The sequence below is a fragment of the Macaca mulatta genome, chromosome 13, assembly GCF_049350105.2.
Source record: "Macaca mulatta isolate MMU2019108-1 chromosome 13, T2T-MMU8v2.0, whole genome shotgun sequence".
Taxonomy (NCBI): domain Eukaryota; kingdom Metazoa; phylum Chordata; class Mammalia; order Primates; family Cercopithecidae; genus Macaca; species Macaca mulatta.
Genome location: NC_133418.1, coordinates 10,586,010 through 10,698,535, shown reverse-complemented (window position 1 = coordinate 10,698,535; position 112,526 = coordinate 10,586,010). Strand labels below are relative to the sequence as shown.

Genomic DNA, 112,526 nt, shown 5'->3' with positions numbered 1-112,526 from the left:
AAACTACAGCTCATTCTGTTGGCTGTGCCGTGTTGCGTTATTTTCTGTTCATGGATGTATTTTATCTCTCAACTGTACTGGAAATTCCCGGAGAGCCCCACACTGTGCTTCTTCTACCATGCACGCTGCTTTACAGATGTGCTGAGGCCTTCGTGTTGCCAGCCATTGCAAGAGGAAAAGCCTGGTTTTAGCAAACCAGCAACAACAAAAAAAAAACTTTGCAAGACATAATCCTGGTCTCTTTCAAATGTTAGAGATGAGTCTGAAAACACTTATTTTTTCTTAATGATTTCTTCATGTGTGCGACATACATAAAAGTCTCAAGAATGTTCTTAAAATCTTTTAGGTGATTTATTGCTAGTAATAAGTTGCCTATATTTAATCCATAATTTGTTGGGCCATATATTGCTTTTATCTTCCCAAAACTATCTCTTCCAATCTACGATAGGTCTTTCGAGTTTTTTAAGAAGACAAGGCCCAGCAGGTTTTGCTCTTACCCACGTGTTTGCAATGACTCTGGAGTGAGGCGCCAGCATGATCTCCACGGCACCACCTGGTTCTACCAGTCAGCCTCTATAGTCTTACCTCTAGGGAATTTTCAACTTTCCAGATACACAGATTCTAACCTATTTATTCTACCGCCTATGAAACCTTCTGTAACACTTTAATCATACTGTTGCTTTTTTAGATCTGCTTTGTTTTTTTGTGAAGTGTGATAATCAAATCCATATGACAGTTTCAGAGGGATCATTTTCTTAAGGGTATGAAGTTTATTCTGGGAGCATCGAAGCCTCAGCAAGTGAGAATTTGTTTCCTATGTGATTAGCACCTGCCCAAAGGACGTAAATCATAACCAGAGATTAAATTAGGCACCAAGGAAACACAGTACAACAGGGCTTAGCTCCTCGGTGGAGGAAGCAGGGCAGGCAAGGTGAGAAACAGGCTGGGTCACGCAGCGCAGGTCTGGCCCAGAAAAAGAGAGAGCCTTTACACCGGAAATGGTTACACAGTCCTGCAGTCGAAATGAAACACTCTGGTTTACCCGTGATCAGACACTTGATGTAGTTCTCAAAAATGTAGATTCCTGGGCTCCAGCACAGATCAACTAGGTCACTTGAAGGAGAAAGGCAGAAGGGTGTATAATAGACATCTGAGCTTTTAAATTCCCCAGGTGATCCTTTTAATTTTTTTTTAAATTTTTATTTTTTGTGGTTACATAGTAAGTGTATATATTTGTGGGTTACATGAGATATTTTGACACAAGTGTACAATGTGTCATAATCATATCAAGGTTAATGGAGTAGCTATCACCTCCAGCATTTATCCTTTGTGTTACAAACAATCCAGTTTTATTTATTTATTTATTTATTTAGAAACAGAATCTCATTCTGTCACCCAGGTTGGAGTGCAGCGGCATGATCTCGGCTCACTGCAGCCTCCGCCTCCCAGGTTCAAGTGATACTCCTGCCTCAGCCTCCTGCATAGCTAGGATTACAGGCATGTGCCACCACGCCTGGCTAATTTTTGAATGTTTAGTAGAGATGGGATTTCGCCATATTGGCCAGGCTGGTCTCGAACTCCTGTACTCAAGTGATCCACTTCCCTCAGCCTCCCAAAGTGTTGGGATTATAGGCGTGACCCACTGCGCCTGGCCCTTTTACGTTTTTTTAAATGTACAATTTAATTATTATTGATTAAAGTCACCCTGTTGTGCTATCAAATACTAAATCTTACTCATTCTTTCTATTGTTTTTGTATCCATTAACCAACCGTACGTCCCCCGCTCCCTCACTATCCTTCCCAGCCTCTGGTAACCATCATTCTACTGTCTCCCCAGGTGCGTGTGTTTCTCACCCACAATGAAGTTTGAGAATCATTAAGATAAAATGTTAGTGGAACAAGTATTATTTTAAGCGTGATTACCCTTAATCCTGAGAAAATAGTTCCTGTGTCCAAATGTCCAGAAAAATACTTTTTAAATCTTTCTACTTGTCCAATTGCTTCCATTGAAAGCCTCGAAAAGAACAGCAATTTAAAATCATGTGGCAAATCTAAGATGGCATAATCTCATATTTCTTTCAACTTTGGTTAAAGATACATTCTAGACTGTTGAGAGAATGCTTTCTAATGTTTAGTTTGGACTTAAAGTAACCACTTCGAGTTAGTTCAAGTTCAGCCAAAGTACTAGTTTAGACCAATTTTTGTTTTAGTTTGAATTTATACGCTAATCTGTGCAAACGCATTTCCTTTTAGGAAGGCTGTCCTTAGTATGAGAGGGAAGTCCCTCTTTCCCCAAAAAACCCTTTTAAGCCACTTTCCTGCCTGAAATTCATTTTTCTCAAACTTGGCTCAGATGCTGGTATTCTGAGAAATCTAACCCACCAAAATGGAAGGCATTTGTTCTGAATTTTCCTAAGAACATATTTTGATAAGCGGGGGTTGGCGTTGAGGCCTGGAGGCGGGTCAGGGCAAGCAGAGGAACAGCAGTCCAGATCCTTTCATGACCTTGGCCACTTCATTATTTCCCCAGGAGCAGCTCTGATGTTTTACCACTGCATTTCCCCAAAAGAAAGAGAATAGCCATTTGAAGATAATGGCTGGGCACTCCCAAAATCATAGCTACTGGAGCTAAAGAAATCACTCACTCAAAACCTAGCTGTTTGTCTAAAAGGAACAGAGGCAAAGTTGTTGCAATGTACCCAGATAATAGATCAAACCAGGGAAAAATGATTAGTCCATAAAAGGCTTTTGGCCCTGACTGTATTTGCTATAGAGAAAAGAAAGGAGTTCTATTTCAGCTACCCTGTACCTCCTCCCTGAGCTAATTAAGGGTCACTCCGGGATCTTCAGAGTTTTCTTTGGTGGCTTCAGAAGAGAAAGATAGGAGGTGGCTTTGAACAAACAGGAACCTCACCCAGAAAGTCAATCTCATATTTCAACCTCAGTTCTTTTGCCAGCTAAAGCACCCGCATAGATCTGGGAGTGGTCCATTGTGCCAGGGAATTCACCCTTAGGGAAAGACAAAACCTCAACAAGCAAAGACTAACAAAAGAATCTCAGAAACAAGGAGTCACACTGGCTTTCAGGGAGAAACACGCTCTGACTCCTCATTCCTTATCATTGAAGATAATAAGACCAAACATCAGGGGCTGGATCCAAAGGTGGACGGATACAGTGTGTACTTAGGGATAAAACTTGGCCTTCCCCAGTTGTAGCCAGGGGTCATCTGTAGTCGCTTGAAAAACTTCTGATGACTCCCAAAGCCTTCCCTGCCTCTCTCCAACCTCACAGAGCTCATCCTGCTGGTAACTCTTTTCATGGTCTTTGGGTGTCACCTAGTGATTCTGTCCTGCCACCACCAGGCCTGAAGGCATCTTCTAGGAGATTTGAAGAAAAGCCAAATGGAAAGTCAAACAGGCAGAAAGCTTAGCAAAGAGATTAGTTCGCATTAAATAATGTGTGTTTTGCAGGGCTGCCTTGTGCATGGAAAAGCACTATGGGGGTTTACTTTGGTTTTTAAAAGCTAATAATAAATGTTATTATTATTATCTAGCAAATTTTAACAATCACCTTTAAGAGGGCCTTTGGCTAACATTCTATCTACTTTACAAAAAGGAAAACTTCTCTTAACGCCCCAAACCGATATTTTAAGTTTAATATACATATGTTTAGGTTTAAGCCTCCATAATTTAAAAAAAAACTCTTAAAATTTTGATGAATCAAACTTAAATAATTATTGAGAAACTTGAATTATCTTAAGCTTTCCATTGATATTTTTAATTTTACTAAGATGTCTACTTAAAAATCATGAGGTTTTCAATTGCTTAAAAATATACTTCAAATTGGAATTATGAGGTCAATCTGTTGTTTCTATCAAGTTACAATTTTGAGTGATATATATACATGTAAAGTATCAATCATGCACAGATTTCTTATTTCAAGGATATTAATACCATATATTTGATTCTTTCAAATATTTTCTATATTTAGTTTTAAGTCTTTCTGCCTTTGAAAGATATTTGCCCATTAAGTAAACAATTATTGCATTCTACTCCATTTGATGACTATTGTCCTGTGCAGTTTTAGGGGACAGCTTCTCAATTTGGTAAGTATCTTAATGACCAGAGATTTCAGGCAGGACATGAGTGATGTTTGGTTTGAGTCAAATGGGCTATATCGTACCTATTTGTGTTGGCTAAGTCAATACTCCAATACTCACAGGAGGTCATCAGGTAGTCCTAATCTCAGAATTAATTATACAATGACTAATTACGTGGAAAAGATCTCCAGAAGTTATACAATGACCCAGAGGGTTAATTAGATTTTGCATTTCTTTGGCTCTTGAGATACATTTGTTTTTCCATTTCACTCTAAAGAACCGTGGATCTGATATAACCCTCTACTCTGTTTCAAATATGTCCTGTCTCTCACTGATATTAAATTATATCTGCTTATATGTTGACTCTCCTCTTATGACTTTATCTGGGTACTGGATCGCAGTTTTCACAGTCCTTCTACTAACATGAAGATTACATCGAGAACATGCTGTGAGGCCACCTACACAGCTATCTGGGCCTGATTCATCCGAACATATGTGGGCAATAAGCTAGAGAAGTCCGTTGCTATAAGCTGAGCAAGTTCTCCGTGCTACTTTAACTGGTCATTTCAACCCTCATTTTTTCCCTCATATCCTTGCCATTGTTATTTTCCACAAGGCTTGTTATTGCCAGAAATGAATGCAGGGGACCATGTTAATCTGAAGCTCAAGAAACAGAAGAGCCACTTGTGAGGCTTCCCAGGGAGGATTTGCCACATTCTGAAGGGTCTGGTATATAATGGCAAGGTTCTTTGGGAACAAGAATTTGCTGCCCATACAGCTCTACAGAGAAGTAGAGTTTGGAAGATGCCCAACAATAAGGCAGAATTGGAAGGTAACGTGAGTTCCAGGTACTGAAACGATAAAACGAAAGTGAATACTCTCAATCAACCAACCAACAAAAACCCTAGCAAAAAATAAATAAAAATAAAACACTGGACATAGTAGGAAGTGTCATATTAAAAACAACAACAACAACAACAACAAAATTCAACTGTTATGTACAGAAGGAAATGACCTATTTTGACTAGAAGAATTAGGGACCAGCTTCATGAAAGAGAGAGAAAAGTTCTAGTGAACTTTGAGGTATAGATTAAATTCAGGTTGCTATAGCTAAGGGAAAGGTCACAAGTTAAGTTGAGCTCTGTGATGACAAATATACCCCACTGTTATGCCTCCTTCTGTATAAAATGCATATATATACACATATATGAACCGCCCTTCAGTGATCTGTGGGACAGTATCGGGCAGTTTAACATTTATGTGATTGAAGTCACAGAAAAACAAGAAGAGAAAAAAAAAGGCAGAAGAATATTTGAAGGAATAGCTAAAATTTTCTTCAATTTGGGTAAAAACATCAAGATACAAATCCAAGAATCTCAGTGAAACTCAAGCAGGAAAAAACAACAAAGAGAAAGATATGTGAACACACCATAGTAAACTGCTGATAATTAATGGTAAAGATAAATTCTTAACAGGAGGCAGAGAAAAAGACATTAAGTAGAGAGGAACAACGTAAAATTATGGCTGAATTCTCATCAGAAACAATGGCGATCAGAAAACAGCTGAATTACGTTTTTAAAGAGCTGAAAGAAAAGATGGCCAACCAAAAATTCTATATCCAGTGAATGTACGAAATAATAGCACAAAAGATAAGAGAAGGGATAAAATGAATTATACTTTTAAAACATACTGGGGTGTGTGTGTGTGTGTGTGTGTGTTGTGTGTGTAATATTGTATCAAGTCAAATTCAGAATTAAGTTGGATTAACATTCAAGTAGAAGTGAAGTTAATTCAAGTAGAATAAGATAAGGATACATATCATGATCCTCAGTGTAATCCCTTAAAAATAGAGAAATTCAACAGAGGAGATAATATACAATGCTCAAACACATGCAGCCCTAAAGAAGGCAAAAAGGGAAAAACCAAAAACAACATATCCATGAGACCAATAAAACACACACTTAAACTCATCCATAATTACATTAACAGTATATCAGCTATACCCTTCAATTAAAAGTCAGAGATAATCACACAGGGAAAAAAGGAAAGAACCAACTATATGATATTCATGATTAATATAAATATAAAGACACAGAAAGTTTAAAAGTCCAAGGATAAGTAAAAAGATATATGATGCCATCAGTAAGTATAAGAAAGTTGCTTTAGCTATATTAATGTATAGCTATATTAATGTAGAGATAACAATGGATATTTTATAATGATAAAAGGGTCAATTCTTCAGGAAAACATAATAATCTGAAATGTGTATGTATTTAATAACAGACCTACAAAATAAATGAATAAAATTGGCAGAAATAAATAAATCTCTAATCATAATTTAAAATGTTAACATCCTTCCTTCAGTAATTGATAGAATGAGAAGACAAAAAGATATTAAAAATTTGAACAACAATATCCAACATGGCCTAATTGACATTTATCGAAGGAAACACCCAATAAATGCAAAATATACATTATTTTCAAGTGAACATGGATATCGCACCAAGATTGATCATCTGATAGACCATTAAAAGAACCTCAATACATTTTAAAATAGTGAAATAATTTACAGTATGTTCTATGAAGTTAACAAAATTAAATAGAAATTAATAAATTAAATTAAGAAATTAATAAATTAAATAGAAATTAATAATGAAATATCTAGAAAATCTCTAAATATTTCACAATAAGGCAACACATTCCTTAAAAGGATATGGTTCAAAGGTAAAATAACAAAGAAAACAGACAACATTTTGAACTGCATGATACTGGAAAATTTGTGGGATGCGGGTAAAACAGTCCTTAGAGGAAAATTAAGTGCTTGTATTAGAAAAGAAGACTAAATGGTCTAAGGTTTCATCTTAAGTTCTTAAATAGAAGCACAACTTAACCTTAAATTAAGGAAGGAAATAGTGGGAATAAAAAAAGAAATGAACTGAAAGAGAAAACATTTCAACAATAGGCAAAGTCAGCAAAGCAAAAATTGGTTTTTTGAAGACATTATTACAATTGAGAAACCCTTAGCAAGATTAATCAAGAAAAGATAACGAAAGTGGAAGTGACATCATCAATGTAGCAGAACAGGAAACTCCTAACTCTCCCTTCACCCACAGATGCACCAAATACAAATCTATTCATGAATCAGTTCTCTCCAAAAGAAAGTCAGAGACCAATTCAGAGACTCCTACCCACTGGGCAATTGAGAAAATATCCATATCAAATATGTAGGAAAAGCCAAGGAAAACTTGGGTATGGACCCCATCCAGGCACTGCAGCACACAATTGGAAAAGGAATCCCTGTGGGGAAGAGGGTCTAGACCTCACATGTAGGACCCTAACCCTAAGTTTCCCATGGGTTGACTCTTAATTCACTAATTAAATTACTGGAGCGTAGATTAGACAAAAGTGTTGTCTCTTTAAACCATAAGTAAAAGTAGTGGTTTTATACAGACGTACAAGCACTTCCAGTGAGTTTATCCCTCCAGGAGTATGCACAGAAGGTACTTAAACACAGCCCTCTGTTTCTTTCTCCAAGGGGCTTAGAGAACACTCATCCAGTGGTTTGTTTGTTTTGTTTTGTTTTGTTTGTTTTTTCTGGCATAACTCACTTTTATTTTTTTAAAATTATACTTTAAGTTCTAGGGTACATGGGCACAATGTGCAGGTTTGTTACATATGTATACATGTGCCATGTTGGTGTGCTGCACCCATTAACTCGTCATTTACATTAGGTCAGGACATAGGCATGGGCAAGGACTTCATGACTAAAATACCAAAAGCAGTGGCAACAAAAGCCAAAATTGACAAATGGGATCTAATTAAACTAAAGAGCTTCTGCACAGCAAAAGAAACTACCATCTGAGTGAACAGGCAACCTACAGAATGGGAGAAAATTTTTGCAATCTACCCATCTGACAAAGGGATAATATCCAGAATCTACAAAGAAACAAATTTACAAGAAAAAAACAAACAACCCCATCAAAAAGTGGGCAAAAGATATGAACAAACACTTCTCAAAAGAAGACATTTATGCAGACAGCAGACACATGAAAAAATGCTCATCATCACTGGCCATCGGAGAAATGCAAATCAAAACCACAATGAGATACCACCTCACACCAGTTAGAATGGCAATCATTAAAAAGTCAGGAAACAACAGGTGCTGGAGAGGATGTGGAGAAATAGGAACACTTTTACACTGTTAGTGGGACTGTAAACTAGTTCAACCATTGTGAAGGACAGTGTGGCGATTCCTCAAGGATCTAGAACTAGAAATACCATTTGACCCAGTGATTCCATTACTGGGTATATACCCAAAGGATTGTAAGTCATGCTGCTATAAAGACACATGCACACATATGTTTATTGCAGCACTATTCACAATAGCAAAGACGTGGAACCAACCCAAATGTCCATCAATGATAGACTGGATTAAGAAAATGTGGCGCATATATACCATGGAATACTATGCAGCCATAAAAAATTATGAGTTCATGTCCTCTGTAGGGACATGGATGAAGCTGGAAACCATTATTCTGAGAAAACTATCGCAAGGACAGAAAACCAAACACCGCATGTTCTCATTCATAGGTGGGAATTGAACAATGAGAACACTTGGACACAGGGTGGGGAATATCACACACTGGGGCCTGTCGTGGGGTGACTTGCACTGGAGGATTAAAGAGACAGTTAATTATTAACCCACTACCAGTCTGGGAGGAGTTTGCACTCACACCATATACCCTAACTCTTACAATGTCTACCCAAAGGACTGAATCCTAAGTCTCCTAGCTCTAGGAGGAAAAAGGAGTGACATATACACATCTCTGCACCTCCAAGAACTTCATTCCTCTGGAGCAGTGCAGAGAAAGGGCTTAAAAAATTCAACTACCTTTTAACAACAGAAATTTAGGACACATATTAAGAGCCCTACTATTTAAAGCTACCTCCCACATCCCAAAGGACTGCATTTTAAATATAGTAGCTTTGGGAACAAAAGGGACTAGGCATATGTGAGTCTCCCTTGATCACTGAGCAAAGAGGTGGCCTTAAACAGGTGTCCAAACACTTCCAGGAACTACATCCCCTTGGAAAGGTGCCAAAAAGGGATAAGAACATGCAGCTCTCACTTTCTCTCCAAAAGGGGCTTGAGACACACACACTCCCAGTGGCTATTTGATAGCCTGGTTTCTAATTAACTTGCATGAGGGAGCTAATGAGTCAAAAAACAATAGCCCTTCATTAGCCGGAGCCAGAGCTTGGCACTTCATTAGACCTACCCAAGTTTGTCCCAGAGACAAATCCAGGGCTATCCATTCTTTCTGGAAAGAACTGGGTCATGCACCAAGCACCACAACTTTCATAACTACCACCTAAGGGACTCTCTTCTTAACCTAGCTCTGAAAGTCAAAGGGCTTTTGCAATCCTGAGTGACCCATGGCCATAGAAAACAATCAGGCAGACACATAACAGGCTTGCAGCCAGCAGCTATTCCTCCAGAATCAGAAGGTGCAGCCTGAATATGAGTATAGGGATTTGCCACGGATCTTCTCTTCAGCTTAGTGCAGAGAGAGTGGAAGACAACACCTGGATGTAGCACTACAATGAAGATAGCAAGAACTAGGACATACCTCAAGCACCCCAAACTTTCTAGCTACATCTAAGGAGCCAGGCTCCCATCATACTAATATTGGTGTACTGCCAAGACATGGCACATTCTAAGTTCCAGGGGCACCTTAAAATCCTTGGTAAGACAAATTGGTGAAAACCTTCTCTCACACAAGGCCAGTGTGGGAGAGCTATAAAGTTGTCTTACCTAATGTGCAGAAATCAGCATAGAGGATAAAAGAAAATGAAGAAACAGGAAAATATATTCCAAATAAAGAACAAATACCCTGACTTGATCATTACACATTTTATGCATGTAAAAAAGTCACATGTGCCCTCATAAATATGTAAAATATTATATGTCAATTTAAAGGAAAGAACAAAATAAATCTGCAGGAAGCCAAACGAAGTGAAGTTTTGTGATTTACCTAAGAGTGAATTCAATATGATAGTCATAAATGTGCTCACAGAGGTCAAGACAGCAATACAAGAACCAGCTGAGAACTTCAACAAAGAGATGGAAAGTATTTTAAAAAGTGCCAAATGTAAATCATAGATCTGAAGAATGCTAGTACTGAATTGAAAAATCCACTAGAGTAATTGAACAAGAGAATAGATCAGGCAGAGAAAAGGATCAGTGGGCTTGAAGACAGATCACTAGAAAGCATTCAATCTGAGAAGCAAAAATAATTTTTAAAGTAAAGATAGCTTAAGAGACTTAAGGGACACTGTCAGCAGAACAACTTGCACATTGTTGGTATGCTGAAGGAGGAAAAAAGAAAGAAAGGAAAAAAAAAACACATTAAAAAAATGGCAGAAAACCTTCCAAGTTTGGGGAGGAAATTAGAAAGCCATATCCAGGAAGTACGGGAGATACCAAATAGAATAAATCCAAAGACACTTAGAACATGATGCATCATAGTCAAATTGTCAAAAGTTAGAGACAAAGAGTGTTGAAAGCAGCAAGAAAAAAGTGAATCATCCCAAATACAGGAACCCCCATAGGACTATCAATGGACTTCTCAGCAAAAACCTTGCAAGTCAGAAGGAAGTAAAATGATATATTAAAAACCCTGAGAAAATTGCCAACCCAGAATTTTAAACTCACCAATTCTGTCTTTCAAAAATGCAGGGTAATAAAGGCTTTCTCAGACAGAGAAAAGCTGAGATAATTTATCACCACTATACCTGCATTACAAAACATGCTAAAAGTTCTTTAAGCTGAAGGAAGAGGACACTAATTAGTATCATAAAACCATATGAAAGTATAAAACTCACTGGTAAAAGTAAGTACACTGTCAAATTAAAACAGTCTAATAGTGTAATGCCAGTGGATAAAACATGTATATTTATAGTATAAAGGTCAAAGACAAAACTATTAAAAACAATGAAAGCTACAATAATTTCCTAAGAGATCTTTATCATAAAAATTTTTAAAGTGTGACATCAAAAACAAAACATGGGAAGGGGAAGAGTAAAAGTGGGGAGTTTGTGTACATGATCAAATTAAGCTATTATCACCTTAAATTTACCTATTATAAATATAAGATTTTTTTAAGCCTAAGAGTAACCACAAAACAATAGCCTGTAACAGATACACAAAAGATGAAAAGAAAAAAATCATACCACTGTAGAAAGACATAAAACTGCAAGGAAAAAAGTAAGAAAGGAACAAAGAATCTACAAAACGACCAGAAAACAATTAACAAAATGGCAGCAGCAAGTTCATACTTACCAATAATCTTAATTCTAAATGAATTTAATTCTCCAGTTAAATGATATAGAGTGGCTGAATAGATTTAAACAACACCACCCAACTATATTCTGCCTACCAGAGACTCATCTTACCTATGAGGATACGCATAGACTGAAAATAAAGGGATGGAAAAAGAAATTGCATCCAAATGGAAACCAATAGAGAGCAAGAGTAACTATTTTTATATCAGATAAAATAGACTTTGAGTAAAAAAGAAAAACTGTAAAAAAGAGGCAAAGAAGGTCATTTTATAATGATGGAGTCAATTTAGCAGAGGGATATACCAATTGTAAATACATACGCACTCGATATGAGGGCAACTAAATAAATAAAACAAATATTAATATATCTAAAAAGAGAGAGAGAGATGACAATAATATAGTAGTAGAAGACTTCAACATCTTGTTTTCCTCAATGGACAGATATTCCAGACAGAAAAGCAACAAAGAAATGTTGAAGTTAAACTACACTCTAGACCAAATTGGCCTAACATTTGCTGAACTTTTCATCCAACAGCTGCAGAATACATATTCTTCCCAACAGCACACAGAACATTCTCCAGGATTGACCCATATTTTATGTCACAAAACAAATCTTGACAATTTTTTAAAACATCAAAATTCTGTTAAGTATTTTTTGTGATGACAATGGAATAAAACTAAAAATAAATAACAAGAGGAACTTTGAAAACTCTACAAATGTACAGAAATAAAATAGCATGCTCCTTAGTGGTCAATGGGCAAATGAAGAAATTAAGAAGCAAATTTTAAAATGTCTTGAAACAAATAAAAGTAAAAACACAACATATCCAAACCTATGAGATAAAGCAACAGCGGTACTAAGAAGGAATTTTATAGCAATAAATACTTACATCACAAAAGTAGAACAACTTCACGCCGGGCACGGTGGCTCACACCAGGAATCCCAACACTTTGGGAGGCCAAGACAAGCAGATCATTTGAGGTCAGGAGTTTGAGACCAGCCTGGCCAACATGGTGAAACCCCAAATCTACTAAAAATACAAAAATTAGCCTGGTGTGGTGGTGTGCACCTGTAATCCCAGCTACTTGGGAGGCTGAGGCAGGAGAATCTCTTGAACCTAGGAGACAGAGGTTGCAATGAGCTGAGATCATGCCACTGCACTCCAGCCTGGGCAATGCAGTGAGATGTCATCTCAAAAAAAAAAAGTAGGACAACTTCAAATAAACAGTATAAAAATGGAACTCAAGGCACTAGAAAAGCAGGAAAAAAACAGAATAAAAATTAATAGAAGGAAATAATAAAGATCAGAACAGAAATAAATGAAATTGAGACGAAAAAATAGAAAATATTAACAAAGGTTGGTTTTTACAAGATAGACAAAAATAAAAATACCATTAGCTAGATTAAGAAAAAGAGAAAATAAATAAGATAATAAAATCAGATTAAAATAAAATTAAATAATTAAAATAAAATTTAAATAATTAAAATAAAATAATTTTAATCAGATTAAAATAAACTAATTTATAGAAATAACAAAAACAAAGGTTGGTTTTTGACAAGATAAACAAAAATAAAAATACCATTAACTAGATTAAGAAAATAAAGGGAAATAAATAATAAAATCAGATTAAAATAAAATAATTTTAATCACATTAAAATAAAATAAATTTAAATAAAATAATTTTAATCAGATTAAAATAAAATAATATATAAAAATAAAATAATAAAATAAATAAAATCAGAGATAAAAAAGGAAACATTAAACTGATTCCACAAAAATACAAAGGATCATGAGGGTCTATTATGAACAACTATATGTCAACAAATCAGAAAACTTGGAAGAAATGGACAAGTTACTGAATGCATACAACCTACTAAGACTGAACCATGAAGAAATAGAAAATGTAAACAGATGAATAATGAGTAAGGTTATTGAATCAGTAATGAAATATTTCCCAACAAAGAAAAGTCCAAGACTGGATGGCTTTGCTGTTGAATTATACCAAACTTTTAAAGAAGAACTAATACTGATTCTTCTCAAATAATTTCAGAAAATTAAAGAGTAGAGAATTCTTTAAAACTCATTCTATGAGGCCAGTATTACCCTGATACTAAAAATAGATAAAAACACATTAAAAAGAGAAAACTACAGACCAATATCCCTAATAAACATACATGAAAAATCCTCAAAAAATACTAGGAAACCAAATTCAATGGAACATCAGAAAGATTATATACCATGATTAAGTGGGATTTATCCCAAAGATGTTAGGATGGTTCAATGAATACAATTCAATAAACATGATACATCATATCAACAGAATTAAAGACAAAACCATATAATCATCTTAATAAATGCAGAGAAAGCATTTGATAAAATTCAATATTCTTTCATGATAGAAGCTCTCAACAAATTAAGTATCAAAGCAATATATCTCAAAACAATAATGACAATATATGACAAACCTATAGCTAACATGAAAATATTTTCACACTAAATGGGAAAAAGTTGAAAAACTTTCCACTAACATCTAAAACAAGATAAGAATGCCCACTTTTACCACTTGTATTCAATGTCATCTTGGAAGTCTACTGCATTATCTTATATGTAGCAAAACCTAATGACTCCACTAAAAAAAACTGGAACTGATAAATGAATTCAGTAAAGACACAGGATATAAAATCAACATACAAAACCAATGGCACTTCTCTATGCCAATAGCTAACAATCTGAAAAAGAAATCCCATTTATGATAGCTAAAAAATAATAAAATCCTAGGAATAAATTTTTCCAAATAGGTCAAAGACTTCCACAATGAAAACTATAAAACACTTATAAAAATTATCAAAAAGAGCAAAAAATGCAAAGATATCCCATGTTCATGGATTGGAAGAATATTTTTATAATATACAGAGTGATCTACTGATTCAGTGCAATTATTATAAAAATTCCAATGACATTCTTCACAGAAACACAGAAGACAACCTTAAGATTTATATGGAACCACAAAATACTCCAAATGACCAAAACAATTTTGAGCAGAAAGAGCAAAGTTGGAAGTATTACTCTACCTGACTTCAAAATATACTACAAAGCTATAGTAACCAAAACAGCATAGTACTGGCATAAAAACAGACACACAGACCAATGGAACAGAATAGACAACACAGAAATAAATTCACGTATTTATAGCCAACTGATTTCAACAAAGGCATCAGGAGCATAAAATGGGAAAAGGCCAGTCTCTTCAATAAATGATGCTGGGAAAACTGGATAGACACATAAATAAGAATAAAACTAGACCCATATCTCTCACCATATAAAAAATTCAATTCAAAATGGATTTAAGACTTAAATATAAGACTGAAACCTATGAAACTTCTAGAAAAGAACATAGGAGAAATGCTTCAGAATATTGATTTAGGCAAATAATTTTTGGATAATACCTCAAAGGCATAGGAAATGAAAGCAAAAATAGGCAAACAGGATTATGTCAAACTAAAAATCTTCTGCACAGCAAAGGAAACAATCAACAGACTAAAGAGACAATCTAAATGGGAGAAAATATTTTCAAACTATCCACCTAAAAGTGATTAACATCCAGAATACATAAGAAACTCAACCCAACAACAAAAAAGCAAAAAATCTAATTAAAAATGGGCAAATAATCTGAATAGATACAAATGTCCAGTATGTATATGAAAAAATACTGAGTTTCACTAATCATCAGAGAAATGTGAATCAAAACCACAATGAGATATAAAAATAACAAATGCTGGCAATGATGTAGAGAAAAAGGAACTCATACACTATTGGTGGGAATGTAAATTAGTACTGCCATTATGAAAAGAAATGATAAATGTTTGAGATGATGGATTTGCTGCTGACCCTGACCTGATCCCTTTACACCACATGTATCAAAACATCCCTATATATCCCATGAATATGTACAATTATTATTTGTCAATTAAAAATAAAATTTAAAATACCTAAAAATAGCAATGCCATGTAATTTAGCAATCCACTACTTGGAATATATCCAAAGGAAAGGAAATCAGTATGTCAAAGCAATATCTGCATTTCCATGTTTATTGCAACACTATTCACAATAGTCAAGATACAGAATCAACTTAAGTGTTCATCAATGGATAAATAGATAAAGAAAATGTGGTATAGGTACATAATAGAATACTATTTAGCCATAAAAAGGAAATCCTATTATTTGAGGCAACATAAATGAGGCTGGAAGACATTGTGTTAAGTGAATATAGGCACAGAAAGACAAATACTACCTGTTTTCACTCATATGTGGGAGCTAAAAATGTAAATCACATAGAAGTAAAGAGTAAAATAACGGTTACCAGATACTGGAAAGTGTAGGGGGGAGGGGAAAATACGGAGAAGTTGGTTAATGGGTACAAGATTATAGTTAGATAGGAGAAACAAGTTCAGTTTTCTATAGCACAGCAAGGTGACTGTAGTTAACCGTAATTGTTGTATATTTGAAAATAGTGAAAAGAGGTTTTTGAATGTTCTCAACACAAAGAAATGCTAAATATTTGAGTTGATGGATATGCTAATTACCCTAATTTGATTATTACACATTGTATACATATATCCATAAATATGTACAATTATTACATCTCAATTAAAATTGAAACAAAAGAAGAAACACACAATTATTACATACTAGAGATTGTAAAGGACATAAAAGTATAATAAGATAGTATTATGAACAGCCTCATGCCAATAAATTTGCCAACTTAGACAAAACAGAAAAATGTTTTGAAATATGCAAGTCACTAAAAGTGATTTCAGAAGAAATAGTAAAATGGCTTAATATCTGTTAGAGAAATTTAGTTTATTGTTTTAAAACCTTACCACAAATAAACTATAGGTTTAGATGGTTTTGCACACAAGTCCTATAAAATATTTAACGAGGAGATAACACCAAACCTATATAAACTCTTTCAAAAGATACAGGAGAAAATACATCACATCTCATTTTATGAAGCCAGTATAAGCTTGACACCAAAACATGTTAAGGGCATTACCAAGCAAAGAAAATGATAGACCAGTATTATTCATGAACAAAGATACATTGATTTTCAACAAAAGTATTAGCAATAGGATCCATGAATATATTAAAAACTACTACATGATGATCAAGTTGGGTTTATCTCAGGAATTAAAGCACAGTTCAACATTTTAAAATTAATAAAAAAGTTAATTTGTTAAAAAATAAAGAAAAGTGATTTGATTACTTTATTAGATGCTGATAAAGCATTTGATGTAATATACAATCCATTAATGTAAAAATTCTTAAATTAGAAATAGAGAACTTACTCTGATAACAAGTTTCTGTTAATCCCCCTCCACAGCTAACTTAATGCTTACTGGTTAATTAATGATGAATTTTCCCCCTCTCTACATCTTTTTAACATTGTGTTAGAGATGCTAGTTAGTACAATAAAGCAGGAAAAACGAATACAAACTACCAATATTGGAAAGATACAAACTTATGTTTATTTGAAGATGATATGATTGTATACATAGAAAATGTTGATAGATCCACATAAAACATACCACATCTAATAAGTGAATTTAGCAAGACCATAGGATACAAGGTTAATTTGAAATTTAGTTGTATCTGCATATACTAGCAACAAATAATTGAAAAATAAAATCAAAATGTAGTAATTTAAAAGTACATAGCATAGCCTAAAAATATTAAAATGCTGAGTGACACAGTTAGTGAAAGATGTACAAAAAAATCTACATTAGAGAATATAAGACATTAATTACTAAGTGAAATTACATACCTCAATAATGGGGAAATATACCATGTTTATTAATTGGAAGACTCATTATTTATAAGATGCAATTTCCCCCCACCAAAATGGGATCCACCACGGATTCACCACAATACTAATCAAGATTCCAGTGGATATTTTTTATAGAAACTACATGTTTATTTTGAAATTCATATGGAAATGCAAAACACCAGAGACAGTCATAGTTATCTTAAAAAAAAAATAAACAAATTTGAGGACTTACATTTCTGGATTTAAAGATTTGCTATAAAGATACAGAAAGCAAGACCATGATATTGACAATAAGGATAGACCATAATTTAATGCAGCAGAAGAGAGGGTTTTGGTATAGACACATACATATATAGTTAGCGGTTTTTGACATAGTCACCGAGAACTACATATTCTATGTTGACTGGGTCAGTGTGGAATCTGTAAGGCTGGACTTAGAAATTCAAAGCTACAGAGCTGTGGCAGCCCTGGCCAGACTGAGGGTACTGGACAATTGGAGGTGTGAAAATATATGTTAGTGGCAGAGAATAATATCATTGCATGGTATGGTTAGGGGGTAAGGAGCCAAGAAAATCCTGGGTTTTTAGAGTTGTTGAACATAAGGCTCCTACCCACCTCCGTGGACCACATCTTTCATGGGAAGTGGTTCTATAATTCCCCTGGATACAAGAAATTACTTCCATTCCACTTTAGATTGGAGAACACTTTAAAAAAAAAAAATTGACAGTGTACCAATGATCAGCATTATCAAAGGCTAACGAAGTTTGAAAAATGGTCATATTTTGTTTGGAAATAATTATAGCAACTAACATTTGTTGAGCAATTGTTATAGACAAGCAGTGTCCTACATGCTTTTTAAGCACTATAAATTCCTCAGCAATGGTATGACCATCATTACCATTTTAGAGATGAGAAAACGAAGGCCATTTGCCCAATGTTGTAAAACTGATTAATGTAAGAAAGATTGGATATAAAAACCCAGGTAGAGGCCAGGTTCAGTGGCTCACACCTGTAATCCCAGGACTTTGGGAGGCCGAGGTGGGCGGATCACCTGAGGTCGGGAGTTTGACACCAGCCTGACCAACATAGAGAAATCCTGCCTCTACTAAAAATACAAAATTCGCCGGGTGTGGTGGCTCATGCCTGTAATCCCAGCTACTCAGGTGGCTGAGGCAGGAGAATACTTGAACCCGGGAGGTGGAGGTTGCGATGAGCAAGGATCATGCCATCGCACTGAAGCCTGGGCAACAAGAGCGAAACTCCATCTCAAACAAATAAAAATAAAAATTAAAAAACTCAGGTAGTCAGACTTCATAGCCCACACTCTAAAGACTAGTCTATATTTGCCTCTCCAAAAGCAAACACTTTTGCACCTCTTCTTGGCATTTATTTCTCCATGTTTGATCTTTGTGATTCTAGTTACATTTCCTTAAGATACGCTCATGCAGCCTGATGGTATACATGTACTTGAGGAAGAGCTCACAAAATTTTGTTCAAATCTGTTTTGTTAATTTATACTTTACAGGGGGTGTATGTAATTGGATTATGTGCGATATAATGGGTACAATCTCTCTAAACATCACATTAACATCATTAATATTAAACACCATTCTCGCTTTCTTTCCATCCTCCTTTAACAAACACTTTCCCAGCTTGTACTCAAACTTCATGCTTTCTTTGTTCACACAGTCTGTGCAGAGATGGATTGCTACATTTTCTAAGTGTAGTTTCTGAGTCATATTTATCTTTATCATTTCTCAGTTTCTTTGTCCTCTTTTGTATGATATATTGAAGTTTCAGAGAAACTCTTGCTCATGTCCTTATCTTACACCAAACCAGGCACTCTCTCAGAAAACATAAAAAAACTCTTATATTTAGCCAGCATTGATGGAGTGAGAACTTGAAATGTGTAACTCCTTTATCTAAGTATATTTAAGGTAAAATTGAAAATTATTTTGCTAAATACAACATAATACTAGTGTCTGCTATGTGTTATGTATAATACTAGCCTTTAAAGGAGCAAAGATGAGTAAGACTTGGTAATTACTCTCAAGCAGCTAATGATTTGGTGGCAGATTTGCTAATGGACCCTTGTATGTTCCATGGATTTAGAGAAATGCTAGAGAAGGAAACTAAGCCAGAGGAAAAAGGGCCCTGACTGAGGCCCTGGAAGTGCAGGAACCGTATCTCCATATATGATGGTTTAATGAATTGGCCATTCATAAAAGCAATAAATAGCAGTGCAATGTCTACCATGTGGCAGACATTGCTTTAGGGTCTCTAATTATAATTTTTAAAAATCAGGACAATTTATGAAGCAGATATAATTATTGTCCCCATTTTACAGATAAGGAGACTGAAGCACCGAGAAGCAGAGTAACTTGCTCAGCATCACCCGACTGGTAAAAGGTGAAACCATGCTTTAAATACAAACATTACAATGGCAGAATATGCATTTTTAACACCAAAATCACATGTCTCCACTAACTGGGTAGTCTCAGACAAGTTATCAAAAGTCATGCAACAGTACTTATTTTACTTCAAAATAATGGCTACTTTTGATTGAGTGCTGCCATACTTCAAGCACTTTTTTAGATCCTAGAGAAAGCAATAGTAAACATTGCAATTGTTGGTGTGCAAAATGGTAAGCCACATATCAAGAAAATAACTAGATGCTGCTTTTTAATTTTTAATCCATTCAATATATATCTACTAAATATTTTTTATGGTTTAGAAATGTCTAGGGTAGGGCAGGCAGAAATGGCTGTGAGCATGATACTCCTAGTTCTCCCGAAGCTTACTTGTTAACAGAAAAATTAACAAATTATACATAGATAAATAAACAAATAGACTAAGGTTACCTATCATGGTACATTCTGCTTTTTTACAACTATCATCATATTGTAATTTTTTTGATATTGCAAAGATGTTGTAGATCCCTTTTATAGATACAGACAGATAGATAGATAGATAGATAGATAGATAGATAGATAGATAGATAGATAGATAATAGATAGATAACATCTTTTGAAAAGCCTTTTGATATTGGAGCAAATTCCCATGTGATATGGTTTGGCTGTGTCCCCACCCAACTCTCATCTTGAATCCCCATGTGTCCTGGGAGGGACGCAGTGGGAGGTAATTGAATCATGAGGTAGTTGCCTTCATGCTGTTCCCATAATCCCCATGAGGTAGTTGCCTTCATGCTGTTCCCATAATCTCCATGTGTCCTGGGAGGGACGCAGTGGGAGGTAATTGAATCATGAGGTAGTTGCCTTCATGCTGTTCTCATGATAGTGAGTGAGTTCTCACAAGATCTGATGGTTTCATAAGGGGCTTCCCTACCCTTTGCTTATACTTCTCCTTGCTGCCACCATGTGAAGAGGGACATGTTTACTTCCCCTTCCACCATGAGTGTGAGTTTCCTGAGGCCTCCCCAGCCCTGTGGAACTGTGAGTCAAAAATTAAACCTCTTTTCTTTATAAATTATCCAGTCTCAGGTATGTCTCTATCAGCAGTGTGAGAATGGAGTAATACCCCATGCTGTTATGTATACCTTCCTACGTCATAGAGAGAACTCAATCTGTACCTCTTTCAGCAGTAATACAGGTGGACTTGGTCTCCCCCCATCAGCTATACTAGCATGGGATTTGAGTTCAGAGAGTGCAAGGGGAGGAAGTTGGTTCTGTAGAATTTCTATTTGCTGGCAAGAGTGGTGGTTAAGTGCCTGTGTTTTGGGTGTTCTAAAGTCAAGGCAGTGATATAACAGTGGAATCAATGCTGAGGGTAGTGAGACTGCAGTAGAGTTCCTGGCATCTAGGGCCTGCTGTCTGTGATGGCAGCAGAAAGAACAGCAGCTGTGGTTTCTTTAACAGGCCATCTCTGTGGCAATTGCAGGCATTTTTTCTGGACATTTAACCCCAAACCCGCATTTCTGCTTCTTTCCCAATGATACTGTGAGCTACTGAATATCAAATTATCAAATAATAACTTCCATATAAACTGGATAGTGAATTCTGTTGTTAGCACCTGAGATCCTTATGTTATTCAGTAATTTTTACCAGGGTAGGTGCAAGCAGCAGGTCCTCATTGAAATAAGAAGGTGATATTGCTTATCTGGCCTGGCTGAAAACAGAAAAAAGAAAAAAACAATTAGGATTAGAAGAGAGGATTCTGGTAGCCATTTCATGTAATGCTGAAATAATTTCTTAAATTATCATCAGTGCTCACCTTGAATTAAGTGTCATTAGAGATAAGGTTTTGAAGGCGATAGTGTATGCTGCCTTAGGACAGTGGGAAGGGCATGCAGAACATAACAGTATGGTGGCTGCTCCTAACTGTGCGGACAGTGTCAAGAAAGACAAGTGTCAATACTTCAAATTTTCCTCTGAATGCAATATAGCCACAGAATCAGAGATGTTTCTATGATTTTCCTAAGAGAATGTTTGGGAACTACAGACCTATAGAACTAATGTAGCTGAAAATCACACTCCTTGATCATATGAGTTGCTTAATTAAAATATAGGTTGAATTCCCAGCTCCCAGAATCTCTTATATGTGTCCATAGTCACTACCCAGGAAAGAATGAGATGCAGTGCATTTGAGTGGGTACATTAAGGAATATTTGAGTCACTCAAAATACCCCAAATTTTAAAACTCCACTGACCCTCCCAGACAGAAGAAGCATTCCTTCGACCCTATGTGATGAATGCCTGCCTTATTGAAGACCTTAAAATGACATCAGTAGGGAAGCTACTTTGCAATGTAAAGTCACCCCTATCACTGCAGGTCCTTATCACATCCCAGCATGCCCTGGGGCCAATTTCAGGAGGAAAAGATTTACTCTCTAAAATAACTGTAAAATATTCTCTAGTTTATATTGATCAAGCAAAGGAAGTATTTGTGGCAATGAATTAACAGGGCTCCAGACCAGAGAGAGATAAATACAATTTTAGATCAAGATGACTTTGATACCAATGCATTTACCGGACATTCCAGATTTAATGTACATTTTTGGGTGGTAGGAAACACTCTATTTGCTTATTTTGTTGGCTGAAACCTGAACTCAGTGGTAGTCTACACTAAATGAAGTACAGAGGCCAGAAACTCATTGGTAACATATAAAAGGATTCCAAAGACATGAAAAATGTAGTAAATGTATCTGCATTATTTTTTTCTCCATCATAGTTCTGTCCCTCAAAGAAGACTTTGGAGTTCCTCTTTTCACCATGATAAGGGGAACACTGGTATCTGTGAAAATACTGTAGTAGCTTTTTCCCCTACGTCATTGGATGCATTTGGGAGATACCCCTATTGAAATGGGCTCCCAAATTTCAGTGAATGATAGACTCTTGATATGGTAGAGACCAAGTAGCAGTATTCAGTAACCATAGACAAGGTAGTTGTTGCGACCGTGATCATTAGGTTGATTAATGTGATTATGGGAATGGTCTCATCTTCAGGGATCTTCAGCAGTCATTGATTGATCACCAGGTTTCCAGAACTGAAATGACTAGGAAACTTACTAATATCCTTCTCAGTCCCCTGAAACGCTGGGACTGTAGCCAGATGTCTGACTTAAACCACCACAGTAGATTCATGACCATTCACAATTTCTCAGATTTAAGTCAGTTCATAAACCCTGTGCCTCTTGAATAAAGGGGAGCCCAGGTCCTCTTGAGCATCTTATAATAACATTAAAATGCCATGCATGAAGCTTCCTACCCAATATTTCCCAGAGTTACTTGTAGATATTTTATATGTAATTGTGTCCAAGGAAAAGAAAAAAATCCTGGTGCTTGGGGAGTATTGGACACTGGTTCAAGGTAACTTCATTTCTACAAATCTAACATTCCACTACGGAGCGTGAGTCCAATTAGGGGCTTATAGATAAAGCAACACAGGGAATTTGTACCTACCTTTAACTATTGATGACTTACTGGATCTATGAATCCATTAGTGGTTAATATTTTAGATCTTGAATGTATAATAGAAACCTAGCAATTGGGTCCGTGACTCATCTAATGGGTGCCATTATTTCATAAAGACAAAGTAGAACTCTCTGGAGCTTGTCTTACTAAACAAAGTAGGAAGCCAAATGTATTACCACATTCCTAGGGGAATCACACAAATCAGTGCTGCTTTCAGAGATTTCAAAGATGCAAGAAGGGTGATTTCTACCACCTCCCCACTTGACTGTCTGATTGGGCTGTTTAGAAGACTTCTGGAGGTGGTGAGGGCTGCAGTCCCCCAGTAAGACCCCCTTAGGACTGAGACACAGCTATCAGGAATGCTGCCTGCTAAAGGTTTGAGGCCTATTCCCTCCTCAGAAATGCCCTTAGCTGAAGAGAGTGGCCTGGCCCAAAGTTAAGACCCTTCCCCAGGGCAGCCTACATCTAATGATGGGTCTCACTAAGAGTTAAAGGCCTGACTTTAACTTTGTCTGAGTTCAGGTCATCTCTGAAGGGTCCCCACACCATCAGAGCTCCCTGTGGGTTTGGCAATGACCTTTGTTGCCATTCTATCAAAGTTAACTCTCTCCCTCTGCTCAATCCCCATCACTCACAGGTATTCCTGGGCATGCTCCCTGTAAAAATCCCTGCAAACAATCTGCAGCTCAGAGTCTATTTCCCAAGGAACCAGACCCAAGTCAATTGGTGCCCAAATTGGCCACAGGAATCAAATTCAAAATGAGATTTTGCGGCTAGGTCACCTACAAATTGGCCATGAGGACCCCATATCTGATGGTAGATAGAATATATAGCCTGTGGGATGCTGTTATTGTGTAGCCATTAAATTTTCACTGGTCATATACTGGGATTGAATGCCAGCAAGAGGAGATACACAGGCAGGTGAAATAAGGAGTTTGAGGGGCTTGGGGAAGTACAAATTATACGGAAAACGGAATTGGATGACTGCTGCTGAATACCATGAATGCACTAGGGAAAGGTGGTGAAATGCTGATGGTGATTAATTGCCCGCCTCCTTGAAAGCACATAAAGAGACTCACATCGTGCAGCTGGAGAACAGAAAAAGTCAAAGACTGGTCCCAAAGACTGGCCCTTTGCAGACTCCGTAAAGTTAGTAGAACAAGCAAAGACAAATTAATTCTCTTACGGTTCTAGAAATCAAAAGTCTGAAATGGGTTTTACTGGGTCAAAATCAAGATGCCAACAGGGCTGCAGTCCCTCTGGAGGATCTAAGGGAGGGCATTCCTTGCCTTTTCCAGCTTCTAAAGGCTATTTGCATTCCTTGGCTCATGGCCCCTTCCTCCATCTTCAAACCCAGCAGAGTAGCATCTTTAAATCTCTCTCTGACTTTGACCCTCTGCGTCCATGTCTCATCTCTTTCTGACTCACCCTCTTGCCCTGCTCTATAAGAACCCTTGTGATTGCACTGGGCCTGCTTGGTTAATCCAGGATAATCTCCCTATGTTAAGATATTTTACTTGATTACATCTACATAGTTCTTTTTGCCTTGTAAAATAACATATTCACAGGTTTTGGAGATCAGAATGTGGATTTTTTGTTTTGTTTTGTTTTTGAGATGGAGTCTCACTCTGTCACCAGGCTGGAGTGCAATGGTGCGATCTCAGCTCACTGCAACCTCTGCCTCTTGGATTCAAGTGATTCTCCTGATTATCTAGGTGGCTTTTCTGGTGGGGTAGCTTAGACCCATATCCCCGAGGGCTTTGAGCCACTGCTCACTTTGCCCTTCAAAGGCTGTGGCTGCTGCATGTGTTCATTTACCACAAAATTGGCCAAGAAAGTATCAAGAGAAGTATCAAGAGAAGTCCCACTGGATCATCTGGGGGACAGCCATATTCTTCCCTGTCTCTATTGTGTAAGAACATCTTGACCATCAGTCAATTATCCCCACCCAGATGGTGAGTCCTTTTCTTATGTGCTGCTTTTCAGCTTAACATAGTCCCAACTTTTCTACCTTTCTCTTGACCCTGGATGGATGACCACTATGGACTGTATCAGTGAGGTCCTTGTCCTTTGGCTTCTGATTGTGTTCATCCTGTAGGAGGTAGACATGAACAAGAGGAAGATGTAATTTTGGTATTTATTACCCCAGCTACCTGACTACTGGGCTGGGTAGTACCATGGATAGAGATATGGAAGGTCACAGATCCCTTTGAACAGCCTTCTCCTGCAGCTTCTAGAGTCTCATACCCAGATTCATAATTTGGCTAGATCTAGTTATATTTTATCCTCCTTGATAGAATACCCTTAGAACCCATTCCGATACACAGTCTTCAGACTCCTCTCAATACACATTAGCAGTTCTGAAACTATTTTAGTATAGGTTATTTCCTATGGAAACATGCCTTGTACTACTCACTCTGGCATGTGATGGCCCTGACTCTAATTATGGTTCTAGAGGCACCCAGGGGAGATGAAGTAAGCCTGGCAGAGAATTATTTCCTTCTTGAGAAGCAGCTATCACAGTCAAGTTACTGAAATCTTTGTATACAAAGAAAAGCTTGTTTCTTCTAATGAGAAGAAAACAAGGACTACTTTTGGCAAGGAATGGCCAGAAGCTCTGCAATGTCAGAGTTTGCAGAATCATCTTTGTCCCCCTAGATATTGCCATCACAGGTCACAGGTTTTTACACTTGTCCTTTTCTGAGCATAAGTAATTTGGCAGGGTTGAGCGTCTAATTGGAGGTGCAACTCTACAACCATTATAATCAAGCCCAGGGCTTCATCATCATACTTGCCCTGGAGGTGGGAGTCATTATATGATGCATTTGGAGATGTTCTTCTGATATTTTTAACCTAACTTTCCACAAGATTGCCAAATCTGAGTGAGGTACAGAAAACTTCAAATAACTAAGACCATAAGACAAGTGGCTTCTCTTCTTGGCCCTTACGTTACCACAGATTCACTGATGCTTAAAATATTGTAAAAGACCTGAAGCCCTTTGAAGTCTGTGTCAAGTGCCAATAGAGAAGTCACAGTAGAAACCCCTAAGTGTTTGGCGTTAAGCTGTGCAAGTAATTTTTTCTTCTAAGTTTACTTTTGACAGGTAACTGTATTTCTTTTGAGACTGCCTGATTATGGAATACCAGGTGTCCCTGCTATCTGAGTTGCCCATTATAAACGGGATGTTATCTGAACCATCAAGCCAAATGACACCCAGTTGTCAAACTGAAGTGTCGTGTAGGCCAGACATGGTGGTTCACACCTGTAATCCCAGCACTTCCTGAGGCAGAGGCGGGTGAGTCACAAGGTCAGGAGTTCAAGATCAGCCTGGCCAAGATGGTGAAACCCTATCACTACTAAAAATTAGGCAGGAATGGTGGCAGGTCCCTGTAATCCCAGCTCTTTGGGAGGCTGAGGCAGAGAATTGCTTGGACCAGGGGGGCGGAGGTTGCAGTGAGCTGAGATTGCACCACTCCACTCCAGCCTGGGCGACAGAGCAATACTCCATCTCAAAAAAACAACGAAAAAAGAAGTGTCGTGTATAGTGTATAAGTTTCCAATTGCTGCTTACCAAATTACCACAAATATAGTGGCTTAGATCAACACTAATTTATTATCTCACATTTTCTGAAGTCAGAAGCCTGGCATGACGTGGCTGGGTTCTCAGAGTGTCACGGGGCTGATATCATGGCATTAGATGGGTTGGGTTCTTGTCTGGAGGCCTTGGGGGAAAAATTCCTTCCAAGCACATTCTTTTTGGCAAAGTTTACTACTTTGCATTGCAGAACGGGGGTTTATATTTGTTAGCTGTCAGCCAAGGGCCATGCTTAGCTTCTAGATGTCACCATATTTCTTGCAACATGACCTCTATCTTCAAGCCAGCAATGAAGAATTCCTCTGTAGTTGAAGGCCTCTAATGCTTTGTATCTCTCTTGCTTCCCTCTTGTGACCAGCCTGAGAAAACTTTCTACTTTGAAGGGATCATGCGATTAGATAAGCCCCACGCAGATAATCTTTCCTTCTTAAAGTCAACTGTGCCATAAAACATAACTTAGTCACAGAAGTAAAATCTGTCATACTCACAGCCCCAGGGGTTATGCAGGGTATGTATACCCACAGAACATCTTCGGGGCTGTATTACTTTCCATTTGCTGTGTAAAAAAACCACCACACCGTGGCTTGAAACAACACAAATTTATTCTGTTACGATTCTTGAGATGAAAGTCTGAAATAAATCTTATTAAGCTAAAATTAAGGCGTTATCAGGGCTGGTTTGTTCTAGAGGTTTCTAGGACTCCAGAGAAGTTTCATCATTTCCAGTTCCTACAGGTCTCTGGCATTCCATAGCTCATGGCCATATCACTCCAGACTCTTCCTTCATCTCACCACTTTCTCTGCCTCCTGACCCTGCTGCCTCCCTTATAAAGTCACCTGTGGTTACATTGGGCTGACCTGGGTAATGCAGAAGAATCTCCACATCCTTGGTCTTCAAGCTAATAATAACTGCACGGTCCCTTTTGCCAAATACATTCACAGGTTCCTAGGATTAGCATGTGGATGTATTTTGGGGGTCATAATTCCACCTACCTACCAAAGGAGCTATTTTAGAATTCTACTTACCACATATAGGATTGGGTTTGACGAAGTCCTTTATTTAAAAGGTGAAACTCATGAGCCTGTGACTCACACTCCCAATATCTATTTCTTGCTCATTCTATGGATTGGACCTCATGAAAAGTTCCCTATGGCCAGTTGAGCCCACCTTACAGGTAGCTCTGCGTGAGCTCTGGCATGTATGCTGGCATGACTGGGGAAAGGACTACTTCAACATAACAACCACAGATGGTGATGGCCCTGTATTGACAACAGAGGAAGGAAATTGTACCAATGGCTAGAACTGTGATTTACATATCTGTTCCCCTATGTGTAGAAAGAGAGATTACTCAATGAATTAAGCTGCAAACATGGTTAGCGACCCATTTGTTGTTGGTCAGATAGTTGAGGTCATGGAAGGAATAGGGGCATGGATGACTGAAGACTTGGAAGATTAGTGACAAGCAGGTATAGGAAAAAGGAATATAGGTGGACCTGGCCGGCTGGGAGAACATTTGAATCTCGTGTTAATACTCAGCGAAAGTCTACCTCTACAGAAGCTCTTAGTGATATGATGGAGAAGAATTCAGGATATTAGTCATCCCTCTTTTTTTGCCATTAGTTGATGATTTCATGAGAAAAATGTCATGAAAACAGGAACAGAAGCTATGTATAAGCTCATTATGATAGACTTTTTCTTCATCAAAACTGACTTTTCCCCAGTGCTGGTGTTTAACTCTTTCAGGATATGATGTAACCAACTGGAAGAACCCAACTCCAGACTATCAGCCAGTTTATTACATTGAATCTCTTTTGCTACAGAAGAAACAATGATTTTCTCTCACTAGAACAGGAACTTGCTCTGTATTTCTCCATGTGGATCTGAGTTATTGCCAAGCGTCCTTTCATTTCAGCCTGAGAGACTCCGTTAGCATTTCTTGTATGGCAGGTTTACTAATGATGAATTTTTCCAGTTGTGTTTATCTGAGAATGTCTTACTTTCTCCTTCATATCTCAAGGATAATTTTGATGGCTATAGAATTCTTGCTTGATAGTCTGTCTTTTGGCATTTTTTTTTTTTTAAGACGGAGTTTCACTCTTGTTGCCCAGGCTGGAGTGCAATGACACAATCTCGGCTCATTGCAACCTCTGCCTCCCGGGTTCAAGCGATTCTCTTGCCTTGGCCTCCTGAGTAGCTGGAATTACAGGCATATGCCACCACACCAAGCTGATTTCGTATTTTTAGTAGAGACGGGGTTTCTCCATGTTGGTCAGGCTGGTCTCAAACTCCTGACCTCAGGTGATCCTCCTGCCTCAGCCTCCCAAAATGCTGGGATTACAGGCGTGAGCCACCACGCCCAGCCTCTTTTGACACTTTTAATATGTCAGGTTACTGCCTTCTGGACTCTAGTTTCTGATGAGAAGTCAGCTGTTAATCTTACCAAGGCTCCCATGTCTACAACGGGTCATTTTTTCCCTGCTGTTTCTAAGATTCTCTGTCTTTGTTTTCAACAGTTTAACTATGATGTGTCTAGGTGTGGATCTTTTATAATTTGTCCAACTTTGAGTTATTTGAGCTTATTTAATATGTAGATTAATGTTTTCACCAGAATTTGGAAGTTCTCAGCCGTTATTTATTCAAAGTATTTTTCTCTCTCCTTTCCTTGGTTTCCCATTCATATATTGGTATGTGTCCCACAGGTGTCTGAGGGTTTATTCAGTTTTCTTCATTTTTTCTTTGTGTTAATGAGATTGGACAATCTCTGGTGATTTATCTGCATGTTTGTTGTTTCTTCTGAAAGCTCAAATCTGCTGCTCATCTTCTTTAGTGAATTTTTCACTTCAGTTATTATACTTTTCAGCTTCAGAATTTCTATTTTGTTCTTATTTTAAAATAACCTCTGTTGCTTTATTGACATTTTGTATTCAATGGGATGACATTACCATGCTTTATTTAATTCTTTAGGCTTGGTTTTCTTCACTTTTTGAGCATATTTCTAACACCTGATTTAAAGTCTTTGTCTAATAAGACTTTAGATTAAGTCTTAGTAAGCATTGCTGCTGACATGCTGCTGACAAAGCATTGCTGCTGACAAAGAAACATATTTTATAGCAAAAGAAGTTATGCGATACACTGAAACTGATAGAATTCGCTGATTTTACCATATACCCCACCACTCAGAAGTAAATAATGCAATAGTCAACTGAAGGCTCAGTTATGAATGAAGCCGGCTGAGAGGAACTGCCTTGTGAATTTGGATTACAGTCCTAACAGGATCTGATGTGTAGGCTGAACTAATCACTAATGTGTGATTCCATGTTTATTGTAACCCCAAATACATGGGTCCAGGAATCAAGGATAGAAGTGAGATTGGCTCTTGTCACTATTACACCCAATGAAAATATTTTGCACTTACTATTAATATACTTGAAAATATTTTTTTCTTTCTGATCTCATGGCTCTGGCTATTTTTGACTCGTTAATCTTTGTTCAAGTTCAATTTAAGAATGAAACTGGGTCACATGAGAACCAGTGACATTGTTTGATAGGAATGATTAGTTGTGGCTCCTTTGTGTTACGGAAGAAGGATTATACAGTATTGATGTTGAGTGGTTCGGAGAGGGAGGGTTGGCATAATTTTTCATTTTTATGGCAGCTCACTGTCCTTTCAATATTTCCATATTTGGGATATATGGTGATTATGGAGGTGTTGTGCTCAGATACCATTTTAAGAAAACTTGCTATGGGGAACATGGATAATTGACTGCCTCCAGCTGCTATATCTTGGGATCTAGCTTAGTGTTCATACCAGGCCATGCTTTCTCTGAGCTGCTCTCAGTCAATGAGTGAGCACAGAAAGGCTATTTTAAACAGTCACTCCTGTTCAATGGTGAATTTCTTTAAGGGGCATCTTAGGCTCAGGAGTTTCCCCAACACACACACACACACACACACACACACACAAACTGGCTTGGTTTAAACTTTCTCAGAACTGTTTTGCTATCTGAATTTATCCCAGCCCAAACCTTTCTTTCCTCTCTCCCTTCATAGGTGTGAATCCTGCACTGTGGTCTGAATTTTCTCCCTGTCTACATTCATTACCCGTCTATCCCTCAGAATGTTTCTCCCAGTAAATCTCATGCATGCCTAATTTAATCTGGGAATCTGCTCTTGGGGACCCTAGACTAGGATCTGAAAATTCTAGGAGAGCTGTTTCCCCAATAAAATAGTCAAAACACAATTTTGACTACTAGAATGTGGGCATATGACCCAAGTTCCAACCAGCAGACATAGCTGAGTAAGACTGTTTCAGACGGGAGCAGTTTGGGCAAGAGACTCGTCAGGGTGATAATAGTAGCAGACTGTCTGGCTTTTTGAGTTTGCAAAATCAACTGTCTGAGTCAGAAGTGGCATGGTAAGTGGAATGGCAAGGAAGAGTAGTAATTGCAGTAAGGTCAATTTTCTTCCATTTTATGCTTGGTGACATCAGTAGTGGTAGCAGCAACGGCAATTTCTTCATCAAGGGTTAGTTCATTGCCTGGTTTTATACATTTTTCCTGAAAACTTAATTTCCAGTATAATTTGACAGTTCTCTCAAAATCCTCCATAAACTCTTTAACAGCTATTAGTAAATTCCTTTTTCTGATTAAACTAGAAAAATTGTATTTGTTATTTGCAATTAAGAACCTTGGCTACTAAGACAGTCTTCGTAATTTTGTCAACAAATGAGTTTAATGGTAAGAAGTTCCTTTCCTGGTGATAATTTTTACTAACATATTTTCCATTCCAATAGGGATCGCAAGTCAACAATTTCTGACATATACCCTGGCTTCGAGGATAGATCTTCAACTGTTTGACTACTGGTTATGATTCCACTTACATATTAAAATATTATACTATTGAAAATATTTTTACTTGATAACCTTGATGAATTTACCATGAACTAATGTTAGTCAGTTTGTAGCCATGTAGCCTCAGAAACCAGAGTTAGCATATTGAGAATGAACCAGTATCTTAGAAGCAGATGACACATGAATTGATGACTTAAAACAAGCTGTTAGTTTAAAATGAGAACTGTCATGGGCATCCAAATATGCAACGTCTCCATGATAGCGGCTCATCTCCCTGTGATAAGGTCCAATATGTAGGCTATTGGTCAGTCCATTTCATTTTTTATTCATCCTTATACTAAGGATAATTTATGGAGTCCCAGTTTTACGGGGGGAAAGATCTGGTAACTCATGATGAATTAAGACTATAAGGCCATTAAAAATAAGTTAGATTCACCTGATTTGTCAAATATCTTTCAGATGACAGCTGTTTTCATTGCTCTTCTTACGTGTCTGGATGGACACTTTTATGTACGTTGTGGCCCAAGTATTTTGCATTTTTTTGATCAACGATGCTTTTTAGAAGCTTACAAAATGTGTAATTTCATAGTTTAAGTAATTTTCAATGGGAAAATACCTCAAATATCATATTTTCATAGTTAAGTATTAAATGCACCATGAATTGATTTTTATGTATAATGAAAGGTGGCAATCCAATTTTTTTCCCAATGGATAACCAGTTGTCTCATCATTTCTTAATTAATCCCCAGAGATATGCAGTCCATTCAATTATCAAAAAGTATGTTTCCATATATGTGTGAGTCTATTTATGGAGTCTTTTCTCTATGGTCTTTGTATCTATCCTTTTCCAATACTATATTGTCTTAATTACTGTAGATTTACAAAAAGACTTGAGATTTGATTTAATTAGTCTCCCAAATGTTCTTCTTCTGAAGTGCCTTGTCTATTTTTGAGACTTTGCGCTTTTACATAAATTTAAAAATTACCTTCACAAGTGTCATATTAAACCCGTGGATATTTCTATTGAAATTTCATTAAATGTGTAATCCCATGTAGGGAAACTAATATGTTATTTATATTAATTAGATATATTCATTAATATATTTATTATATTGAGTCTTCTTATCCATATTCTGTCTTCAATTGGGTCTTCATTAATATTTTCCAAAAAAGTTGTATAATTTTCTCCAAAATAACTGGTATACCATTTCTTAGTGAAAAAATGTTCAATAATACCAAGAAATGGTATAAATGTAAAAGAAGGACACTAACACCCTTTTCCCATATTACTTGGCATTATCTTCTGAATTTTACTATTCAGATACTCTATGATGCAGCAATTGTATTTTTAGGAACTTTTCTTAGAGAACATTGGATTTTTAAAATATAGAATAGAGAAACTCTAGTATATTCTCACAGTGAAATTTTATGCAACAGTAAAATATGAAGGAACTCTATAGCTAAATGCAACAATATAGATGAATCTTAGAAACAATAAATACTGAACAAATGTCAGTTTCAAAATATTACATGTGGCATAAAGCCATTTTTCTAAAGTCTGAAAATGAACAAAATGGAACAGTATGTCCTATAGGAAGGAACACATCTAGTATAAAACGATAAACATAGAATAATAAATGTGAGATTCAGAATATTGGTGACCTATGAAAATGTGGTATCTGAAGTATTTTCCCATTGAAAATTACTTAAACTATGAAATTACACATTTTGTTAGCTTCTAAAAGAAAGAAAAATAGGATAGAGAAAGAACATACTCATTAACATAGGAATTGCGTAGTCCTTCAACTAGGTTGTAGGCTCATGTGTGTTTATTTTACTGTCTTGCTCAGTAATATACACATGATTCCATATATTATTCTTATGTATCAAATGTTATATACTACAAAAAGAGCAATTTTTTATTACTTCAACCTTGAAAATTTTGTTAATTCTCTGGCCAACCTTAGTTAATCTTTATGAAATGTGCTAACAGATTTTTGTTTTAACTTGATCTTCAAAATATTATTATTTTTAGTGACAAATATTAAAATATTTACATATAAATTTATGTATTGCCTGAAAATTCACATCAAAATAATTTGGTGAATGTGATAGCAAGTGTGAGTATAGCTGAAATTAAGATGGGCCATGAGTTAATATTTATTGAAGCTAGGGATGGATATAGAGGTACTAATTATCATCATCTTGTTACTTTTATATATGTGAAAATTTCTCATACTAGAAAGTGTTTCTTTTAATCCCAACAACCACAAAAGAAATAATAACTATAGAGAACACATAGATCAATTGAAGCTAAGTAATGCAGATGGGAGCTTTTGTGACCATGAGAGGACAACTATACACAGGAAGGCAGATCACCAGCTCCATGTGCATTGACAGATCACCAGCCCCACATCCTCTTAGATCAGCAATTCCATGTATACTCATGCAGATAGCTGGATCCATGAGCACTCAGATAGGTCACCAACCTACGTGCTTTTGTTGAAACTTATAGAAGTACCACCACCCCAGAAAATTCCACTTCTTCTGGCGAAGGGGATAAACTTCATCCAGATTATTGCCTGCTGTTGAATTTTGCATCTCATTCAAATGTTTTCCCCTGTGCATTCAGGCAGAACACCAAGCCAGTGGCATTGATTCCATTTAAGTGTTTATTATGGGTTGCCTTATGCCAAAGAACTTAATTATGTTATTTGTGTTTTGTCTTGAAAGATATAAAAGACAATCAGGACAATATTGATTCAGTTTTGTCAATGCTGTCAACAATAGCCCCCACTCACTAGGAGCTGTGGGGGAAATTGTCCATGTCTATCTTCCTTTCCTGTTCCACACCTAATCCCAACAGGGCCATGAGGTACACACAGAACTCTCATTCAAGGAAGATCTCAGAGTTCTGTGAACAAGTTACACAAAGAAAATATTGTTAGTGCCTTCATTTCTCTCTCTCTCTCTCTCTCTTTCTCTCTTATAAACACACACACAGTCACACACACAGACTTCCTAGAGACATAGAGGGAAGGGTAACAATTTTTAAAAAATTAGTGCTCAGTAGATTCTTTGCCTGGGGTTTTACATAAATTTTATTTTTTAACATCAGAGGTAATATTATTATCACCACTTTATAAATCAATAAAATAAATAAACGTTCAAAGAGCTATGGTAACTTGTCTAAGGTCCCATAGTCTAATGAGTTCTATTATCAATACATCAAAACAAACAATCTGAACAACAGAAAGGAAAAACTTTTCACTGACTTTAGACAGCTTTGCAAAAGTTGGGCATATCTTAGAAGCAAACATAAATCCATAATGACAATTCATGGGGTAAAAATGGTGTTTAAATAGACAAACGAACTGAATCCCATGGTATTTGTTGATACAGTTAGTAATAATTGTATGAAGGGTGCTGATTATCTTATTCTTAAGAAATAGTTGGATCAATATATTAAGTGAATTCTTTAAGGGTTGAATCTATTGAAAGCACAAAGGAGTCAAATTTGAATGAGATGCAAAATTGAGCCGTAGGCAATAATCCAGATGAAGCTCACCCCTCTGCCAGAGGAACTGGCCCTTTCTGGGTGATAATATTTCCCATCGGTTCTTACAAAAGTAAAATTTAAGTTCACAACATTAGGGTATCAAAATATTTCACTTTCTCTGATTTCTAGACTAACTTTAATCTGCTCCAACCACTGTCATTTTAGTCTTTCATTTTCTATGAATTATTTTGTTGTCTTTCAGCCAATTACAACTCTGAAAATTATAGAAAACTGTTGACATTGCCAAGTGATTCTTGTTCATAGACATGCAAATGGTTCTATCAGGTGGAGAGACAATTTTTGATTTCCCCTCCCGCCATGCAAAAAGCTTGTTTTGCATCTATTTGTAAGTTAATTTTAGCATTCCTGATTGTCTATAAATGGCATTTTGTATTTGCCTTCAAACTGCTGGAAACATCATATTTGTTTTCTCAATTAATGAGTTGAATATATCTTTGACAAGTGTTCATCTTATATTTGAGTCATGATTTTTATTTATTTATTTATTTTTTCTTTTTTGAGACGGAGTCTGGCTCTGTCGCCCAGGCTGGAGTGCAGTGGCCGGATCTCAGCTCATTGCAAGCTCCGCCTCCCGGGTTTACGCCATTCTCCTGCCTCAGCCTCCCGAGTACCTGGGACTACAGGCGCCCACCACGTCGCCTGGCTAGTTTTTTGTATTTTTTTTTAGTAGAGACGGGGTTTCACCGTGTTAGCCAGGATGGTCTCGATCTCCTGACCTCGTGATCCGCCCATCTCGGCCTCCCAAAGTGCTGGGATTACAGGCTTGAGCCACCGCACCTGGCGATTTTTATATTTTTTAAAAAATATATTTTCACAGGATCTAGACAGTCTGACTCCATAGCCCACACCTGCCAAAGATTCTTTGTTTGACCAAACATTAGGCAGAGGCTAAACCTTCTCTAGGCCCTTTTGTGTATCTCCTTATAAAATCTGTTTTAGAAAAGAACACTGCTAAGTCAGTTTAGCAAGAAACACCACCCCCAGCTCCCACCATACCTGATTACCCTCAATATCTCATTGGGGTCTTGTCCTCCACCATCCCCCAGGTGATGTCTGATTACTCTGGCCTGTCTTCAGCAAGAGTTAGGTTGGTTTGGCCAGAATCCCCCTTACCCCTGATGTTTCCTCTTAGTAATTTCCCATTCAATTACTCCCACTCTGCCAGTGCTGTAATCAGAGTGGACCCAATCTCTGTTCCTCGCTGCAAAATCTCGTTACAGTGGTCTCTATATCTACCTTGATGCTACCAAATGAAGTCTTCCTTACTGTGCCTTAACAAGTGTAATTGAATAATTTTTTTCTTTAACACACCTTTAACTACAAAACTATCTAAAACCATCAATACGGTAATAGCTAACATTTACTGTGCACTAAACTGTATGTCAAACATTCTGCTAATGCTTGGAGGGGTTAAGCAAATTGTCTAAGTAAGGTTTTACAAAACCGCAAAACAGCATTCAAATTCAGGTCTGTTTTACTCTTGTACTCCAGCTCTTAACCACTTGTTTTTCCTCTTTAAGTTCTTTCATAGGCACAAAAATGTTTCTGGTTGCTCAAGACAGATACAGGGCTCCATACTTCAGAGTTTACTAAACTCTTGACCTCATCCGAGTCTCACAACCACTTCATGAGTTAGACGGAGTAGATGTCGTTATCCCCAGTGCAGTGATATGGAACTGACTTCCTTGGTCAATACCACACAGCTGCTAAGCTGTGAGCTAATACTCCATCCCACACCTGCTGATTCTGAACTATTGCCTTGTTGAAGGGAGAGGCTATAGGGCTGTCTCCAGACAGGTAAGGCTAATGCCTATTGGAAAGACATCTATTGCAAGGTAAACTACATTCACTGTAATCCTGGAGATCGTTCAGAAGCCTGGAAGAACTGACCCTGTAGTGCTAAAGCGAGGTTTAACCATTGCTCTAAGATATTTAGATCTTAGGACTTAACAGGACACATGAATGCAGCAACATTTTCCAGAGCTTTCTTTATGTCTGGCATCCAAAGCATTTAGAGTCTTGTACAGAACACTGGACAGGACTCTAAACCTTGCAAATAATTTATCAAACGTAAAATTATCTTCCTATGTATGGAAGTTTCCTGAGCCTCCCTTAAATACCAAGAAAGGCTTAGTGTTGTGATTTAATCATGATAGGACCTTTTCTCCTCCAATAAATTCACCCTCCTTCCTCAAGTCATTATGCCACTAAACCTCTTGTGAGGTACCCCAAAATGTCTTATTTTCTGTTCATTCTGCCTGGAAGAATTTAATTGCCCAAATTCACCATAGATGTAGTTTACTGTTCAAATTTTCATTTTCATTCTTTTAATATTTGTCCAATTTTTTTTCTTTTTACCAGAGAGCTGCCTGAAACGGCATGTGTTGTGAAGTGAAAGTGCAGACATTCCAGCTGTATTGTCTAAAATCAGAACTTGAAATTCAGCTCCAGGGATGTGGGTGGGGTAGGGCAAGCATTGTTTGCTAAACCCTGTGTTGGGCTGGTCTGTACTGCCCGGCTCTGTGTGACTTTCCGTGGGCGTGTCCTTGGGTAAGGACCTGTCCTTTTGTCCTCTCCTTTTGAGAATATCCTTTTTTGGAGGACAGAACATTTATCCTCCTTTCTGACTGGTTGTTTTTTTAACTTCTCCATTTAGAACTTTGGGGATACCCTCCCACCGCCCCCCGTCCCCCTCAACTACACGACCCCTTTTAAAGATGGCACAGTTAGATAATAGAGCTGCCTCCTGAACCAGGTCCAGGACAAGCATGAACTCAAAACAAGGGCCGCCTTCACGGGTGAAATAGTACACCAGTGAAACCCAGGGTCAGAGTTTCACTCACTCTTAGTTACCCAGAAAAGTTGCTGTAAGAAAACAAAATAAATGAAACACTATGGGTCCTTCCTTCTTTTTAGACTGGCTCAGGGCCATGGTGATAAGTGACCCCTTATTTTAAGAGTGTCTAACTGACTCAATTGCGAGTGTTTTCACTAGTTCAAAGATAAAATCCAATGAAAACAAAAATACTGAATAAAAATAATTTAATTCAAGCATAAGTCATAGCCTCACTTCACTATATTTGTCCAAAGACGCAAACTCCTGAATGAGTGATTTCGTCACAGCCTCTCTGAGCATGAATTAGCACTTCAGCATCAAGTAAAACGGAAAGGAAGCTTGGAGCTGTGGCAGCAGCAGTTAAACAAGACCTAAATTTTATCTGGTTTGGTAAAGTAACCTTTAAAATTCAAAGGATGGTGGCAAAAAGTATATTGTTTTTTTTTTTTTTCAGTGTATTCTCTAGAATAGTTATGAGGGTAACTACAGCTTAGCGGATAGAGTTAGTGACATTGGAGACAGATGGCTCTAAATGATACTGCCACTTACTAGCTGTATGTCCTTTGTGTTAACTTAGCTGAGACTCAGTTTCCTCCTCTGTACAGTGGGGAGAATAAACATACTAACTACTCTATAAGATTGCTATGAGAATTAAATTTTTGAAGTATATATATAGAGTACTTAGTAAAATTATGAGCATATAGTATATGTTCAATTATTGACAAAGTGCTTGCCAAGATTATAAGTTCTTTTGCAAATATTGTATGAATGCTTCAATAGTTGAAGTCATTCTCCTTATCCCCTCCCATTTTCTTCAGTGGAAATGTTGGTTTATATGTCCATTCTAAGTAAACAACATAGTTCATGTTTCAACGTTGCCGAGAACTGTGGACATTATCTGGCCAGGGACTCATTTGGGAACCATGAAAAAGTTCTTTGGAAACAACGTATAATTGAAATTCAAAAAGAAACTCAATTTAAAATCAGACCAGAACATTTTATGAGTCCTCAAAAACAAAAACATAATGACTCAAATTAGCAATCTTGCTTATCATCTAATTTTTACATCATTCATTAAGTTTATAAAAACAAATTTTCAAAACGACAACAGTTTCCACTGTATTTACATGTCCACTTTAAAGCAAAGTTCTTTTTTGGCAAGATGGAGCTTCTCTGTTTTTTTCCTATTGGATCTTTCCCAAGCAAGAAAGAATTTTGTAATTTTGTGTAGATCTGAGTCACTTATTAAATTCCCAATTCTGCTCAAGGAGGAAATTTAGGTCAGTGGTTATGAACCAAGACAGACCTGTTGTCTTAGGTCTTCCTTGAAATTAGGGAGACCTTGGACCTGTTACTTAATCTCTCTAAACTCATTTCCCTTCATTTCAGATGTACTCAAACTAGTATGTAAAGCATTTTAATAGTTCCTGGCACATGGTAAGCACTCTAAAAATGTTGGCTATCACTACTCCATTCAAGATTGATTTCTTAGAACACAGAGTAAATACCTTGATTTTAGGACCACCTATTTCAATTTAAGATCTGTATTATTAAGGAAATAGTTTTGGTTCAGTCCACAACATGGTTTTTAGTTAATTTGTTGAGTAAAGCCCAACTTGAAGAAGACTAGGCAAAGGAAATTGTGTTTCTAACCTGCCATACTTACTTGGGTACCCCTGGCTTGGAAGCTCATTAGAGCCTCAGAAAGAAAAAGAATTTATTAAATCAATTATTGTGCACAGATGAAAGGGCACATCACTTGCTAATTACAGCAGTGGCTAGCACTGATGCAGGCATCTCTTTTATTCCCCTTAGCTTATGGCCCCATTAGCAATTAACAGTGACTGATGTCCTGAAAGGAAGCGTTCTGTCTGCACTGCTGGGTTTTCTCAGGAGGAATTAGAAATGAGATACTTGACAGAGTTTAGCCAGAAAAATAATTAAAACAAAAACAATTTAAAACTACAAGAAACCACCTGTTTTATTTGTGGATAGACTTGCAAAAACCTTAAACAACATCAATACACTCATTGACTTCATTTATTAAGAAAATTTTACTTTGCCTAATTTTGCAACATTATGAAATGTACCAGAAACTATTTTGTCCCATACTAAAAGTGCTTAAACACTTATCTCTTTAGTTAATATTCACAAGTTAAAAGAATCACTTTTTTGGAGGGAAGGTCTCTTATAGAAATGAAATTCCAAACTGGGGAATTAAAACTCCATTGAATTATTTCTCAACAAACAGGTTTCCCTTTTCCTCACTGTGTGCCCATCACAGTATACAGAAGCAACGCCATGGTCTCTTTGGGAGTGAATCAAGATTAGAACTGTATACCAGGGTATCTACATGAAAAGCAAGCCAGCAAACAAAAAAGCAATATTGCTGATATTTGAGGTAATGACCTAAAAACAATCAAGATGAAGTTGTGTTTTGGTCGAAAGATGTGACTCCATATTCAAGCCCCACCTTTGGTCTGCTCTTGATTGATGGATGCTGGGCAGAAATGTGTCCAGGTAGAGCTGGGATCAAGGTGGCGATGTTCTCTATTTCTGTCACATCTTCTCCCTTGCTCCCTCAAATATCCTCTCTTCTGCCAATCCAGCTAGCTTTCAGAAGTCTCAGTCTCAGTTCACATAATTAAAGCAATGTATGTCCTCCTTCATAAGCACATGTATTTTAGCCTAAATAATTATAGCTAATAGTGATCAAACTCTTCTATTAAAAAAAAAATCTAAGCTGAAAATTTTACGTGTATTATCTCATTTAATCCTCACAATCATTCTATGAGGTAGATAAAATTACTACCCTATTTTATCCATTGATAAATTTCAGCCTAAGTATGACAATTAACTTCCCCAAAGTCGCTCAGCTACAAGTGGTCTGATTTCATAGCCTGGGCTTTGAAATAACTATGTTATTGAAAATATAAATGATCATAGTGTCAGGCATCTTGATAGGTGAGGCCATATTCACGGGGCTTCTCTGCAAATTGAAATCAACATTCCAGGCTGAAGACTTGAATTCTGCCTTAGTAGTCACCTCTTATACAGGAAAAGTAATTTTATCATGAAACTCGGGTGGTAATTCCAGCTCTGCCTCCCATGACCCTTCAACTTTCTCAGAGAAGCACAGTATAGAGACTTTGTGAGAGAAAGAAAAGAATAAAGGACACATAATAAAGTGTCCAGAATCTCATTCTCTACTTTGTCATAGCGGATTCCCTTATAGGCCAATGTTTCTGTTCTAGCAGGTAGGTTAAAGACAGGAGAGGTGCCCATGGCATCATGTCAGACTTGAGGAGGATGAATAAGAACATTTACCATATCCCAAACACCATAAATGTGTGGAAAATCTTTAAAGTGGAAGCCTACTATACAGGAAAAAAAAAAGAAATGATACTTTACTCAACTTCAGAAATTCACTGAAACCCAAGACCCTTCAGGCTAATAATATAACTAGATTTTAGAAAGTTAAAGACAAACAAAACAAAAACAAAAACTCTTAGAAGAAAATTAGGATTGTGTGTGTTGTGCATGATTTTTTTTTTTTTTAGGTTGAAAATAAAAGGACAAATTCTTTGGGCCCATTGGCAGAGAATGTTGACTGTTTAGCAGACCAGAAGCCAGGCTCAAAATAGGAAACTTAATGCAATTTAATTTCCTTTCAGCGGGAAGTAGGGAAGAAGCACCAGGCTGCCCTTGACACTCAAGAGAATATCCCCTCTGCTGCACTGCTGGGTGCCTCTTGGAAAAACTCATCATGTGAAATTGATAACCAGAGCGTTCCTGGGCTAGCTGCTGTACACTCAACCAATCTCCAAAGTGCACTGCCCTTCCAGAGGGTATGGAGGGAAGATCAAATCACACTGCATTTTCAGACAATAGTGGATGATGAAATACAGAGGCCATTTTGGCCATAAGCTCTCCATGTCTGACAGAGCCACCAGCACCACAGCATCACTGGGGCCTTCAACCTGCCACGAGTTTTAGGAAGTAGCTTCAGGGCCTCTTTCCAAGCTTGAACAGCCATGCCTATCTGTCTAGATGAACACATGTCCTTGGGGAAAACAACTCCATTATGACCTCTACCAACTAAAGGGTAATGGTCTACTCTACTAAGTCATACCACGCCTCACCTTAATGGCACCAGCATCTCAGGGTAAAACAGGAGAGTTTAGATAGAGTCCACTGATTCTTAGACCTTGCCGGCTGCTCCCGGAAGGGGCCTTCGCAATGGATATCTTGTTGTTGTATGGACAGAGTCCAGTAAGGGATGTGGGGACAATTCAGGTCTCAAGAGTTCGTTTCCTTAATGGCACTGGAAAGGTGAACTCTGATGACTTCTCTCTGCTGCTGTATCTCTATCTATGGTTTAAGGATAATGGCCCACTGCCTTTCTTTCATGGAGCACAGTTTTTTTTTCTTTTGTTGTTGATTGCTTGTTTCTTTAAACAAAGAGAACAAAATCTGGCTGGGTGCAGTGGCTCATGCCTGTAATCCCAGCACTTTGGGAGGCCAAGGTAGGCAGATCACTAGAGGTCGGGAGTTGGAGACAAACCTGGCCAACATGGCAAAACCCTGTCTCTACTAAAAATACCAAAATTAGCCCGATGTGGTGGTATGCACCTGTAGTCCCAGCTACTTGGGAGGCTGAGGCAGGAGAATTGCTGGAACCCGGGAGGCAGGGGTTGCAATGAGCAAAGATCATGCCACTGCACTCCAGTCTGGGTGACAGAAGAAACAAAACAAAACAAAAAACAAACAAACAAAAAAAACCGAGGACAAAACCAAAGATTCCTGAGTTTTATGTGTGCTTCTATCCCTTTAGGCTGATTACTGTTATTTGATAGCGTGTAATTTTTATTAAAATCAAGATATTTAGACAATTTAGAAGCAGCTTTATATTTCAGGTTTGGAAGGAGAAAGACAAATGGGCTTCTTTGATGGCCTTTCTACCACTGCAGCAGGAAAATGAGTTCAAGTCATAAAAAAAAAGATACATTCAGGAGAAAGCACATGTCTTTAGTAACTAGCATCCACCGGTTATATTAGAGGACAAGCAAGCATCCTTCAAAGAAAAACAAACTCTGAGTTGGCATCAGAGAGCATCTCAAGACCTCATTTTTATCATCTACAAAATAAAAATGCCTGATAACACCTTTTCAAATGCCCATTACAGATCTAAAACACTATTGTCAGTTTAACATTTATAATCTACCATGTACAAGGCACTGTGATAACCAATAACAGAAAAAGATGAAAAAAAAAGCCAAAAAATACAAAATAGGTAAAGGGGTAAGATAAAAAACACAACAGATAAATGGATAAAATTTAAAATGAACAAACTGTCCTCCCTGTCCTTCAGCCCACTGACCACTGGAACAGACCTACATGTGTATGCATAGACACAATTCACAGATAAGGCATATAGCATATCCAAAGGGATGTGGGGCACCAAGGGAGAAGGTAAAGGCTGGTCTAGGGATGGAGGAAGCCCTTGATCATGGCCTTTAAAGACATATAAGATTAAATCAGCTGAGGATGGTAGAGATGCCAAAAACAGTGATGGCAAAAGGGTATTTGGTTAGTTGCATTAGTCATTTCGCCCAATAACAATGCTTGATAAATGTTTGTTAACCTACTGGTGGCCAGAAGAGAAGACAACAAGTGAGTAAAATTGAAGAGCTGGAGTGTGAGATTCAAGGTCAAATTCAGAGAAAATGGGGATGGAAAATGAAATTGAAAAATAGCTTTATACCCTAGGGTAAAATGTCACACCCTACAAATGCACCCCTAATAAATACGTGTTGTTGATGTCATTGCTATTAAACTCTGTTTATGGCTGTTTTGTTTCTAATGTTCATTTTTAAAATAAATATTCCAATTATGAAATAGACCTTAACCCCATTGTTCACAGATTAATCCTATAGTGTGTATCACATCTATCATTGCTACTGACTAAATAAAGCATATTCATAACAAATTTTATCTCTGATAAAACATAATTATTGCATATTGAATGTGAAATCAAAATCAAATCAGTTTCATTTTGGAGGGAGGGCAATCCGACTATGAACTCACCATAGTTCACAGGAACTACATGTCCTTTTCTATAAACACAGGGGGCTGAGTCAGGTGACTTCAAAGGCTCTTCTAGTTCTAATTGGATTATAAGTTGCATATGCATATTGGCAATGTGAATTACTGACCAATCGCATTTGTATTTCAATATATGGCTTGGATCCGATGCTCGTGATAGAAAGTTCTTAGGAATTCTTAGTGTCTAATTCCTGGGGTGATTAACTTCTCTCACTCACAGGGAATTCATCTAAAGGTATCCCACACTAAGAACATGGAAGAGCCTGCAAGTTTGCTCCCAGTCCTTGGAAAAAATCTTCCTGCTGCTTATAGATCGATGTCTAACAGCTTCAAGATGGCAAACTCAATAGCTCTATTCTGAATTCCAGAAATCCTTCTTTCACAGTCACAGGAAGATAGACTCTTGAGAAACACCAAAACAATCTTGTGGACAATAACACTATTTTTTTTGGAGCAAAGGACTGTGGGACCTGTTATGGTCCCTGCCGTGTCCACGGTCAGCTGTCCACCTCGACTGAACCTCGACCAAAGAGGCCTTGCCCTCACTCTCCCCTCCAGACTCACCCTCCTCATCCACTGCATGAAACAGAGGTTTGGGCCTTAAAGCCACACTCCTTACTCCACCCAAGTACTCTTCTTGGCTTGTGTTTCTTTGATAACCAGAGTTGAATGCCTTCCTTCCTCTGTGTAGGCTCTTCATCGGGATTATTTCTTGTGCCTCTTGTTTCTGAAGCGACCCTATCCGAGAGAGTGCGCTGAACATGATGGATGGGGATCCTGGATCGCTGCTGTCTTCATCTAGGAAAACATCATGGCAAGAAGGGGAAAGAACAAGACTTAAGATCAGAGGTAAGACTTAATATCTGCATGGCAGGAAGTCAGAGTGAGGCAAAGCCTTGCCTGAGGTTTCAGCTCTTCACTCAACTTTCTTATCAGCACAATTTTTCCTTCTTGAGGACACTGCCCGAAGCAGATGGGAAGACAGAAGCTATAAGTGCAGTGTCATAAATAAATAGAAATGCATGAAAAATGGTGTATCAAGCCAGTCTCCCCAGGCAAGTAGGGTCGTGTCATTTTACAGAATCAGATCAGTTGGCCATAGACATAAACCATGGGACACAAAGATGCTTGGTCTTGTCCAAAGCCAACGCTACACAGAAGGTTATATGGTGCAGCCATCTGAAAATGGTTGCTTTTATCTTGGTTTGCTTTTTAATCAGTGGTTACCAGAAAGCATTACATCTGAATTCCAATCTTTGATACAGAAATAGTCAATCCTGGAGAAAGGGGGATAGGAGGGAGCCACAGCAGAGACCAGGGTGTGACCGGATGCCCTCCTTTCAGAGGAGTAAGCAGGTGACAGACTGACTGGCACTTGATGGGAACTTCCCTTTCCTGATAATTTACTATATCCCTGTCACTGTGCTCATCCTTTTACATATATCATGCCATTGAATCCTCATAGCGGCCCTTCCAGGTGAGTAAAGTTATGAATCTCACAGGTAAAGTGGCTGAGGTTTTACAAGGTTAAGCAATGCTCAATATCACAAGCTGGTGAATATGGGAACAGAGTTTGAGCAGAGCCTGCCCAGCTTCGAATCCACTTCTTACCATCAGGTCTCCTTGCTGTCTCCTTGGTGTATCCACCTGTAAGAGGGAGGGCAAGGGAAGCCAGCAGCTGTGTATGCAATGTCCCCTCTTGGATTCTCTTCCAGACCCCTAACCCATGCCTAGGACATTGCCTTGTCCCCACTTCAATGTGCACACATCTTTAAAGGAATATTTCTCACATATCTCATTTCCTCTCATTTCCTCAAAGTCTTAGCCTCATAAATTTATTTTCCCTTTAAAAATTATCCTAGGAACTTAGGTATTTTCAGACATTTATATTTAAATCTGAAAGCCATTTTCCTTCTCTCATTCTTCCTCCTAAAAAAAAAAACAAAAACTCCACGTCTAGAATGAATATGCCCAAAGATTTACACTTGAAAAAATGTATTTGGAATGTGGGACACCTGAAAATCTAAAAAATTCTGTTCAATAATGTTTCCCTAAAATGTGACCCAATTATACTAAGAAGGTAACTTGGAAATTAGGCAAGGGAGACCAACTTCTTTCAATAAAGAAAACATTAATTAATATATCTGTCCATTGTTTTCCATGACTCTCCTTTAATGTGTGCTCTGTGACGAGGCCTGGGACCAGTCCCTCTGGATCCTTGGTGCTTGAAGCACTAGCTAAGGAAACAATGGCCTGGAGGCTTCTGCCCCCAAACCCTGTTCTCTCACTCCAAGCTTTCCTGTTGAGCGCCCCATCAGTGGACAGATCTTAGTCGTGGTTTCGGTTTCCCAACCACCCTCTGGGTTATTTTACAGTGGACTCCAAGCTCTAGGAAGAGGCATGGGTGTGTGACTTGCAAAGTTTCGCTCAGCTTAGAGCTGCCCAAAATTGAAGGAAGAAGTTGGCTGGAAAGCAGAAGGCAGAAAAAGGAAGAGTGAGGACTGTGTTTCGTCCTTTTTGCATAACTCTCCTCCACATGGGCACCCAGGCAGTGCAGTTCCAGGCAGAGCAGTGGATACTTTGTCAACAAAATCTGAGTATCTGTTCTTTTACGTCCCACCTGACCGACAGCCTGAACTTCTGGACATGGGCACCCTGGCGTGAAAGGAGAAATAAGGAAGGTACTTCTGCTCAGCGCAGGGCGAGCCCCAGCACACAGAGGATGAACTACCTGATGCAGGATACACTGTTCAGACACCCAAACTTGGGGTGCAACCCTCCCCACCTCCATATTTTTTAAACTTGTGGTAAAATCTGCCTCGATGCACATGGATTCTAAGCAGCCTCGTCATTTAAGGGGTTTCCAGGCAAGACCTCTCTACTTATAACACCAAGTGAGCCCTGAAGGCAAAAGAGCCCCGAAAGAGCATGTGAAGTCCTCCAAACCAGCATGGAGCTCCAAGACATCCAGAACAAGAAAAGTCCTGACCCTGGGGGGCAAGGGGAGAGCTAGGAAGGGAAGCATTCTCCAAGTTTCAGGCGGGTTAGCCAGGGACTGCTTGCCTGCAGAACAAGAGTCTCCACTGTCTCCCCTAGATCCCCTCCAGCCATTCTCCTGGTGCAGAGAGACTTCGGGTTTGGCGAGAAGGATTCCAGTGATCAACTGTGCTTGGCTACACATTGAGGACTATCTCAGCCTTATCCTCATCATTATTATAATCCTTTTTAAATGTATCATGGTTTATTATTTTTCATAAATCACAACCATAGAAATTACAAATTATTCACAGAAGAGTTAATTCCAAGCAAGCCAGAAATGAGTCTGCATATACAGGCATAAGTTTCCATGACAAATAGGAACAAGTATATAAAATCCTACAGACATATGACCCATAACGTATTGCAGAGCACTGATTTCCCATCTTTAAAACTTATTGAAGAAAACTGCTAACATAAGTGCTATTTCATTACTTTTCTCTCAGATTTTTAGTTTAACCACTCTCTTTATTCACCTAGTTGAAACTTACAACCAGCCGAGTATATGTAAAAGAAAAGAAATCATTGGGACTAACAGTTCATTCCAAGTCTGAATTAATTCATGTAGAAGCAACATTGTGAAGCGTTGTCTTTCTTTCCAAGAACATCTGTATTTATCCAAGTCAAGGCTTCCTTAAGTCCCTAAGTAGTAATAGTAATAACGACTAATATTTCTTGCACATCTACTTAGTTCCAGGCTCTGTTCTAGTGGCTTTATGTACCTGTTGATATGTGTACCCTGCATGTATGAGACTGGCTTTGCATCAGGACAATACAATTGCATATGGAGGGAACCAATATTATCCTCTTCATAGACCAGAAATGACAGTGTGGAGAAGTAGAATTTTATTTTTCCTTCATATAGACTCTGTCTATTTTTTTCCTGGCATTTTATGGCTTTGACTGAAAGTGTGACTGAGATATCCTTTAGTGAGGACATCTATTAAAAGGCTAGGATCCTGTGACCTGTTTATTAGTCTAGTGAATCATGTATGTATGTTTCCAAATGTTAAACGACTCACAAATTCTGGAATAAACCCACTTTGCAAGGTGTATTGTACTTTTAATGTTCTGCTGTATTTTGTTTCTAATGCTTATTTAAGATTTGTTCATTAGTGCTCAAATGAGGCTGCTCCGTGGTCATCTCCTGCTACCATAGTCATGCGGTGTTGATGCTTGTCTCTTAAGAAATAACTGGTGGCCGGGCGCGGTGGCTCAAGCCTGTAATCCCAGCACTTTGGGAGGCCGAGGCGGGCGGATCACGAGGTCAGGAGATCGAGACCATCCTGGCTGACACGGTGAAACCCCGTCTCTACTAAAAAAAATACAAAAAAAAAAAAAAAAAACTAGCCGGGCGAGGTGGCGGGCGCCTGTAGTCCCAGCTACTGGGGAGGCTGAGGCAGGAGAATTGCGTGAACCCGGGAGGCGGAGCCTGCAGTGAGCTGAGATCCGGCCACTGCACTCCAGCCTGGGCGGCAGAGCGAGACTCCGTCTCAAAAAAAAAAAAAAAAAAAAAAAAAAAAAAAGAAATAACTGTCGTCCGGGCATGGGGGCTCACACCTGTAATCCTAGCATGTTAGGGGGCGAGGCAGGAGGATCCCTTGTGCCCAGGAGTTAGAGATCAGCCTGGGCAACATAGAGAGACCCTGTCCCTTTGTAAAATTTTTTTCTAAAAAAATTTAAATTAAAAAAAAAATAACGGTGACACTTTCTTGTTTTCTCACTCAAATAACAAAACTAGTTCCAGGTTATTTGTACCAGGAAGATTATTTTTAAAAATTAAACTATTGACCAGGCTCGGTAGCTCATGCCTGTAATCCCAGCACTTTGGGAGGCCCAGGCTGGGAGATCACCTGAGGTCAGGAGTTCAAGACTAGCCTGGCCAACATGGAGAAACCCCGTCTCTACTGAAAATACAAAAATTGGCCGGGTGTGGTGGCACATGCCTGTAATCCCAGCTACTCAGGAGGCTGAGGCAGGAGAATCACTTGAACTCAAGAGGCAGAGGTTGCAGTGAGCAGAGATCGTTCCACTGCACTCCAGCCGGGGTGACAGAGAGAGACTGGCCTCAAAAAAATAAATCATTGGCATCATTTAGGAGAGAAAATGGATGAAGAACCCTTGTTATATAGGGTTCTTCAAATTCATCTCAAGAAAATCAACAACCAAATAGAAACAAAACAAAACAAAAAATGAGCAAAGGCAGAAACAGAAAACTTCACCCCAAGAAATATCATTGTTTACAAAATGTGAAAGATGTTCAACTTCGCTAAAAATCAAAGAGATTCATATGAATTAAATCTGGCATATAAATTTTATGCTATCGTATCACAGATTACTCAAAACTTTGACAACAGCCCAGTGGTATTAGGAAAAGATCATTCTTACAGACTGTTGTTGTGAGGGCAAATTTGTGACATAATCTTTTGTAATGGTGTTTTGACAATATCTGTAAAAATTTAAATCTATATGAATTTGACCTCAACATTTTACTTCCAGGAAAATATACTAAGGGAATAATTGCTTATTTGTGAAAATACCAATCACAAGTGGTCCAGAGTCCTTATTATGTATCATTGTTTATATTTATTAAAAGTTGATAATACCTTAAGTATTAATTAGGAATTAGCTTAATAAGCTTTGGCACATGCATGTAATTCTTATTAACTCATTAAAAATGAGTATTAGATCCACATCTACTGGCATGGAAACCTATGTACAACATTTGTTCAGTGAACTAGGCAATTTATAAAAATTGCAACACAATGACTATACTTTGATTTTTGTGTATAATATGATGCAATGTTTCTGTGATTTTTTTGTGGGGGGGGGGTGTCAGTATGAGTAGTGTGGGGTCAGGCAGGTATAGGAAGAATTCTAGAAGGATGTTCACCAAAACATTCTATGGTGATTATACCTTGGCATTGAGGTTGCAAGTGCTTCTAACTTTCTTTGTCATGCTTTTCTCTACTGAATGATTTTAATTTTGTATGAAGTATGTTTTTAAATCAGAAAAAAAGTTTCATTTTGAGGTAATTACATATACTCCTTAAAGATTAAATACTAAAATCCTATGTTTAGTTTACTTGAATTTCCAACGTGATTTTAACACTTAAAAATTAGGAAAATAAAAATAGATAACATGGCATGTTACACATATTATGTCACCTTTTGCTAATAGCAAATCGTTTTATACACACATAAAAATAGTAACTTTGCTTTTATTAGAATAATAAAGTTTCAATAATTCTAAGAATTCCACTTAATTAAATATTAAATGGAAAATATTTAATCAGTAAGTCTGGTGAAATCATTTTAGTGAAATTAAGCCAGGTTTGGAGAATTCTGCTCATACTTAAATGGTGGGTAAATACTAGAACTTCAGCAAAACATCCCTTTCACATTTCTTCAAGATGTGATCAAATTATGACCCTTGGGCTCTATCTGGCCTACTTCCTCTTTGTATATGGCCTGTCAGCTACAAATGGTTAGTACATTTTTAAGGGGCTGAAAAAATTAAAAGAAGATAATATTTCATGAAAAGTGAAAATTGTATGAAATTCAAATTTCAGTGTTCATAAACAAGGTTATGAGTTTCATCTATAAAAGAAGTTGTTTTCTTCTTTTTCTTATCATGTAAGTAACCTACATAATGTTCTTCATGTTGCCTCTTGTCCCACACCCACAGATATTTACCATCTGACCCTTTACAGAAAAGCAGCAGAGAAGCCAGGCTTGCAGCTTACCTGAGAACTCAGCAGCCTTTGTGTCTCTTCCCGCAGACTGAGGATTCCCGTAGGGGAAGGAGAGGTAGCGGACATTCTTGGTGCCAGCCTGTGGGTAGCAAGTAGAAAGAAAAAGCAGAATAAGCTGCCGCGATTCAGAGCTTCACATGGCAAATAAAGGGAAGGGCCAGACACTTTGGCTTACGCCTCTAATCCCAGCACTTTGGGAGGCAAAGGTGAGCGGATCACCCGAGGTCAATAATTCAAGACCGGCCTGGCCAACATGGTGAAATCTTGTCTCTACTAAAAATACAAAAATTAGCAGGGCATGGTCACGGGCACCTGTAATCCCAGCTACTCGGGAGGCTGAGGCAGGAGAATCGCATGAACCCGGGAGGCAGAGGTTGTAGTGAGCTGAGATCGCACCACCCACTGCACTCCAGTCTGGGTGACAGAACGAGACTCCCTCTCATAAGTAATAAAATAAAATAAAGGGAGGAACACAGACCTGTTCTGTGGCATCTTGTTTGGATTACTGGCTTTTAGTTTTTTTGTTTTGAGAAAGCAGACCACACCAGTCTCCAAAATGTATTTCCTTTCCCTCTCATGACAAAAGAGACCATTAGCAACCTTTCAAAGTTACTCCCATATCCCCACTGAGGATAGGTTTGAGATTAGGGCCTGCTTCTCACCCAGCCTCCATCCAAACTGCAGGTAAGACTGGTTTGTTATGGCCTCAATGGGAAGAGTGCAGGAACACAGTGGCTGATGTGAAGGTGAGCCCAGGAGTCAGACCAGGTACTGACCATGAGGACTGAAGGGCATGGTCAGTACCTGGTCACCATAAGGTCTGGGTCTGGACTCACAGCACGTCAAGTGCATTGCAGTCCCTGACCCACCCTGGAGGGCAGCACCCTATGGGCAGATACCTTCAGTCCCTAAGACCCTGAACCCAGAGAAAAAGGTTGCTCTGGTGTCTTGCACTCTTGCCTTAGGATCTCTCAGGTAACAAGGTGGGGTTTTGTTTGTGTAAATATTGATGGTCACGCATGTGAGATCCTGTACAGGAACAGGCTCAGCAGGTGACAAACACTTGCAGACTGAAGGAATGTCCCAGTCCCCAGCCCCAGTGTACCGGCTTTCCCCAGGGCAGGCTGTGGCCTTTCCTCATGCTCTCCCTTAAGGTGTTCTGGCGGCGGATCAGAATCTCTTTAGCCTGCTTCTCACTCATTTGGTGTTTGAGGTTATATTTGTTGTAGGACAGGGTCTGCAGAGAAAATGGAATGTCAAATACGTAAGGACTCCTTCGTACAACTTTCAGCCAAGGAAGCCACGGAAACATCAGGAACCTAAGACCAAGAGAACAGGTGAGCACCTTGGAGGTCAGCTAAGCATTTGCCTTGATTACGAATGAGCAAGTTTCAGTCCTAGGAAGAAACGTGTGTGACCCCAGGTCATGCTGCTCTCAGGGCAGAGCTGTGGCTGGAGCCTCTGCCTTCTGCTCTAACCCTTACAGCGGTCCTTCCCTTAGTTACCCACAGACTCGGCCTGCCCCATACATACACTTTCCTTTCCAGGTCATGTTTTGGATGCCAGGCCAGTGAATTTAATAAGAAAGGAAAATATCAAAACTAAACTACTTTGGGACTTTCCATAGGGCTGTTGTCTTTTAATTTTACCAATTAAGGATACCTACACATGCATGCGTGCGCACACACACACACACACAATTTCTATCAACCATTATCATCATCAATTCAGAAAGAAAGTCTCTTAACCAAAGTCACAAGAAGAACATAATTTGAGATTAAAAAAAAAAATAGTCCTTCAAAGTGAATCAATTTAGCTTTATGAGAACATCTTCCTTGTCCTTTACCCCAGACCAATGGAAACTTGTCATGGACCCTAGGCCAACATTAGTCAGTCCTCAGACAAATGTTTGCAAAATGCTTAACTGAAATTTCTTCTCCTTTTTGGTGCTCACTAAAGGCCCACCAGCAAATGCTCAGTTTGCCAGTAGGTGACACACTGTGTGCACTGATAAACCACAAAGTCCTGGTAGATGACAGGATCGGGACCGCAGGGGCTCTCCCTCCCAAGTGACGGATGCTGTGATGGGGATAGTCAGTTCCACTTCAATAGAGAAAACGCTGTATGTGCCCTCAGGTGCTGTGGAAGGCACAGGATTAAATAAGTGAGTACATTAGAACTACAGTCTTCAAAAGGCTTACAGTTTCCTGGAAAAGTCAAATCAATAGGGATAAGATGCTATGCATGCAGGTAAGTGATAAGATTCTGGGATCATCAGGGGTCGTAGAGTACAGGCAAAAGGCACTTCATCCAGTCTTGGATGGGAAAAGTTCAGTGTACTGAGATAAGTCTTGAAAGATGAGTGAGTGTTATCCTGGGAATAAATTCCAGGAAGAGAAAACACATGAGCTAAGACGTCAGCTGGTAACCACCTTGGAGGTGAGAGGACAGTCAGAGGATGTGCTGGAAAAAAGCCAGGAATGAGTCTGTTACACACAAAAAAATGGGGTGCTTCATTCAAAGTGTGTGAGAGGTGAGACTGGAGGGGCATGGAGGGGCTGGGGTCAGGCCACAGGTAGCCTGCCAAGGAGTACAGGCTGCATTTTTCAAGCCATGTGTTTTTTAGGTGGGTGCACACACTCCAAAAAGTGCCACAAGATGCCCCACAGGGTGAGAAAGAAAATACTGATACTTCTATTTCTATTGATCTTTATCCAAACAAATACAAAGCATATTAAGCTCTATTAGTACTTAATATATGAATGTATAATGGGCCCTCACTCAGTCCATACATGAGACAGTCAAGTCAACAAGGGATTCACAATGGCATCCTTATAGGTTTCACCAGCTTGCAGTTCATTGTGTTTCAGTGTGTGTGCATCCAGTTAAGTAGATGTGTGGTTTCCATTACTATTAACTAAAGTAACCCTCACAAAATAGACAATTGTATTAAAAAAGTGTTGTAAAGAAGGTGTAAACTGGACTGCCAAGGTGGCTCACACCTCTAATCCTAGCACTTCAGGAGGCCAAGACATGTGGATCACTGAGCCCAGTAGTTTGAGACCGACCTGGGCAATGTGACTAAACCCTATCTCTACAAAAAATACAGAAAAAAAAAAATAGCTGGATGTGGTGGTGTGAACCTGCGGTCCTAGCTACTCACGAAGCTGAGGTGGGAGAAACGCTTGAGTGTAGGAGGTCAAAGCCACAGTGAGCCGTGATCATGCCACCGCACTCTAGCCTGGGTGACAGAGTGAGAGTGACACCTGTCTCCAAGGGAAAAGAAAAGAAGGCATAAACTAAAGGCCAAGGGAACAATGAGGGAAGGGTAAATCCAACTTTCTCCTCCCAATGGGAGCTCTTTGTCATCCACTTCTGACACATTAACAGATCTGACAAGAATTTTCCCCAAAAAGTTGAAATTTGAAAACAGTTTGAAATATGAATTCTTATCTATCATTAGTAATGATACACCTCAACCTATGTGCATTTTATACATTGAAATATTAAATATTAAAAATGGTAACATGACACAGTCGTGAAAAATAAAACAAGAATTAGGAATATAGAGACAAACTTTTACAGTTGTTTATCAATTTTAAAATCATGCAAAACTGAATGCAGTGTGTGTGTGTGTGTGTGTGTGTGTGTGTATACATACAATGTATTGCTAGTAGGATTTCTTACACCTAGACTTGGGAGGAGGTTGTACTTTTTAAGGAACACTTGGGCGGTTGGCTTCCTATTTCACCTCCCATAACCTGCCATGACCCACGTGCTTCTCTATTTTGCCTGTCTACAGGGAGCATAGAAGCCTCTATGCATATAATGTGCATGCAAGTTTCTTCCCTCCTCTCCCTCCATTTCTGTGTTACAGTGGAGCTTGTACTTCCCACTGGACCTTGAGTCCTAAAGGAGAAAGAACTTTGTCTTATTCAGTGCAGTGTTCCTGATGCCCGGCACATTCTAGATGTGCATTAACTGTTTGCTGAAGGAAACTGAAATTGCTCTCTTCCTTTGAAAGCATGTAGAAATTCTGAGAGTAATCTGATTATCCAGGCTACTCAGGAACCACCCATCAATCTGTGACCTATCCTGGGGGTCTGGGCTGAAGCCAGTTTCTTCTCTTGTAAGTTTAGTCATAGTATTTCTCAACCTCCATCCCCACTGTGTTTCAGAGAGCTTCCTCTGTGGTTGTCCTACCAGGAACCTCCAGAGGTGAGTCCTTTAAGTTTTCCACCCATGAAGATTCTGTCCTGGGTTTACTGAGTCGAAGGACTTCAAACAGAATTGGCTGGAGTCCTCCTAGGAGCAACAGACCCAGCAGGGCCAGCTCAGTTTTGGATCAACTCTGCATTAGGGTCGCCCAGAGTCAAACTCTGCATTCATCCTGGTCCTGTTCTGAGGTAAATCCCAATGCCCAAGATGGCCTCTTTCAAGATGTGATCAGTGAGAAATGCCCTGGCTACCAGGCCTGCATCTATCATCCAGGCTACAGAGGGCAGGATGGCTAAGGTACACCCTTTGTGACATTCCTCAAAAATGTAGATTGTCTGCTAGAAACAGAGTAAATGTATAATTGTCCTAAGTTGCATTTTCAGGTAGACTTTTCCTTCAAGAGATCAAGAGGACCACGGTGGAAGAGAGAATTCTCATGACCTTTGTAAAGCTGAGTAAGGAGAGGAAGACGGGAAGAGGTAGGACTGGTGAGTTTGACTTATGGAGTAAGCAAAGTAGAGTCAAAGAGCCACCTCATAGGCTTGTAACTGCCCTCTGTTTATCAATTGCGTTCTCCCTATTTGGCTCCCAAGGTCGTCAGCAATAAACTTCTTAAATGGAAAGAGGTCTTTGTGCTTTAATTTGAGGGCAATGAGGAAGGGAGGTGCTGTATATCTTAGAAAGTAGAACTCTGGAAAGCAGAATGCATAGGATACTTATTAAAAGAGACGAAAGGAGACTATCTTGGAAACTGCATCCAAGGAAGAAAAGAAAGGATGAGCAGTTGACCTTATTTTAGACTGGATTAGAGTCCTAGGATCTTCATCTCCATTTCCAGACCTTTCCCTAAACTTGATCTTCATCCACGTAGGGAAAAGGCTGAGTAACAGGTACCCTCTGGGCTCCGGCTCTCACTAAGCTAGCCACATTCTTCAAACCAGGAAGTTGTTATCTATTATTTATCTAAGGCAGGATGTGATAGTCTTACTGAAACAGTTTCACTTGGAATGATTTGAAAGCCTTGGAATTTACTCTAAGCACACTACCATTAGTGCTGACCTGTATTCCTCCAGCTGGTGCAGAGCCTTTCACTGACACATTCCTCTTAATCACTGACCTTTGAGTTGAAACAGGAGACCAGAAAACATTCACTTTCATTGGATTATGTAAGTCCAGAGTCACGAAAAGAGCACTGGGTGGGTGGGTAGAAGTCCTGCGTTCTTAACCTGGATTTGTTTTGTAACCTTGAAAAAGTCAGATAACCAACTCCACTGACCTCAGCATCTTCCCTTTGAAGATGAGGAGCTTTGTCTAGGTGATTTTGTTTTAGTTTCATTAAGACTATGATCAAGGACACAGTCACAAAACTAAAGGTCCTCAAAATGAATTCATTTCTAATCACACCCAAGTATTAGGATTAGGATGGACGATCAAATCCTCAAACTATAAAAACTTCTCATTATATGACTTCGTTAGATGACTAATTAGATGGAATGTTATTTAACTAAGTCAAAGTTTCAGAAAGATTCATTCACTGCCCTCAGAAATCTTCTTAGTATGCACTTTGGACCAGTTCCCAAGGACTAGTAGAGATTTCATACCTAGTTCCAAAATAGAGAAATAAGATGTCTCCTTTTATTCAGGCATTTATTCATTATAAATTATAGTTTCAATATGGGAACCTAAACTATCTCAACTTTCTTATTGTAGTCAATACAACTGGGACAAGTGCACTGTGATCAGTGTCCTGGTGCCATCTTTGTTCTGTGGTGTGGTGGATGAGCTTCTTTGCAGAGAGACCTGCTAGTTCTGGAAAGCACCAGGCTGCAGGGCTAGGGCAGCCTGCCCCCTAGAGACGGTAACTAGATTTGCACTTCTTTTCATGCCACAGGTGCCAATTTTGCAGCAGAAACATGACAATTAACTTTCTATTCTCCAAACTAAGCAGAGATAAAATATTCAGCAAGAGTTCACCTTACAGAGGATGACATGAACATCAGGGGACTCCTGAAGGACTGTTTTGAAGGACAGACAAGGGGGACAACACAGGTGGCTCATACACACCCTTTGCCGAACTTGGTACATGTTGGATGTCAGAATGTCCCTTATGGACTCCACATCTTCAGGGGAAAGTCTTTTGATTCCTTGTATCCTCTGGGCCCTGGAATCGTTATTGGAGAAGAGACAAACATTATTCTTTCATTTGGCAAGAGGTGCCACAAAAATATCAGTGGGCCTTGCTCTGTACTGAAGGGAATCCTAAGCTCCAGAATCCTACATATAATTTTCCTATTGTTCTAGTAAGTTGATTTGAAATGTCAGAACACGTGTCTTGACTTCAGGTTTTGAAAATACTGGTCCTTTGCCTATAGCTTATATGTGGTAATTATTCCAACCCATTTTTTGAAAAAGGTCTAAAGCGGTAACAAGTTTTTTTTTTCTCCCACAAATCTGTTATGAACTGGAATGTTTGTACGATACAATAAAAGTCAATTGTTAGAAAATGATACCGTACCATGCAATCCAAATATTTTACCATTAAATGCAACAGAAAAAAATGATTCAGTCCAAGACAAACTCTTTGCTAGTTTTGTACTTACCTATCTCACTGAGGACGGGTGGCAAACAATTCACAGATTTAATACCTTCTACACACCACCACATTTTGATTAGCATTTATCTAACAAAATGTTAGTTTCATGAGTACATTTGTATTGGAATTGTACCTGTAGGATTTTATCTTTGATTAAGAAATAATTGAAGAAACCAGAATCACATTTTACAAGGGCAATTAGACTATTTATACCATGAGAGCCAGCCCAGCTCTGAGATATTGTACACCGTGACCCCTTCCCACCTCTGGAAGGGATTAAAAACCGGGTTATGCCTGTGCCCAGGTTAGCAGTCAATGCACAATTGTCCTCTGGGGATTATAAAGTCCTGAAAATCCTGGGGGAAGAATTCTCATGTGACAAGTGTATTTGATTACAATCTAGTGGCAGTAATTTTTAAAAACTTTATATTACATGAATAATATATATTCCATGTGGAACATAAGAACCAAAAAGAGAGAACTAAAAATAATCAACTCCCTTTTTAATACTATCACCTTCCTTAACATCTTGATATAAACCCTAATGGGTTTGTTTGTTTGTTTCTAGCCTCAGCTCTTTTGAATTTTGAATGCATAAGGGCACTGGAGGCTTTGATATCTGCTTGCATACACTCTTAAGATAATTGGCCACAGACATGAGTAATGATTAGTTTTAATACAGGCCACCTTTTAAGTATTTTTCAAAACATTACTAGCAATACAGCCATCAATAGTGAAGACATTTTAAAAGTAATGTACATTTGATAAAAGATTTTAAAGGACTTGGGTACTGAATATCACAGAAAGCCTGGATTTTGTTTAGCAATGCTATCTGTAGACTGACTAATGTCCTCTCTACAAACTGATTGAAATCAGTTTCCATATCATAAAGCTGCAAATGTCACCTCTATTGATACACAGTTACCACCCTTGGTGATCTTAACATTATTATCAGGGCATTTCAACCTAACTGTTTAAATGTCCTTCAAATAACATTTATTCTGATTTAGATATGCCCACACACTTCCACAATCTGAACACATTCCTTTAATGTGGTGAATGTGATGTACTGCTAAGCAGAAACAACAGCAAGTCAAATAGTTCCATTTATGTGTTCATTATGAAACAACCTAATAGGAGAAACCACTGATAAAGGAAATGGTAAAATTACACTTGATATAGCAGTAGATGTAACTTGGCACTCTTCCCAGTTTATAATTGACCACTTTGGGAAGGACGAACTTAGGTAAAGTCCATTCAAGCTCTGGTTGGAATGAGCACTCCAGGTATCCCAAAGGCATCTCCCATCATGGAGTCACATTGAGAAGCTGCAACTATAGAATTATAGCAACTATCATTCTACAGCTATAGAATTGACTCACTTGGGCAAGGTGATACCTGGAGGTTTCTTCATGCCGCTTCATTAGCAAAATCGTCCCTGAAATACTCCCAGCACAAGCACAGGAGATACAGCTTTAGAAAAACTGAATGAGTGATCATTTCCATATCAAGTCAACTTATAAACCAAAAGACTCTTGTCACTGGACCATTGATTCATTATCCGTAAAGGAGATCTTCATCGCCTTAAATAAAAGTTCTGCAATAATTTCAATCAAACTGGAAAAATCTGAACCTAAGTATATTGAATACAATGTTCATATTTCTCATAACGCTTCTTACTTATCTTTTATATTGATACATAATAGTCGTACATAGTTTTAGGGTACATGTGATAATTTGATACATTCATATAATCAAATTAGGGTAATTGAGATATCCATTACCTTGCATTTTTATATTTTCTTTATATTAGAACCATTCAAATCATTTTCTTCTAGCTATTTTGAAATGTACAATCAGTTAGTGTTAACTATAGTTACCCTGCAGTCCTGTCAACCACCAGAGCTTGTTTCTTCTATCTAAGTGTATATTTGTTCTCATTAATCAACCTCTCTTCAATGGTCCCTCATTCTTTTTCTCTTTTGATCAGTTGCTATAATAATGTAAAAAGAGGCTTCAATTCTACTATAATATCTAGTAGAATACACATATCATAGTATGAAGTTCCAAAAGATCAAATATGATTTGCTAATTTATTTAGAAGAACACATCTTTTTTTTTAAGCAGCTAAGATGTGAAGTGTTTAGAAAAAGTGGGCTCAGAGGAAGACTTGCCTGCGATGCACACAGTGGCGCCCACCAGCAGCGCTGTGTGTGCAGCTGCTTTGCATGTTTTTACAGAGGTCACCAAGATGAACAACATTTGGAATGAGTGACGAGTGGCTGAGATGATGCTGCTCCTCAGAATACAGTGTTCCAGTGTGGAAGTGAAAAATGGCATCAGAATCTGCATCCTAGTCTTCTAGGTGAGAATGTGGAAATGTGAATTTGTACCTGTCAATGTGCGATCCATTAGAAAATTCTTAGACTACAATGAAGTTACTTTAGGTCTCTTTAAAAAATAAAGGACACATTAAAATTATTTGGGAGTTTTAAAATACATTTTGAAGTTGTATGGTTGTCATTTGTTACGCCTATATATATATCAATATTTTAATATCACTTTAATCAAAAAGTGTTTAAAGCTTCAACACTTTTAATCAGCTTGACTCTCTATCTCTGATAATTTCTAACAGCTTACCACTCATTGGTGAGATGAGCCACTTCATATTTGAAATAGTAATCAAAGTGCATATTCTACCTATTCATAGGATTGTTTTGAGTTTCAAATAAGGTAATGCATGTAAAAGCAATGGGATTCCAAAAAATCAACATCATCCAGACTGTGCAAATAGACAACCGTGGGGGCAGTGTTCTCCTGAAGGTCATAGAATTTGAAAATCTAAACCTTTTGTAGAACAATTGCTTGAACTTCTAAAGAAAAAAATACCTGTGCATTTTGTTGTTATCATCTCATACAGAATAATAAAAAGCGAGCTGAGTACACACTTCTTTTTCCTATTATTGTATGAAGGTTTGTTTTGTAAGAAATTAGCTGCTTTGATCTCAGGAGAGGAATTCCTTTTTGCTTGACGTCCTACAGATTTCTGATGAGATCAAATAAATGCAATTTAAATACTAAATACGTATTAAATATCAACTTTAAAAAATCTCTCCCACCCCAGTTAACTACCTACTTGGAGTGTAGGAGGAAAAAAAATTATCTCGTACCTATAAGGCTCTCTCACTAATCTTAAATGCATTTCTAAAGAAATAATTAACTCAACTGGCAGGCCCTGCTCCAAATAAAACTGGTTTAAAGATTGCCTTGAGATCAGAAATTAAGGCAAATGCTTATGGCTGATGCAATGTAATACAAAAATTCAAAATATGCTTTGCCACCTGGCAGACTGATTCTCATTTGAGATAAGCACCCCTACCTTCCTAGACCAAGTGCTCACTTAAGTGAGCAAAGCAATTAAGGAAGTTTCTAATGGTCTAAACTGCATTAATCAGCATTGATCCCTCAGTGAGCAGGCCAAAGGCGAGGAGTCCAGGTGAGGTGCACCTCTCATAGACTTGCATAGCTCTCTGTTCTTTATGATTATGTTTGTGTGGCCTTTTTTGTTAACGTCATGACCCTACCAGGGTATGGTGTCCATGAGGGCAAGGCCTGTGTCCGCTTCACGGTGCTTGGCACATAGGAGGTGTCTAACAGACAGGATTGGATCAAAGGTGTCAAATGCAAGGAGGTGCCAAAAAACTCAGTAACTAAGGTAAGTCAGATTCAAATGCAATATTTTTAGAAATAAAGGTCAATGCAAACAATTCTTGATGAATATAATATCAACATTTTAAATAACAGAGGATCAATATGCCTGATGTTTCCTTTGCCTGAGGTTCCACTATGATGCAGCAGAGCATTGCCAATATATATTTGTCAGCACTTTTCCATTTTAATATCAGAAGTTTCCTTAAAGCCACATGATGAGCAGCATCAAAACAAATCAACACCCCCCCCCCCCCGCCAACCCTGAAAGAAAAATCACTAAGAAAAAAGGCAGAAAGCTTTGTATTATATTGAGATATCCTCAGGGACGCTAGTTAGGATTCTTCTCAGGCCATGTAAGAAATGCAAGGGTGTTTCTGATTTATTAGCAGGCAAGGGATGAAGGTGTTATCTCAGAAATAAGACTTAGGCAATAGTGACAATTTTATTGCTACCTATTCTTAGCTCTTCTTCCAACTGCCTTTTTAAATGTGAAGACATAATTGAAGCATATGATCAAGTGTTTTTACCTGCTGAAGACAACAGGATGGAGGGGGACCCTGTTCCTTATCCTAAATATATGTCGTGATTAATTTTCCCAATTTATAAATCATTTTCTTCGAGGAAAAACTGGGCATCTTTGGGAAATTAATGCATTCTTTTGACATTGAAGGGGCTCTCATTAAATCTCAGAGTTAAAGCAGTTTTAAGAAGTATTTAGCCAGCTCTTGGGACAAGTGGCTACCGTACCACGTTGCATGGAAAATCATCTTGTAATGATGGGTTTATATTCCAGTATCACCCCTCCCTATGTCCTGCTTCCACAACAACTCCCTGTTCCTCAGGAAGCCAGGACACTCGCTGCTTCTACTGCAAGCTGGTCTCACAGAGACTCAAGGCAAATTTCACAGTCTCATGTAGACCTTCGCCTTAGATGCAATTACAAACACAACTTTCTCTTTACATAGACCACCAATGACCACACCTCCTGCTATCATCAGTCATTCCCAAATCCAAGTTATCATCTCAGAAAGTTAACTCATCTCTCACGTAAAAGAGGAAGAGAAATGGCTTATGGGAAGAAACACAATGGTAGGAAGGACAGAATCACATGCACAGGGGTCATGTCAGGAGCAAACTGAGACAGTCCTGTAGAATATGCTGCAGTTCTACACATTCACTTGCCCTTCCCTCCCAAAGAAAGATGTCATACAACTCTAAGTAAGCAACATATGCTAGAAAGTAATTTTCAGAAACTAGGTAAAATATGTTGAGCTTCGGCCAAGCCATAAAAATGCCAAGACTTAGATTACGTATTTTAAACATAATTTCTTCTTTATATTTCTGCCTCTTTACTCCTCGTGTACCTTTAAATGAGGCAATGAGTCAGTGCCCCTTGGAATTCTGACAGTGAAAGTTTAGAACAAAGAACAGATATGACTTACTGATGGGGTATGGAGAAAGCTGTAGAGCTTAGTATCCCAGTCTCCACCATCTCGATGGCTTGTTTCATTTCCAGCTTCTTGTACAAAGAAACAATGCTTGATTTGGGTAGGTTCTTTCGGATGAGGATTTTCCGTAAGTATCTATGATCAAACTTCTTAAACCTAAAAATGAAAACCAACATTTTTGAAATCTTGAATGTCTGTATGTGTTACACAAGTATGCATTTCTCTTAAACTACTTACTACTTAACTTTATTCTGAAGAAACATCAGGACAGTGCCGGGTATTCATAGCATTTGAACACATTTTTTTTTTAAATTCATAGTATTTATGCATTTTTTTAAATAAAAAAAAAAGAATGGCCTACTGGCCTGAATACATTGAAAATCAACTAAACAAAAGGAAGGGACAAGCTGCAATCAGGGCAAAAAGTGTGCATAAGTGAGGAGCGGGGGAGGCCCAGCCCAGCTCAGCTCCAATTGTAAGAGAAGAAATGAGGGGGCTGAAGCTTTTGAACAAGTGTTCCATTCTAATAGCGCATAACAGCGGCAGCTGCACTTACAGTAATACTGGCCTATTCAACCAGAACCCAATAACTTTAAATGGCCCGGTAGTTACAGTAGTTTTGCCCCATTATGCTGCAGATCATTTTGAATCCTACCAATTAAGGGGAAGAAAAAACCCTACATATGTCCCAATAGCCTGAATGATGGAGACTGTGAATAGGCGAGACTGATGGCCGCTGACTATTGTAAGGAACCTCTGGCCGGCCCATTCGAGCGAGCTGCGCTTTGCATATGGTGCCTTCAGAGTCAGCCATTTGTTTGGAGTTGGAATTTTCAACACTTTCAATCATTTTACATTCAAAGAGTAGTTTGCCCGCCTGCTTTATTTTCCAGAGGGGAACATAGCTTCCCGGGCTGCTGGTTTATTATCTGGCAATTGGTTTCCTGGTCCATGAGCTCTGTCAGCTCAGCCCCTCCAGGGTCAGGGGCTGGCTTCCTGAGCTTTGCTGTCTGAGCTCGGCTCAGACCAGGCCTCCTCTTATTCCGACTGGGTCGATCTTCTGTCTTCTAGTTTTCTGCCCTCAAGAGAAGCCATGGCTCCTGTGTATTCTCAGCCCACGGTAATCACCTCCCCAACCATAACACCCTCCCTGACTTTCCTTCACTGAGATCGCCTTGACCTTGTCCTGTTCAACTCCAGAGGCTGCCCTCATCCTTCCCATCCTGGATGCTTGTGTCTCCTGATGTGCCCGGTCCTCCCTGTGTGCCCTCCACTGCCTGACTCGCTCCTGCTTCCCTGTCAGGCTCTCTGACCACTTCTTCTCAATCTCCTTCCGCACTTTCTTTTCCTTGCCTGCGCCCAAGAGTGAGAGCTTCTCAGAGCCCCATCCTCAGTGAGCTGCCAGCTACTCCCTCCAGCCGCAACCTTCCTCCTGAACTGGAAACGAAATCCAGTAAAACAATACATTCTGAAAGGTGAGATATGGTGGAGAAGAGGGATTTGGGCATTTAAAAAAAGAATTACCATATTTGAGAATCTTAAAGATCTTCCACCATGGCCTTCCCCACAATGGAGGAATCCCTTGCCAGGATTCCTAAGGAGGCACCAAACTCCCTTTCCAAACTCCTTTTCCAAGCTGGCCATTCCGTGGTAGAGCTGATCTTATCCTTGGGAAGCTTGTCCTTGTTTTTAACGTAAATATTACTTTTCTAATTTCTACTCATTAGCTGTACTAGTTCTCTCTGGAACAACCTACACCGACTTTACCGCGTCTTCCACCTGACAACTCTTTATTTTCCAGGCTTAGCATGCCCTGGAATTTCAACTGCTTCCTGTAGGGGATGGCTCTGGAGCACCTTATCTTCTTGGTCTCCATTCCCTGAATTCTCTCTGGTTTTATGCCCAGCTTCCAATGGAACCTTTAGAAGTTATCCATGCCACCCGTATCCTTTGCCAGGGAGTGAAACCCTCGGCCTCCTTACTTGTCTCTCACTTGGTAGTGACTCCAGTGCCCACACACGTCTTCGATTCCAGCCTTTAAGTGATCCATCAGCTGCCAAACAAACACAAGAAAATGATTGCTGGAGAAACGCGAACTCTGAAAGACACACAGGACAGCTAAGACACCTTAAAAAACAAAGGAGGCTTTAATTTTCTGGAGCATATCTGACTTTCTATCACTGTGTTCGTGTAATAAAACATTTGATGCCTTTCACAGTAATTTCAACTTTGTTTTGTGGTTTAAAGACTCGGTAGATAAGTTTCTTGATAATTCACATAATATGTAATGAAAACCGGGAACCTGGCATTTGTTTTGGATAATACTTTTCTAGAATGATCTAGGAAATGTCTCATTACTGAAATCATTTGGAGGATAATTAATAATAATAAAATATATCATATTTAAGATATTGTTAAATAATTGTAATAACTGTTACTTTTAATTTCATTGCAAAAGAAAAGAACACACTGCTATCCCATAATACAATTTCTGAAAATATAATTCTATAAATATTATACTATAACATATAATAACAAAATATCTATATTCCTTATTTTTATATGCTTGTTTGATCTAAGTACTTACATTTCACCACTCGAGCAAATTATATTGCATTTGTTTTATCCAAAATTGTTTATGGAAATTTAGGAAAAAGTGCAGTCTTCAAAATAATTATGAAATTAGTCTCCAAATACTTTAAATTTGAAATTATTGAAGTCTATACTGGCTTCTGAATTTTGTCTTGAAAAACAGATTCAAATATTAAATTAATTATTAAATAATTGATTCACTACTTTCTACCAAAAATTACAACTTTTTTGAGGAAAAGAAAAATAAATGAGAGAAGAATGAAATATCCAAGTGCCATGGACTTAGGCAGATTTTCTAATTTGTCAAAATAATAAATCATCGGAGGCAAAGATAGAGACAAAAATCTATGATCAGTTTAAGGTTGGACATATTTCAAAACAGTCACTACTTATCCTTATCTGTTAATTATTTTCAAATGGCCTTGAAAATTTTTCATTAGGATTTCCTGGAATTTAAATAACCAAATTTCCTAGGTCACTTTGACTATGAACTTTAGGGTAGATTTTGGAAGACTTCATCATTCATCAGTTTCTCTAGTATTAAAATGGTGAACTCTCAGGGATAGAAGAAACCTAACATTTTTCAGGTTCAACTATCTCCTCAAAGCTTGAATCTCATGTACAGCAACGATGCCACATGTTCCCAATCACTGGTTAGACACATCCACTTCAGATTCAGGTGTGCCAATCAGGAAATGATTGTCAGAACGCTCTTTCATTAACTGACTTGAAGTCTCTACCTATAACCCTTCAGACATTAGTTCTCATTTCTATTCCTTGGAGCTATACACAGTGGTATCCCTTCAATGTTGTGCTGAACTTAAACAAACAGGTAGAAACCATGCTCAATGTCATATTCATCTTTGCTAGCCTGGGATGTTTTCACTAAAATCTGCCACTCAGCCATGTTTACAAAAGAAGTAGCACCCTTTGCCCCTCCTATAGTAAGAGTTCAAAAAAGGCAGAGGACCCCATATTTCATTGGAACTGTGACTTTAGAAACAAGCAGGACAATTTTGAATGTTAGTCACTGTGATAGTATTTTGAGGTATCAATTTAGCCAGGCAACTCCCCGGTTATTCAATCAAACAGTACTCTAGATGTTGCTGTAAATGTATTTTGTAGATCTGATTGAAGTCATAATCAGTTGTCTTACGTAAGGGAGATGACCCAGATAATCTGATTCAATCAGTTGAAAGGGCTTAAGAACAGGCCCCAGGCTTCCCTGATGAAGAAAAAAATCCTACTTGTAGACAGTAGCTCTTTTCGATGACCTGTCCCATGGATTCTGGGCTTTCCTAGCCAGTCCCAACAATACTGAAAAACAATTCCTTACAACAAATCTCTTCCTATCTCATCTCTATCTGTATCTCTATCTCTATCTCTATTTCTATCTCTGTCTCTGTCTCTGTCTCTATCTCTGTCTCTATCTCTATCTCTATCTCTGTCCATCCATCCTACTGGCTCTGCTTCTCTGTTGAGCCCTGATGGAAACACCACCAGCTTGGACAAAAAAGAGAAGGAAATGAAAGAAATATGTCAGACCCCCACAATTCTATAAGCAAGAAATAGACTGATAAAGTTACTCAGCTGCAAACTTATGCTACCTTTGTAAACAAAGGAAGTATGATTCAGAGGGTGAAGTTGAGAACTCAGAGGGTGGAACAAAGAGTTGCAAGGGATTAGGGGATTCCCAGCCCTTGAAACCAAACAAAGCTTGCCCAGGAAACATTGAAGTTTGCTTGGTATCGATGACTCCTTTTTTTCTTTCATTATCTCCCCAGCTTTTCGAAAGGCAATAGCCATAACTGTTACTCAACGAGTGTCCTACCATATATTTTAAGAGCAGATAACTTGTTTCTTGAGTTCAACAAATTCATAGATGAAGAGAAACTGAGCCTCAGAATAGATTCTACCCAGAGCCTCACTGAGCCCTGCTCTAGATGATGGAGATAATGAGATTTGGGATTTTTGACCTGATAAGATTCAGATGATATTTTGGATTTTGAATTGATGATGCAGTGTATTGAGACTTTTGGGGTGCTAGGATAGAAGGAAGGTATTTTGCATGTGGAACAGATATGAATCTTTGGGACACAGACGGCAGACTGTGGTAGGGAGAACAATGACCTTGCAAAGATATCCATGTCTTAATCCCCAGAACTTGTGAATATGGTAGTTTAGTTTAAAGGAGTATTAAGTGGCAGATGGACTTAAGGTTGCTAATCAGCTGACCTTAAGCTGGAGACAATCTCCTGAATTATCCATGTGGATGCAGTGGGATCATAAAGCTCCTTCAATGTGGAAGAGGGAGGCAGAAGGATCATTGTTGGAGGGATGCAGCCACTGCAGGCTCTGAAGATGGAAGGGGCCATGGGCCAAGGAACGCAGGCAGCCTTTGGAAGCTGTGGGAGGTGAGGAAACAGATTCTCCCCAGGGCCTCCAGAAAGGAGCACAGCCCTGTAACACCTGGATTTTGAACTTCCGACCTCCAGAACTGTAAGACAATAAATCTGCCTTATTTTAATCACTAAGTTTGTGGCAATTTCCTACAGCAGCCATAGGAAACTTATACAGTCAGCCTTGGTAGAGTGGGGGAGGAAAAAGGAAGTCTAGTGACGTGTGCACACGTCTCATGGTAACAAAGGGGAAATGTCTTATTAATCTATTTATTGTGACTATGAGATAACTTACACGAATATGAAGCTCTTCATTGATGGATTCTTTTTTATTGGTTTTTTTAACATCCAGGTACCTGACCAGAGGGCCAATTGTGATTCCCTAGATCAGAAATAGCAAAATAAAAGGGTTCTGCTGTGTTGAACACTGTCACTAGAGAGAGAAAATTTATTAACAAAACCATTAGAATGTCCAATCTATATGTTTTGGTATAGCTATTACAGAATAAATGCTCCAATGTTCACTTCAGGTCTTCGTTCTTTTAAGTACTGCAATAAAAATAGATACATTGTTTGTATTTTAATATAGGAATTTGGTTTCACCCGTTAAAATAAACGTTCATTGGTTCATTAAGAGCTAACTCCCACTAAAACAAAAACGTATGCTACCTAGTACTAATTGGAATCTCTTTTTCAGAAATATAGAGTAGCTATTAGTCACCTGTTACTCAGGAATCTTTTTCTTAATATGCTGTATTGATTAAAAGGCAATATATTTCAGAAGTTAAAGGATGGTCACAAACATGATCTAGAAATCTCTGGAAATTTAGTTTGGGTATTGAGTGCAGATCTGAAAATCAGATAAAATGCCTTTATTTGTATTTTACTAATTTACTACGTTGTCCTGAAATAATCTATTTTAAATATAAGGGAAATCTACTCACCTGAATAAATACAGTAAAGTATATAACTACTAGAGTAGCAGTGACGAACATTTTCTTCCTAGGAAAAAGAGACAGAGGAAGCAAAAATGCAAGTGAAAAACTTCCGGCTCCTCGAACACCACTGTAGAAAATGATGCACTGGTCCTTGATGGAGAAGGGGAAAGTCCGAAACTGGTTACTGATATAGAAGAGAGCAAATACGCCTAGAAAGGGGGAAATATGTATTAGAGCAGAGGATCATGAACGAGCAGAGATACAGAGCTAGTGAACTGAGGTTGTGTGTGCGTGCCCTGCAAACAATGCAGCCTAATTCCATCATACATCCATGATTGTCTATCCCAGGTAGAGTATCTTTTATGGCTTTTCACTTTGTTAGTTGTGAGACAGTAGCACTTGAAGTGGGAATCTTCGCTACAGTTTCCTGGCATGTGTTGTGTGTATGTGTCTGCATTAGTGTGTTTAAATTAATAACATCTTGATTTTTCTAATGTAAGGTATATATTTTTCTAATCTATATTCATAATTTTTGTCCTGCCTTTCAAACCTAGTCAAATCAAGGGTATTGTTGAGTGGGTAGGGGGGATAAACGCATTCTTATCATCTCATATTCTCATTAAGTATCCAAAGGAGGCCTGTAATTTAAAAATGAGAGGGGTCCTCTTAGAGACTATGGTCTCTACAATCAAATCCTTTATTTTGGCTTGTCCCTCTTGAGGTTCATTGCAAACAAGGAAGGAAGTTGGCAAAGGTTAGGGGGTGAGTGGGTGCTTCTTACTGCCAGTGAGCTTCTTAAACAGAAGGTTTAGAGTGGAAGAGCTTGCTGGAAACATAGAGGAGTTTTCTACCACATTGATTTTCATCCCCAAGTGGCTCACATAACCTAGGTACCACCAATGCAGTGGTGCCTGGTGGGAAAAGTCTTTTCACTAAAGCTCTGATAAATCAAAGAAGAGTTTCACTTAGTAGAATAAAACTCTCCACATCCTATGTACTTCTTGTCACACAGACTTGCCGGCAAGCATTCTTTGATAATAGGCGCATGGATAGTGCAAAAGAGAAGCAAATTTACTTTTTAAAAATATTGTTGTGTTTGTCCTCGATCCTCTCCATGCCAGTCATGTGACCTTGAGTGAGGTTCTTAACCATTTCATGTCCTCAGACTCCTCATCTGCTTGATGGGGTAGTCATAGTTTTTCTCTCAGAATGTGAACGTAAGGATTAAATAAATTTAGCATCCGTAAATAACGTAAGATGCAGCCTTTTATGTAACAAGCCTTCATGAGTGTGAACTACTATTAGCTGTGATGAGTCAGGGTAGGAAGAGAACAGGCTATGAGGGGGAGAACCGAATTCTAACACCTGGCTTTGTCAATTGCTGTGATGTGGCCAATTTTGTCACTGTTTTGGTGGTTTTTCCATCAATTTCCTCAACTGTAAGAGTATGGGGTTGATCTGGATCATGAAGGATTAACAATGTCGACGTTCCTGCAATATATATCCTCCTCTTCTAGTTAGTTTCTTTTCTTGTTGGCTGGGCTAAAGCTCTGTAATTTTACTTCCCCTGGGCATTCGCTCTCCTCCCCTGTAGATTCCCAGAGTATTAGAACTGAAAGAGAACTAAGAAATTTGTTCAAATCCATCATTCTGTGGTTGAGGAAGATGATTTTGAACAGTTAAATGTCTGTCCAAGATCAAACACTGGTTCGTAATAAGACTAGTGATTTGAGATAATAAACTTGCATCACAGCTTCCTCTATTCTCCCACAAGGAGCTCAACAACATATATATTCAGAGTTACTTATAGATATTTTCATATTTCTCTATTCTTGTTAATCTCCTCTAGAGCCTAAAACCCATCCTAAATGAATTTGGAATTAATTTGTTCAAGATAGGTTCTCAGCCATTTCGCCTAATTTCTCTTTGAGTAATTGGCTTGAAAATATGGATCAAAGTCATTTAACATAACGCTTCAAATATTAGTTGAGTCACTTAAAAATAGACTTGCTTGTAATCAAAAGGCAACACATATATTGTATGTCAGTGCTTAATGTTCTTTTCTGGCTCCTGAAAAATAAATGTACAAGATAAATCATCAACCACTAGTTCTCATTTTAAAAGATTAGTTACATTTTACAGGTGTGATGCCAGTTACACTCTAAAGTTGTTCTTACTAATTAATACAAAGCTCTTTTAAAAATATTCACTTCCTGATTTTTTTGTTTGCTATACATCACACATTCATGCACTCAACCCTCAAATAAAACCACCTATACTGTTTAGGGGGATATTTTCTAATCACTATTTGTCTTCCATGGAATACAATTTGTGAGATCTCACTTATCCTATAGTGAAAGTGTAAATAAATGCCCACAGTTTATAATCCATATCTGATGTAAGGTGCGAGAGGATACAAATCCGCAAAGAAGTGAAGAGCAAGGGATATGTTGGTCTTAGAAACCAAAAACATTGGTGCAACTCCAAATAAAAGTAACACACATGTATTTTCCATTGACTGAATTATATTTAAATAGGTAGTTGTGAAAGTTCTTTCTTCAATTAAATAAAATACTCCTTGCCCCGACCTTGCTTCAGTGCAGAACCTGATCAGCCACTAATTACTTTGAGCTGACTGAGGGAACAAACAGGAAAGATTCCTGCTCACAACCAGGTGCCTAGTCTACCCTAACCGGTAAAACCAGTGAGCATCTACTCAGTCCTCTAGTTTTTACATTGCAGAAGGGAATAAAAGAACTGAAATGCAGCAGGACCAGAGACTCTGGGGTCCTGCTGTCTCTTACTGATGGCTCTCCAGATTTGGCAGAAGGCCAGGGTGAAGCAGACGAAGGCCCAGTTCCACTCATGATTCTTGCCCACGGTGGACACGCCCATGAAGATGAAGATCAAGGTCTCGCTGACACTGCTCAGCATCTTCATGAAGTACTTGATGGTCGTGTATGACGTCTGGGACACGTTTTCTTCCACGTACTTTTTCATTGTTACCGCGCAGGCTGTGATTCTATAAAAGGAGCAGAGTCGAGTCTCAGAGAAAATCTATGAGGCTTTCCCCCTCCACAAAACGCCCTCCCCACAGGCGATGCCACAGATGCATGAAGCCCTTGTTGATGCAGGAATATCTCCCTTATTCCCTTCTGTGGCTGCAGATTGTCCACAGATCGTCTTTCTCCCTCTTTTCCCTCCCTAAGGGATCTTTACAAGGTAAAGCCAAATGTGGTGGGAAGGTGGGCGTGGCACGGTGAAATAAAAGGACACGTAATTCCCATGGGCACACCCAATGCGGAATGCTTCTCTCTTGCCCTCTTCATGAAGAGTTTTCAGTCCCAACTCACACTCTACTTTACTCTGCCTTAAACCAAAATAACAGAATAATTCAGCAAGGTTCTCATTTCCTCCAACCCAACCATAAATGATCAAAACTTCTAAAGCAATGCAAGGTTCTCTTTTATTGGCTTTATTTCAAATATTTCTGCTCGAGAGCCATTAAGCAAGTATGGGAAAAAGAAAAAAGCTTGCCTTGTCTTAGAAGTTTTGGTCATTTTCCAGGTGGGAAAGTGACAGACGCCTGGAGTTTACACTATCACATTTAATTGAAAGAGGTATTTCTCTACAATAAAATTAAATGTATCAGCCTGAATAGCTGGAAAGAAAGATAATGCCATAGAGAAAACAACATGACCAGATATAATAAGCCATGCTGAGAAGCCTCATTCAAAGATAAACATCTCAAGGATACAAGGACATAAGGATACACATTTCAAAAATATTTTCATTAGAGCCAAGAAATGTAGATTTCTAGTCTGATCCCACCTGCCTAGTTTCATCCCACAATGAAGAGCCATGGCTGCATGATGTGGTTGGAGGGGCACAGAGGAAGGCAGAGCCCAGGAACGGCAGTCCTTCAGGCATGCCTCTTTTCAACTTTAAAATTAACTTTTCCACTTTGGGAGGCCAAGGTGAGTGGATCACAAAGTCGGAGATCAAGACCATCCTGGCTAACACAGTGAAACCCCGTCTCCACTAAAAATACAAAAACATTAGCCGGGCATGGTGGCGGGCACCTGTAGTCCCAGCTACTCAGGAGGTTGAGGCAGGAGAATGGCGTGAACCCGGGAGGCGGAACTCGCAGTGAGCAGAGATCGCGCCACTGCACTCCAGCCTAGGTGACAGAGAGAGACTCCGTCTCAAAACAAAAACAAAAACAAAAAAACACTTTTCAAGGAAAAAACACACTACTGAGATGAGAATAAGTTTCCCCAGATCTTCTCTGTACCAGCTTTCCTGAGCCTTCTAAATTGAAGTGATAATTGCTATGCTTTCTTCAGACAAATCACAAGAAGAAGACGACGAAGGCAAACATTGGGGAGAATGTTCGTTTGACAAAGAACCTGAATCAGGTTTTATAAAAGTTTAGAAGCGCCTAAATCCTGCAACACCTGGGAGGGTTAGCGTCATTAGTCAAGTCTTTCCCAGCTGCCCGGTTCACGTGATGGGGTCCTAAACTTTCTTTCTATTACTATGTGACTTGATCCTTGGTTTGTACTCACGCCAGGATGCCCGAGAGATAGAGGGTTTCAGCAGCTAAGTAAGACAAATAGCTGAACATGAAGACGATGAGCGGCTCAATTGCAGAGATATTCTGAGTGAAGCGTGTGATAAACGCAGAGATAAATCCAAAAACGACGCCAAACAATACCCCTCCAAGCCCCACAATGACGAATCGGGCACATCCAGCCAAAATATCGACAGGTTCTATGTCTTCAAATTTATGCATCTTTGTAAAGGCAATTAACATATTGTATAAGACCTAGACAAAAAGGAGAGAAATATGAATTATGAACAGAAACTAGGAATACTTTGCATGCAGATTCTCAGCTTTGTGTCTAGTTGAGTAATACACAAAAATAAATTACACAACAAAAAATACTAAGATGACTGCCTTTTAACTGTATTCCCAATAATTTAGATGTATTCGGTTTCACTGAATAAAAAGTGTAATACTCACAACTTGCAATCACTGAGCCCCTACTACATGCTGGTCTCTTTGCTAAGCTTTCAGTGGCAGTTAATTTATTGCCTCTAAACTCCAAATGTACCGTTCCGTTTGTGTTCTATAATAGACAGTGGAATTCCTTTAAGCATTTTTTTCTTTAAAGTGAGCACCTAGTTAAGCTCTGTCCGTAGAGGGCCTAGAAAGGACATTCAGGGCCGGGCGCGGTGGCTCACACCTGTAATCCCAACACTTTGAGAGGCCGAAGCGGGCAGATCACGAGGTCAGGATATCGAGACCATCCTGGCTAACACAGTGAACCCCCGTCTCTACTGAAAATACAAAAAAATTAGCCGGGCAAGGTGGCGGCGCCTGTAGTCCCAGCTACTCGGGAGGCTGAGGCAGGAGAATGGCGTGAACCCGGGAGGCGGAGCTTGCAGTGAGCCGAGATCGCGCCACTGCACTCCAGCCTGGGCGACAGGGCGAGACTCCGTCTCAAAAAATAAAAAAAAGAAAGAAAGGACATTCAGGTGCAGGCGGAAGGGCCTTCCTGCAGTTTTTCTGGGGCCTGTGGGGAGAGTCAGCCATGTGGGTGTGAGGAACTCCAGCGGATCCTGCCTGAGCCACAGGTCCTGAAAGTGATCCCTCTGCAACCCTACAGCTTCGGCCTGGCCATAACCTGTCTGCAAAAAACCCCGGCATAGCCCATGTGCAACATGTCTGTGGCCCAGCGCTCCCAGCAGCCCACGCTCTGAGAGCCTTCTCCCCCTCCCCCGATGCAGCCTGCTCTTTTGAAGATTCTCTGCCATCTTCCAAGCGCAGGCTCCCACTGCAGCCCCGCACAGGGATTGCTGACTGATGTCTGGCCCTGCCTGCCTTCCAGAGGGTGGTCGATTGCTTGCTCAGCAACTCCAGACCAGCTCCAGTCTGGCTAAAGCAGCCAACTTCTCTGCTACCCAGTGGCCAGTCCACACCTTTTCCAGTAAGAGGTGAACCCCTCCCAAGCATGTCCTTCCTTGGGTGCCCTCCCTCAGCCCTAGGGTACATAGAGAGTTTCCTTATATCTTATAGTTATGCCTTTATTATAGTTAATACATTTTATAATGCATTCACATTTTTTATTTAACCTATCATGTGGTGTATCTTACCTGATTGCACCTAGACTGTTATTCCCTCCATATACATCATTTCATCAAATCCCCCAAACGACTCTAGCCTATGTGACACACTCTCTGAATTTTCCCATTATTTCTCTATTTATTTCAACGTTATTTTGAAGCTGCAGGGATCTACTTATCACTGTTTCATGCCTCTCCACAGCCCAGAACTATGATCTAGCTCCTGCAAAGCGGCAGCAGGTGTACAGGTAATGAGACACAGAGAAGAGCCGAACGAAGATCTCTGCAGAAATGAAGACCTTTGGGAATATCAGCCCCTGAAGAGTCCTGCGAAACCACAGTACATGCCTCTGAGCCTCTATCTACACCAGGAAAATTGCAAAAAATCAGAGCAGAGGGCAGAAGCTAAAACTCAAGGAAATCGTGGCCATGATGGTATTCTGCGTGCTTCAGAGGCACAGATGGACTGCATGGACCTTCTAGAACTGAAGATGCCCCCTCACCTTCACAGTCGGCTCTCATGTCCCCTCTGGCTGTGGCCCCCCATGCTGCACCTTGCCAGACTCGCCCAGGCCTTCTGCTTGACTCTGATCTCTCCAAGATGGGAATCATCTTCCTTACAGGGACACTCTGTGTCACCACTGATATCCAGTGTGGCCTGACAGCCTTTGGGTTCTGGCTTTGGGTTCTGGCTTTGGCTTCATCCTCAGGACTCACCAGAACCGCACACTGCATTGTGTAAACACTGACCCCTTGCTGTGGTCTGCAGCCTACAGGAATTCATTCCTCCTTCAGCCCCTTTCCTAGTCCTGGCCACTCCAGGTCGTCTGTAAGCCCGACCTCTACTGATTCCCTCTAATATCACCTTCATGATAAAAGATTGTTGTTTTTGGCCAGGGGTGGTGGCTCATTCCTGTAATCCCAGCACTTTGGGAGGCCAAGACATGTGGATCACCTGAGGTCAGAAGTTCGAGACTAGCCTTGCCAACATGGTGAAAACCCATCTCTACTAAAAATACAAAAAATTAGGCAGGACACCGTGGCTCACACCTGTAATCCTAGCACTTTTTGGGGCCAAGGCGGGCAGATTGCCTGAGCTCAGGAGTTCGAGACCAACCTGGGCAACACAGTGAAACCCCATCTCTACTGAAATACAAAAAATTAGCCAGGCATGGCAGTGTGCTTCTTCTGGTGTCTGCCAGCAGTCCTCACTGTTCCTAGGTTTGTGAGTGCATCACTCCAGTCCCTGCCTGCATCTTCACCTGGTCTTCTCTGTGTGTCTCCTCTGTGTCATATCACCTTCTTATAAGGACACCAGGCATTGGATTAGGGTCCACCGTAGTCCAGTGTGAGCTCACCTTCAATAAGGATAACTGTAAAGACACTGTTTCCAATTAGGGTCCCATCCTGAGGTTCCAGGTGGGCATGGATCTTTGAGGGGACACTATTTCACCCAGTGCAGCTTTTATAAACAAAATGACCATGCTGTGAAATTAACTTGTATTACAGACTAGAAGTTTTCGTTATAAATCTCTCAGAGCACAGATAATTTTATTTTGAATTTTACAAGGTCTTAAACTGTGGCTTATTCCCCAAATGGTTCAATCACGTTTCTTAAGAGAGCCTAGGATGCAGGTATTGAGTGTATGGATTAGTGCTCACTGCTCAATGTAGTAAGTAACCAGTAGCCAATAAGCACGGTTAGATAAGGGAATGTGGGCAGAAGGTTATAATAGGCTTGCCGTCTTCTCTCAAAGATAAGTTTCTAGTGTATTTTCTGGGAGGAGAGGAAGCTGAGGAAGATGAAGAATCAGAAAGCTTGGTGCCAATGGGTCCAAGCAAGTATACACACAGCATACAGACACACACACAATAGACACACACATACAACAGACACACAACAGACACACAAGCAACAGACACATGCAACAAACACACAGACACACACACATACCATGGACATTGTGATTTTCTGATATTAGGAAAGGAATTACTTAAAAAGAGAAAGACTTGCAGAAATCTTAAACTGAATTTGGTTAAGAATATACATGATAAAGTGTAGAAATGTCCAGAAACAAACAAACAAAAAAAAAAAACAAAGGAAAAGCCCCACAAATGTCCCACAATCCCTCCTAGAGAAAACTACTACAGATATGTATTTTCTAATTCTATCTGTCTGTCTATCTATCTATCTGTCTATCTGCCTATCTATCTATCTATCTATCTATCTATCTATCTATCTATCATCTATCCATCTGCTGTCTATCATCCATCTCTCTATCTGGGGCAGTCGGAGCCCCTCAGATCTCTAACTGCAGGGATTCCCATCTGCCATTCTCAGCTAAGGCCGGAGCTTAGCAGGGACACTGAGATAGGCCCCTTTCTGGAAGGAAAAGGACTCCTTGGATACGTGTTTTAGTCTGCGGTTCCTGATGAGCTTGATAAAGTCTCTAAGAAATGCAGTAAAAACAGTCCCATCCAGCTTCTGTCCCTCCCTCTCTCCTTCCCCTGGAATCACTCTGCACTGTGACCTGAGGGCTCTCCCATCCCCCTGGGCTTCTTCCCCATTTTCCCTCACAGAAGTTTCTCTAGTAAAACTCTTATACGTTTAATGCACTCTGAGTGTCTAATCCATGACGGACCTGGACAACATCTATCGGTCTGTTTGTGTATCAATCATACTTTACAAAACTGTTAAAATCCTGGTCTATTTTATTTAAACAAACTGAAGCCATGCTTTAAGAAAACCTGGGCTGAGTATTTGAAACAAAATGTGACTTATGATTTTGAATGAATCCAAAAGAATCTTAGTGGTTGTGTCTCGACTCAGTGAGTTTGTTTAGTCCAACTTCACTTTCTGCCACATATGGGTCTTAGAAGGCCTGGGTATTGCACTGTTGGAGTTGAGCTCACACTGAAAGGAGTGAAGCCACAATGAGGAGTCACACACTCCCCACAATCCCAGACAAGGAAAATCTGAATGAGGTTAAGTGGAACCTGACTGTTTATTTGACTCTCAAATCCAAAGGAAACTCAGAGAACATGACCGAGACTCAAAGATTTGAATATTGTTGCCATAAACTAAAATTCTTTTACATAGCTTGTTAGATTATTAGTAGCTACCCAGACTGTTCCAATGGCCTGGGAAAGGCAATTGGACCAGCCTTGTCTTTGGACACCAGTGTGCCCTGCCAGGAAGATCCCATGGCAGTTTCAGAAGCTAAAGTAGTACATATAATTAAGAAGACTGCATTTACAATCACAATCCTTACTACTGCACGAAAAACAGTTCTTACCTTTCAAATTACCAGGCTCTGGGTAACATTATAGTTGCAAAAGATTTTCTTTGGGTTCATTTCAAGTCACAATAATGTGTGTGTATCTTTTATACACTGAAGGGAAAAGCTCAGCCAATGCTAAATCTCAAACATGTCCACAGCCCCATGGAGAACAAGGTTAGATTTTCCCTCTTCACTCATTGTCTCAGCAAACGATCCTTTTGTGTTGCCTTTAACACAAGATTCTCCAAGCCTTCCAACATTATAATAGTGATGGTCCTGTAGCTGATGCCACTGTAAAAGTTTGCAAAGCCATTTTAACATGCAGAGACTCACACAATGACTAAAAACATTAGTCCTTTGACCAGGGCTCAGCAGAGGTGAAGAGTCAATCCCAAATGTGCTGACATTTTTTTTTTCTTGTTAACTTTATTGAGGAAAGACTTACATATGATAAACTGCATCTAAAATGAATGAATACTGGACATTGTGGACACCCATAAAGCCATCGCCATAGTCAAGATATAGAACAATTCCATGAACCCTGAAAGGTTCCTCATTCATTTGAAGTCCATCCTTCTCTCTGACCCTGCCCCAGGAAATCTCTAATTTATTATTGTCATAGTAGATTAATTTACATTTTATATAAGTTGAATAACAAATTATGAACCCTTTTTTTCTGGCTTATTTAACTCAGCATGATGTTTTTGAGAGTTACCCAAGTTGTTGCAGATATTAGTGGTCCCTTCCTTTTTATACCTGAGTAGTATTCTATTATCTGGTTATGGCATATTTTCTTCATTTATTTACCTATTTACCTGTTAATGAATACTTGTCCACTCCCCACCCCCAAGTTTTTGGCTGTTTGAATGTTGCTACTATGAACATTCATGTACAAGCCTTTTTTGTAGACCTATGTTGTCATTTCTCTTGCATATGTACCTAGGAGTACAATGGCTAGGTAGTATGGTAGACATGTGAAAGTTTTAAGAAACTGCCAAATTGTTTTCAAAGTCATAATATCAGGCCAGACATGGTGGCTCATGCCTGTAATCCCAGAACTTTGGGAGGCTGAGGCACTGAGGCAGGTGGATCACTTGAAGCCAGGAGTTCAAGACCAGCCTGGCTAACATGGTGAAACTTGTCTCTACTAAAAATACAAAAATCAGCTGGGTGTGATGGCATGTGCCTGTAATTCCAGCTACTCAGGAGGCTGAGACCCGACAATCCCTTGAATCTGGGAGAAGGATATTGCAGTGAGCAGGTGAGCAGAGATCATGCTACTGCACTCCAGCCTGGGCAACATGGTGAGACTCTCTCTCAAAATTAGAAAGAATAAAAACAAAGTCATCATATCATTTTATATACCCACCTGTGGAGCCTAAAGCAACCTCATCTTAGATGCTAATCCACCATGTTGCCTCTAAGATTTCTGTTTTATCCACTGTTCTTTTTGTAAAAGCATATACTGTAAATTTTATCCACTGTTCTTTTTGTAAAAGCATATACCCTTGATTTACAGTAAGTAAAGTAAGTACAGTAAGCCCAAACAACTTTGTCCATAAATTCTGCCTATAGACAGATTTATACAACATTCTTGCCTTTCCCTACAATTGTTCTACACATTCCTTCTCTGTGGTATATAAGCCCTGGGTCTGGGGGTTAATGGCACGGGGCTCCACCGTATCATCTCACCACTGCTGAAGACACAAGCATAGCTTCTGTTCCTAAGTCTCCGTTAAATGTTTATTTCTAAAAAAAACTAGGTATATCCATCTCTTTTATCTGCCTCTCAGCTTCCTTGGACTTTTGGGGTAGACTTGGACAAACACTGTCTACTGCAGAACACCACCAGAAATGTGTGAGATTTCCAGTTGCTCCATATCCTCGTCAACACTTGATGTTGTCAGGTTTTTTTATTCTAGTAATTCGAATGGCTGGGTGGCATTTCACTGTGATTTAATTTGCATTTCCCTGATTACTAATTATGTTGTGCATATTTCCATGTGCTTACTGGCCACAAATATATCATCTTTTATGGTGTATCTGCTCAAATCTTGTTCCTATTTTTAATTGAGCTGTTTATAGCCTTATTGAGAACTAAAATTATTTAACATTATTTGCATATTCTCTATGTCTTTTGTGAAATGCATGTATAGTGAATGTTTTCTTTCATATGTAGCTTGCTTTTCTGATTGTGCATTTTGAAGAGCATTTCTTTTTCTTTTCATAAAATCCAATTCATTGCTTTTTCTTTTTTATGTGTGTTTTGATTTGTGCTTTTCCTGTCTTTTGACTACTCCAAGGTCAAAAAGTCTTTGTTTCTATAGTCATAAAGATTTACTTCCATGTTTTCTTCCAGGACATTTATAATTATACCTTTTCCATTTCATCTATGATACATCTTGTGCTAATTTTTAAATATAGCTTGAGGTTAGGGGTGATTTTCATGTTTTCCACATGGATACCAGATTTTTTCAGCACCATTTGTTGAATAGACTGCCTTCCATTGAATTGCCTTGGTTCTTTTGCCAAAAATTAATTGACCATGTATATGTAAGTCTATTTCTAAACTCTCCAGTCTCTTTCATAGTCTATATCTCTATTCTTTAATTAATATTGTAATTTGTGTAGAATTATTATTTTTATCATGGCATTATAGTAAGTCATCACATAAGTCTTTTAGCTTTGTTTTTTAGTTTTAAATATTGTTTCGTGTAGTCTAAGTCATTCACATTTCCAAACAAAGTTTTAGCATCAGCTTTGTCAATTTCTACTAAAATGTTTTCTGGGATTTTGATTGGCTTTTATTGAATCTATAGATAAAATGGGAGAAAACCGATACTTTAAAAATGTTGACTCTTCCATTAATGAATATGATATTATTTAGGTCTTCTAATTCCTGTCAGTAATGTTCTATAATATTCAGCTAGAAAGGATCTAGCATATCTTTGTTAAAATCAGTTGGAAGTATTTCTGTTTTGGGGTACTTTTAAATGTTATTTAAAAGATATCTAAAATGTTATTTTCTTTCTTGAAACATGAAACATCTAGAAGTGTGTTGTTTAATTTCCAAATATTAAGAATTTCCTAGATATTTTAAATTTATTTTTAATTCTGTTGTGAACAAAAAATATACTCTATGTGGCATCGAGGCTTCTAAAGTTATTGAGGCTTCTTTAGTTGTCGAATGTATGGTCGTTTTTATTAAGCATACCATAAGCACTTGAAAAGAATGGTGAGTTTGCAGTAGTTGGGCACAATATTCTATGAATAGGGATTAGGGCAAGGTGGTTGATAATATTCAGATTCTCCATGCCTTGCTGATGATATTTTACTTGATTTTAGTATCATTTCCTAAGAGAAAGGTATTAGAATCTCTTACTAAAATTATGGAATTGTCATTTTCTGCCTTTCAATTTGTCAATTTTTAATGCATGTATTTTGTTGCACTATTATTAGGTGCATATACAGGTACAATTTTTAGGTATTCTTGATTAGTCAGCTTTTTTTTATCATTATGATAGATCCCTCTTTAACTTTCTAATACTTTCTATCATTATGTCTTTTAACTGATATTAATGTAGCCAAATCAACATTCTTATGCTTATTGTTTGCTTGGTTTATCTTTTTGCATCCATTTACTCTCACCTCATTTATGTCTTTATAATTAAATTGCATTTCTTATAAATAGAATATATTTGGGCCCTGCTTTATAATCAGTTCTATTAATCTCTGGCTTTTAATTGGAGTGGTTAGTCCATTAACAGTCGATGCAACATTGTTATGGTTAGATTTAGATCTACCATATTACAATATTTTTTCTTTTCCCCTCCTTCACTCCTGGTTTATTGTCCTTTCCTGCATTCATTTTTATCTATTGAATACTTTTTAGAATTCTATTTTAATTTTATCTATTGATCAAATTTTTTGCATTATATTTAGTGGTGCTCTACAGTAACATCCTTAACTTTTTACAGTATACTTTGGCTAACATTATACTACTTCATATAAAATAAAGCAACCTTATAGCCATGTCAGTTCATTAAATGTACTGACTTTTAACTGTCCTTAAGAACCAAAGTAAGAAACCTCTTTGTAGTCATAATATTAAATCTTATGGATTCATTTGACACTGATAGCTGAGGCCCTAATAATAATTAATTGCATTTTGTTGTGATCACCAAACCTCCTAGCCATGATAGTTATGGTCCCCACCATGCACATGGATCCCTGTAAGGGTAACTTCTATGACATAGCATCTGAGGAAGGGGTAGTCTTGTTTGACTACATTACTTTTAACAGAGGACTTTCTACTCAAGGGTGAGAGTAGACAGACCTTCAATAAGTCTATCTATAGACTGGGGTCTGGGAAGTAGTCTGAGGTGAAACCCTCTGCCCAGCTTGCAGCTATGGTAACTGTTTTTTCTGTCGCAAACATAATTGACTTGGAATGGATGACTAGAGAAATACAGTGAGATAGATTAAGGTACAATGAGGGACCATGAACAACTATGAGTTGTGGGACAGAAAAACTGAAAAATAGAAACTAAGAGAAGGGAAAGGATAATTGAGTGGATGATATGGAAGCTAACTGGAGTGGTGATATGGCTTGACTGTATCCCCACCCAAATCTCATCTTGAATTATAGTTCCCGTAATCCCTATGTGTTAGGGGAGTGACATGGTGGGAGGTAATTGAATCATAGGGATGGTTACTTCCATGCTGTTCTCATGATAGTGAGTGAGTTCTCACAAGATCTGATGGTTTTATAAAGGACAGTTCCCCTGTACATGCTCTCTTGCCTGCCACCATGTAAGACGTGCCTTTGCTCCTCCTTTGCTTTCTGCCATAATTGTGAGGCCTCCCCAGTCATGTGGAACTGTGAGTCAATTAAACCTCTTTCTCTTTATAAATTACCCAGTCTTGGGTATTTCTTCATAGCAGCATGAAAGTGGACTAATACAGCAAATTGGTACAGGTAGAGTAGGGTGCTACTATAAGGATACCCAAAAGTGTGAAAGTGATTTTGGAACTGGGTAACAGGCAGAGTTTAGAGGAATTTGGAGGGCTCAGAAGAAGACAAGAAAGATTGGAACTTCCAAGAGACTTGGAAGGCTCAGAAGACAGGAAGGTGTGGGAAAGTTTGGAACTTCCTAGAGACTTGTTGAATCGCTTTGGCCAAAATGCTGATAGTGATATGGACAATAAAGTCCAGGCTGAGGTCGTCTCAGATGGAGATAAAGAACTTGTTGGGAACTGGAATAAAGGTAACTCTTTCTATGTTTTAGCAAAGAGATTGGCAGCATTTTGCCCCTGCTCTAGAAATCTGTGGAACTTTGAACTTGAGAGAGATGATTTAGAGTACCTGGCAGAAGAAATTTCTAATAGGCGAAGCATCCAAGAGGATGCAGAGCATACACATTTGGAAAATTTGCAGCCTGAGGATGAGGTAGAAAAGAAAAAAAACATTTTTTGTGGAGAAATTCAAGCCTGCAGCAGAAATTTGCACAAGTAATGAGGAGTTGAATGTTAATCACCAAGACAATGGGGAAAATGTCTCCAGGTTCTCTAGGATATATCAGAGACCTTCACAGCAGTCCCTCCCATCACAGGGCTGGAGGCCTAGGGGGAAAAATGGTTTCCTGGGCTGAGGCCAGGGCCCCCCTGCTCTAGGCAGCCTTAGGACATGGTGTGCTCTGTCTCAGCTGCTTCAGCTCCAGCTGTGGCTAAAAGGGGCCAACGTACAGCTCAGGTCATTGCTTCAGTGGGTATAAGCTCCAAGCTTTGGCACCTTACACATGGTGTTGGGTCTGTGGGTGCACAGAAGTCAAGAATTGAGGTTTGGGAACCTCTGCCTAGATTTCATAGGATGTATGGTAACGTCCGGATGTCCAAGCCAAAGTTTTCTGCACGGGCAGGGCCCTCATGGAGAACTTCTACCAGGACAGTGCAGAAGGAAAATGTGGGGTTGAAGCCCCCATGCAGTCTCCCCATTTGGGCGCTGCCTCGTGGGGCTGTGAGAGGAAGACCACAGACCTCCAGACCCCAGAATGGTAGATCCACTGACAGCTTGTACCATGTGCCTGGAAAAGCCACAGACCCTCAACACCAGCCCATGAAAGCAGCTGGGGTAGAGGGGGAGGGGGGGGTTGTACCCTGCAAAACTACAGGGGCAGAGCTGCCCAAGACCATAGGAACCTACTTGCATTAGCATGACCTGGATGTGAGACATGGAATCAAAGGAGATAATTTTGGAGCTTTAATATTTGACTGCCCTTCTGGATTTTGGACTTGCATGGGGCCTGTAGTCCCTTCATTTTGGCCAATTTCTCCCATTTGGAACAGGTGTATTTACCCAATGCCTTTATCCCCACTGTATCTAGAAAGGAACTAACTTGCTTTTGATTTTACAGGGTCATAGGTGGAAGGGACTTGCCTTGTCACATGAGACATTGGACTGTAGACTTCTGAGTTAATGCTAAATTGAGTTAAGACTTTGGGGAACTATTGGGAAGGCATGATTGTTTTGAAATGTAAGGACATGAGATTTGGGAGAGGACAGAGGTAAAACAATATGATTTGACTGTGTTCCCACCCAAATCTCATCTTTAATTGTAGCTCCCATAATCCCTACTGGTCATAGGAGGGACCCAGTGGGAGGCAATTGAATCATAGGGTGGGTTTTTCCCATGCTGTTCTCATGATAACGAATAAGTCTCATGAGCTCTGATGGTTTTATAAAGGGCAGTTCCCCTGCACATGCTCTCTTGCCTGCTGCCATGTAAAACGTGCCTTTGCTCCTCCTTCGCCTTCAGCCATGATTGTGAAGCCTCCCAGCCATGTGGAACTGTGAGTCCATTAAACCTCTTTTTCTTTATAAATTACCCAGTCTCAGGTATTTCTTCATTAACAGTCAGAAAATGTATTAATACAAATGGGAAGACAAATTTGAAAATCGATTGAAAAAGCAGTAGAATGTGAGCGAGTGACCGAATACATCCCTGATGAGGCTCTGAAATGACAACGTAATAGCTATTAGCACTGCTTATGCAATATTTCTTTCCCTTCTAGGAACCTTGTAGGATTGCACTTCTAGTCTCTTTGAGGTTAGTTGTCACCATGTGATTATGCCTGCCCAACTTTTGAGTTTGAGAGAGTTTTTATTTGTTTGTTTGTTTTCTCAAGAAAGAATTATAAGAGAGAGTTTCAAATAGGAAAGATATATGTCATTTCCAGAATGGGGCATTTGCTTGCTGAGGTGAGACCCTCCAGAAATCTCTCTCTCCTCCAGCACAATGACCAGCAATGTTCAAAATGGTAACTGCTCTATAAGCTAAAGACCTTGAATAACGATGAGCCCAGTTGATTTTCTAGCTTGTATTAAGGAGCTCTGGCATAGTAAACTCTGTCATGGGCAGTTTCTTGGCAACCACCTTCTCTGACTCTCTGACCACAAAAGGAAACCAACTAAGAACACCAGCAATTACCTAGCAAGCTCTATATAACAATGTAAAAGGCAGAAGAGAGGACGCTCTTTCACCTCACTCCTAAAGGAGGAGAAAAAAACACCTGAAGCCCAGGATAGAGAAGTTAAACAAGGTGTTCACCCATGTTCTTGGGGTTGAGATCTCTGGACACTTGTTGTTTCTAAGTTCAGTGAACAGAGGCCAAGCTGGTGAACTGAATGGGTATCAGAACATGTAATGAGGAGAAGAGAAAAGTGTGTGGATCAATAAAATCTGTTTATTGACCTAGGGCACAGCAATGACATTTCTTTAAGGAATTATTTTTCAATTTAAAAAGCTTGAAACTCTTCTGAGCTTGAAGAAAGATGGAGGATTGCCATGGTTCGTAGCTGCAATTATCACCTACTTGCCAATGACTTCCAAATATGCGTCTTGTTTGATCTCTGGCCCAGGCTCTAGATTTTCATTTCTAAAACTACTGAACAATTTCTTTCAATTGCTTGTAGGTTTCTAAAACTCAACAATTAAAAACCAACCTAATACTATCATCCACCTCCACCAACACCTGTTCCTCATGGTGCCATCTGCCATCCAAGAACCCACCTGAGCCTACCACCCCTCAGTCTATGCAAATCCCTCTCCTCCTTCACTCCCCTCATCAATTTGGAGCAAACGACTTTAGGACTATCTTTCACCCTCTAGTGTCAGTTCACCTGCATGATACAAAAGGTAACTTAAAAGCCACTTAACCTCAAAACTGTTTTAACCATAAAAGCAAGCATCAGTTGTAACTGATAGATTTAAACTCACTGAAGACTAAACTCACTGAAGACTATGCTTTTTCTGAGAAGGAGATTGCTCTGGCATAGTGGAACAAGCAGTGTCTGACACTAAGTAGTAGCTCAGTAATATATATATATATATATATATATATATTTTTTTTTTTTTTTTTTTTTTTTTTTGAGACGGAGTCTCACTCTGTCACCCAGGCTGGAGTGCAGTGGTGCGATCTCGGCTCACTGCAAGCTCCGCCTCCCGGGTTCACGCCATTCTCCCGCCTCAGCCTCCTAGTAGCTGGGACTACAGGCGCCCGCCACCGCGCCCGGCTAGTTTTTTTTTTTTTTTTGTATTTTTAGTAGAGACAGGGTTTCACCGTGTTAGCCAGGATGGTCTCGATCTCCTGACCTCGTGATCCACCCACCTCGGCCTCCCAAAGTGTTGGGATTACAGGCTTGAGCCACCGCGCCCGGCCCTCAGTAATATTTTTTGATAAATGGATGGATGGATGGATGGATGGATGGATGGATGGATGGATGGAGGATTAGAACTCAGGGGACCTCTGGTTCCACCAGACATGACTGAACTTCATTGTTAACATAAAGAAATGAGATTTCATGGTCTCTCAGCTCTCTTGGTGGTATTAGCCTATTACTAACAACCAAAGCTGGTCCTAGGGGGTAAGGAGGAAAGCATGGATTACCCCAGCCTGGAGGCAGGGTCAATGGCTTCCTCCCTCACCCATCGCCTGGATCTAGTGCTCCCATCCAGGCCTGTGCAACAGGTTCTGCTGGATGTCATCCATTTATGCAACCATTGAGGAAGCTATAAGGAAATTATTTGTCACTCAGCACCTCCCAAACGGCCAACTCATGGGGCTTTTCACATGACAGTAGGCATGTTTTTTTCCTACTGCAGCCTAACACACCCACAGGCCCTTAAGGATGCGTGAACGGGTATTGTTGGGGGTGGGACAGCTGTTGAAAACCACAGGACCAGGAAAGTCCCCAGGCTGTGCTTGAAGCCCTAAGCTTTTCTCTCAAGTCAGGAATTTCTGTTAATGTATTATGCAACCTCCTAGGAATTATCTGTGGCTAGAAAGGGTTCTAATAAAACACAGAACAAGCAGGTCCATGGTTAAAAGGAATGATTTACAAACTGAAAGAAATAAGTCACGTGTTCATAGCTGTGGCTCCTCAAAGGCAGGGGATGAAGCGTGTTTGCTTTTGCATCCCAGGCACTCAGCAAGGCTGGCGAGAGAGAACTTCTCCCATACGTTTTTCCGTACTCTTTCGGATTACTCCCTAAAAAGCTCAAGAGACATTACTTTTCTCCCTGTTTCTCCTCTAAATCCATTTCCATAGCTGCTCAACCCCACCTCCTGACAGAGAAAAGACAACTTGATAACCAGAGAGGATTTGTTCTTTTTTCTTGTGCTCGTGACCTGAAGTGAGTTCTAATCACTCCTCGGTAGCTCACAGTGTAGTCTAGTTGAAAGCCAATTTGTACAATTCAAACTTCAACCATTCTGTTTATTTAGCCAGAAGAAAACGAACCACAAAAGCGTTTGATGAATCAAATGGGAGGTGTTGCAATGAAATAATAAAGCGCCCCTCCAGCCCTGTGGTGCTTTAGCATGCCTCCCAAAGATTATCCCACACCCTTCAGGCTGCTCCTTAAAGGGCGAGTCTGCGGCTTGGACGCCCGAAGTGCAGGAAGTAAAGGGGTTGCCTGTTGTGGAAGGTTCGGAGTCAGATTTGGTGAACCTCCGCCCCCTGCAACACTCTCCTTCATTTCCTGGGATCTGCATTGATCTACTGATCTGCTCCTCACTTCTCCCAGCTCCTCCTGTCTCCCCAGCCCAATCCAAGCTCTTTATCACAAGCTATAGTGGTTGCTGCACCTCTCCCTCTCTATCCCCCTCTCTCTCTCTCTCTCAGTCTGTCTTTCTCCCTCTGCCTGTCACACACAGACACACACACACACACACCTCCCAGCTGTGGGCTGAGAAGTTCACTGTGAAAACCTCCAAATATTTTGACTGAAAGCGCATGTCTGAAGGCAAATGCCTGAATACTTTGGGACCCATGTCTGGGCTGGGTGGGCATCAGACTCCTGCCCTCCCCAACAGAAGGTCAGAAGCAGCCCCAGGGGAGAGCCTCACAGCTAAGGCACTTGCTGAGACTTTGCAGGGTTGTAGAGTTCACTCCCCAGGCACCCAAAGCCAACCAATCAAGGCTGCATGGCCCTTTCTGCCTGAAGTTTAGGTATAATCTCCGTTTCTATGCCTGACAGACACCCAGCAGATGGTCGCTTTTACGTGGACCCATCTCTGGCACACAGGAAGGGCAAGGGGACATTTGTGTATCACCTGCCCTGCGCCAGGCCTCCGGAGTCTCATTTCACAGCCTCCTCACAGTCACCCTTTGAAGTCAGATTAATCATTCCCATCTTACATATGTGGAAACTGAGGCACAAAAGGATTGCGTCTCTTGCTCAAGATCAGGCAACTTTGTAGGCCCATGCCCCCCATATACAGTGAGCTCCCTACATTCTTGGCCAGAGGAAAGTGTCTCCTAGTAAAGCTATCTCCTCTCGGCTCCCATCCTTGGAATCAGAATAAAATGAAAGGAAACATAAAGAGGACAAGGAAAAGATGCCTATTCTCCCCTCAAGATTCTGTTCAAGTGTACATACAGCTCTTCTCTAGGAAAAGCTGAGACTGCAAAGTTCAGATAGACAGACACGACGATGTGGCATCTTTAGGGTGTCAGGAGAGCTCTGTGGCTCAGACGTACTCATGCAGGTGGGCTCGCATAAATAACACCAAATGCGGGGGACTGACTCTGTGCCAGGTGTTATTTTAAATGCTTTACGTGTATCAATTCATTTTAACCCTCCCTCAACCCTATCTCCATATTACAGAAAGGAAAATGAGGCCCAGAGAGGGTAAGTAATTCACCTGACGTCACTCAGCTTACAAGGAGTGGAGGCAATGAAGCATATGACTTCCCATCCATGCTCTTGGCTATGCTTTACTGCTCTTGAATAGGAAGTAATAGAGTAAGGACCCCTTTTGAGGCAGGAAAATATAAGGCAGAAAGAATCATGAAGGAAAATTTGCCCTCAAATGAATAGGCTGGATACGTGGTTCACCCTCATGTGCCCTGTGTCCAGGACAGTGGGGTGCAGGACACGTGCATGAGAAGGTGTGGGGAAGGAGAGATAGGACCCTGGGACTCTTCCCTCTGCCCATGCCCACCCCTGATTTTATCCCACCTTTAGCGTTTAGACTCAGGAAGCAACTCTGAAGTTCGGTGGTGACAGTTAATTTGAGGAAAATCACCCCAGTTTGCTCCCTCTTGGGGGCTTGAAGAAAGGGGGCTTCAGTCACTGGAAACAGAGACCTGGGCAGCAGGCCAGCCCCAGGGCCAAAGCAGCCCCTGCACTCCTCTCCTAGTCCTCACTTCTTGTTGCCTCATTCATTATTCACTCTTCCGGCAGCATCCATTCTTTCACTAGAGCCCTTGACTCAGCGCCCTCTGCAATGCTCCATTCTAGATGCCAAGTCCTGTGATTGCAGGAGGGAACAGCATGGACAGAAATCGAGAGACCCAACAGACAACAAGCCAGCAAAGTTATGTTGCTACAGGGACAGACAGATGAGAAGAGAAGAGGGCAAAGGAATTTTGGCATGAGGGATCAGATATAGGATCGAAGATATCGGATCTAAGCTAGCAGCAAGAATCCATAATAAATAGAGGGAAAATTGCAAACTGAATGAAAGGTCAACGGTCTCTGATAGAAACTCTTGCCATTGATCACCTCAGCCAAAGGGAATTGCTGGCTGGGCAAAGCAGTGAGTATGACTTTTCACTCTGTCTCTGGGATACTGAGCTTCATAGAATAAACTCTAGTCAATGAATAGATAAATGACTTCTATGAGAATCTGTGTCTTTATAACAAAAATAAAACAGTGAAGAAACTTACGCACACGGTGACCTGCTAAGTCACTCAAGAGGCCTGAAGGACTGAGAAGGGCCAGTACAGAGATGTGGACCTAGACAGTCTGGGTCCAGGGGGTCTCTGTCCTTAACCACTATGTAATATCACCACCTCATTAAGGTGCCGTGAGGCTTAAATAAGGAAAACGTCATGAAGCAGCCATCAAGGTGACTGGCCCAGTGCTCAGAACATTTAGCTCCGCTTCCCCTCCCACTATCCTCCTGGAGAATGGCATCCAGAGCCACTAAGATGTCACCAGAGGAGGAAGCAAGAGGAGGAGGGGAGAGAGGGATGGGGAAAAGGGGAAGTACCGGGTGGCAGTCAAGAGCAGAGACGCCCTGGAGCCAGGCTGTGTGGGTTCCAGCCTCAGCCCTGGCCCGCCTGGGTCTTTGACCTCTCTGATGAGGTAGAGGAGATAAGGAGCTGGGGCGAGCTGGGGATGATAGAAAGCTTGGTGGCCTCCCTTTGTTGCTTATCCAGCAAGTTGATCCAAGAAAACCAGGGCAGAATATAAATCTAAGAACAATCCGCCCTACCACCTGTGAGGTGGTGCCATATGTAAAATCAGCTGCTTGTTCAGAATGAGCTGAACACTAAACAGGGTCTGGGAGCTGCTTCAATACAAAGTCATGGCCAGCATTCATTGAGTGCTTACTCCAGGCTGGGCATTCACTCTGCTAAGAGCTGAGTATAAATTTTCCAGTGATCCTGTGAGCTGAAGAATGTCATTATCCCAATTTTACAGCAAGAGGAGGCACAATAGGATCAGAATGTTGCCTCAAGCCACACTGTTTTGCAGAAAGAACCCTGGCTTCACTCACTGGACTTGAGCCCAGTCTCCTCATCGGTAGCACGTAGGTTCTCTCTTGTCCCTCCCAGTTCCATGAGTGGAAAATTCAAAAGGTAAGGACAAAAGGAAAAGTTTAGGAGGAGGCAGAGCTGCGCACACCCGTGTCTGCTCTGTCATCGTTCAGGCGGTGTGTCCTTGTGCAGCTCATTTTAAACTCCTTTGCTTTATTCTCTTCATTCATGAAGTAAGGGCACTTGGTCATGCCTCTTAGTAAAAGCAAAGGATTTAACAAAACACTAATAAATGCAGAAATGACATAGTAGCTGCACCTGTCTTCCTGCTGTGATTTTGGCCATGAGATTTTAACTAGGGACATTGTTTATGCAATTTTAGAAACATCCTTTTCTTAAAAATAAAAAATTGTATATATCCAAGCTGTACAGCATGATATTAATATATATATTAATGTTTATATATATAATATATTTTCACATATATTATGTATACGTTTATATATATGTGTGTGTGTGTATATATATATATGCTGTACATGGTGAGATAGTTACTAAGGTCAAGCTAATTCTTGTATCCATCTCCTCACATTGTAACCATTTGTGTACAGTGGAGGGTGAGGACACTAAAGATATCTGGGTTTTGTCTCCCTCCTTTTGCCCCATCATTAAGCGTGTGTGTGTTCTGGTGATTAGTGTCATAACCTAAAATATTCAGCAAGATGGAGGAATAAGTGGGGCAAGAGATCTGGAGAATCAGATTCATCAATATTTCGGCTGTTGGTAGCAACCCCTTGTCTTTGGTGGGAAGGCAGCTCTTTTGTGGATGAAGATTTGCAGCGTTGTCGCATGTAACCCACAATCACAGGCCACCTTCTGGATGACTCAGCCTCCTTGCCGAAAAGGCATGCTTGTGACTGCTGCCCCCAAGAAGGCTCCTTCCTCAATGAAAGGGTGAGGTCAAGGCCCTTAGCTCAAAATACAACTGGACGGCAGCAAGTACCCGTTCCTTTTCAGCTGTGTTCTAAATATGGCCCTGGGGCTTCTCTGGTTTCACTTAGGGACCCAGCAGTGCCAGTGCACACTTAATACTCACTGTGCTGTGGGTGACCACAGAGTGGCCCAAGATTGACGTGTGGACAACCCCACAGAGCCAACGCAACAGCAGCTCTGCCCAGCAGAGGTCACAACAGTGTCCTCAGCAGATACTCCGGTGGCTTGAAAATTATAATTTTATCCTGAAATGATCGTTCTTAAAAATGTCTCCCCCAAAGCAATTAAACTTTGGGGAAGTCAAACAAATGTTGCTAACAAAGAAACCCCAACCAGAAGCCAAGCCGGGGTTGGCTCTCCATGTGAAATCTAGAGACAACTCAGGAGGAAGTCAGATTCTCAAGCTCGAGGCAGGAGTCAAATGCTTTCCTTGGTAATTGATAAAGACTCTTCCTTGGCAAGAACTTTTGTAGATTATATCAGAGTTTTTGATGAATAAAGAATATGCTGTGAAAATTAAAGAGATGGCATTTATCCAGTAGTATCTTGACTTCTGTAATAATTCATGAAGGAGAGGTTGAATAATTGCCTCAGAATGAACTTCCAAGGGGTGGCCCCGGTCTTGTCACAGATGAACACCCTCTGGGACATTGTCAGTAGTGTGGGTGAGAGTAACCAGATAACCCCCAAAAAACTTGAATCTGAGTGAAATAAGGTTATCTCTGGGAGATGAACTAGGAAATGGACACATCATGGATCAGAGGGGCTGCATTAAGAGATAGAATGGATTCCCAGACAAGGACATTTACTCATTTGTAACACAACTGAAAGTATGACAGTATTTATAGAAGGAGTGGGTTGGGGAAAGGGGATCTCAGAGACTAATCCAGTGTGGTCTGGGGAGATGGATACGGTCCTTGTTCTAGGCATACCATCATTTTATAGCAACATATATCAGCTTCTCTCAACCTGAAGGCAATAAATCCATAGTTCTCAAACTTCAGCAGTCATCTGAGGTTTTAATAATACAGGTTTCTAGGCTCAACTCCCAGACAGTCTGGGTCAGAGGGTGTGAAATGGGACTGGACATCTGAAGATTCATCAGTCCCACCAGTGTGATGTTGAGACACATGGCCTGAGGACCAGACTTTGAAAAATGAAATCTCTGAATCGTATGGCAGTCTGGAGTCCAGGTTCCCCTGTCAGCTTCCTGACAATGTGGCTTTTTGTGAAGCTTGCCCACAAGTGTAGAATACACCAGCCTGATGATTCTAGTGCCTTGCCTCAGCCATTAGGGATTCTCATTACGAACACATGATTTGACATCTGGCTTCATGTATGGGCCTCCTTTGCTTTGGAAATCCGTGGGTATAGCTCAGATTATTTCTCAAAGGGGACTTTTTCTCTCTGTACTATTTTTGCGTAAAGGTTTTACAAAAAAAGATATTGCTTGCCAGGTGAATTAGTAAATTGTAAATGGGAAAAAAATTAAAACCTGAATGTTTGCATGTCTTTTGGTTAGACACAATCTCTGGAAGCAAAATATGAAACCCAGGATCAAAAAAGGGTACATTAGTAGGTTTCAGTATATAAAAGTTTAAAACTTCTATAGGGTAAAAGATACTATAATCTCAAAAGTGTAAATGATAGAATGGAAGAAAATATTTGGTCTTTATGAGACATTCAAAAGTTTAAAGGTAAGATAATTTAATGAATTTCCATAAATCTTTTTTAAGCAAGTGGTCCCAAAGAAAAATGGGCAAGATGCAACATTTGCATATAAAAATTGGGATATGACACACTTTTACTAAAAAAAGTATTCATTGTTTATCTGAAATTTAAATTTAACTTGGTGTCCTGTATTTTTTTAAGTTTGCCAACCCTGAAAGGACATGAGCTTTCAATGTACAGCATGTGACAGAGTCATGATTTGCAGTTGCTGAAAAGTTGCTTAATATTATCATGGAAATTAAAACAAACATGAGAAATGCTTTTTGCTCATGACATTAGAAAACATTAAGAAAACAATGTCCCTTGTCAAAGATACAAGAAAATATGGATGCAATACACTGTCTAAGGAAGTATAAATGATAAAGGCTTGCTGGAAAATCTTGACAGCTGTGGTCTAGGGGCTGAAATTAAGGTTTGATATTATGTACTGCCTCGATACTTGGCAAAATTATGAAGACCTCAGCTGGTCTATCTGCAAGTTTCCCTCCTCGCTCCCATCCCTGCATAAGGTGCCCCAGCCAAACCACCCTCCTTATCAAGGGTACCAGGCACAGTTCCTGCTTTTTCCTCAGGTTTCAGGTCCCTGCCAACCTGCAAAATTATTCCAACAACTCAGTCACCTTCCTGTGAGAACCAGGGAGCACCTGGTTCTCTTGTTACTACGAAGCCTGCCTCCTGCAGCTCCTGCTTGTTCATTCTGTTCCCAAGTGCAGCCTCTGTGTGGCCCTGTGGGGCATGTGGCATCCTCCTCCCCTTGGCAGTGAGTATAGGTGACTGATAAACTGCTGTCAGTCTCATCTGCCCAATGTTGGGTGTCATGTGTTTGGCCATCTATAACCTTAGAGTGAGAATCTCTCATTTACCAAAGAGGCAGATAGGAGCTGATTCAAACAGCAGCACATTTTAAATTGTTAAATATACACATTGTTTAAACTGGAAATTTCACTTCTAAGAAAACATCATATAAAAATACAAATGCAAAGAAAGAGGCATGCAGAAAAAATAATATTCTATATGCATTTCAACATTGCTTGTAAGAATGAAACTTTGGAAACAACCTGAATGACCCATTAATCGGGAAACTATTAGATAAGTTACTGTAACTTAATCTATGAAATACTATGCAATAGCTGAAAAGACATAGAAAAAGGGCCAGACACGGTTGCAGTGAGCCAAGATTGCATCATCACACTCCAGCCTGGGCAACAAGAGTGAAACTCTGTCTCAAACAAAAGAAAAAAACAAGACATGGAAAGACTTGTTATATCGAAGCAATACATAAAATCCACCCACTTTATATTTAAAAATACAGATCACATACACATACATGATAAAAGATTTGCAAAAATGTTATATATGCATATAACAAAGACAGCAGGGAAAAGGCCAAGCTGATAAAAGTGGTTGCCTCTTACATAGAGGAGGAGGTGAGGGCAAGCAGAAGCTTTTGTGTTTCATGCGATATAGTTTTGTGCTATTTGATTCTTACAGTGAAAATGTATTCTAGTATCACTTACGTGCTGTGACAGAAATTTAAAAATAAGAAATGTATATAAAAGTATGTATAAAAGTCTTCTTGTCTAACAACTGCTGAAGGTTTGTAGTAATTAATGAAATTGAGTAACGGGACTGGCTACTTCTCAATATTCCAGCACCCCCAGCCTGCAGACATCCCCTGAGCCTTAATGCTAGGTGTTGCTCAAGCCTGTATGTCCTTCTCAGTTTCCCACCAGAAAGACTCATAAGCAAAAACACCTCATTCACGTTTTTCCATACAAGTCCTGCAACTGAGTGATACAAACACTAACACATTTTCACAAATCTGTCGCCATCTCTTCCCTGACCCTTATCTCTAATGCGGTATGTTAAAAAACAAAACAAAAACGCATATAAAGGGAGTGAGAGTGAGGTCTGATGATGGAGAGAAAATAGAAACATCAGCTTCTGCTTTAGCTGCCGTGAAACCCCAGAAGGGCCATTAGCAACAGTTTCTGTTTGCTAAGTGAAAAACTACATTTAACTCAAGAATGACACGTTCTTTCTCCTTTCCCACTCTTTAGAGAAACGAGCTGGCTTGTGAATGACAAGCAATGCGAGTGAGCCGTTATGTAGGCAGTGCAGATCCCAGGGAAATTCACCAGAACTCGGACCACACGGCGTGGACTGAAGTTCATCCCTGTCCTGCTGCCTGAGCCACGCTGGAGCCCTCTCCATAGCCTCCGGTCCCCAGCCCCACCCCAAACCCTCATCTTCCCCGGAAGCGGGGGCGGGCACATGACATCTCACCACAGTAATGCCGTCATTGAGCAGGGCCTCCCCGAAGATCATCATGTAGAGCTGCTCGTTCACACGCGCCTCCTCAAACACAGCCAGCACGGCCACGGGGTCCACGGCGGAGATCAGGCTGCCGAACAGCAGGTTCTGCAGCAGGTTGACGTCGCCCAGGCCAAAGGCCTTCACCTGGCAGATGAAGTAGAGGGAGAGGCCAATGCCCAAGGCGTTGATCAGGGCCCCCAGTACTGCCCACCACAGGATAGAGCCGATGTTCTCAAAGAAGGGCCGGGTGGGCATGAAGTAGCCGCCCTCCAGCACGATAGGTGGCAGGAGATACAGGAAGTAGATGCTGGAGTCCATGACCGGAGGCGACTTGTGGTCCGTGCCGAAGATGATGCCGCCCACTAGCGCCCCCACCAGGATGAGGAGGCAGCTCTCTGGCATGAGGCCCGGCAGCCTGCGGTAGAGGTGGAAGCCTGCGGAACAGCGGAGAGCACAGTTAGGTGTTTGCAAATGAAACGGTCTGGGTGTACCTGAGGTCTTTTAAAGTCAAGCAGACAGGAAGGACCGTGGACAAGCTGGCTGGCATCTCAGCCTCAGCGTCCCATCTGTAGCAGGAACTGGTAGTGTCATGAGGGTCGTCGCTAAGATCAGTAGGTAACATGCCCAGCTCAGTGCAGGTCACAGAATCATTCTCAGCCAGCTGACCCCTCCCCCATCCTCCTTCCTGCTTTCCCACCTTACAGGGATCTGCGAGGGTGCGTGAGGGAAAAGGAGAAACGAGGGTGAAACTTTTGCACTCGTGCAAGCTCAGGTTTCAAGCTCATGCCGAATCTATTGTATCACCAAAACCTGAGCTTGTTCCAAACTTACCTGACCTCATTCCCCTCTTCACCCAACACATACACAAAAATTAAAAGTCCTTTATTTTGTCTCCTGTGTTTAACCAATGACATTGCTATCTGGTCAGCCACTGAAGGGGGAAATCAGGTCGCATTCTCATGAGTGACTCTTCATCAATCAGCTCTGTATTTATTTCTTATGTCATGACTCTCACTTGCTACCCCTAAAATTATCCCCTCCTCTCCATTTCTTTGGCTGCTGCCTTTATTTAGGATCTTCCCATTTCTCATCTTAATGATTGCATTGTCTTCTTGACCTCCAATCTCACCCTTGACCCCCCAGGTCGTTCCACACTCTACTGTCAGATGATTTTTCTACACCATGGGTCTCTGATTGTCTCAATTCCCACCTAGGATTCTGAAGGCACACAAAGCATCTCCTGGATTGTAAAACAAGGGTATTAGTTGAGCCTCACTGTGCAAAGACTACAGTTAAGTACCGCCAGGTGGAAGACCAGAGAGGTAGACAACTGCAATTCCCAGTATTGATAAAGTTTTAGAAACAAGACATGAGCAACTAAGAAGATGACGTGTAAGTATATAATGAAGGGCATATTGAACATATCAGCAAACATGGTGAGAGATCAGAGCTCAGCAGATCACCATGGGGCTCTCTCCAAGTCGGTCTCCCACACATTCTGCACTATCTTTACGTAGCCTGCATTCAGCCAGTCAAAGGCGTCACTCTGCAGGCCTCTTTCTTGTCTTCTCATTCTAATGTCACTGCTTGGATTGTCCTTTTCCTTGGTCCCTTTAAGTCCTGCTCATCCTTTGAGGCTTAGCTTTCCCTAGCTTCTTCCTAAGTTCATATGTTCCTCTGAATTACTACTAATAAAGCATTTTATCTGACTCTGTCTAATAACAATAATCCCTGTCTACTATTTTTTTGTGCATGATTCATGTCTCCTAATAATGTGGAAAGCCCCCAGACTCAAGCAGAATGATTTACATTGTCATGTCTCCCCAAATACTTAGCACGGTATCTTGTCCACAACAGCTGGCCTATTTGCTGAAAGCATCTGTAAGTGTATAAATGAAGGAATAAACAGTTAAATGTTTATCAGAGAAACTTTCTCATGAGAAGAGATTGAACAGGTTGTTGGAGAATGATGAGGATTGGGTAACAGAATGGGAGAGATTTTAGGTGAGGAGAACATCAAGAGTGAAAGAAGAGAGGAAGAAATGGCCTAGCCAGATACCTTTGACATTCATTGAGGGGATCCACTCGGCTAGAGCAACCTTTGAACTGGGAAAAGTGTCAGGAGAGGACTTGGAAAATGATTTTGAGACAAATAATGGAAGACCTTGAATTCAAACCTAAGGAAGGTGGTGGGCTTCCAGCCACAGGCCACAAGGAGTCAGCAAATGTCTCCTTGGGAATTGTTAGATTCACCCATCCAAAGATGATATGAGCTTCCCTGACCATGGCTTTGAACTTCTCCATTCACTATAAGTTAACACAACAGGGGATAATTATCACCAAGGAATACCATCCCCACTTTCATCTGACTTCAGGGTCGGGGTAAGCACTCTTCTGGTGCACTGAACTCATCATTTTCTAATCACTGCTTATTTCTCCATTTCCTCTTCCTCCTCTTTATTTTACTTCTTTCTTCTTCTCCTCCTATTTCTCTATTTCCTCTTCTTCCTCTTTATTTTAATTCTTTCTTCTTCTTCTCCTATTTCTCCTCCTCCTTCTTCATCTTCTCTTTGTCCAGCTCCTGCTGCTCCTTCTTACTCTCTTCCTCCTTCTCCTTCTTTTTACCTCCTCCTCCTACTTATCCATCTCCTCCTTCTCTTTCTCCTTCTCCTTCTTCTTCAGTTAGTGCTTATTTTAACCAAACTTAACTTTTTTAATATATAAAGGAGGTGGAAGAGCCCATAGCGTGATTTTCTCAGGCCTTGTGGCTCCCCAGTTTGGCCTTGCTTCCAGGAATCCAGTTTCCTGAAATGGATCCAACATTCACCTGCTTTAAGCCAAGTTGCTCTCTACACAGTTGTGCAGGAAGAGGCCACACATCCGTAAGCAGGGTCCTATAAAGAGAAATGCTACATGCCTTTCATGATGGACAGTAGAGTCAATCACTTAAAATTTACAGTTTCAGTCCTTAGAGCTTAAATGGACACAAATATTAAAAGTCCTGTCTGAAAGTCAAAGAAGGCCCTACAATTCCATTCTTCCCAAAGATTCAAGGAACATTCGTCTATGACGTTCTAAGACGTGGAACTGAAGTAGAAGATAAACCACAAAGTCTGAGGTGGCTTTGTATTATCTTTGTTCTACATTATCTTTGTTTTATAAGTGCATAGTTGGGTGTTTTAAAAAGGATTAGGGGAGAGTTTTGATGTTTTTCTGTCAGAGTATCTATGGGCAGTAAGTACTAAGTTAAACTACCTTCCCCATTAGAGCAAGTCCCTTGAGGTCAGGGACCACGGTCATTTCCACATATTTCATGGGTGTTCTGAAAATACCCATGATAGAATGAACATGATAGAAAAAACACCCATGATAGAAAAAACACCTTGATAGAATGAGGAATAAAAGAATGAATCATAATAATGATTATTAATTTTATTCTGATTCATGTTTAATAATATAATATTTTAAAACCCATATGAATTTCTTAAGTGTTAAAAGTATAAATCATCATCATAATTATTATTTTGGCCCTAATACATAAGCCCTTATACATAAAACTACCAGCCTAGTACTTGGCACATAGTATATATTCAATAAATATGGCCTTTTTATCTCCTCACTCCTCATGTCCATATGGAATACAAAAATAATCTAAATTCTTGAAGACTAGTGAATATGAAATTGTACTTGAATAAGTGTATTCTGATATCCTACTCTTTTTTCTAAAGTATGTTAAATTACATCATGAAAATCAAGAACATTTAAACCAACAGTTCTATGAATAATCGTATTTTCACAGTGCTCTTCACTCCTAGACAGAATGAATATGGATGCATACAATGCCTCTACAAAACAAGCTAGGTTTTACACAAATATAAAACCAAGACAAAATGCACCCTTTCTGCATTTATATGTTTATTGATAGAGCAACTAGCTAGTCAGTGACAGGATGAGTTTCCTGGTACTCAGATTGACTTGAGCCATTTCTGTGAAGAGGAAGCCGGGTTGTGGAGTGGGAGCAGGAAACACAGAATCTCTAGCATATTGTTTTAAAAGGAAAACTCAAGTACCAAGTAAGATCGCCTTGAACACAATCAGTGTCCATATGATTTCACGAAAGATGTTAGACTGCTCTGAACTGAGAATGTTATCCATTTAGAAAGCCATTTTTACTTGAATACCTCTGAAAAATATAGTAAGACCCTTTGTGTGACTTAATTACTAAGCAAATTGCACAAGACTTCTTCAAACTAACAATTCCTATTTAATTCACACTTTACTAGCTCAAAATGAATAGCAACTATAAAGGAGAGTCTAAAGGGGACACCTATACCAGTGTCCCCAACACCCATGGAGAGGCAGCTAGGTGAATAGCCAGAGCCCACAGAAGGTAACTGCCAGACCTCAAAGCTCAACCCACATTTCACATCCATCCTAGAGAAAATATACACATATACATAAATGAGAATTAAAATGTTTCATTAATTCTATCTCAATAAGGCAATCTACATACTCAAATAGCATAAAGTTTATAGCTGAGGCAAAGGAGACATTGTGCTTAGCATCTGAGATAATTATATTAATTTTCCACTTTAGAATAAGTTGGTTTTTAAAGAGACAAGGGGGTGCAGTTAGGTATTAAATAGTCACAGAGAATAACCACCTCTTTGGTTTTTGACACAAAGATCCCTTGATTGGAATTTAATCTATTAACTTGGATTCACTTTATTTCACAAAGGAAACTAGAGGTGCCTCACTGGCCCCACTTGGCTTAGGTGTAAACTAATATTTTACTGACAGATATAGTATTATATGCCCCAGCAACCCATCACTGAGTGATACTAGTTGCCTATGGTTTTTTTTTTTTTTTTTTTTTTTTTTTTTTTTGCTTTCTGTCAATTTGCAAGAAGCACATGCTACTTTTAAAGAATAAACAATGGGGTCATTGATGAAGCCCACAATTACACAGCCAAGAACATTTTACAGAAGAAACATTATGTGGTTCCTGAAATTTGAAATTTCCACCTTGCATCATGCCCAGGTCTACGTGCTTTATTCTCTATATTTTTAAAGCATAGAATTTGAAAGTTTTGCATGTCAACAATGTCACATGGTTGTCACCCTGAAATGAGAAGAAACCAACACAGCCCAGTACACAGAAGTATGCTCTCAAATATCAAAGCACAATCTCAAAGTATTAAACAGCTTAGTAAAATGCAGTTATGACTTTCCCTTGACTGAAAGGAAGAGAATTTTTAATGTAATAGCAGTAACGGTTAAAATCCTCTTAGCCCATTATCTATAAGGCATTTTCACATTCACTATCTTATGCAAAAAAATAACTCACCAAACCAGGTGTTGAAGGACTTACCTATTTTTGCAAGGGATGCTAGAAGTATCCAGAGAGTGACCTCATAAGGAATTTGCACGTAGTCAAAATCCAGTTCAAAAACAGATATCCTCTCATCTGGCTCTGAGCTGGCAGCAGCAAACCAAGCGTTAGGTGCATACTGAGCAGTGGAATTTGCAGATTCATTTAAATCAGAAGATGCTTCAGAACACTCAAGAGCCACTAGCAGTAGCAAACAATTCCAAGGACTGAGAGTCACGAACATCTGCAGAGCCATTCTTGTGGGCTTCTCCTACCTACCCCCCTGGGTGGATGTGTGCCACACATCTGAAGTCGGGGAGGCTTCTAGAGAGTGACTGCATCCACCTGGGTCAAAAGTAATATAGGTACAGTCCGTGGGTCCTCCCAAGAAGATTCCGAGTGTGTTATTGAGCTCTGCATGTAGACGCTTTCTAATCTTCTTTAAATCGTTTGTGTTCAGGCAACTCAGCTTCCAACTCAGACGCAGTTATTCAATAGACTTGTTAAAGTCCATGGAGTTACCTGGAGGACCTCCATCCAATCATGGCTTGAGCAATTTATGAAAGGAATAAAAATCTCTTCACTTAAAGGCATTTCCTCATTTCACTGCATACTGGCTTTGTCTTGTGGGTGAAAATTTAAAAGGATACTGTAGCGGTCATTCCATAGATCATTGGAGTCCTTCTAACGAGGAAAGGAAACCTTCCCTCTCTATCAGATCCCAGGAAGGAGCTATCTGATCTGCACCTGTTCCTTCTCTCCTCCCCCTGTCCTCTCATTTGTTTTGAATGGCCAAGGCTGCAGGTAGCTCTTGAACTACACTTAATTATTTGCTCTGATTTGACTTCTGTAATGAAATCCTTTCTCTGAGTGTTCTCGGGAGGTCACACTGCTGACACCTACTGGGCACCTGAAATACAACACCCTTCACACGTTCAGTGATGATCATTAAGGTGACCATGAAAGTATCTAAACCAGGACACTTTGGGGAATGAATAATAATAATGATAATTATGCAAAGCTATAGGCACAAACCAGAACTGTCTGGCAAGCTGTCTTATATTGTCTCTATACATGAGGAAGAAGGAGGATAAGAAGGAGGTGGTAACAACAAGGATGGTAGCAAACATTGAAACTTTTGCATGTTACCAGACTCCATGAGCAGTCATTCAGAGAAGGAATGAAGTTCCAGATCTCTATGAACTTTACACTATAATTTTTTTAAAAACAGGAAACCAAAGAACAAGTTTCATAAATACACCTAAATACCTGGATTTGTAAAACTCCATGGCACATCCAGATTTTCCATTTAAAAAACATTTGTTGTTGTTGAAAAGAAGCAGAATCATAGAGTGTTGATGAAAGAATTTTGAGATAATTTTTATGAGCCTACTTCTCACGCTTCTACTTGTGGCCATGTGACCTTGGGGAAGTTAATTACCTTTCAGAAATTCTTTATCTGAAATGGGGAGGAAAATATCTGTCTCATTGAGTAGCTAGGAACATTAAATAAGATAAAGCAAGTAAAGAATTTGGCATATCATTGGCACTTAAATGTTAGTTTTTATTTTAAATTACATTTCTTATTCTTTTAGGATAACACACAACACTTTTGCAACGATTACTGATACTCAGTGAAAAATGAGAATAATACATCATCCATATACTACCTCAACATCTCTTTTATATGTGTTTTGTTTTTTTCTTAGTTCATATTAGTGAGTGCAGGGGATTTCCCCCTACCCAACACACATACACACACACGCACACACACACACACTCAGCAAACATCACTGGGAAATTGAGAAAGGAATGGTTGAGAAGGGCTAACACCTAGATGCAAATTCATAGTGAGGCAATAGAATTAAAAATTGGCATATGAATATTTTTTCTTTTTCCTTCAGTTTGACTCCAAAATAGATTAGATTCAGTCACTGAAATGAGACTATCAGGTGGACTACAAGAAGGGTACCCATATTGAGTCAATTATTTTTTCTCAAAGAATATATGAATATCCTTTAATAGAAAGCTGCTTTATAATAGGTGTTTTATTTTTATTTGCATTTTATTGCAAATTTTTTTTTCTAAAAAGAAATGAGGGAGCAAGTCTCACATAGTGCCTTGTGGAAAGACCAAAACTAAGAATCAAAAGCCTTATTTACTCAGATATTAATTATCTTATTGGCTTTGGAAAATTACCTGTTTGAGCCTTAGTTTTCTCATCTATAAAATAAAGATGCTGTCCATACCTGGTAACCATTTCCTGCTCTAAAATTCCAAATTTTGTGACTATATGGCAACCCGTTTAGCCTTATGATCACCTGATGGCTGATAGTCCAGTCCCTCTCAGAGTAAGAATGTCAATCTTGGGAGGATAGTAGGAGAACAACTTGAGCTCTGCAACAGTCTACTAACTTGTAGTCCAGGTTAAGATGTAGCAGCCCGCTTCATCAACCATTGGCATCACTTCCACTCATGCAGTAATTTCATACAGATGTCTGAACATTCTAAAATGCTTTCTTAATATAAGTTTCCCAGAAAGTGTATGTGAGACAAAGCTTCCATGAGAGGTGCAAACCAAGGGCAGCAAAAGTGAGGGGAAAGGGGGAAGAAGGGAGAAGCTCTTCCAGAATGACAGCATGAGAAGCACCATAGACTCTCTTCCTAGTGAAACAACTATAACTGGTGAGATCATTAAAAATCAAAAACAACCATCTAGTCTCTGGAAATTGTCCTAAGAACAGACGGAAATTGAAACAAATCTTCTGAATGTTGGAAAGATCTGAAGTCATGGCCTGTTTTCTCTACCCACCCCTCAACTCAGTGTGAGAAAAACTCTATTCTGCATGAATATAGCCAAGAGAATGGGGCTGCCTCTAATCCCAGATCCCAGTTTAGGACTACAGTTTCTACCCAGAAAAGTCAGGTTGTCAGCATATGTAACCAAACTCTGCCCTACTCCAATCCCAGCAATATGTTGAACAGACTCTATTGCAGGCAAGTGTAACTGAATCTACCCCAGAAACAGCAAACTAGGAATACTGGACCCTGATAACTCTCAACTTGCTCATAAGGCTGAGTTTTCACAACAGGGGAAATAAACCAAGATGACCAGTGGCTACTGCCCTAGTCCAGCATCCCACTGACACACCAGGGGTATCACTCCAAGAGAAGTAGGTTACTCTCTCTGTCCCCATCTCCAGAGTAGTGGAACAGAGGTTCTGCCAAGGAGAGGAGACAGGCTATAGAACAGAGAACTCTATAGCTAACTCTAAGTAGACTAACTTTAGTTGGAACAAAATATAGAGACGTTCAAGCCTAAGGTCACTGTCAAAAACAATGAAGATTTAGGTTGTGACCAAGGAAGTAGAGCTAGTGGCCCCATGATTGCAATAAGTTAAAGAGTAGACCAACTGGAAGTTTAACAGAAGAACCAGAAAAAGAGATGGATGAAAAGAGCTCTCCTGAGGTTATAACATGTCTCAAAGATTACCCTCCAAAGGGGCCTGACTTTAAATGGATCATACTGTGGAGTAATTTAAGACTCAAGGCATTGTTGAAAACAATAGGCCATATCAGCCAGCAGTTACTGGAGGCTAACGGTTGAGGGTGATATCAGTAGATACAACAGACCAGCTAGAAGCTTAACAGATCAGTGAAAGAACGTCAGAGAAGCCTACTAAAACCGTTGTTATTCTGGGGGAAGGGAGAAAGGGTTTAGGGGTATTATAACCATGCCCCAGGCTTCACTGGCTGAGGAGCAATATAAACAGCTGCACAGGGAAATAGACTTTGCTGATATAGTCCAGCCAAGTCACTAAACAAACAGCAAACAATTAAGCACCAAAAAGCCTTGGAGTTGGAGGAGGGAGAGAAAGCAGCATCAAGAATTGCTACAAGATATCATCTAAAATATCTGGGTTTTAGGCAGAAAAAAAATCTAGTTTCAAAGATACCAGTAGGTTGAAAGTAAAAAAAAAAAAAAATGGGGAAAGATATATCACACAAACAATGCTAAGAGAGCTTGAGTGGCTTTACACTGACAAAATAGGGTTTAAAATAATAAATGTTACTAGAGCTAAAGAGGGACATTTAAGAAAAAGAAAAGTGTCAATCTATCAAGAAGATGTAAGAATTCAAACTTATGTATACAAAGTGGAATTTTTCTCAGGAAGGCAAGGTTGGTTTAATATTTAAAAATTATTTCATGTAACATGCATATCAGTAGAATTAAGGCAAAACCACATGACCATTTCAACAGACTGAGAAAAGCATTTGACAAAATCAACAACCTTTTATTTTGAAAACACTCCACAGGTCAGGAATGGAAGGGAACTTCTTCAACGTGATAATGCACAGTCAACATCATACTTAATGGGGAAAGACTAAATACATTTCCCTGAAAGAACAGCAACAAGACAAGGAGATACACTCTTGCCGCTTCCATTCAGTATTCTACTAGAGCTGCTTTTAGTCAGGGCATTTAGACAATGAAAAGAAATAAAAGACATTCAGATTGGAAGGAAAAAAATAAAACTATTTCCATTTGTATGATCTTTTAAATAGGTTATTCTAAAATATTTAAATAAAATATCCTGAATAATTGACTAAAAAACTATTAGATATAATAAATGAGTTCAACAAGCTTGTAGGATATGAGACCAATATGCAAAAACAAATTGTGTTTTATAGCAACAATGAATAAAACAAAACAGAATTAAGAAAACAATGCCATTTATAATCACATCAAAAAATACAATTTTTAGGAATAAGTTTATCAAAAAAGTGTCACACTTGTACTCTAAAAAAAATTGTTGAACATAAAGACGATCTAAATAAATGGAAAGATATCTCTGTTCCTGCATCAGAAGACTTAATATTGTTATGTAGTCGACTGTCTCAAAAATGAACTATCTACAAAAAACTTAAATTTACAAGAAAAAAACAAACTACCCCATCAAAAAGTGGGCCAAAGATATGAACAAACACTTCTCAAAAGAAGACATTTATGCAGCCAACAGACATAAGAAAAATGCTCATCACCACTGGTAATTAAAGAAATGCAAACCAAACAAGATACCATCTCATGCCAGTTAGAATGGCAATCATGAAAAAGTCAGGAAACAACAGATGCTGGAGAAGATGTGGAGAAATACGAATGCTTTTACACTGTTTGTGGGAGTGTAAATTAGTTCAACTGTTGTGGAAGACAGTGTGGTGTTTCCTGAAAGATCTATAACTAGAAATACTGTTTGACCCTGTAATGCCATTACTGGGTATATACCCAAAGGATTATAAATCATTCTACTATAAAGACACATGCACACATATGTTTATTGTGGCATTATTCACAATAGCAAAGACTTGGAACCAACCCAAATGTCCATCAATAATATACTGGATAAAGAAAATGTGGCATATATACACCATGGAATACTATGTAGCCATATAAAAGGATGAGTTCATGTCCTTTGCAGGGACATGGATGAAGCTGGAAACCATCATTCTCAGCAAACTATCACAAGAACAGAAAACCAAACACTGCATGTTCTCATTCATAAGTGGGAGTTGAACAATGAGAACACATGGACATAGGGAGGGGAGCATCACACACCGGGACCTGTCACGGGGTTGGGAGCTAGGGGAGGGATAACAGGAGAAATACCTAATGTAGGAGACAAGTTGATGGGTGCAGCAAGCCACCATGGCACGTGTATACCTATGTAACAAACCTGCACGTTCTGTACATGTACCCCAGAACTTGAAGTATAATACTAATAAAAAGAACTACAGATTCAACACAGTCTCTACCAAAATTGTGTCTTTTTTCCTTTTTCAGAAACTAACAAGCTGGTCCTGAAATTCATAAGGAATATGCCCAACAAATCTTATTAAAAGAGGATCAAATTTGGAAAATTGATACTTCCCAAATTCAAAACTTATTACAAAACTAGAGTAATCAAAATAATGAGATGGTGGCATAAGAATAGACATACAGAGCAATAGAACATGATGAATAGTCCAGAAATCCTTTTCCCTTATGACCAATTGATTTCTGACAACTGTGTCAGAACAATTCAATATATAAAGAATACCCTTTTCAACAAATGGCGCTGGAAAACCTGATGTCCACTTACAAAATAATGAAGATCAAATTAATAAAAATTACTACAATTAATTAAATGAGTTAATATTCATAGGGTGCTTACAACAGTGTGGCACATAGGAAACACTAAGTAATAAAAAGCAGGGAGAGGATGAAATGGAAATGAGCAGGTCTTGCATTCATTCAAATGATGTGCAGAATGTGCCGTCATCTATCCTGGGAATAACAGGAAAGAAAAAGATGCCTCAGGAAGAGGGTGTGATGTTAAAATAAGACACTTGTGTTGTGCAGGTTTCTCTGACTAGAAAGAGGATGCAGACATTTAGGAAGGGTCAGGGCAATTGATAAGGGGGAGCCTTATAGTTGGAGCCTCATAGTTAATTGAAACCAAATTCGTCTTGATGTGTCTACATGGTAATATGATCCAAATAATAATTATCAGTTAACTTAATTTCTTGGAAAAGATCCATTCACAGGTGCATCGGACTATCGCAGGGTGCTGGGCACTTTTCTGTTTATACTTGTGATGGTGAAGGGAAAATATAAACAGTTTTCACTTGCAAGGCAGAGTTAAAAGAATCATCCTGGAATTTTAGGTCAACAGCAAGCTATTGGATATCTGACAGTTTTGATCTAATTATTCAGATAACTGTATTGGTTGTAGAAACTTGACCTTCTCTGACCTGCTTTCCTGACCCCTTTTTGGTGCCAGTCCCAAGAATCCCTGTGGTTCTTGTCATCTGTTCATAGAAACCCACTCGCATATAGAGCCCAATGGCAGGGAAGGAATGGCCAGACATCCTCTCCCCAGTGGATGCCTTATAATTTAGGTTGCCATATCCTGTCTTCCCTCATGGGACTAATTGAGGGTGGTACACATGGCAAGAGAATCTCCCATCCCCCAGGGTTTCAACTGTGCATAGCCAGAAGAGGAGCTTAGGGAACATTCTTCTCTTTTTACCCTCAGTTTTTTCTAGAGGCAACTTTTGTTTTAGAGAAACTCCAAAGGAAAAAAAAAAAAAAAAAGCTGAACTGATACTATGTTTTACACATGATGAATTAGAAAGTCGTTTCTCTCCAAGAATAGTTTTCAACAAAATAATCAGCACACCTTTTCTTCCTTCCCATAATGTGTGGTCATAGTTGACTTTACCAGAAAGAATTTGTGTAGCACTCTGAGACTAAAGTGTCTGTTGCTTGCCCCTGAATTCTTGATACTTTGTCAGGGCTCAAATTTACATTCTTTTTTAGGAAGACAAATGAAAAAGAGTAGTGATAGAGAATTGGTCAATGCTGTCCAGAAAGATGATTTGCTTTCCAAGACCATAGCTAGCAATTAAGCTGGATGGCCTTGGATCAAGTTCTGGTATATCATACCCCTAAATTGAAAGCCTGTATCTTAAGCTGGAGAGAAGTCAAAAGCTATGACCCTGCTTTCAGGACAGAAAGTTGAGCTCTCTCTGCTCCCCAAAGTCAAACTTCCACTGCTCAGTGTGAAACAGAGGGGCCTGGTAAAGGTAAAATCAAGTCCAGGAGACCCCCCAATATGGAAGGAGAGGGGAAATATCACAGTGTAGTGTGGGTGGATGGGGTGGGCATGAATGTAAGCTTTGTAATAAGACAGATCTTCACACCAAAGTTAATGTCAGATTCTTACAGTTCTACTATGATAGCTTCCCTAAGGTAATACAAACTGTGCAAGGGGGAACAATTTGCAGCTATGCGAACTTGGGCACATCTTAAACCTCTTTCAGTCTCAGCTACTTTATCCACGATGATGATGATTATGATGAGGATGCCTATTCTAAAGATGTTTGAGGATTAGGTGACATGACACATAACGGAAAGAAAAATGCTTAATACAGAATTCATACTAGAGAATTATTAGATTCATTTTATTTCAAAGCGATTATAAACTCCGTATAGGTAGAAGTCTAATATCCTTTAGAATCCTATAATACTTCCTAATAAGTTACTTGTCCACAAAACATCCTAAATTTATTGGATGGTTGAAATAAGACAGCCAGGTGGTTAAAAATGAAATGTGTCATCCTTCTCTATTTACCCACATTGTCACCAGTCACCACTGTTTAGACAATGAGTCACAGGGCTAGTTGAACCCAGTCTAAAACAGCTGAGCCAGCAATTGTATCTTCCCTAATCTTTCCTCTTCGTTCCAAGGGCTGATCCCCTCCCACTTCCACCCCACTCAACCCATCACCCATCACCACCAACACCTATGTTAGGAATGCCTGGTAGGTCTGTTTTCCCTCTTTTATTTCTTTCCTCAACTAAATTCCTATTCCCTTAGGGGGACCATGACACTGGATTTCGAGGAACACTGATTCTCATTAAGGTAGGTGGATAACATGTTCTGACGTTGGGAAGAGGCTGCTTTTGTTAGCAGAAGGATTGCTGACAGACATTCAGGCAATTTAGATAAATGGACATGGAAAACATAAGCCAATGAGATGTGGACAATTCCGTGGACCAGAGGAGACTGCAGTTTTCTCCTTTACTCAGTCTTCGAGTATATGCACGAATGTGGAGGAAGTCAGCTGAACTTTATTCACAATTCGTCTTTAAAGAACCAACTCACATGCCAGTGACCACTGCCACCTCCCATTTTCTATGATTAGTTCAGGTAAATCTATTCCTCCTTCAAGGCTTCTGCCTGCTTCGTATCATCTCTAGCATCACACATCTGGGTAAGCTTGGCAACTGTATTACTTTGCTCAGGCTGTTATAACAAATTACCACAGACTGGGTGGCTTAAACAACAAAAATTTATTTTCTCATGATTCTGGAGGCTGGGAAGTCCAAGATCAAGGTGGCAGCTAATTAGGTTTCTGGTGAGGCCTCTCTTCCTCACTTGTGGATAGCTGCCTTCTTGCTGTATCCTCAGGTGGCCTTTTTTCTGTGCAAGCTAGTGCGAGAAAGAGAGAATCTCTGGTGTTTCTTCCTGCAAGGGCAATAATCCTTTTGGTCCAGGGTACTACCCTTGTTACTTCATTAATTTTACCTCCTAAAGAGCATATCACCAAAATCAGTCACACTGGAGGTTAGGGGGTAGGGCTTCGACATGTGCATTTTCGGGGTACACAATTCAGTCCATAGAAGAAATATTTAGGAGAGCTTTCCACGGCCTGGCTCTGGCTCCCTGTGATGAAGCCAGCTGTGACCTGTAAAAGAATTTGTTCTCTTTGTTGTCTCAATTGGCAGAACCTGAGTTTTCTTTGGTACTCCATTAAAACAGTAGAGTATATCTGCCGATATCCCTGGTACGGGATGCTTCCACAGCTAGCTTTTAACTTCTGAAATCTGTTCTTTGTTACAAGACAGTGTTTACATCCCCTAACAATATAACACACATGATTATCAGCCTTTAGCAAAGGGAGGGTTTTTGATAAAGCACTAGAGAGACCCTCCAAACATCCATCTGTATTAAATCATTGAAATGAACTGCTTATCCCAGAAAGCTCTGCTGCAGAACTGATCCTGTAGCTACCAGCTGGGTGACCACGGAAGCAGAGGCCAGGAAGCATTTTTATACCTAATCTGCCAAGGATGAAGGGTGCCTCAGAAGGTGAGAGCAAGATTCTAAACCTCCACATTTAGTTTCCCCTAGTGCTTTAAGTTGAGGCCCAGATAAATATCCCCACCTCTTTAACATGGGCTAGCAATACCATGCTGTCCCCAGATATTTCCCTGCTAGCCTGAACTTCCATAACTGATAAGACATCCTTCCCTTTGCTTGAATACTTCACTTCTCCATCACCTTCATGACACATAGATGAAAGCATGATCCTGAACAAAAAAACAAAAACAAAAACAAACAAACCCTAACATTGATAAGAGACAATTAGTGAAGAGTGGGCAAAGAAGGCCTGGGAAACACAATACATGTGTTTCCAGAAATGTATGAGGCTAGAAATGGGGGGTGGGTGGGTAATAGGCTCTTGTCAACCAGTAGGCAGGACCTGTCCATGGGATGTTTACCAGGTGTTCAGATGTAAAGGAAGCTGAAAGCTTCTTGGATCAGGTGGGAGTGGTTGCTCTTGCCTATAATCTAAGCACTTTGCCTATAATCTAAGCACTGAGCCAAAGTGAGAGGACTCTTTGAGCCCAGGAGTTTGACACCAGTGCTAGTAACATAGCAAGACTTCATCTCTACAAAAACTAACAATAATAATTTTAAAAAGCAGGGCATGGTGGTATATGCCTGTAGTCCCAGCTAGTCCCAGCTCCTCGGAGGGCTGAGTCGGGGGATTGCTTGAGCCCAGGAGGTTGGGGCTACAGTGAGCTGTGGTTGAGCTGCTGCACTCCAACCTGGATAACAGAGCGAGACCCTGTCTCAAAAAAAAAAAAAAAAAAAGCCTTTTACAATGAGGTCATGTTTTGATGATTGGGTCAGATTATGCCATTTTGTAGGCAAATGAATTTGTGCACATGGTTCTTGGTCCAAAGTCATTACTGGAATTGCTCAGGTAAGAGGGTTTCTAATCAGAGTCAGGATGTTTTCTGTGTGAAAAACAATAATGGGCTTCTGAGGCAAAGGACAGCAGGGGCAGGGGCAAAATTCAGGGCCCAGACATTGGCTCTGCCTCCTCCAGACTCAAGGGAGTGGCCTAACCAGTGCTGAGTTTGGTTCGACAACCGAGAGCACCCAGGGTTTGTAAGGCCCTCATACAAA

General features: G+C 39.6%; 1 protein-coding gene and 1 long non-coding RNA gene across 11 annotated transcripts; one reads left to right on the top strand and one right to left on the bottom strand.

Annotated features, from left to right (window-relative positions):
• Positions 1-20,997: 20,997 nt before the first annotated feature.
• Positions 20,998-102,589, bottom strand: SLC9A4 (solute carrier family 9 member A4). Of its 10 annotated transcripts, none has more exons than XM_077958944.1 (14): positions 101,728-102,589; positions 96,327-96,790; positions 73,426-73,685; positions 71,662-71,879; positions 68,864-69,066; positions 68,215-68,301; positions 64,911-64,981; positions 62,923-63,084; positions 57,241-57,337; positions 52,064-52,195; positions 50,950-51,037; positions 45,779-45,814; positions 44,732-44,965; positions 21,011-21,395 (listed from the first exon to the last, which is right to left on the bottom strand). In XM_077958944.1, exons 1-14 carry the CDS (start codon positions 101,981-101,983, stop codon positions 21,328-21,330), a joined length of 2,376 nt encoding a protein of 791 aa, XP_077815070.1. In that variant the 5' UTR covers positions 101,984-102,589; the 3' UTR covers positions 21,011-21,327. The 10 variants fall into 10 exon arrangements, with proteins under 10 accessions (XP_077815072.1, XP_077815076.1, XP_077815070.1 ...); XM_077958947.1 differs by lacking the exon at positions 21,011-21,395 and adding an exon at positions 33,057-34,560; XM_077958946.1 differs by lacking the exon at positions 45,779-45,814 and having other exon boundaries at positions 20,998-21,395.
• Positions 52,098-57,683, top strand: LOC106993092 (uncharacterized). The gene is made up of 6 exons (XR_013402610.1): positions 52,098-52,295; positions 55,137-55,176; positions 55,319-55,473; positions 55,560-55,664; positions 56,887-57,034; positions 57,125-57,683. It is a non-coding gene; the product is annotated as an uncharacterized LOC106993092 (long non-coding RNA).
• Positions 102,590-112,526: the final 9,937 nt, after the last annotated feature.

What these genes read in the sequence shown, in the direction of transcription:
- SLC9A4 (XM_077958943.1), bottom strand. Translation starts at nt 101,983, where the DNA reads ATGGCTCTGCAGATGTTCGTGACTCTCAGTCCTTGGAATTGTTTGCTA. An exon ending in GCTTTCTCCATACCCCATCA is followed by an intron (nt 57,338 to 62,922) that starts GTAAGTCATATC and finishes TAACGATTCCAG; the next exon opens with GGCCCAGAGGATACAAGGAA. An exon ending in GCCTGCCCTGGGGAAAGCCG is followed by an intron (nt 51,038 to 52,063) that starts GTACACTGGGGC and finishes TGCTACCCACAG; the next exon opens with GCTGGCACCAAGAATGTCCG.